Here is a 144,179-nt window from a genome sequence, read left to right on the forward strand (position 1 = left end):
ACTTCTAAACCCATGATCGTGGTCCTGAATGCTTCCAACCAATCACATTGGATAAAAAAACTTCAAAATATGATGGATAGTTTCAGAACACTTTTCAGAGGGCTACAAGGCACTCAGGAGCTACAGGGACCAACCGTGAGGGTTGAGGCCTTGTACTCCTGATGTCCTTGGCCCGACCTACTATGGATTCTGAGCAACTGGGCCAAAGACCCTTTTGGCATTTGACTCTCAGGATAGCATTGTCCAAGCAGTCCAAGACTTCCTCGGTGAAGGGGAGATAGATATATGATAGTGAACACAGGGTCAGAACTCAAAATGTGTGCAACCACAAAAATAAATCATTGTCCAGCCAAATAATCGCTTTATGAATAAAGGGAAGTATTTTATTTCTATGGCTATCCACACAAAGGAAAAATACATCATCCTTAATCAATTACACAGTCCTCCCCTGAGGTCAGGTGGTGATTGAGCAAGGTTTCGTATGTAAAGAAACTTGCTTGGACTCAATCCGCTCGAAATAACATGTAATAAGTTAACCAATATGTTTTGTGAGTACTAATAATGCAACACACAACATTTTCTTACCTATGTGCTTTTACTAACAAGTAACTCGAGTGTCTTAAAATGGCTGCTGAAAATGTGGGAACTTTTCTGCGCATGCGTCAACTGCATCTACGTAGTACGTCTTTTGCTTTTGGTGGGAATTCTTTGCAGCTGCGCAGTAGTGCCTAAAATGGTCGCTTTAAATTTCACATGCTAATGCATATGCTTCTGCTTAAACGAAAACTTGTGTGTTTTGCCTAACTGATAATACAATAGATAAAATAAATTAATGGAAAGAGTAGGAATAAGTGGTATACAGTGCATTCATTTATTTTCGTATTCTAACATTTTGAATACATTGTTGTTGTTTCAATGAAATACGGGTGGGAATATTAAAGCATGGGAAAGCAAGTAAGGGGAGGGGACATAGAACTATGAACCTGAGAAAAGTGACATTACATTAGTATAGTGTGATGACCTCTTCCTGTCACACTGACCAATCAAATGAATGGAATATTGAAACATTAGGGGTGGGACACACCCTGGAAATTGGTATAACTAAGGTAGGTTCAGTCAGTTAGTTTGTCCGACTGGTCATAGACCTGTCACTGACCCAACGTATGCTGAAAAAGATCGTGGATGTTATCGAGAGCAGATGGCTGGTCGAGCACTCTGACAGAAGAATCAGGAAATTAATGAAGGAGAAGAATCGATTCACCTAGAGGAGTCTGAGAGTAACATCAGAGAGGGGTGTAACGCTGGCGTTGCACTTGTAAGAGGTTACCTGTCCTGTCCTGCACCTGTCCTGACCTGTTGGCTCCTGTCTAGTCGGTAACCCTTTCTTTCCAGCCCTTGACCGGGGTTGGTCCTCGCACCATTCTAAGTAAATATAAATCTGAGTGATGTGTCCTTGTACTGTCTTCCCTTTTTCACCCTTCCCAGGTACCAATGTCCAGAAATGTAACTAAGTCTCTAAAGTTTTTTGCTTTGATCATTATTTTTATTCTTGAGAAACTGTTGATTAGTATGTATTGGCATTTAACTCACAAAATATTGCATAGATAAAAGTTTTTTAAACTTTCCTGAGTCTATGGTCATTCCATGAAAAATATAAGTAAATTGTTTTGTTCATGCCTATTATTCTAACTACTTGATCCATTTATCTAAATAACTTAAATTCGCAGTGACAAGGGATTGGTAAGTTATGGTGTACAGGTATAAGATGATATATGGTAAGTAATTCCTGATCAGCAGCAAAATGGATTACCGGCTTATTGTGTGTATGTTTATGGGCTCAGGTGAGTATGTTGTGATATGAGTAAACCAAGCTGGTAATCTTGCGCCACCACAGGACAATATAAATTAATTAGCAGTTCCTGCCCCACTCACACCTCGCGTGAGCGATTGTGGTCATTCTCCATTCACTATTGGTAACATTCACTAGTCCGAGTCTCAAGAGTCTTCTATGACTCAAAGATAATAGTGTTCCAGTGCTATCAAGCTAATTTATCAGCAAGTTCCCCAAGGGCCTATAGGCCCAAAACCAGTCTTACACACGCTGACAGGTGTGAAGCATTTAGAGTTCCTGAGTGCACCCCATCCGTGGGTGCTAACAGCAGCTGCACCTGAGTTCAGGTGAGTTGGCTGCTTGCAGCCAAGGTGACTACACTCAGCGGATGCAGAGTATTTCATTCGCTGTCACGCTTCTAAAGAAACCGTAGCCTCCCAGTGGCTCTCATGCAGGGTAAGTGATTGGTTCATCTCTCTGTGGCTGCAACAATCCTGTCTGGTGTCCCTCGCCTGTGTGATGATGTGCAGGTGCTCTTATGGTGTCCTCACTTGTCCAGCAAGAAGGCAGAATAGGTTGCAGTCCTTGGTTCTCCCAATGACCTCCTCTGGCATACAGTATCACCACGATTCACAGTCTATGACCATTCAGCACAGTGAAATTCTTAATGGCTCACTTCAGGCAATGACCCGCTTGGTGCAGCAGGGCTCGTCAGGGCTCCCTGCTAAACCATTCTTCCTTCAGCGATATCCTCTTCCTCACAGGACATACTGGCATTGGCAAGCAGGCAGGCGCAGGTGCTCCAGGCTCCAGGGAAGGTGTTGTTGGTTTCCCACAGATATGTCCCCTCGCCCAGCAGGGAGACTTACAGACTTTGGCCCCCAGTCCTGTTCAAAGACAGAAGTCTTGGAGGCCTTCCCCTACTCATGCAGCCTGTCTGGCTGCTTGGCAGATGACAACTTTTGGAATCTCAAATTCACCTTCCTATATTCAACTTCCAAACACTGTTAATGTTCGGATTCTATTTTTTTTTAAGTGTCCACTGATATGCTCCCTCTTCCTCTTTAAAGGAAATCTGTCACAGCAGGAGTGTCTTCAAAGCTGATAGTCTCACAACACAGGACATGGAAGTGACTAGACTTCACACCTGGATGTCAGCCAGAGTTTTATGTGCATCAAAAGGTTAGCTCAGGGCCCCCAGCCCTACTCTTTGTGATTCTCTTATCAGTCCAATATCATCCTGAGATGTGCCCAGGTCATTTCCTTGAGTATATGCACTTAACATGCATGCACTGCCCAGCACAGCAACTTTTTTGTACTTTTCTACTGAAAGACACCCATACATTCAGCATATTCACTTAACATGCACGCACTGCCGAGCACTGTATCTTTTTCGTACTGCACCATTCATAGGCACACATACACCCAGCACGGGTATTTATCCTGTATGCACTGCACAACACTACATTCTTCTGGTACCGTGCCATTCATAGGCACTTATACATTCTCCATCCATGCACTGCTTAGTACTGTAGTATCAGTGCATTGTACCCTTCCAAGGCACACATACACCCAGTGCAGAAACAGCACCTCTGCGCTGGGCAGCACTTCAGACCAAAGGTGAGTTAAGAACACAGCAGTGGAACGTTAAAAAACCGAGTGAGCCTGTAGGTCTAATTCCAGTGACACTACTACTGATAACTACAGTATGCGGCACCCAGCATGGTTATGCTGCTTAACCACCACTATGAAGGGAGCGTGTTGAGCAACCCCTGTAGTCCAACAACAACGCAATCCGTGAGACAGGCCTATGTCATGGAACACAATGTTCTGTGTTTGAATATCACTACAGAAGTCAGCATTAGGGATCCAGAAATCAGTACAGCTGGGCACTCAGGGCAGGTCTGCATGTTCATTACCATGTAGAAGACTTTTCCATCCCAAACGATAGTACGATTTAACAAATATATACAAAAAAGTAAGCCTTGCAAATCCCGCCCAGCACATTGTTTGAGCACAGATATCTCCAAAACTACTGGAAAGATTTACACCAACTCATAAAATCACTCTTTCTAAGTAAAGTTCTACATTTGTGCTAGATTTCATGCAAATCCCCTCAGCATTTTTGCTCTATCTTTCAGAAAAATTTCCTACAAAATCTAAAATAAGAAACGATTCACTTTTTTTATCTAAGAAAGCACAAACAGAGAACATTATCCCTGAAATTCATATGCTACAGAGTTAGTGCACAATCAAAAACATAATCATGGGACAGGGGTCATCGAGGACTGGTAATGTGCTCCCGTGTGGACCTGGTACAAAATGTTGACTCTTTCACGGGAGTCTAATGATGGCCTAAGGGGTCTGACATAGTTATCGCTCTGGGTAGAGCCATTAGGAGGAGAATGTGTTTGTCTGTGAGTAGGAATGATAGATCAGTGGAGCATGTTTGTGCATTCAACAGGGTGTAGTGGTTGAGTAGTCGAGCTGGTAATGAGGCGAGTTGTGTGGGAGAGTGGGAAAGAGCAAATTGGGTGGGTGGGTCGGCGTATTGATGTTCTCAGTGGACCAGTTGCAGAGATCATTGCGATCTCTGAGGGAGGTGGAGACAAGCCCCTCATTGAGCCGTAAATGCAGCGAGGTAGGGAGCAACAACCCCTCTAGTTTTCCTTCCCTCATGGGACAGGTTAGGGCAAGACTGGACCCCTGATCTCAGAATCTGAGCCATCCACGGGAGTCAGCAGACAAGACAGCAACATTTTCCAAGCATAGGCAATAGGGCAGCGTCTCAGGTAATTGGCCTCCTCACAGTGCAAGGCAGTGGCCTCGCCGGTTGCCCATTTGATCAGGGACAAGGGCCAGGCCTCTATGGATTGGGTGGGGGGGCTTCCACTTCATGGGGGCAAAAACGCTTTGCTAGGAGGAGGGCAAGATTAAAGAAGCGCATCAATACTTTGTGGGGGCGTCTGAAAATGCTCAGGGATCCCACTTCTCAGGAGTTAACCTTTGAAATGCTTGTGATTCCCTCTAGGCATGTCCATATATGTTCTCAGAAAGGACGGATCTGGGGACATCTCGGAGTATATACTGTAATCCTGCTGCTGGGACGCTACATCTGGCAATTGTGTCTCGGGCACCAGGCAAAATGCGAGCAATATATTGTAGGGAGGGGTACACCCTGACCCTATGAAATATGTAGAATTGAGTCAATTTAAAGCAAAGCGTTTCTAGAGATTCTCCTAGGGTATGCGAGCGCTCTGGCCCATTTCTTATCATGAAGGGGCTGTCTAAACCCTTCCTCCTTCATCTTCTATGAGGCAGCTGAGGGATTGGGGTATGGCCTAGCAGAGCTTCTGTAATCCAATTGATCCGTCACCAGCCGTCCCCTATCATGTGTAGGTCCTGAATTAGGCAATGAGTGGCTGGTTCCATTTCCATATTGCCAAACATTGCAGAGAGCGCTGACCTTGAGGAAATGGCCCTAATGCAACCTCGTTATGGCTTGGAATGGAAGAAGTTGCATGTCTTGGAACAAGTCCCCCAGCATACGTAGGCCCACCTGCTCCCAAAGGCACAGGTCTAGGATGGTGAGTGTGCCCCGTCTGGTCCAGAGGCCAATCAGAGGAATTGCGGGGGCATAGGGTGTGAGTTGCTAGTGATCTGCTGGGCCCTGGTGAGGCATGTGAATGCCACCCCTAAGAGAGGCAATTTTGGGGTGAGCCCCCTGTAGAGTAATAGGGCCAATAGGTTCATCCAAGGGAGTAGGAATTCCATTGTCTCAATGTCATCTAAATGTGGATCTGCCAGTCAGTGAGAAAGCCATTGTAACTGAGCAGTCAGGTAGTGGAATTTAAAGTTTGTGGCACGAGTTTGCCTTGTTCAAGCGGAAGTTGCAATTTCAGAAGGCCTCACTCACCACCCTGGGTGGTGACATGCTTCATCATCGGGCCCACCAGGAGAAGCCGAATGCCTCCCTGGTGTGCTGCAACGCCAGGTTACTGCGGAGCGGGATTTTTTGTGACAGTGGTGTAAAAAAAGGTGAGTTAAAAAAATTACCAAACAGCTTTACCAAACAAAAAACTTTATTCCGTGGTTAGCTGGGTATTGGTTAAAAGGTATGTGCAGGGAAATTTACCAACTAATGTGTTGGGTGTTTTCCCCTTTACAATGGGGTCAACATGTTTCTGCCCTTTAGGTGTATTGATATTACTGGGCATTCGTCAGGACCATGTAATTGTGTACCTCGGTGGTGTGGGCGCGCTAAGGCCCACCCTAGCCAGAGGACGTGACAGTAAAAAAGGAATTATGTGTAAAAAAGGGTGCAAAAAAAAAATAAAAAAACCAGAGAATGGTTCGAACAATTTTGGTGAACCTGTGGTTTGTATGTTAAAAGATCCACACTTCATGGGTCTCGGGAGGGGGGTGGTGGCGACAATGGCACACCGCCCGCAACGCCAAACACCCGCTGGGCACCTAACGATCTCCTCAAACCGGACCCCGGGTAAAGGGGAAAACACCCAACACATTAGTTGGTAAATGTCCCTGCACATACCTTTTAACCAATACCCAGCTAACCACGGAATAAAGTTTTTTGTTTGGTAAAGCTGTTTGGTATTTTTTTAAACTCACCTTTTTTTACACCACTGTCACAAAAAATCCCGCTCCGCAGTAACCTGGCGTTGCAGCACACCAGGGAGGCATTCGGCTTCTCCTGGTGGGCCAGATGATGAAGCATGTCACCACCCAGGGTGGTGAGTGAGGGCTTCCAAGAAATCCCTGAGAAATCCCTGCTCAGGTTGATCTAACTTCCTTTTCTTTTCTGTGCTGGACACAACTATCCCTTTTTGGACACTCTTCTGTTGTTTATAACTATTACCTGTGGGACAGAGAGTGTCTCTTCCCTCTCTCTCTAGTTGTTGTTATTGCAATTTCAGAAGGGCCACCCTCCGATGGGAGTTGTGCGACATGAGATATATCAGAAGTGTGTACAGTTCACGAAACAATAGGGCCTAGAGGGAGACTTATAAAGTAAAAGGAGGCAGGGAAGTATTACCATTTTGGAGATCACTCTGCGGACCATCACTGATAGGGGAAGATAGCATTAGAATGTTACCTGGGATTAGAGACACAATACTGCTTTGGTTAAGGTGCCATCTAAGAGGTCCTGGGGGAGTGGTAGATATGAATACCCAAATAACTGAAAGAGGTAGACTCCTATCTGACCAGTGCCCGCACCAAGATAAGGGTGTACCAGACCCATATTTGGAGTCAGTGGGAACAAGCAGGACTTATGCCAGCTTACTCTAAGAACCACTAGGGTGCCAAAGAGCTGGAGGAGGTCTGCAACTCTAAAAAGGTCTGAGCTCAAGTCGCTCATGTAAAAAAGTACATCATCAGCATAAAGCAAGTTTGCATAAGTACAGTCCCTAAGGGGAATGCCCCAGTCTTGGCATCTGGGCAGAGTCCAGACTGTCAAGGGCACGAATAATAGGGGGTGAGTGGGGGCGCACCTGCTTGGTACACGTACCCACCAGGATAGCCTCAGAAACCAGTCTGCAATGGGGCTTGAGTAAAGGAGGTGGATAAGTGAGTGCAACGAGGTGGGCCCAAAAGTTTAACTTTAACAGTACCTATACCTGGAATAAGAAGTTCAGTTGGAAACTATCAAAGGCATTGTGCAAATCAAGCATTAGGTCCGCAGCTCGTGGCCAGTTTGCCCCGGTGGACCCCATTAGTCTATAAAGATGACAGATGTCACAGGAGGTATTCCTGCCTGGAACAAACCATTTTGGTCCATATTGACCAGACGGATGCAAAAAGCCACAATTTTCCTGCAGATTTTCTAGTCCATATTCAGTATGGCAGCAGGGCGATAGGAGGCAAAGTCTTTGGGGTCTTTTCCATGCTTTATTAAGTAGACCTGCAAAGCCTCTCAGAGTGTGGCCTGGGGAGTGTCAGCATCTAAGACCGCTGCATATAGCTTGCTCAGGTAAGAGGCCAGGAGGTGCGCATATGTTATGTTGAATTCAGCCGTGAGGTTCACCATACCAAGAAATTTCATAGTTGCTGGGCTTGCGATGGCCTGGCAGCACATCTTGGACCATGATGTGGGCATCAAGGTCTTCCCACTGCGGCGGATAGACAAGGGAGTGAGGTGGCATCCATGAATTATTGTGGTGGCATCTTGTGGCACTATATCAAGTCTTGTAATAGGCTACAAGAGCGCCAAGGATTCCATGTTGCATATGCAATAGTGTGCCAACAACAAGGATAATAGGAAACCTCTATTCTGACCTATATATCTTTACACCTGAGCATTAAAGTCTCTTCGAAATTTCATACAGGATGCAACAAGAAACATGAAATCATTCACTTAGACTTAGTATTTATATTTTATTCCTTTCATTTATTTTCTTTCATTTTTATAACAGTTTTATTTTTCTCATTTTTTAGTAATTATTTTATCAAAATTACGATACAGTGACATGGTGACATATGTACAATGAGTTTAAAATACAGGGTTAAATCATGTCTTGACAGGAACCCCTAAGCAATACATGTATAAAAACTCTAACTCATACCATCATTCATACATACTCAATCTTGCATACTGACTGTCCTAACAATACTAACACAACATACACAGTGAGATAAGTGAAAAACATATAATGTGTCCTATCGTAGACTCCTCAGGGTATAACTGAACCCGTAGTTTAAGTCTTCCTTTTTATTGTAAGGATTAGTAGTCTTTTGTAATCCTTTCCTTTCTTTCTTCAGGGTTTGATTTTATTTTATGTGAGGGTCTCTGGTGCGTACGGCCTACGTACGTTTCGGTGGTGTCATTACTTTACTTCACCTTCTTCAGGGCCAACATGAAACTGGACAACAAACAGGTACATACATACTATTAAAGCCAGGGGGTTCTCATTATCTGTGTCTTTGAAGTTTCTTTCCAGACACTTTTAGCGGTATTGCTCTGCTGGGCGCCTATGTTCTCACTCTATGAGCAGATTTTTGATCCCAAGAACTGTTCGTCCATGGTGTGCATCTATACTTTAATGATTGATTATAATGCTTTCTGAGGCAATAGTGTGCCGTCTATGCTGCTGATATAGACCACTGGGGGTTGTCATGATTCCCAATTGATTAGCCACACCAGAAGGTGGACTGATCTGTCTCCCTCTGAGTGCTTCAGTGCAAGAGGTGTAATCTAGGCAGGCTAAGCGCTCCATCAGTTTGGCAACGGCCTCCTGTTGATGGGCCGCTGAAGGTCAAAGAGAGGGATGCTCAATGGCTTGTCTCTTCAGGTTGACAAAGGTGCATCCTGCCACATTGAGTTCCCGAAGCTTCGATCTGTCCTCCCCTAAGGCAATGTGAATGCATAGGCCCCTGATTACTACCTTGAAGGTTGCCCCTTCAAACAGGGGAGAGGAGGACAAGCCCTCGTTGTGCTCAAAATATTCAAGAGCGCTATCCAAGTAGATGTCACTTAATCTCTTAAGATCGTGTCTTCAAGGGTGGAGGCCTGCGGCTGCCAAGTGGGGATGGGGGTGGGGGAACTACCCCAATCAATGCCCATCAATAGGGAGGCTGTGGTTTGATATGTCCCTTCTAAGGTAGTCTGATGTGGAGATGGTGATACACATTTTGGAGGAGCCCACTCTTCTATTGAGGAAGGCATAGATTTCATGAATCAGGGAATAGTAGTAGAGCCTGATCCCTGGACAGGACACTTGGCTCCAGATGCTGGGCCGCTACAGAGAGCTGGAAGGAGGATGGGAGTAGTCTAGGGGTAGGTCAATGATGTAGTTAAAGTCCCCACCCGGCAGCCATGATATGTATGCCCATTAAGCATTACTTTAGTTAGTCAGAATTGGGAGCTTAAAGGCTACATATAAGCAGAGGGGAGCCATCAATGTTAACCTCCATGAGGACTGGAGATAGAACTTTAGGGCAAATTCCAGTCCTCCCCCCATATTAGCTTTCCCCTAGCATAGTTGGATTAACTTGTGCCAAAACTCTGACCCCTCCACCTCTTCCATCTATATAACGTGGGATTCCTGGGGGAAGGCTATTTAAAGAGAAAATTCAATAGTACTTGGCAAGTGTCTGCATGTCTTGAAAGTCTGGGTTCTTGTCATCCTACTCAAACTGTCATCCTCTCCTGGTTTCATAGGTGGTGAGTGCATGCAGGTTCAGGATGAACAGAGTATAGTAAGAGAGGAAGTGGTGGTGCACATGGGGAACCAGCTCATTGAGGAAGGGATATAAGAATGGGAACAACATAACATGAAGCAACAATAATACTTTGGGCAGAAGGTGCAGTGCCACATGCCCACACTGAGTAAACAATCATCCTTGAGGGGTCTGAAGCACATAGGGTAGCATAAGGCCAAGGCACTGGTGAGGTTCCAAAGTCGGAGGAAGAACATCTGGAACAATCAAAGAGTATCTGGTCATGAGCTGACCAAGATGAGCTGGTGGTTAGTAATATAAGACCCAGTCAGCAGAGAGGCAGCGATACCAGGCAACAGTTATTTAAGGCCACTGGCCGTCTGAGCAGTCACTCGGCGGAGTGAGTCTTGATCATGGCGAAGGTTCGAGATGGAGTCGCCAATGTCAGAAGTGTTTGACTGGGAGCTAGAGGATCCCCGGGATAGGTCCTGGAATATGGCAGCTAGGGCGAGTGCCGAGCGACATTCGCTATGGACCTGTTCCTTCCATGGAATCGCTGGTGAAAAGGAGGCGTTTTCTGATCTTCTACGTCTCTACATTGGAATATGCCCGTTGCCCAAGGGGATCCAGTCTGAGGTTACCCCTCAGTTCCGCCTGTCCCAGGCCTCAGAAGGGTCTGATAAGAAATTAGTTTTTTGTCCTGTGTGGTTTTTAGCTTTGATGGGAAGAGTAGAGCATATTTGACTCCTAACTCTAGGAGTTTGCTCTTGAGGGTGGAGGTAATTTGGCTGCGATGATATGTTTGGCTGTACACAGTGCCGTTGTTATTGCATTGCCTTTGGTAAGTCAAAACATTTGGGAGTCTCAGTAGGATGTAACTGGGGAGACAGGGAATTTCAGTTTTGAAGATTTTTTGATATCCTTCATCACTTTCTCCCATATCTTTTGACTTTGGTACAATGCCAGAGGAGATGATTCAATGTGGCCAAATGTCTGCAGTTGTGCTAGCAGCCATATGAATTGTTGGGTTTCCATTTCACCATCCTAGCAAGGGTGTAATTCCAATAGTGCACTTTCATAAGCATTGCTTTTTCCCATATGGTGCAAAAGGAGGTGGTGCATTCTATGGAGTATATCAGACCATTCCTTCGAGGTGAAGGTTCGATCTGGCTCAGTTTCCCATCTCCTATGGCCTGTGGATTTGCTGGAATCTGGAGATTTTTTAGAAAGTTGTGGATGTCCGAGAATAGACCCTTGTGAGTTGTCGATTGAGTGACCCATTGCTTGATACAAATAGAACAGCAGTGTTCACATGCTGGAACTCTGTAATTGGAGAAGTCCATGTGGCTGGTGTGATCGAAGGGATCGCAAGTCCTTTTGCAATTGGCCTGTTGCCAGCTGTAGAATGCAGTGCCTGCCAGTGCTGGAGGGAAGGTGGGATTGCCGATTATGTAAATGAGGTGGGAAGGGTATGTGACAGGCCACTGGTGGCCATGACACTTTCCCATACCTCGACCATTGTGCATACAACTGTTGTTATGTTAATTGCTTGAGGTCATTGCTTTTGGGGAGCCAGACAATGTTCCATATGTCGATCCCCATTAAAGCTTGATCTATGAAGCACCAGTTTAATAGTGATTTAGATGGGAATGCCCAAGCCAACCTCTGATACTGATAAATAACTGCTCTTCTTTGTCATGCTTGGTTTCTTGCTTTCCCAAAACAAAAGCCTCAATCATATGTTGTATTTAGACTTGTAGCTGGGGAGGGGAAGGTGGGCTGTGGTAGGAGGGTCTGCTTGGTGTTTAGTATTTTTGGAAGGAGGGGAAGTACACTCTTTCAGTTAAATGCCAGAGTTGCTTCCGGAGGTCTGTGATATGAGGCTGGAGATCGGCCAATGTCTTCTCAGAGTGGCTGACTCATTCTGCAAATTTTATGTGGTGTCAAACTTCGCCTCTAGGCGCACACTTGAGGCCGCGATCACCTGAAGGATAACATTTAGCTTGTCAGGGGTTTGCAATGGGCTGCCAGAGTGGGCGGCAGTCAAGGGCATGAAATGCAGGTGGGCACTTGGCTTAGGAAGTCTTTTGCACCCCATCACTTGGATCAGTAGCCGGCAGAAGCGTCTGCAGTCCACGAGTTGCACCGGCTTGCTGAAGCTCCAATTCAAAGTGACCCTAATGCGTAGGAGCAGAGGCAGCATGAGCAGCCCTGTCCTATTGTGTGGTCCGTCCAGGGCGACTGGATGCTCCTGTGAGATCAGGGGAGACTCCTGGTATCTCCCCAGGCATGCTGGCATAGCATGGTTTAGGAAAAACTACACAGCGCCCTGGAGTCCTCTCCTAAATCTTCCTCTTTTTCTGAGGATGTGCCCTAGGGAGCAGCAGATCAGTCTCTAGAGGGGCCCTCTGCAGCAAGGCAATGGTTAAGAGGGCCCCCTAAGCCAAAGGCAGGTGACATAAGCGTCCTTGGGAAGCAGCAGTCTCCATTTGATGCAAGCGCTGCAATGTATGGCAGGGTGAAGGGGTCTCCTCAACTTTCAGGAGAGGTCCAGCAATGTAGATAAACTTTGGCATCTCCCTTGCGATTTGATGCACTGCCTGGGAGGCCGCCTGGTCGCTAACCTGAGGATGGCTGATGAAAATCAAGACCAGCTAAATTCACCATTTTATTTAACTTTATTTTTCTTTGATTAATCTGTCATAACCTTATGATTAAAATGTACTCTTTATTCAGGAAATCGGTTGTAAGATTTCTTTAATCACTCAAGTAAAGGGAAAGAATAAATTCGATTAGTTTACATTTATTAGCAAAATAGTTCAGAAATGAGATAATTCAAAGACATATTACCCGTCTTCTTATCGAGAAGAAAAAAAAAACAGGATTAAACGACACAAGTTCCTAAAACCAGCCTCTCTAGCTTCCTCGATGTCTACCTCCCATCAGGACTCAGATCTCATCAAAAGTTAAAGTCAAGAAAATTTCAAAGTCTTTGCACCCAAAAATTGATCAGTCCGAAAGCATGTCGTGGTGCGAAAAATAATTCAAAGCAAGAAGTATTTTCTCTCATCTAAACAGCCTCTTTAATACCCTTTTACACTAACTATCTAACTGAAATTTGAAATTTTAGGGTCTCATTGGTCCATTCAAGGAGTGGTGAAGATCACCTCATCTCTTCATTGACCAAATTTTGCAAAGTCACATCCATAATTCTCATATGGTCATAATTGTTCATGTTTGTAACACATTCATCCTGTCCTTAATGTTGATACTTTGCTAAATTTTCTCAGGCTCTCAACCCAAGCATCTCATTTGCCACCATTCTACTTTTCCGGGCCAAGCTGACCTTGACATCAGTAGCCCAGGCACAGGCTGCTCGTACATCTCTCGAGCACACTCACGCAGGTGTAGAGTTACACTCTCTTGGATTCTCACAAACGTCCATTTTTGACTAGGCCGCATGGGCCATAACGGGAACTATTATCGAAACAAACACAATTAAACGTTAGATTTTGAAGTAAAGCCCTTCCGTTGACCTCCCACCATTCTAAGTTTACCCTGTTAGTAGTTACCTAGCATTAAGTAATGAAAATGCATTGTTTTCTTACCAATCTCCTTCGTATTGCCACAGTGAATACTAATAATAAGCATACATGCATAGCTTTGTTTACTTGAAAATCATTATTGCACTATATTAGTATTACAAATTCACATGATTAATGTATTACAATTTGTAACACAAGCAAATTAGTATCCCACATGTACTTTTCTGTGTGTGTTTTTCTTTTCATTGGTTAGTACTGCACTCCACTCGATTAATACATGTTAAAGTTATGAGAAACCTGACTTCACGAGGGGTACACAAACTTTTTTGTCATTTCCTCGCTCCATCACTATCTACGTAGATATTTAGCAAAGAACAGCAAATATATGATGTAGTGGTAGGCAATGTTGCAGTATTTTTGTAGGCCAATATTGTCTAACTCAATAAATTGATTTATATTACCGTTAAGCAGCTGATAGATACAACATACTATTGCTGGACAAAGTACTTGAAAAATTAAGGCTTGAATATTACATCCACATCTGACATGGGGTTTGAAATAGAGAGGGCTGGAATATCCAGCGTAAGGACTTGTCTGATGCAAAAAAGCTAATAGATTTAACAATCTTAATCAATTACTCAGTATCTCGTCAGGCCAGTTCCTTATATATGCATATCTTGTCAAAGCCATTCACAAACCAAGGGGATGCGAGTATGATGGATCATTCAATAATGAGACTCAGTTATTTCTTTTCACATTTAAATTAAGGTCGAAATTCAGACATTCACATTTACACATTTGACCAACACGTGAGTAGTAGGTCACTTGATGACAGTAGGACACTTGGGAATCAGACACAGGCAGAACCATTAAAGATGATTACTGGGACAGGACTAAAGGCATCCTGCACAGGTATCCAGAAATGCACGATTCAAGATTTTTCGAAAAATCCATTTAAGTACCTGTTTTGGCAAAACTGAATACCCCCCCAGAACCAATCAATACCAACCTTTTCAGGAATCTACATTTTGTCCTCCATCTCAAAAGGACCATGTGAGAAGATAGCTCCTAAACAATTTGACAAAATCAAGACGAGACAAGGATACATCAACACGGCCCATTCAGAGGTGAATCCTGGATGCCCTGTTAACAGACAGGAGCTGATGATAATTGTGAAACCAGCGGGAAAAGGCATGGTAATTGTGATTTACAATACATGGTATTATAAATACGGGACACTGAGCAACAGAACATTAGAGAAAGATAACATCCAGCCCTACCAAAGAATGAAAAGAAGAAATTCGTAATATTCAACCTACGGGAAAAGAGGAGTGAAACATATTCAAAAAAGAATTAGCATATTTGAATAACAAAAATGCAAGAATACCTGTGACGTACACACTCTCTAAAATCACTAAAAGATATTCACCCCACCCTGAACCCCACCTGGGCTACTGATCAGATCTTTACATTCTGGAATCCTTGTCCAAATGTTTAGATGAAATCTTGAACCATTCATTGAGACAATCCCCTGATATGTTGGAGATGCTATGGATATCATCAATCATCTTGAAAAACAGGCATAACATAATGAGGAGGAGATCCTGGTCATTATGGACATTGAAAGTTGATAGACAAGTATGCCACAGGACAAATGTCTGGAGGTTCTCGATTGGTGTTTGGAATCCAGACCACAACCCCATGCAGTCCCAAACATCTTCATCTTGAAAATAACAAAGATATGCCTTACAGATAATTTTTTCGAATGTAATCAGGACCACAGTGCGATGGTCCTTTACACTGGAACTGGCAATATTGTACATGGTAATAATGAAGTGAAAATGGATCACTGCCAAGAACCATTTTAAAGGCAAGGTCTCTCTGTGGAGAAGATGTATAAATTATATAGTAATGAGGAAGGACCGCGTCAACCAAACCGGAGGAGGAATCGCTATCGTCTACAGGAACATCATCAACATCACAACCAACATCGAAGGCACACTCTCCGCCGCCGAACACCTACACTTCTAGATTCACACCGACCCCAAGACCACCCTTAGAGGAACACTCATCTACAGACCCCCGGGCCTGCGCGCACAATTCAGCTAAACCATTGCTGACTTGATCAGCCCGCATGCCCTAGCCTCACCAGAATACATCCTCCTAGGGGACCTGAACTTCCACCTGGAGAAAAACAACGACAACAGCACCTCCACCGCGCTCGACAACCTCGCCACCCTCGGACTCAAACAGCTGGTGAACACCTTCACCTGCCTCGCCGGCCACACGCTCGACCCCATCTTCTCTGCCAGCCACCATGTCTCCTTCAGCCACTCCACCGTACTACACTGGACCGACCAGAGATGCATCCACTTCACCTTCGAAAAGAATACATCGCACCACTGCACATGACAAATCCCCCCAGATGCTGGAGCAAAATCACCACAGACCAGCTCCACTCATCACTAAATCAGAACCTGCCAGCCAACACCGCGGACACCAACAAAGCAGCCGACAACCTCGCACAGTGGATAACCTACTGCACCGATGACCTCGCCCCACTGAAGAACCCCCCAAGCAAGACCGGCAACAGGAAAACATCATGGTTCACAGACACCCTCAAAGAATCAAAGAAATCCTGCTGAACCCTCGAAAAAACCTGGCGCCACGAACAGACAACAGAAAACCTGACAGCCCTCAAGAACACCACTCGCGAACACCACCAGCTGATCCGCACCACCAAAAGGGCATCGTTCAAAGAGCGGCTAGACAACAACACCCACAACAGCAAGAAACTCATCAAAGAGCTCTCCAACCCCAGCGCCAGCAACAGCGACATCACACCATCACAAGACCTCTGCAACTCCCTCGCCACATTCTACCACTGCAAGATCACAGATATACACAACAGCTTCAGACCCCAGACTCTGCCTCCAGTCACTGAACCAATGACCCCCACCACCCTCAGTACCTGGACCCCCATCAGCACTGAAGACACCACCCACGTCATGAAAACCATCCACTCCGGCTCCCCTTCGGACCCATGCCCCCATCATATCTTCAACAAAGCCGACATCATCATCGCACCCCACCTCCGGAACGTCATTAACAACTCCTTCACGTCAGGCACCTTCCCTGGGAGCTGGAAGAACGCAGAAATCAACCCCCTTCTGAAGAAACCCATGGCAGACCCCAAAGACCTCAAAAACTTCCGCCCCATTTCTCTTCTTCCCTTCCTGCCGAAAGTCATCGAGAAGACCGTCAATAAACAGCTGACTGCATTCCTCAAGGCAAACAACTTGCTCAACCCGTCCCAGTCCGGATTTTGAGCCAACCACAGCGTCGAGACCGCACTCATCGCAGCCACCGACGACATCAGGACCATGATGGACAATGGAGAAACAACCGCTCTCATCCTCCTGGACCTCTCTGCAGCCTTTGATACTGTATGCCAGGGCACTCTAATAACCCGCCTCTTCAACACAGGGATCCAAGGAAAGGCCCTGGACTGTATCACCATGTTCCTCTTCGGCAGAACCAGAGAGTCCGCCTCCCTCCCTTCCGCTCAGCGGCCACCGAGACCAACTGCGGCGTACCCCAAGGCTCCTCGCTCAGCCCAACCCTCTTCAATATCTACATGACCCCCTTGCCGCCATCGCACCCAAACACAACATCAACATCATCTCCTACGCCGACGACACCCTGCTGATACTCTCTCTCACCAAAGACCCAGCCACCGCCAAAAACAACCTCCAGGAAGGAATGAAAGATGTCGCCGAATGGATGAAGCTCAGCCGCCTGAAGCTGAACTCAGACAAGACGGAAGTCCTCATCATTGGACAATCCCCACCCGCATGGGACAACTCCTGGTGGCCCACGGCGCTGGGCTCCGCGCCGACACCCTCGGACCACGCTCTCAACCTGGGATTCATCCTGGACTCGTCCCTCTCGATGACCAAGCAAGTCAAAGCTGTCTCGTCCTCCTGCTTTAACACCCTGCGCATGCTCCGAAAAATCTTCAGGTGGATCCCCACCGAAACCAGAAAGACCGTCACCCAGGCCCTCGTCACCAGCCGACTGGACTACGGAAACGCCCTATAAGAAGGAACCACCGCCAAACTCCAGAAACGACTACAACGCATACAGAACGCCTCCGCACGACTCATCTTCAGCATCCCTCGCCACAGCCACATATCCGCCCACCTGAGAAACCTGCACTGGCTCCCCGTCAGCAAGAGGATCACGTTCAGGCTCCTCACCCACGCACATCAAAGCGCTCCACGACATGGGCCCCGAATACCTCAACAACCGCCTCGTTCTACACTCCCACCCACCAGCTCTGCTCTGCCAGCCTCGCCACCATCCCACGGATTCGCAGAACCACCACCGGAGGAAGAGCGTTCTCCTACCTGGCAGCCAAAACATGGAACTCCCTCCCTGCCCACCTACGACTGACCCAGGACCACCTCACATTCAGGAAACACCTCAAGACCTGGCTATTCGAGCAGTAGCAGCAATAACCCCCCCTCCCCCCGAGCCTTGAGACCCTCACGGGTGAGTAGCGCGCTCTATAAATGCAATGATTGATTGATTTGGAGAGGGAGTTCTGCAGAACTCACCATTTTTGGTGACTGTTTAAACACTAGACCAGCAGACATCAAATTAATATTCTAGATTTGATAATCAGACCTGATCAGATCTGGATTTGATAATCAGAACAGATAAAGGGAGGATACACCACACTTTTCATCAAAAACACAGACAAAAATGATCTTCTCCATTATTCAAGATTCCATCAGAGAAATCTCAAAGACAACATACAATCAACATATAGTCAAATCCTGCATATAAAAAGGAACTGTACGAAAAAAGAATATTTTTTCAATATTGGGTTTAGTTTTTGCAAGACTTGTCATTGAGAACATATTGATAGACACTCTTTAAATTATCCAATGCAAGGGCACTGTACTTTAATAGATAAAGCTTATTAGGCCCAAGACAAAAAACATCCACTAACCAACTAGTCGGTGTCAAAAAATTGAACAGCAACACCAACAAAGTAAAATCAATGTTATATTATGCAGATTTGTAGAGTGCACTATCACCCAGGAGGGTATCCTTGCACTGAGCAGGTGTGGGTCTATCCAAACCTAGGGACTAGTGGGACTACTCAACAAGACAGGTCTTCACACTTCTTGAGGAATTTTCAGAAGTGAGGAGGAGGCTCTTATGTGTAGCAGCAGGTCATTCCATGATTCAGGAGCGATTTAGGAGAACGTTTGAATGCCTGATCTGGTTTTCCGTATGCATGGGATGTGTGCGAATTGGACTCAGGATGAAAGAAGGTGTCAGGAAGGTGTGGGAAAGCAGATGCGATTGTTAAGTATTGTGTTGAAAGTTTGAGTGAGGAGTTTAAATTGTGCTCTGTTGCCTACCAGGGGGAGTCCCACGGTGAAGTGCTCTTTTTGAAGATCATGATTTCATTCTTGTCAGTGTTCAGCTTCAGACAGTCTTCATCCAGTGGGCAAATTCAGTCCTGCAGACATTAAATTTGATCAGACTAATGGGCTTCTTGAGAGTGAGGGAGACAAGGAGTTGTGTGCTGTCAGTTTAGAAGGGGAGGTTTTTTCGTGAGAGCGGATGATGCTAATCAGAGAGTTTATGTATGTGTTCAAGAGGGTGAGGCTCAAGGAGGATGCTTTTGGATCTCCGCAGGTGAGGTCACCGGCAACCGAGGTGTACCATGCCAGGCTGACTGATGGGGTCCTTTCTGTCAGAAATGAGGAGATCCATTAGAGTGCGTGTCCTTGGATACTGAGGTTGTGTGGGGGATGAAGGAGGATGGGGAGGGAGACACTGCCAAATACTGCAGAGACACCCAGGAGGATGAGTGTTGAGGTGTTCTCCATCAAGAGTCATCTGGTTGTCATTCATAGGGGAGAGGAGATGAGGGCAGGCTCTGTTTTGTGGTTGGGTCTGAAACTAGATTCAGTGGTGTTTAGGAATTATTGGGGTATTCAGTGAGGCGTCTGTTGATGATTTTCTCTAAGACCGTGACAGGGAATGGTAGCAGGGAGATCAGGCGAGCATTGAAGGGTCAGCAAAAGGGTTTTGTCAGTGATGAGAGTACAGTTGTGTGTTTTCAGGCGTCTGGAAAGGCCATTGAAGATGTCAATTGTATGCAGGAACTGGCAGATCTTGGCCTGCTGGGAAACTGCCTTAAAGTGTCTGTGTGTCCTGGGAACCTACCTTGAAATAACCTGTGTTTGCCCTTAAAAAGAATAGAAAACTCTGTGATGCCTAGGTAGGATCAAACACAATCCAGGCCAGTAAGGACAATCATTGAGATCCTTGCTAGATCCACAGCCCAAAACAAGAATCCACAAATGTGCAAATTATACACTTTGTAGATATCCTATTGAAAGCATTGAAATAATCTACAATAATTTGAAGATCATGCATCAGGAATTCACTACTAGTAACACAAAATGTATAAAAAGGCTTACACAAGATGCAATACCCAGAATGCCCCGTTAGAATTCCACTTTTAGAAGAAGGGGCATTTAAATGGAGCATCCTGAAACACATCACAAGGAATGGGAATAATTTGGAATCCAGTTCACTATATCACAAGGCCAATATTATTATGAAGCACCACACTGTGTAGAATGGGCTCAATGAACTTTATTAGAATATTCACATCTTGTGAACAAATGTAATACATATAACCTTTTTACCATGATGACACCAAATTCCCACATTGGTGGACTTTATGACTGGGAGATCAGGCCTGCGCTTCCTATGTAAAAATGTTTCAACCCCAGAATGCATTCACTTCAAATACTTGATGACCATGATACCAGTATCCATGAAACAGCACCTGCATGTGTGGGCATTCTGCCCTGCATAAATGATAGAAATAACTTTGTGACAGCTGCACCTGAAATGGTCCCTAAATTGCTTCAGAAACAAACACAAAATAGGGAATCCTTTTGCATATTTCACATTTTTGGCATTTAACCATTCATAACTACAATCCCCATGAACAAAATAAGTAAATCCATAACCATATGATGACACCATCACACACATAACCAGAATGGATTCAAAATCTCCATCAGCAACAGAAGCGGATTAGGATCACCAACTTAAGCAGCAGTCTCATTACAAATAGCAGGCCAGACACACATTTCAGGTGTGAAAAGCCTGAATTAGACTATGAGTAAGTTACTCCAAAGCAACGACCTGTTGAGTCTGGGGTACTTTGTAAACCTTGATATGCATCAAATCTTTTTTACTAAAAACGGCTTTCCTTCCTCTTATAGATATTTCCTAATATTGTGATAGAATCATTATAAGGGTGAATGGCACACAGAGATGGGGTTTGGTATGTGGAATTGCAAGAAACTTTAAAATATGCTTTATATTTTTAATCTTTCTGCCCCATCCCCCATTTTTTCTATTGAATTGTCACTGTGGACAATACTAGTTAGCATGTATCCATCACACGTTTATTGAGAAGTACTCAAATATTGAACTTGGACTTTGGAACTCACCATCGCTATATACAGAGCTTGCACAGAGCACCTTTCTAACGGCCCTGATGAAGACCTCTGCAACATTATCTCGTGTTAAGGAGTCTAAATGTTTAGGCATCTCTATGAGGAGCAAAATTAACATTGTGGTGTAATTAATAAGACTGTACTAAATTTAACTCAAACATGTCCAATTCTGGAGCACCAAAAATTGTTTGTCCTCATGTGGAACTACATCTGATCGTACTGCCACCTCATGATGTTGGGCAGGAATCCCAGATTACAAACAATTTGATTATTGCAATTATTCATATGTTTATCTTTTAGTAGGAATTCGTGATCAAAATATTTGTGTTCATCTCTATTAGAAGGTGTTATTTAATGTCATTGAGCATAATTATGGGTATCAGATAACAACTATGGGCTTGATTATGATGTCGGTTGGATCGCAAGCAATGGCCTGTCGGTTGCGATCCGACCTACATTTGCCCCTGTGTTCCGCCTGCTGCATTATGATGCAGCAGTAGGAGGCAGCATTTGGAGGGACTGACTGCTGCTGTGTATGATTGATTATTTGTAGGGCTCCCGGTTTTATGGTATTTTCTTTTTTTTTTACATTACCGTCTGTATTTATCTGTAGTTATTTTTTGCTAATTTTACCTCCATTTATCCATATATATTTTGGGTTTTGAGAAAAAATGATGCTGAAATTAGAATATTTCCAACATTTTATAACCAATAAATATACACTCATGTTTGAATAACCTGCCAGGTTTCAATGCTGTGAACACCTGCAGAAGGATACATCAATGCACTTATATGCAAACTTGCTCATTTCAGTATCAACCTTGTGCATATCTACAGCTGTTACATGTATTTCTTTTTTAACCATTTTACCTATCAATCCACACAGCTATTTTCCTGGCAGTCATGGCAGACAGCATTTAGAATTAATCAAAAAACAACCTAATATCTGTTCTTATTCACATTTAAAAATAAATAAAGACAAGACAATAAATGTTTTCTGTGTGTATTTATCTGTAAAAATCAGTACAAATGGAAAACAGGGAGCCTTAATTAGTTAGAGTGTGAGGCATGAGGAGACTTCATGCTTAAATGAGTCCCATAGCTCCAGTGTCAAATTCTAAGAAGCCGAGTGTATCACATATGCAACAGAATCTAACACTGAACTCCAGAAGCATGCATATCTATAAAGGGCTAAACATGATTTATAACTTCCCATTCTCGTTGAATTGAGATCCAGGTAGGACAGCCAGCATGCCAACAAAAACAAACAAAAAAAACACAAGCCAAGGCCACCGAATAAAGAATGATGATGTATTGGGTAATTTAAGAGAATCAAAGAGAACAGATCTGGGCTATGAGTCCGGTGATCCCTATAAGTGACCTGGCACATCTGGTTGCAACTACAGTATGTTCTGTTTATCATGGGAGCAGGCCAGAATGATTGTGCCTCTCCAGAGAAATGATGAAGTTGAGCTCCTCACCCGAAGGGAAGGTTGACTGGCGTTTACATGAGGTGAAAGGGGAAGTATCTCACCTGCAAAGCAACTGCTATGAAAATCAGATTGATTGCCGTGTTTGAGAAATTAGGGATCATGAGATCCCTCGAGCAATGAAAAATGCATAATGCTGTTTGTTTCATCTAAATTCTTTATCTGACTTGGCCCAGAATAAAGGGGAGCCTTTTACAGTTGCACATTTTCAATCTTTCTATTTGCTTGAGAATTTATCATTGTGAAATGAGTTTTGTTCGTAGGATTAACAAAAATAAAATATGTAATATTACTTGAAAATGTTAGTTGAACTGATGTCGGTGTACCAAGATTTAAAGAAAAAATCTGCAAATACAGCCATTAAGAACCAAAGCAATCCTAACCCTTAAATCTGAACTCTCCATTTTGTAAGTGACAATACAAAGTGTATCACTCACGAAATCATTAATATCCTCATACATGGCATCATCAGAGGTATCAGCAATAATTACAGTGAACAGATCCCCTATCATGTGTTTTGAATTTAATTCTTACATTTTAGCCCTAGCATATATAGTACCAAGCTGGCACACACCCTGGGTGTAAATATAAGTACTTTGGACCTGCAACCAGAAGGCTTGCACATCCAATGCCAATGCTAATGTTACCAGGGATCTTGTGTACTGATTGGGCACTGCCTGGCACACAATGCGGGTCTCATAACAAATGCTCCTGACTCGAACCCATAAGCCCGCGCCTCCAGAGTTAATGTTACCAATGGTCACGTTAACTCGTAGGGTGTTGAATTAGCAGCTGTTTAGGGCAGAACCATGAGGTTCCACGGAGACCTGGGAATTACCGGGCGTGTCTGTAATTCCAGATCTGAGATAAGTGGTAAATTCTCATTTGTTCCTGCTATTCTCCTGGAGTTTATGAATGTTTTGAACTGTCAAACAGTCCAGAGGAATCAAAAAAAGTTAATCCATGGGGATGTTCCAGACCTCATAACACCCCCTGGCCCGGTAACTCCCTTTACCGGTACTATCAGAAATATCAGGACACTCCTAACGAGGTCAAAATACTTCCTCTCCTGCGCGCTCTATAAGAAAAGGCAATTGACCCGATCAAGAACAAACGCATTAGTTAAAAAAAATGGGATTAGAAACGTTGTAATTAAAATTTTACTTGGCGTGAAAATGAGGGCAATCATCATGTTATAGACAAAGCCTATAATAAGCAAACAGGCAATGAGGAGATGATTGCACAGATGTCCTCAAAGAGAATGAAGGTCACCATGCGGTTGACTCGCCTGCTTGTTCCAGATGATTACACCAATGCTGCAAACGAGAAATCTCTCACAGAATGTAAGAGCAAAATATCAGAGTAATGTCAAAGGCATGCGTAATGCAACAAACAAATGCTCCATGTGTGCCTAAGTATCCTTGCTGCAAGCACGGGGCTCATACACGAGATAAACAGGGCATTCATTCAAAATCAGGGAAGAAAAAAGAAAAAAGACGCCCAAATAATAACAACTGTATAATATGAGTTGAAAAGTCTCCCGTCTGTAAATATGTGCAAAGTGTAATCCCAAATGGCTTGCTACACCCACCTCAACAAACTATTCAATCAGAAAGCAGCACGCGATGACCCATGACAGAAGACCCCGCACATCCAAAAAGTAGAAGAACACAAAATGGTTCGACCCCAGACCCTCTACATGAGAGACAGTACCACCTGGACACACAACTTTGACCTTGAAAATGTTATAGCTGAGGTGAGAAGAATGAACAGAAATGTCATGTCTAATATCTACAACGCTATCCAAATTCACTAGCAGTTCAAAGCTAACACAACAGTGAATCCTGAAAGTTCTTACAAACACTCTGATATTATGCTACAAGTTCCCTACAAAGAAACAATGGAGACACAATTGCAAATTCACGATCGATCTGCAAGGCAAACATGTTAAGTCCCAGATGACCATAAGAGTCCACCTGGGATTCAGGAGTGCATTGCAACTTTCCATAAACACCACAGGAAATCCAGACAAGTGAAGACAGGCATTACCAATGAGTTTCTTGTCACCATAGACGCAATCCATTGCAGGAAGTGTTCTTTAGCAAGTCTATCACTGAGCCCTTTGTTTACCACAACCTCAGGGTAAACACATGTTCCAATATTCAATTGATACATGATTCCTCCCAATGCTCAAAATGATTCCTTGGGGCCCGGTTCACAGAATGAACTTAAGACTCAATCCTAAACTTACTACTGTTTTGGTATTCACAGATTGCACTTACTACTTTCAGTATTCACAGAAGGCATTCAGGCGTCCTAAAGTTAGTAGCCCTAACTTTACTACTACTAAATTGAGAAAAATCCTAATTTTAAGACTTTCGGTATTCACAGAAGGCATTTAGGAGTCCTAAAGTTAGGAGTCCTAACTTCTGTGAATACCGAAATGAGTAAGTTCATTCTGTGAATACCAAAAGTAGTAAGTGCATTCTGTGAATGCCAAAAGTAGTAAGTTCATTCTGTGAATACCAAAAGTAGTAAGTGAAATCTGTGAATACCAAAACAGTAGTAAGTTTAGGATTGAGTCTTAAATTCATTCTGTGAATCGGGCCCTTAAATCTTAGCCTGATGCTGTCAGTGTTTGCATAGGTTAAGTCAGTCACTAGGACAAAGATACAGAATCTGTGTTCCACTAAGTGAGTTATACACAGCTGTCTGGTCACACACAAGCCGGAATGCTACATGCATATTACCCTGCCCTTAAAAATCAGGTGATTTTCGATGTCCATTGAAGGCATGGATGAGGGAGGATGTCCTACAACAATCCCAACAATGGTGAATAAAGGAGACTCAACAGGTCACGTACTTTAACACAATGCACCTTTGCGATATATACATTTCGGTGCTACATTAATGATTAGTATGTTTGGTATTTGGAATATGCAGGTGTTAGGAGTACCTATTTAAGGCAATGAAACTGATGAAGGCATGTCTTATGTACCCCATTATAGCCATTGACAGGCACCTGCGAGTCCTCAAAGACAACTGTTAGTCTCAGGCAAAACGGTCCTTCCACACCTTTACATCCATTCATGCAAGTGTAATAGAGATACAAATACTGAAATGCAGCGCCCTCGTGAGGGCGCCACTTTCCCATGTGACGGACTCCTGTCAGGCCTATGTCTAATGAGGCAACGTGATCCTTTGAGGGCCTACATGATTACAGCGAATATTCATCGATACCCATGTGAAGCCCCTGATCTACTGGAAATAGAAGCTCATCCATGCCTACAAAGGTAACAACTCACAGAGCTGCCAACTGTTTCTGAAGTGTCACTAGATACACAAGTCCACTGTAAGTCACAAAGGGTGACAGAATCAGTTTCGGGGTTCCTAGACAAAGTCAAACAATCTGCACAATTCACAATGATCATGCCCTGTGGAGATGGAAGGGGCTGAGAGGTTTTGAGTCCATCTGTTTGCAAGAAGTTTTTTGACTTCCAACAGAAGTCTGACAGACACCATTGTGGGTGCAAAGCTATCTGACGGAAAAACAGGTACATGTATGTGCAGAGGGATACTTGAACTCTTCCACAGACAAACCTTATGGTGTGGTGTCCTGAAGGGTGTGAAGCGAATGCGTCTGTCTACTGTAGGATTCTGTCTGAATGGGTTAGGATTATGGTACCCTAAGCTCTAAAGTGACCTTGTACTGTGATAATCTGCTTAGCACATAAGCTTCACTGTCTCTCTTTTCTAGATCTCTGAGCCTCTTGAAGTGATGACAAATCTCATTGCGCTGCTTCATATTTTGTCTCACAATGACTGCCGAATTCTTTTTGCATGCATCTGATTGTACTGAGCATCATCCCCACCAGTTTCATGACGAGGACATATGTCTAGCACCAGTTACTACTCTTATAGGTCTTGCTTGTTTGTCATTGTCACTATGCAAATTCCCATCAGCGTCATGATCTCCCAATATTTCTCTCTAAACTCATGGTCGATTTGCCCAAAGTTCCCCTTGTGATGAGTCCTCAGTCTCCAGGTCTTTAGCATGTTCAGTACGAATATGACCCTCGATCTAACATGCACACCACCATTTTGGTGATCCTGTTCAGTTTTAGAGACATTCTCTTGCAGGCGACCCACTTTCTTGTCATCCACATCCAATCAATCAATCAATCAATCAATCATATCATTTGTAAAGCGCACTACTCACCCGTGAGGGTCTCAAGGCGCTGGGGTAGGGAATGCTGCTACTGCTCGAAAAGCCAGGTCTTGAGGAGTTTTCTGAAGGTCAGCAGGTTTTGGGTCTGCCATAGGTGGATGGGGAGGGTGTTTCAGGTCTTTGCGGCGAGGTGGGAGAACGATCTGTCGCCTGAGGTCGCTCTTCGGAAGAGGGGGACTGTAGCGAGGGCGAGGTCGGCGGAGTGGAGCTGGCGGGTGGGGGTGTAGAAGCTGAGTCGTCTGTTTAGGTACGTTGGTCCGGTGTTGTGGAGTGCCTTGTGTGCGTGGGTGAGGAGCTTGAAGTTTATCCTCTTGTTGACCGGGAGCCAGTGCAGGTCTCTCAGGTGGGGTGTGATGTGGCTGCGGCGAGGGATGCCGAGGATCAGGCGTGCAGAGGCTTTCTGGATGCGTTGGAGCCGTCTCATGAATTTGGCCGAGGCTCCTGCGTAGAGGGCGTTTCCATATTCCAACCTACTGCTAACAAGGGCCTGGGTGACTGTTCTTCTCGTTTCAGTGGGGATCCACTTGTAGATCCTACGGAGCATGCAGAGGGTGTTGAATCAGGAGGAGGAGACGGCGTTGACCTGTTTAGTCATGGAGAGGGTGGAGTTGGGGATGACCCCTAGGTTGCGTGCGTGGTCAGTGGGTGTTGGAGCGGTTCCCAATGCGGTCGGCCACCAGGAGTCATCCCAGGCCGAAGGGTTGGATCCGAAGATGAGGACCTACGTCTTGTCCGAGTTCAGCTTCAGTCGGCTGTTCCTCATCCATTCAGTAACGGCCTTCATTCCTTCATGAAGGTTGGTTTTGGCGGTGTGAGGGTCCTTGGGGAGGGAGAGTATCAGTTTGGTGTCATCGGCGTAGGAGAGGATGTTGAGGTCATGCCGATGGGCGACGTGGGGGAGCGGTGTCATGTAGATGTTAAACAGAGTTGGGCTGAGGGATGAGCCCTGGGGTACGTCGCAGATGATCTCGGTGGCTTTGGAGCGGAAGGGGGACGGCGGACGCTCTGTGTTCTGCCGGAGAGGAAGGAGGTGGTCCAGTCCAGGGCCTTCTCTTGGATCCCAGCGTTGTGGAGGCATGGTCGTAGTGTGTGGTGACAGACCGTGTCGAAGGCGGCTGACAGGTCCAGGAGGATGAGGGCCACCGTTTCTCCGTTGTCCAGCAGGGACTTGATTTCATCGGTGGCGGCGATGAGGGCAGTCTCGGTGCTGTGGTTGCTGCTGAACCCGGACTGGGAAGGGTCCAGGATGTTGTTCTCCTCGAGGTAGCGGGTCAGTTGTTCGTTGACGGTCTTCTCGATGACCTTTGCCGGGAACGGGAGCAGGGAGATGGGCCGGAAGTTCTTGAGGTCCTTGGGGTCCGCGTGGGTTTCTTGAGTAAGGCGTTGATCTCGGCGTGCTTCCAGCTCTCCGGAAAGGTTGCTGTCTCGAAGGAGGTGTTGATGACTTTCCGGAGATGGGGTGCGATAGATGTGCTGGCTTTGTTGAAGATGTGGTGTGGGCATGGATCTGACGGAGATCCGGAGTGGATGGTGTTCATGATTTTGATGGTGTAATCATCGTTGATGTTGGTCCAGTAGAGCAGGCGGTTGGTGCGGATAGTGGTCATTGGGGCGGAGGTCTCAGTGGTTGTCGTGGCAGTCGTGGCGTTGAAACTGTCGTGGATGTCTGTGATCTTGCGGTGGAAGAAGGTGGCCAGTGGGTCGCACAGGTCTTGCGAGGGTGGGACGTCGTTGGTGTTGGAGCTGGGATTGGAGAGTTCCTTCACAATTTGAAGAGCTCTTTGCTGTTGTGCGCATTGTTGTCTAGGTGGTCTTTGAAGGAGGCCCTTTTGGCGGATCTGATGAGGTGATGGTGTCCGCGGGTGGCATTCTTGTGGGCGGCGTGGCTGTCCGGTGTTCGTTCGCGGAGCCAGATCTTCTCCAGCTTTCGGCAGGTTTGCTTGAAGGTCCGGAGGTCTTCAGTGAACCAGCTGTCTTTCTTGTTGGTATGATTGTTGGAGGGTTTCTTGATCGGGGCGAGGGTGTTGGCGCAGTCGTTGATCCACTGTCTGAGGTTGTGGGCGGCGCTGTCGGGGTCGGTATGGTCAGCGGGTGGGCTCTGGGCGAGGGTGTTGGTTAGCTGGTCTTTGGCGACTTTGCTCCAGCAGCGGTGAGGCATCTGTTGGGTGCGGTGGTGCGTGGTGGGTTTTGTGAAGGTGAAGTGGATGCAGCGGTGGTCGGTCCAGTGGAGTTCGGTGGTATGGTTGAAGGAGACGTGGGGGCTTGCAGAGAAGATGGGGTCAAGGGTGTGACCGGCGGAGTGGGTGGGTGTTGTGACGAGTTGTCTGAGTCCGAGGTTGGCTAGGTTGTCGATCAGGGTGGTGGAGTTGGTGTCGTCATTGTTCTCGAGGTGGAAGTTCAGGTCCCCGAGGAGGATGTAGTCCTTGGAGGCGAGGGTGTGTGTGCTGACGAAGTCAGCGATGGAATCGCTGAACTGTGGTCGGGGTCCGGGCGATCTGTAGATGAGGGTTCCTCTGAGGGTGGTGTTGGGGCAAGTGTGGATCTGGAAGTGCAGGTGTTCAGCAGTGCTGAGGGTGTCATTGGTGTTGGTCGAGACTCTGAGAGTGTTCCTGTTGGTGCGGTCCTTGCGAGTGATCTAGTAGCATTCCGGGACAGCTATGGCTATGTCGGGTGCCGAGGCGGCGTTCAGCCTGGTCTCCGTCAGGAAGGCGACGTCTGGGGAGGTTGAGTCGAGTAGGTCCCAGAGTTCAACGGCATGTTTTCGGGCAGAGCGGGTGTTGGTAGGATGCACCTGAGGTGGTTGGGTTCTTTCCTGATCGGCAGCGTGGTGGGGCGGATGCTTGTGAAGCTGCAGTTCCGGCAGCTGCAAAGCTCCGTGGGTGCGCTTCGCGGCGGCCAGGAAGTAGGTGTGTGATCGTCCAGTGTTGAGTGCCTGGAGGGATATGGCATCGTAGCTATGTCGGGCGTCATGGCATTCATGGTGTCCAGGGTTCCTGGCGCTGGGAGCGGTCCAGGCACGGACAGGCACAGACGGGCTTGCCTTAGGTGCGCCAGCGGCTCGCCCTCTGAGCGCGGCCGCTGCGCGGCAGAGTAGCGGCTTCCATATGAGGGGATGTGGGAGGGAGGAGCAGCTGGGAGGCGGGAGCGGGGCGGCGAATGGGATTGCAGGTGGGGGGGGCCACAGGGACGCAGTGGCGGGAAAAATTGGCAGGGCCGGGGGAGAACTGGGCACAGGAAGGAAAAACAAGTTTAGGCAAGAAAACAAGTACAGGCACAGGGGAATAAAAACAAGTCTGGGCAAGAAAGCAAGTACGGGCACAGGGGAATAAAAACAAGTCTGGGCAAGAAAGCAAGTACAGGCACAGGGGAATAAAAACAAGTCTGGGCAGGAAAGAAAGTTAGGCACAGGGGGAAAATACAAGATACACATTGTCAAGAGAGAGGATGTGTCCTAACGGCTAGAGCAGTCGAATTTGAAATTGGGGAACCCGGTTTGCGCTATGTACCATGCAAAGAAAAACATCCCCTCAAAGTCTTAGTACCTGTAATATTTGCAAGTTGCTGTTAACATTCATAGGAAATAAAATGGGCCGGTACTCACCCGTACTGAGTACCGGCACTTCTTATTTCTATCCCTTCGAGTACCGGCACTTCAACTCCCATCAAGGAGAATACCGGTACTCATGTCTGATGTACTGTTTATCGCTAAATCTGCCCTATACTCTTGACAGGTTAAGTACCCCTGGAGCCCTCTGCTTAGCCCCTGCTGAACCGTTCAACAGCAGCTCAGTTGTATAATGTCTGCTTGGACGTGTGGGTGTTGAAAATGTCACCTTCACGCTGAGCTTGACAGAGCAGTGTCCGTACCATTCAGACACTGTTCTGTCAATCACATTTACACTATGGTGTGCATTTGTGCACACCCTGGGAATCCAGGGGACCTACTGAGAGCGGCAATTAAGGAAGCCACTGGAGGTAAGGAGTTGAAAGCGGCCTTTATCCTACATGAGCCTTTTATGTGAGTGTTTGATAGTGAGTGTTTAACGACTTGTGTGCATGTGTACGTGTAAAGGAAAGAGGAAGAGAGAGAATGTACATACCAAAACTCCTCTATGCGGGTGAAAGTCTTGCGCTTGCGAGCCGATGTACTAATGCATACATAAAAGAACAAAGCAAGGAGAAGAAAATGATAGGCTAGTCGACGAAACTGCTGTCCTCCAATAAGATGCTGTGACGGGCTGTGTTAAAAGCCAAGTGGTCAAGAGCAGAAACATGTACTGTATGTTTTTATAGTATCAATCTGAAAGAGCAAGTGTCATCTCTCTAGCATTTGTGATAAAGACTAAAAATAGGCATTTTGCCATTAATAAAGTAAACAAGGGGTGTTGTGCCTTAAATTTGCCTTCTATAATCGGGTTCAAGAAAAATTCCCCTATAAACGTGATATCAGTAAAGGCCTGTGGTTACAGTGCATGAAAGGGTCCATCAGCGTAGAAATGCCCATTAAACGCCCAACCAATACATAAATGCAAACGATGTCACCAATTGAGCTATATAGCCCCCACCCCCCAGTACTATATGAAAGTGCCGTCACTTGATTTAACATTCACAGTGAAATGGGGATACCTTTCCTGGGGGTGGGGGGGGGGGAGTATTAAAGGTAGAGGCTGTCATTTAATGTGCCATTGATACTGAAATGCAATCACTACATCGTTATGCGTGATCAGTCCTGGGACCATATATATTTCCCTTGATATCAGAATTAAATACAGGGGTGGTCCCTTAATCTGCCATCCATTCTAAAATGACAGTACTGTCTCCTACTTGTCTGTGCCGTCCCTACTGATGGCCACATATAGTCCCTAGTTGGGAATTTTATTACGCAGGAGTTGACATCTGTGCCGCCATTAGTACTAAAATGCCCCTTACAGTGCCATCAGCCCTGAAAGTAGGTCTGCCCTCTTAATAGTCTGCCAGACCGGAAATGCAGGAGGCTCCTGTGGACATCCATGTGCAGATGCAGTTACCCAATGTTGCATCCACAGAAGTTTTTTAAAAGAAAGTGTGCGGACTGCTTTGTATGTACATGTGTGCTCTGGGTTGTGTGAGTGTGTGCGCACATGAGAATATGAGTATTGACTTGAGCCCAATGCAAATAAATGATGATAATCAGGGCCATTGTAATTATGCGGCAGGTTTGATAAAATTATGCAGCAACAAAAGGCAAAATATGCAGGTAATGCAGAACATTTGATGATTGTATTCATTATTTTGCCAGTTTATACTTGTTAATACTGTCAGTGCATAGGTTACATTTCAGTTTAACACCCAAGCATAGCAATAATACAACAGATGGTAGTAGTGTCATTGTATCATGTCCCACCTCCAGCCCCGCCCATAGCCTCCCCCACTAGCCACACCTCGAAATCAATTTGATGAGTACCTGCACTATACTTTAAGTAGAGTTGTTATAGGCTTGTTAGTGGTGATGAGAAGAACTGCGCTAATGGGTAAATAGTTTTTCATCAATTTTTATGGTTATACTAAATGGTGTGGAGTTTGTTGTATGCAAAAGTATGAAGGACGGATACTGAGATTCTACCAAGCAGGTGTGCATCCCTTGTTATTTTTTCTGTGAAGTCTTATGGTGCAAAAATGGCTACAAAGATTGCTAGATGGATGAATTATGTCATGAAAGATTTAGTTGTAGATATTTCTGTGTTGAAGGTCCATTCTGATAGCCTAGGGCAAGGTGGGTGTTTTTGCCTTGAGCAAGATTGGAGAAAAGATATTAGTGGGATTAAAACTCAATCACATCCACACCTAATTCCTTCATCACATCATTACCCGTGCAGTCAACTTTCAACTTAGCTTCATTCAAAATAAATATTTGATGACTGTGGCCTAAACCACAAGAATACATTTAATATATATGCCATACATAATTCTAGGAGGTCTATCAATACTGAATCCATCCATGGTTCTGCTGACTAAAAGATCCCTGCCTCTACATGTTTTCACAAACAATGGTGTCCAAATATAGCAGACCTGCCACAATTTATAGTTCTGTTACTGAAACCTTTTCAAAACAATTCTGTGGCAAAAATCACCAACATCCCTGCGGAAGCTTCTAAGGAGTCCAAATACCTTTTCAAGCATCAATAGATCCACATGTTCCATGTTTCTCTCTACCTCTTTCTTGTACTTGCAGCCCAAAACTCCTCAAGTTTGAAGCCTCCTGAAAACGCCCTTGAAAATCTCAGATTCTCTAATATCCTCCAAATAAGAAGGGACAGGAACACACTGTGTACCAAAGCATGTTCTACTCCTTTTGGCCCTAACAAATGTCTATAAAGTGCTGCCATTAAATATGCTTCCTCCACTGCCAACTCCATTATCCCTGGAAACAATGGCAGAGACACTCAGAAAGGTGTTATGAGTACACCCTCATTTCTCTGTTTTCGCAGTAACAATATCACTTTGTACATTTACTAATGGAGGTAAAGCTTATCTCCTTACTCTCCTCCAATCTTGTTCGAAGACATCTGCAACTACAGCACCAGATGTGGCATTGAACTCAAATACTTTTGAATCTGATTCCTTAACCTGGATACAAAAATATCCACCTCTAATGAACCCCATCTGTTGGGAATAACTTTGAAACATTCTTGACTCCCCATTCAGTGCTTAATGCACTGTTTAGGAAATCTTTGTAAACCCTTCCTAGTGTCTCTGCTAAGTCTAAAATAAAAACATGGTCATTTCGATTCTTAGTCTGGTGTTGCACGCCTTCTTATCGCATCTTTAACCCATTGTTTCCTGATCCTCTCTCTGCTCTATTTATTTACATGATCAATAGGCTGCCAATCTGCACTAGGTGGATGGTATTCAGGCTAAACCTATCCAACACCCTGTTGATGTTTTTATCGCACCCTTATAGTTTGTTTACCTCTGCCTTGTTCAGATCCTTTCAATGAGTATTACCGGGTACTTTGTCTAATGGCTGCAGTTTAACAGGAGGGCAGTTGAGAACACTGTAATGCTGCTGTTGGTTGTTGCATTAGGAAATACCTTCCTGTGCATCTCAGTTATAGTCAGCTGCCCCATCCAGAAAGATCTTCTTGTCAGATATCGGAAAGAAAACAAGTGAGTCTCAGAGAGTCAGAATCTGGTTCCCAGACCTCTGAATCTTTATCCAGTCTCTTATTTCCAGAGTAGCAGAATCAAGTGGTGGATTTTCATTGTTGTACAGGTCCAACATTAGTTTAATTTGGAGATGATGTAGTCTTTCATTGCAGAAAAATGGGGTTTACAGGTAAAATAAGCCCAAGAAAGTGACACATCATTATGTGAGTATTTTCTTGAGGAATGGGGTTTTAATGAAGACATTGAAAAAGAGAGCGCTTCAAGAAACCATGGGTCTCCAACATTACACCAATATCTGGTTCCATTACACACACCCCTCCTGTATTAATGGAACAAACTCATGATTAACTTGAGGGCAATGTCTTACACTGGAAATATCAATAAGCTGGTATTTATGACATCATGTTGCATATCTCTGCTTGGTATAAATATCTGAAAATCACGAGCTAATCACATAAAAAAACTGTGCTGTTGTCGTTTCAACATTTATGTTGTGAGTAGATGACAAGATGGCCATCTCCTTCCCGTTTCAGGTCTGGCTTGAGGGTGTTTATACTGCATCGCCAACAGTGAAGGTTGATATGTGTTTTATCTCTTTTTTTTCCTCATATGACTTCTGTAGCTACTGCTGCCTCTCGACCTGTCCCACCACTGGTGTAGATAACTTCTGGTGGTTCTTAGTCTCAGGTGGTATACTCTTAACGGGGAATGTCCGTTTATACTCAACTTCGAGCTGACCAAGAGGTTTTAATCATTGGAACATTCATATACCCAGATCTAACATAAGGTAACCCAAGATAATCTCAAGGAGGGTCATCCAGCCAATTTCAAAACAACCCAATGTCAGACCTCTCTCTAAAGACATTTGCCCTCTGGTCTAGAGCTCGGTAATAATTGACAGAATTCCATCAGGCATTCCAGCTAGGAGGAGTTTCCTGGCGCCACAGCAAACAGATCTCTCTACTTGCCAGCGCAATCATGTAAAAAAACAATTTATGTTGGGGCCCAGATTGATCTAGTTTCCCACCCGGCATAGGCACAATCCCAAATAAAATGAGAGTTGGGCTTACCTTCACCTCCGCACCCATGACCCTGGAGATAGTCTTACCAACATCAGACCAAAATTCATATATCTTGGGACAAGACGCAAATATGTGAACATCATCACCATTCTGGATTCCACACCTCAAACATTTGGCTTCTCTCCAGCCCTTCAATTTAGAGATTTTAAGAGGGGTCCAGTATATCCTATGGAGTCTGAAAAAATTGTTTCTTCTCAGTGCAGCATATTTCATAAGAGGGTAAAGCAGGTCAATAGATACTTGTCATAACTCTTTCTGTTCTTCGCTAGACAAGTAGTTCTCCCAGACGGAGTGGGGCATATCCATCCTTCTTTCTGCTGCAGCCAGAAGATAATTATACCATACAGCAACTTCTTTCTTTCTTGGTGCCTGGTTTTGCAAATCACTTTCCATATGATTATCCTCACAAAGTACCATCTTTGAGATTTACACCATGATGTTAGCTGATAGTATTTAAATCTAGACAAGGTTCCAGTTGTAGTATGGTTCTAGAATTCCCAAGGAAGACATTTGTTATCCACTACCAAATCCCCCCATTGCATGACTCATGCCACTTTTAGTGGCTGAGCTAAAGCATCACGAAGGCACTCCGGCGTTCCAGGTAAATCCCACACCGTCGCCCATTCGCTATAATAAGAAAGCCCCAAGCAGTCTCGACAGTCCGACCAAATCTTGGCCACCATGCCCAGCGTCTTCAAACGAATCTTTTTATAAAATTTAGGAGAGCAAAATTTGTACAATAAACCATACTCCCCTACCCCCTCCAACATGGCTTTAAACATATTACCAATTAGTGAGTTATCTGGGGTATGCAGTAGCATCCTAGCTTTTTTTAGTTGGTAAGCCCAGCAATAGAGCTGAAAGTCTGGTAAACCCATGCCGCCCTGTGTTAGTTTGCGCCTACGTTTTTTCCAGGACAGCCTGATCCCTTTTCCTGCCCAAATAAAAGAGGAACTCCTACCCTGAATTTTAAGAATCTCAGCTTTTGCATACTCAAATGGTATGTTGTTAAAAAGATAGGTGTATTTCGGGAGGACACACATTTTGATCAATTTTACCCGACCATAATGAGATAATGGTATGTTCTGCCATCTTTTTAAAAGAAACTCAACTTCCTTTGAAACTCTATCTAAATTAACCTTTGGAATGTTCCCGGGATCTTGAGTTATTGTAATTCCGAGGTATCTATGTTCTGTCGCATATGACCCCACCTGATTGGCAATGTTCCATGCCATGACCTCAGTCTTATCTTTGTTTATCTCATAACCCGAAAATTTCCCGAAAGTTTGAGTTTCAAGTATAAGTTCCTGTAGTGTGATTTCCACATTAGATGAGAGCACAAGTAAATTGTCCGCCTATAAAGCTATTTTTCTAACAAACCCACCCAATTTAAAAGGAGCAGTCTTTTTATTTGATCTTAAACTCTGAGCTAAGGGTTCCATGTAAATATCAAATAAAATAGGGGACAAAGGAAAACCTTGCCCAGTACCACGTTCTATGTTAACAACAGGAGAAAGACTTCCATTAACTAGTATCCAAGCAGTGGACTATAAATTTTTTTAGTAACGTCTCTGAATCCAGAGGTAAAGCCCAAAACATTTAACGTCCTACCTAAGAAATGCCAGTTCAGACGATTGAAGGCTTTAGCTGCATCGACCGGGATAATTGACAGAGGGAGGCCCCTTGATGACACCAAGCCCACTGTGCCAACTAAGGTATATACCAAATCTGACATTTGTCTGCCCGGAAGAAAACCCCTTTGATCTTCATGGATTATTTGGCCTATCATTTTACAAAGACGGTTGTTTAAAATCCTTGCATAAACCTTATAATCAACATTTAATAAGGAGATTGGACGATATGATTGACACTGAAAGGGATCCTTACCAGGCTTCAAGATCAAGGTGATAACTGCGTCAGACCATGAGTCCGGCAGGGGAGATATACACTTTAGTATTTCGTTAAATAGTTTCAACCAGACCGGAATTATTTCATCCTTCAAAAGTGAATAGACCTCAATCGGAATTGCATCCAGGCCTGCGGCTTTCCCCTTTTTAGCCGAATCTAACACCTCTAATATCTTGCTCCCAGAAATTTCTAAAGAGAGAAATTTATGACTAGCCTGAGTTAACCTCGGAAGTTGTTTCTCTTTCACCCACCTATCTATAAGCTCCTCCACCCCCTAGAGGTCTTCATGATATAATTCTTGAAAGAACCCTGAAAAGACCTGTTCTATTTTATCTTTCTCCTCTGTAAATTGTGTAGCCACTTTAATCTTGCTAATGTATTTATAAGCTCTGTCGATCCTTGACTTCATAGCAAGGAGCTTACCACTATTCCCCCCTGATCAAACTCCCTCATTTTACTTATCTCCCACTTTTGTGGTAACATTTCTTCTGTCTTAAGTTTAAATTTTAACTGACGCTCCTCCACTCTTTTTACCCATTGTTTATTCTCTGGCTTGTCAGGAGGTCTCACCTTTAAATCAGCTTCAGCCTCCACTATCTGTTGTTCTAAGTGGGCCAATTCTTTCCTCTCTGACCTAGCCCACCCTGCTACCGCCCCCTTTAATATACCCCTCAGCTAAGCCTTGAAGGCATCCCAGATGATATGTAGGGGGGCAGACCCTAAGTTATTACGAAGTAATGAGTCAGTTTTGAAGTTCAAAAAACCCGGAGTAGAAGATAGCAGGAGGAACCTCCTGTTTAATGTCCACCTCCTTGAAGATAGATCTGGGGGAAAATCCAGTTTAAAAGCCATAGCTCCATGATCCGATAAATGGGGAGGCAGATATTAAATTAAGCTAACCTTATGGATTTCCGCATGCTCCATAAATACATAGTCTTTTCTAGAATAGTGAGAATTCTTTTTACTATAATAAGAGTACTCCCTGACCTCTATGTGTTTTTTTCTCCGCACATCACATAGGTTAAAAAACATTAGGATATTCAAAAGATGTACTTTAACACAAGGAGCTGCTATCTGGGTACGAGGGGAAGACCTATCTAACTTGTTGTCTAAAAGAATATTAAAGTCCCCAGCCAAGATCAAAAGAGCTTCAAAGTCAATGAGGGCATGACAAAGATTATTCAAAGGGAAAATATCATCTTCGTTAGGCCTGTAATAAGTAACTAGGGTATATTTGATCCCTTTAAATTTGATTACAATGATAACCCAGCATCCATTATTATCTATCTGAGACTTAGTGATCTCAACTCCCGAATTCAGTTTTAATATTATCGCAAACCCCTTTTGAGCAGCATTGCTGATCAGAGGCAATTATTTTATCCACCCATTTTTGTTTACCAAATAATGCCTTGCACTCTGCTTGTAAAAGGTGGATCTCCTGGATGAAAAGAATACTGGCTGAACTATTCTTTAAGTATTGAAAAATCAGGTGTTGTCTTCTTTTAACTCTCAAACCATTAACATTCCAACTTAAAAATTCAAGGCATTGATTCCCATCCCAGGTAGGACTATCCCCCATCATAATGCAGGCTCCACCCTCTGCAGCAGTTACTGGGAGTTGTAAGTTCACATGACTTTAATATATGTTTGTTTTTTCCCAATGCTCCCCATCAAACAACTTGAAACCCCCCACTAACCCCATCACCACCAACCTACTCCCCCACCCCACGGGAACCCTCCCAACCTACTTGTCGGCAATGCATATTGCCTTTTGAGCCTCGGGCCCCTAGCCTCTTATTTGTATAGTGTTAGGAATAACATTAGATGCTGATTCGCTTACCCCGTACCTTACAGAGCAGCATTACATTGTGCAAGAAAGCTGACTACCTCCTCCAGGAACCTAAAATTATGCATTTTATTCGCTAGCACAACTTTTAAGAAGGCAGGAAACCTCAGGTGCCTCTGGGCTCCTTAATCCTTTAAAGCATCCATCCGCTTTCCAGCTCCCATCTCCTGTCCTCTGTGACCCGGGAAATATCAGAACGGATTCTGAAGGAGGCGTCCTCGACCTGAATAGATTTAAGTTTAAGAGCCACCCACAGAAATTGCTCCTTAAGGGTATAGGAATGTATATAAACCAGGATCTTTCTAGGTTTCTTTCCAGCAGAATTTAACCTAAAGGGGTGTCTGTGAGTTCGTTGAATTTCAGCCCCCCAAACCAAAGCAGATGCAATCTGGGGGAAAGCTTTGGTCAGAATGTTATTAACATAGGATTTTAGGTTGTCCCCTTCCAACCCTTCTTTTAAATCCAAAATTCTAATATTATTCCTTCTTGACATGTTTTCCAGTCTCTCCAGTCTCTCTGCCATATCCTGCTCTCTTTCTTTTAGTCTTCATATGTCTTGAGCATTGTCCTTGATCACCTGCCCTAGATCCCCTACTGTTTGTTCTAGGGCTTCCGTCCTGGGCGTGAGTGCCAAAAATGTTTCTTCTAAACTGGTACAGGTATCTTGTATTTTTCTTTGGTTTGCTTCCAAGGTAGAGAAGCGAGCCCCAATTTCCAAATTCAACTGTTTTAACAGCCCCTGAACAGTTTCAGTTTACTCTGAGCAGCCTCCTTCAAAGGCGTAAACCCTACCTCCTCAGGTACTTCTTGCCTTTCCTCCCCAGTCAGTGAGGGCATAGTACTCAAAGGCGCAAAACAGTTAGGTTGCGTGATAGAGGGGTCCACCTCCCGGCTTTCCTCTGCTGTAACTACAGTTCCACACTGTCTTACGGAGTCCATATTGTCCTGTACGTTGGCCAGAAAGTAGGACCTAAGTGAGGGAGCTACCTTTACAGGTACAAAATTCTTATTTTCCATCCAGCTCTTTGCTGGGGTGAGCTTCACCGGTTTGTTAGGTAACTGCCTCTGTTTGGGTTTTTGTCTACCTTCTCCTTTAGCAATCTCGGCGGCTTTATAGGGCTATGGGGCCGAAAGGTCTCCCCTCCAAAAAAGTTATGTGACCGTAATTTATACCTCCTCCCCGTGTTAGCTCAGTAGTTGAAATGGTAGGGATGGTAGGGGTAACAGTGGGGGTAGTAATGGGACCTGGGCAACCTGGGATATCAGTTTATCAGTCCATCCCTAGCAACCTCCGCGGCCTCAGGAAAACTAGGTTGTTGACCAGGCTGTTGGATAACTACCTCCATGGGGTAGGGGTAGAGTGCATATCTCAATTTTGTGTCCTGATTTAGCTGCTTCGAGGGAGAGACACAGGTGTCAAAAGGGAAGACCGGACTCTGTCTTATCACCCTTTTTAAATCTGTGCATAGTTCTGGATAATAACCATACTTATTCCCAGTATCACCCGTCCGATAAATATCGAAGGCACTAACCCTATCCTGATTTAGCGTAAAGATGATCTCCCTATGGCGTATAGAGCACCAGACACGACGATTCTCTGCAAGTGCACCTGCAGCCCTAAGAAAAGTAACAACAGTAATATTATGCGTTTAGCTCAAAAACAAAAGCAACACAACAGTATCGCCTCTAAGTCTAAATTACTTTGTTATTAGAAACTTTGTTTTTAGAAGCTGGTTCTTTACTCTCTTGATTCTGAGATGCTTCTGAAATACTTGTTAAACTCACGTCCCAGTTTTTCTCCAGCACCCACCTATTGGCGTCTTTCATCAAATAAGGCATTAGGTATTCACTGCACCACCCCACCACAACTTGCCTCGGCTCACCTCCGTTTTTTTTCCTCCACGTTCCCCCTTTATTCTCACTCACTTCCTGAACTTCCTGTCCTCTGGGGGCCCAGAAGGGTCAAAACACTGCAAAGAAACAAAGGTACTCTCCTATACAAAGCTGGGACGCCGTGAAGACTCCCTAGGGCGGTTCAGGATGGCTCAGGGCAATCAAAGTGCTCAGCTCCCTCTCCATCTCGACCCTCCTACCGCCGCGCTTCCAAAACCGCAGAGCGATAGAGCGGCCACAGCAACGGCTACCAGAGGGACCAAAATGCCAAAACAAGACAAAACGCAAAAACAAGACGTGACCTGCAATCCACAGTCCATTCAACTCAAAAGGTACGTGGTAGTTCAAATAAGAAATACCATGTGTTCCGCAGTAAAAACCACATCCGCATCACAGTATTGTAGTAAAGGCTATCGGAGCACTCGACTCGAGACCGGCTTCCTAGCTGGCTGCCATGTTCCCGCCTCACTGACCGTTCCCGCCTCCGAGATGTGTATTATCTCACCTCTAATGCACCTGATTTGAAATTCAGACTGACTGCATGTTTGAGAAACTAGAAATTATTCTATCCCTTGAGCAATGAAAAGTGCACAATTCTGTTTCATCTAAATTCTTTATCAGATGTGGTCCCAGAATAAGGGACAATGTCTTACAGTGACACGTTTTGAATCTTAGTATTTGTTTTTGAGTTTCTCCATGTAAAATGAAAGTTGTCATTATACACATGAGTGTGTGTTTATCTTTAGGCTGAACAAAAATAAAATGTGTTACTTTAATTAAAGAACCTTAGTTGAATTGATGTTGGTGTACCAAAATTTACAGACAACATTTGAAATGCAGCCATTAAGAACCAAAACAACCCAAAGGTAAATGTCAATACAAAATGCATCACTCACGAAATCATTAATATCCTCATATGTGGTATCAGAGATATCGGCAATAATTTCAGCTATCTCTCCAAGATGGTTTATTTTTGCAATGACGCTGGCGAAATACAATGTATATTAAATACTATTCCTATACTTTAAGTCTATCTATATATTACAGATTTAGCGCAGAGCTTACCAAATTGGTCTTCACCCTATAAACAACTTTATTTATCTAAGCCAATTTCATTATCAAACCCTCGGTCAAACAATAGTCTCAATAATTTCTTTGATTTCTGAAAACCATGGTGCGCCGATGGATCTTTTTGTTGAGCTGAGAGGGATTGGAATACTAAGAAGTGTGAACAATTATTCTGTGAGGACCTGGAATAAAATAATTGTTACCTCAAACCTAATTTAAAACCTTTCTCAGCCACAAATACAAATTCCTTGAAACAAGAAATATGAGCAAAAAAAGGAGGCAGAATCGATAAAGATAATTCATGGAAAACATTTATCTAAAGCCTCGTACTGCATAGACAAGTCAAGAAAATACATTTCAAATCAGATTTAATGACAAGATAATATTCCAAGTAGCCTCACAGCATGAAACAGAGCAATATTAAACAGCCAGAAAATCCTCGGTGGAGAGAAACAGGGGAGAGGATGTAGCCTTACTGCTAGAGTGGTCGTCCTGGAAGCTCAGGAACCAGGTTTGAGTCTCGGCAATGACGCTCAACATCCTGTGATTCTGGGCAAATCACTTAATCTCCCTGTGCCTAACAAAAAAAACTAAGCAAAAAGACTGTGTCCTTCTGTAACGATACTGGTGCTCATGTAAAGTGCTCTGATATCCGATTTGGGTCTAGTTTGCTCTATATAACCCCCGCCCCCCCAAAAAAACAGGATAAATTTGAGTTTCAGTTATTAATCATACAAACCAAAGCAAAGCTGATTGCTTCAAGTTCGTCCTCAGTTAGATCTGGTCAGGTTTGATCTGCAGCACCATATGCCACAATTGGAGTCAGATATCCTCTCTACTGAAAGGTTATTTCCCTGCACACTTTACCAGCCAGCAAAGTACAGGAGCCAAGGTTGCAGTTATATATAGTTCAGTTCATAAAGTCTTTTCCACCCAGAGTGAATGGGAAATGGGCATAGAAAAGATAATAGGGATCAAAAATCTGTCTGACAGCATGCCAAGCAGACAAGGAAAATGATACCCAGCCCCCAACTCCCCCTCCAATGGAGGCAATTATTCCTCCAATGTTCCAGGTTTACATCCCTTAACATATCAATTCAATCAGTCCATGGGGTTCTCGTTGTGCACACGCAGTGGGCTGTTGTGGAGTGATCAGTGAATCATACAAATCCAAATGAATTAAGAAATCCTTTTTTGCAAATTTCATTAAGTTCCTTTGAGTACATTTGTGTTCCCATTTCGTCATTTACACGGAAGTAGGTGGAACTTTACTCTGCTTACAGTCCGTCCGTTCCCAGGCGCCTTTCCCATGGTTTGCAACAATACTGTTACATGTCAATCGAATATGCTTCTTAGAGAGAAGTGAGTCCTTTGTTAGCAAATACAGAACTGAAACTCCACTGACAGGTCTCATAGGGTTTAGGTGACTTTTTCTCATGGTGTTACATTAATGCAGATTAAGAGAAGCATTTGAGGCCTACATGAAATGTGCTGAATCACTACAGCTTATTTCCATTATAAATAGGACATTTCATAAATGCAGTTTGATTCTCTCCATTATAGCATTTATAGTTTATTTCAGGTACTACATCTCAATATTACGTACTACTAAAAAAAATTATAAAGCATTATTTGTCCGTTATCTCTTCTTATTCATATTATTAATGTGTTACACTCAATACATGAGTTATTATATAGACGTTGCAGAAGCTCGGATTTGCACTGCATCAAATCTTCCTAGTTTTGACAATTTTGCATTTCAAGAACTTCTTCACGTGTGTACGTATTTCAGGTACGATGCACATTTGAATGTTATTATCACACATCTCTCTATGTTAATGATGTTTCATTTTCTCACAACTTGTAAATATGTTCCTTTGTTGTTTTCATGTTATATTTTTATTTTGTTGACATTTTAGTATCATTGTTTTAGAACACTCTGCAGGCTTTTATGATGTAGTATGTATTCTCACATTTTTCGACTTAGCTGGTTAACATGTCTTCATCAAGAAACATTTGTTGTAATGATCTTTTATAGGTGAGAAGTGATAAAGCTAGGCATCAGATAATATCTATGCTCCATCAGTACCAAGCTTGCCCACACCCTGCGTCTAAATTCACGTACGCTGGACTTGCACCCAGAATGTCTGCAGATCCAATATTAATGTTATCAGGGATCTGGTTAACTCATTGGGCGCTCTCAGCAAGTTCCCCTGGAGTTGCAGACTGTTTTGAACAGTCGAAGGGTCTATGAAACAAGAAAGGTGTAGTAATTCGTGACACAGATGGTTAAACTGAGTTCTTTATTTGCTAGTAAATAAACACAGACTGCCGTCAGCTTGTCACACTCATGGCTCGGGTCCCTGTGTCAACATTCCACAGCGAGCGCCCGGCTGTCACTTGGGGAGATACCAACATTCTACATGGAGGAGGGGGGGAAAACAGGGAGAGGGTTTGGGTGAACCCATGTTACAGGTTACAACACATCATCCCCCTTAAGGGAAATTTGAAAAACACTGAGGAAACAATACAAACAGCGGATGCAGGTCGGGGCCTGCATGTGTGTCTATCTCATTATGTACTGCCTGTGCCACTGGGGAGATGTTCTGAGTCTATCACTCCTTCTGTCTTGCCTTATGTTTTCTCCTGCTTCGTTACTTCCTCCCCTTCCTATTCCTGTCCCCTGTTCTCTCCTTTCTGCCGGAACCACTCGATCGTGGCTCCATAACCTCCCATCTTCCAGGACCACTGAATTTCTGTTAGGCCTGTGGATGGTCTTGGAGGCAAAGAACTTGTCGCCCCCTCTCCATAGTCTCTCCGGTTTCTTTACATAGACTCCTTGACCTTCCTGAAATTTTCTCTCCTTTACTCCCCACTTTTTGTCATACCACTCCTTGTATTTACGTTGGCTGGCTTCTATCTTTCTCTTGACTTCTCCATGCTCGATTTCCGTTGCCTGTTTTCTCCCCATCCATCCTGGAGAGAGTTTGGTGCCTGCTTTTCTTCCTCTCAATAACTCAAAAGGCGTGCTTCCAGTGGTGGACTTGGGCGTGGTGTGGTACGCCCACAGCATGTCCCTTATGGCTTCCTCCATGTTCTCTCCTGCACGGTTGGCCAACTGTACGCATTCCTTCAGCATCCGGTTGACCCTCTCCACCTTTCCGTTGGCCTTGGGACAATACAGTGGCGTACGAATGTGATTCACTGAGCAATCTTTGAGGAAATCCTTCATTTCTTCTGACACCAGTTGGACGCCGTTGTCGGTGACCAGAGTTGAGGGTATGCCTTCTTGGGTGAACGCCTCTTTTAGGAACTCAACTATCACTTTTGTGCTCACGCTGTGTACTGACTTGCAGATTATCCAGCTCGAGAAGTAGTCCACTAGGACCAATAGATAACAGTCTTGCGGACCTCTTCCATGGATGGGACCTGCAATGTCAAATCCTAACTTGCTCCACGGCACTTCAGGAACTTCCACTGGTGCCAGTGGTGCTCTTCTTGTGATTTTAGTTTTATCGCTCAATGCGCATGCGTAACAATCACGCACCTTGTCCTCCATCTCTCTGTCCATTGTCGGAAACCAGTAGTCTGCACGAAGTCGGGCCTTGCACAGGCTTCTTCCAAGATGTCCTTCGTGGGCCAGTTCCACTACTTGGTTCCTCAGGGCTTCGGGTGGGACTAATTTTCCTGATTTCAGCACGAGATCCCCTTCCATTGATAGCTCCTCTCTCACATTCCAATATGGCTGGATCTCTGTCTCCACATCCTTGCATTTCTTTGGCCATCCTGCCAGGATATACCTCCTCACCTTCTTCAAATCTTCATCTCGTTCCATTTGTGTTTCCCAGGACTCTTTTTCTACCGCCGCCATTCGCACCTCCAGGATAGAACTATTCTTCTCCTCTTCTTCTTCAACTCCTTCGGTGGGTGCTCTCGACAAGAAGTCCGCAACTCTGTTTTGTTGCCCTGGAATGTAGGAAACGGAGAAGTTATAGGCCTGTAAGCCTACGGCCCATTTAGCTATCCTAGGTGTCATGCTTTCCATGTCCTTTTTAGTGAACAGGGCAACCAACGGTTTGTGGTCCGTCTGTACTTCAAACGTGGTACCCCAAATGAAAAATTTATAGTGGCGTATAGCCCAATACACTGCTAGAGCCTCCTTCTCAATGGTTGAGTAATTCTTCTCTGACAAGGTGAGTGTTCTGGATGCGAAGGCTATCACGTTTATCTTGCTACCTTCTTTCTGCGCCAGAGTCGCCCCTATGCCTCTGTTGCTCGCGTCTGTGGAGATGATAGTTACCCCATTGGGATCAAACTTCCCTATATACGGAGCTTCGATGATGGCTTTCTTGATACTCTTCATGGACATCTCTTGTTCCTTGCCCCATTCAAACACGCTGTCTTTCTTTATGAGGTCTCTCAAAGGCTGTGAAACCATCGCAAAGTCCCTGATGAATTTGGCCATATACTCTGCAAGGCCTAGAAACGACAATATGTCCTCCTTGCTCTTGGGAGTTGGGGCTTCCTCCACTGCCCTCACTAAGTCAAGTTTTGGTTTGATGCCGTCCTCGGACAAAGTATGTCCCAGGTAGTCTACTGAGCTTACTCCCAGTTTGCATTTGGAAGGTTTTGTGGTGAAGCCTACTTCTTTCAATTTTTCCAAAACTCTTCTAGCCATTTCGTTGTGTTCTTCTTGCCCACATCCATAAATAAGTATGTCGTCTTGAAAACAGACGGTGTTCCTGCAGTCTTTCAATGCATGTTGCATAACCCTTTGGAAGGCAGCTGCAGCTGATGCCAATCCGAATGGCATTCTCAGGAACTTGAAGTTTCCAAACGGGGTGGTGAATGCAGTAAGGATTTGGGAGTCAGGATGGAGTTTGATTTGATAATAGGCCGATGAAAGATCCAGCACACTGAAATACTTGGCCCCTTTTATGGTGCTCAGCATCTCCCCTATCCTGGGAAGAGGAAATGTGTCCACAAGGATGTTGGCATTCAAGTCTCTTAGGTCTACACAGAGTCTTATGCTGTTCCCTTTATCTTTGGCCATGATAACAATCGGTGCTAGCCATGCGGAACCCTCAATTTCTGTGATGACCCCTTCATTGACTAATCTCTTGAGTTCTTGCTGGAGGGGCTCCCTCATGCGTAAAGGTATGGACCTGGTCTTGTGCACTACTGGCACCGCCCCCTCCTTCAACACTATCTTGTGCATGTAGTTCTTGAATACACCCAATCTATCGCTGAACACTTCTCTGAACTCATTGGTGAGGTCCTCTGATATTCCCTCTGGTTCAATTAACATCACCTGCTCTCTATTGTTTGGGTCAAGTGTAATCCCCAACTGTTTCTGATGTCTCCAGCTCAATAAGGTCGAGCCTCTAGTGGAAACATATACCTTCCCCACCGTGTGCCTATCCTTAAAGGAAATTCTCATGATTGCCATGCCCTCTAGTGGAATCTTCCCTTCGTTGTAACCTTTGGGACTGATATCAGGAGGTAGCAATACTACAGGGCGATTGGCAAACTTGTCCTCAAACACTTTCTTGTCTACCAAGGTATATGGGGAGCATGAATCTGCAAACATACAAAACTTGACCCCATCAAGTAAAACATCACATTTAGGATACACATCATCATTATTGTCCTCATCCCCCACTTGAAAAACATAAGCCTTTTCCCTTTCCTCTTCCTGGTGCGTTTCCTCAATAACATGTACCGCCTTCCCCGGGGCCTTACACACTTTAGAAAAATGGCCCCACCGGTTGCACTTACGGCACTGTACATTCCTAGCCGGACATTTCCAATTATTGGCTAAGTGGTTGGGACTTCCACATTTGTAGCACACTGACGAACTAGGTTTGCTGCGAATAATCTCTTTACCCTTTTCACCTACTTTGCACACTGTTTCGCTCTCTGTACTAGATTTTCCTTCAGCCCTCTCTCTGGTTGAGCCCTCTGAAACCTTCATTTCTCTCATGCAGCGCGCTGTGTGTTCTAGGCCCTTGGCTATGTTAATTGCCTCTTCCAGATTGGGGTTTTTAGTAAGTAATTCCTCTTGTATCTTTGTGTCATTAGTGCACCTCACGAGTTGGTCTCTTATTAAAGAGTCCGTGAGCTGACCAAACTCGCATGTGGCTGACAACCCTCTCAACACTGCTATATAATTGCTCACCTTCTCCTCCCTCTTCTGAACTCTCTTAAAGAACTTATGCCTTTCCATCACTACGTTTATTTTTTCCTTAAAATGAGCTGCTAATTCTCTCAGGGTGCTTTCATATACATTGACCCCTTCTTCCACCACCTCTTCCTCATCTTCAATCAATCTTCCAGTAATGTCCTCATATATTTTCCTTCCATGTGTACCTAGATTATGTAGCAATATGTGTTGTTTGCGTATGTTAGTGTAGTTACTTCCACCAATTGCTATTAGGTATGATTTAAATATTCCTTCCCACCTTCTCCAGGGAATAACTGGTTCACCTAGCTCATTGAGGAAGGGGGGTGGTTGGCTCATTCCAGCTCCTGCCATGGCCATAAAACTTCACCCTTTATTGGTAAATGAATATTCCAGCAGAGCTGCTGCCCACAATATTATGGTAAGCTCAACTCTTCTATATTTACTACTGAGGAGAATCCCCATGCAATATTAAACACTTTCCCTTTTTCTGCTTAGTGTGAGACACAATTTTATAACAAAAGCGACACATCCACATTACACCCAAGAGTGTACAGTCCGCTTTCTGCCTCTACCAGTCTACTTTCACACTCCAATTGAATTGCTGCTTTCTCTTGGCTGGCGGGAGCTTCCTGTGCTGAGGGCTTCCCAACTCGGTTCCTGTGAGGAAATGTATTCTGCCGGCTGGGCTGTGGCTTCCTGTGCTTGCCCCTCTAAGAAACAGCGATCCGAGCAGTCAGTTCGACTAGCCCACCGAGTTTCCGTGTGTGCCTCCAGAAACGAGTCTGCTCCGTTCTCAGGAGGACCCGCGGTGAGTGCGCTGCTCGACTTGAGCCAGCTGGCTGGCGCGCAGTCAGTCAGGACTCTCAGCTTGTTTTCCACTTCAGCGCCGCGCTGAAGCGTTTTCTCTTTCCTTTTCGCAGAACACGCTGAGGGCTGATACCATGAGGGGAAACATCCACTCGTCTCCGATCTGTGCGCGAGTGTAGTTCCCCTCTGAAACTGACCAGATCGCCTCAGCTTTGTCGATCGTGTCACCGCCCTCACCCTCAATGCGCGCCGCAGGTTCAACGCTGCTACCCTAAACCAGCACCAAGTCCTTCAGTTTCACTTGGACGTCGATGCCCGGTTTGGCACCCGAATACAGATACAAATCCTGAACCCAGCAGTTTCTCTACTCTTTAGCGCTCGTGACTACGTCACACTCAGTCACGCGATGCCCGATAAGACACCCGAGATAAGCCAGATAACTAGGGCATTAATCAAAGGAACCTGTGCTATGCTGACACAGCGCTGCAGAGACGCCTTACTTGATTATATTCTCTGCTCCCACGTCCTCCTGTTACGCGGTCACTTTTCTTTGTAGTTACGATCACAGGCTTCATGAAATCTGATGAGGTTGACAAGCACTTCACAGGTCCAGGGAAACGGCAGTCACTGTCCCTGGCTCAGTTTCCTCCTCCTCGTCGCCAGGAAAATGTAGTAATTCGTGACACAGATGGTTAAACTGAGTTCTTTATTTGCTAGTAAATAAACACAGACTGCCGTCAGCTTGTCACACTCATGGCTCGGGTCCCTGTGTCAACATTCCACAGCGAGCGCCCGGCTGTCACTTGGGGAGATACCAACATTCTACATGGAGGAGGGGGGGAAAACAGGGAGAGGGTTTGGGTGAACCCATGTTACAGGTTACAACAAAAGGTGATCTGCAGTGCTTCTGTGGACCCCACAACACTGCTTAGATCAGTAACTCCCTTTAACCGCCCTATCAGAATTAGCAGGGCACTCGTAACGAGGAGCAATAGGCCTCCTCTCCTGTGAACTTTATAAGAAAAGGTAATTGGGACGATCAAGATCAAAGGTATTATTTTTAAATAATGGGATTACAAAAGTTGTACTTGAATATGAACATGGCGTGAAAATGAGGGTAATCATCATGTTATAGACAAAGCTTATAATGAGCAAACATGCAATAAGGAGAGGATTACACAGACGTCATCAAAGAGAATGTAGGTTGCCACAGGGTTGACTCGCCTGTTTTTTCCAGATGATTACACCAATCTTGCAAATGAGAAATCTCTCACAGAATGTGAGTGCAAAACACCAACTTTTGCCAACAGCATGTATAACAAAACAAACACCTCATCTTGCACTTAAACATCCATGGTGCAAGCATGGGGCTTAGACATATGATAACAAAGCATTCATTTAAAGTCAGGAAAGTGAGAACCAAAAAAAGTAATTCAAAGAATAACAACTCTCCTTAATATCAGTAAAAGAAGTCTGCAGCCTGTAAATACCTGCAACCATGTGATCACAATTTGACATGCCACACCCACCTCATCAAAGCATTATGGCACATGATGACCCATCACAAGAGATCCTGCACACTCAAAAGGGAGAGCACCAAATGCGCCCACTACAAGAGGAACAGTACCACTTGGAAAATCAACTTTGATCGTGGAAACCTTGATGGTAATTGAGAAGGAGGAAGTCACAACAGAAAAGTGGTATAAAATACCTGAAAACAATACACAATATCACTACTAGCCCCCCCCCCCCCAAACAAAGCATTTAATCATGAACATGCTACAATATTACGGTTAAGTAGAGGGCATGAGATGTTGTACCTGCTAGGAGAAAGGTGGTCCAAACCTTAGGATATTGTGCTACAAGTCCCCTGCAAGTAGACAAGGGAGAGACAATTGTCAACAACGATCCAGGTACAAGGCAATCTGGCAATTACCAGAGGAATGTAGACTCCATGTGGGCTCCAGGAGTGCACTGAAACTTTCCATCCACCCCACAGAAATGAGACAAGTCAAAATAGACATTACCAATGAGTTCTTTCTCACCACAAACGCTCTCCATTGCACAAAGCGTTCTATTAAGTCTATCACAGAGCTGTTTGTTTTATACAACATGATACTCACATATTGCAATACTCAATTGATATACGTTTTGTACCAATGCTCATTACATATTCAAAATGATTTCCTCAATCTTTGCCTGATGCTGTAAGTGTCTGCATATGTTAGGTCTGTCAATCAGACACAGATACAGAATCTGTGTTCTACTAAGTGAGTCATACACAGTTGTCTGCTCACACACAAGCCAGAATGCTACAAACATATCACCTTGTTCTTCCCAACCAGGTGATCATCACTGTCCATTGAGGACATGGACGAAGATGTCCTAGAACAACTGTGACACTGATAAACAAAGGAGACTCAACAGGGAACTTACTTGAACACAATGCACCTTTGAGATTTACATCACCTTGTTATATTTATGTCATATTATTTAATTCATATGTTTGCTATATAGAATATGCAGGTGTTAAGAGTACCTATGTAAGGCAATGAGCCTGATGCAGATTTATTTTATGTGACCCAATATAGCCGTTGATAGGCTTTGAGTGCCTACATGATTGCAGAGAGTATTGATACCCATGAGAAGCCCTTGAACTACTGAAATCAGATGCTCAGCCATGCCAACTAAGGTGCTAACTCACAGGACCGCTGAGGGTTTCCAAAGTGTCATTACAGACACTGGAGTCCACTGTAACAGATCTAGTCACAAGGGATGACAGAATTAGATCAGGGTTCCTAGAGAAATTCAAACAATCTGCACAATTCACAATGACCATGACCTGTAGAGATGAAAGGGGCCAACAGGTTTTGAGACTATCAATTTTCATGATGTTTGTGACTTCCGGCACAAGTCTGACAGACACCATGGTGCTGATAGATAGCTTTGCAGAAGAACAGGTAAGTGTATGCATAGAGGGGTACTTGAACTCTTCCACAGACAACCCTTATGGTGTGGTGTCTTTACAGCTGCAAAGGGAATGTGCCTGTCTACTGTAGGAATCTGCCTACTTGGGTTGGGATGATGGTATTCCAAACTCTAAAGTAACCTTGTACTGTGATAAACAGCTTGGCCTATCATCATCATCGCCACTTCTCTTTTCTATATCTCTGGGCCTCTTGAAGTGATGTCTACTCTCATTGCACTGGTTCACATTTTGTCTCATAATGACTTTCCAATTCTTGTTGTATGCATCTGATTGTACTAAGCTCCATGTCATGATGGAGGACATGTGTATATTTATTTATTTTTGTTTATCAAGTTTTGTGTAGCGCGAACGTGACCCTAGTTGGTATCAGAGTGCTTTACATGAAGGGAAGGTAGGGTATAATTGAGTTAACAAAACTGGTCACATATATGAACGAAGTGCACAACATTGAGAATAAAAAGATTAATAAGCTTGATCTCTAAAGGTAGTTAGCGATGGAGAGGTCAAGCATCATAAAAGAATAGCAGGTATGGATACTGTCAATAAACATAGAGGTGTAATTTTAGGGCAAAGACTTGGGGCTAGATGTATCAAGCCATTTGCGATTTGCAAAGGCCGGAATTCGCAGAATTCCGGCCTTTGCGAATCGCAAACGGTCTTTTTGCATGTTTTGGCATGTAACAAAAATAGGCAAAATAAGGAATCGCAAAAATTTGCGATTCCTTATTTTGCTTAAGCATTTAAGGAATCGCAATTTAGCGATTCCTTAAATTCTATGTATGTAGCATTTTGGAATTGCGAATTTAGGTTAAGAAATCGCAAATTACCTCCAACTTGTAGTTGGTGGTAATTTGCAAATTCTTTTTACCCTTTCCATGCGGCCGCGATTCCCCTGGTGTGCTGTAAACAGCACGAACAGGGGCGGGCCGTGACGAACCCCAGCCGTCATCAGCACACGAGCACCGTAGTGCATGACGGCTGGGGTTCGTCATCAACATGGAAGGGGTTAAAAAATGCACAATTCGGCATTTGTGAAGATGGCATGTTACGCACATACATGCCCATAGGGCATGTATGTGCGCCATATGCAAAAACATGTTAATTTTAGGGGTGCAGTAGGGTGTCCTTGAGACACCCCTGCACCCTTGAAATTAATCTCAATTTGTGATTAGCAAATTGCGAATTGCAAATTGCGAATTATTTCACAATCATTCCTATGGGCCTCCTAGCCCATATGAATGAATGGGAAATTATTCCTTAATTGTGAATTCGCAAATTGCGAATTTGCAAATAAGGAAGATTAAGAAATCGCTAAAAAATAGCGATTTTCTACATACATCCCATTTTGCGATTTCTAAATAGCGATTCCTTAAAAATCGCTATTTAGAAATAGCAAAAGGGTATGTTGATACATTTGCCCCTTGTTCTTCAGAAATGAGTTTGTTATTTTTTTAAAGGAGTCAGTAGACAAGGTTAGGTGAATATCCGGAGACAGAGAATTCCATATCTTCGTAGCCCATTTTCTTTTTTGGGAAACAATGGGGTTTCAGAAGCAGGGAGGTCATACTTCGTGAAGGTCTGCTACCCCCCCTCTCCCCCATTTTTCTAGCTTTGAAACCAAATATCTGGGCTTTTTTTAATTCAAGGCTTTATGAGTCGTGCACACAATCTTTAGTTGAATTCTTGCCTCATAAGGGAGTCAATTCAGGGATTTTAGAGCAGGGGAAATGTGTTTATTTCTTTATATTCCAGAGACAAGTCTGGTAGCCATCTTAAGGGTGGCCTTTAGAGGGGCCAACTTGTATATAGGAAGGCCGCATAGTGTGGCGCTACCGTATTCCAGTCTGGGCAATACAATAGCTTGAAGTGCATGCTTTAGGTCATCCTGTGAGAGGTAAGGTTTAAGTTTCCATAGAATGCTTATCTGGAAATTCGCTCCTTTGGTGACTGTACTGATGTGATCCTGCATATTTGTGTGTTTGCCTAAGGTAATTTCCAAGGATCTAGCAGAATCGATGATGTGAGGAGAACAGTTGAGGGCCATAAGATGTTTCATCCAAAGATCGATCTTGGGAATGTTATGCGGAGGAGAGATGAGTAGGAATTCCGGTTTGGCAGTGTTTGTCAGTGTTTTGCAAAGTAGAGTTGAGGTACAAGACGTCTTCTGGGGAGCAGATTTTGAGATACAGATGAGTGTCAACTGCATACATGTGATAACAAAGGTTAGTAGGTTTTAAGGAGTCTGTTAAAGGTTCCAAGAATAGATTGAAGAGAATGAGTGAGAGGGCGGATCCCTGTGGAACACCATGAGTGACCGTAGAGGACTTAGAAAGGGATTGTTTCATCTTTACTCTTTGGGATCTGTTGTGGAGGAATGAAGTAAACCATTGAAGAACGACCCCTGATAAGCCCATCATTCATTTAAGTAGGTTCAGTAGACTGTCGCGTTTAACAGTGTCAAAGGCAGAATATAAGTCAAGTAGTATCAGTAGGGATGATTCATTTAAGTCCAGTATTTTTAATAAGTCATCCACAATGTGAGTGAGTACTGATTCAATGCCGTGACCTTGATGGCAGCCTGATTGGTGTTGGTCAAGTAGTTGAAAATTGTCTATGTGGTTGCAGAGTTGGGCCTGGACACATTTTTCCAGGAGCTTCTCAAGAGTGGGTATGTTGGAGATAGGTCGAAAGTTGTTGGGATCTGAGCAATCTGCATCACGTTTTTTTAAAGTGGGTGCTACCTGTCCAACTTTTAGATAGTCAGGGATAGTGCCTTGACATAGTGAGGCATTTACGATCTTAAACCATAAGGGGAGACTAACTGCTTTGATCTCTTTGATGATCGTCAGAGGTTGAGGCTACATGAAAGGATTAGATGAGTTTATGGATGAAAGAAAGTTGTAGATGTAACTTTCATTGATTGATGTGAAAGTGTGCCATGAGGTATTACTTTTGTGGACCTGCCTGGGTAGATCACTCCATTCAATGGACTGGGGGGATTGTTGAAAGATGAGTGAGGCAGCCGAAAGATGTTCCTTTGCTGATTGTAGTTCGCTCTCGATATTTGTAGTTTTTTCCAAGTAACTCTTCACAGTTTGGAAGAGGGATAGACCCAATGCCATTCAGGTTTGGCACGTTGCACGATTGTTGCTTGATGATTTCAAATAGTTTTTTGGGTCGATTTCTGGCTTGGTCAATCTATGCTCCAAAGAAGTTGGCTTTTGCTTTTCTGATTCTTCTGTTGTATGTGTTCCTCGCTGATACTAATCATTTTAGGAGTTCCAAGGAGGGAGAGGATCTCCAAGCTCTTTCTGCTGATCTTAGATTGCGTCTTTCATGTTTCAAGTTGTCATTTACCCAGGGTTTAGAGACTTTGGTGAATACGATTTTTTGTTGAAGTGGATATGATATTTTGTTGAAGGGAGGGTGATATTATCAAGGACTTCCAATATGGAAGTATTGTAGAAGTGTATGAGGTCATGGACATCAACCATGTCAGTCTGAGGAGTCTAGCATCAGTTACTGCTCTTACACATCGTGGCTGTTTGCCACTTTTATTGTTCACATCCTCAGGAGTGTCATGATCTCCCACTATGTCTCTCTCAACCCTATGCTCCTTTTGCCCAACTTTCCCCTTGTGATGAGTTCTCATTCTACATGTGTTTACCATGATCAGGATGACTGACTAACATTTTAATCAACCTGTACAGTTTTAGAGACATTCTGTTGCAAGCTACCCACTCTGCTGTCTTTTACATCCACAATATAATTTCATGCCCTCATAAAGTCTTAGTAAATAAATGATTTACGACTGCTTTGTACATTTGTAGGAAATAAACCTAAATTTAATTACTTACAACTATACTTTAAGTAGTAATGTTTTTGGCTTGTTGTTTGAGATTATGAGAAGTACTATAAATCATATTTCTAAATTTTATGTTAGTATACTAAATGGTTCGTAGTTCAATCTGCAGAGTAATATGAAAGTAGGATGCTGAGGTTAAGCCAGTAGTTTATGTTCTAAGCAGATAATAAGATGAACATCTTCCATTTTTAGGTCACAGTGTGGTCACCTGAAAAGAGATTTAAGAGAGCTTGTATTCCACTTTTCACCATGAGGGAAAGCTTATGCTCAATACATTATGCCTGAGTTGGAAATTATAAGCTAAAGATTCAAGCTGATCTGTTTACTATGAAATGTTGCAACAAAGGCAGCAGGCCTGCATTTTTATTTTGAAAGATGGATAAACAATAATCTATACTAAAACCTTTAGACACATATTTCGTTACATTTAATCTCAGATTACAGTATTAGGCGAGGGTTCTGGTTTTTGTCACCCACTCTTAGAAACCCTGCATATGAGCGTGTGCTTGGGATACAAGACTTACACACTAAAATATAACGTGTGCCTACACACTGGTATCTTGGCACATAGCTGTCAGGCTTATCTAAAGAGGTAATGTGTAAAGTATTTGTGCAACACACACAGTAACAGAATGAAAATACCACAAAAATCCTCCACATATGTTTAGATTATTAGGTTATGTTTTTATGAGTAAAACAAGACCAACAAGACAAACATCCTATAAGTAGAACCAGAGTTATGAATTTGAAAGAATATATCAAAAATAGTGCGTATAAGCAAATAGCTCTTATGGGTAACATGAAGTCACACTGCACCGGGGTAAATCCAAAGTTCAGGCCAACCTTGGTGGAATGCAGTCGGCTACAGAACTCATGCAGGTCCTACTGAAAAAGTACCTTGGATGGAGCAAGAGTCGATGTTGAAGACTCGATGCGTCAGTTGCGATCTGCACAGACGATAAGGACTTCGTCGATGAACCCCTTTACTGTGAGGTACTGCAGTGTTGTTGAGCCACACTGTCCAATATCATTGAGGCGAGCCATCCATCTAAGCGATATCGTCGATTGACCCCTGCGTTGAACGGCACTGAGCCGGTTCCAATGGGTGCAAAGTTGTCAATGCATCACTTTTGATGGTTCTGGGCATTAGAAATGATTTATAAATGGCCCCCAACTGGATTGGCACCCCTTAGCAGGGCAGGACGCACAGATGGAAGAGTCCAGGTGCTGTTGCAGAGTTGAAGGAAGTATTTTGATGGCCTTGAGAGTTCAGAACAGGGGGCAAGCCTGTGGAGTCACTCTGGGTTCAAGTGAGATGGGTCCAGTCTCTTACCCTCAGCAGCGAAGATCGGTCTCTGCCATCTGTCAGATCTCCAGGTTCAGGTTCCGCGGCCCATGCCAGCTTTCTGTAAGAAGTCACCATTGAGAGCAAGAAGTCTTTGGCTCTGGTGTTGTATCATGTACAAGTTCACTATGTCCAATGAAAATGCTGTCATAGATCTACCAGTCATAGGGATGGGCCCCATACTTCATCACATTGGGGGATTGTATCCTAAACTTTGCAGATACACCTTTCATACGTAGCCAGATGAAAGAGTTCAGTTGATCACTCTTGGTGTGTGGGTATCGTTGAAAATCACCAGTGTCTCAAAATAAAAAATGTTTCAAGTACATTTACCAGTAGACTCATATGGTTTCTCGATGAACATTCAGGGACAAAGCCAACTTGAGCGACCTTTGATCCTTCCAGGTAGGTCGCTCCCTCTCCGCACAGCACCGCCTGTGTGTCCCTGCCCCAGCTGCCGCTGCTGAGGAAGTTCGAGGCCCTCCTCCACCCGCTGGCTACCACCTGCGTCTCATCCCTGGTGGCCAGTGGTAGGCCGTATGTTTGCTCACCCTCCATTGTATTGCCTGTATTTTCTTTCTTTGCTCCTGTTGTAGTGACTGCATTTTCATTATTGTGTCTGTGACTGCTGTTGTCTTCTCCCCCGCTGCTTGTACGTGGTCTGTGCCCGTTCTTTCCCTCTGTTCCCTTCACTGCCTCCGTGTCTCTCTGCTCAGTTTCCCTTCTGCTCCCCTCGCTGCCCTCTTGTCTCTCTGCCTGGTTTTTCCTTCTGCTCACCTCGCGGCCCCCGTGTCTCTGCCCGTTTTTGCCTTCTGTTGCTTAGCTGCCCCTGCATTTCTGTGACCTTTCTGCCTTCTGTGCCACTCGTTTCCCCCCATTTTTTGTGACCTTTCTGCCCTTTTCTTGTGATCTTTTGCCTTCTGTTCCACTCGTTTCCCCCGTTTTCTGTGACCTTTTTCCCTTTTGTGACCTTTCTGCCCTCTGTGCCACTCGTTTACCCCTCAATTGTTGTGCCCTTTGCCTTCTGTTTCCTTTGTCGCCCCTCACCGCCCCCACCGATGCGTCCCCTGCGGCTCCGCCCCATGACTGCCCATTTGCTGCCCCCGCCTCCCATCTCCCAGCTGCTCCTCACTCCCACCTCCTCATACATGCCGGCCGCTGCGCGGTCGTGCCGCACCTGGACCGCGCCCAGAGCTAGCACCCTTGGCCCCCGCACCCGCCATGACGACCGCTGCCACTATGACGCCAGCACTCTGCACGTTCTCAACCCCGGACGGACCCAGAACTGCTTCAAGGCCACCCCTAAACACACACACAATCTCTTCACCTGCCGGAACTGCAGCTACACCATCCACAGAGCTGACGAACCACCCGCTAAGAAAGACCTCAACCACCTCCGATGCATACTACTGAACACCTGTTCCGCCCACAAGCACGCCGTCGAACTCTGGGACCTGCTCAACACAACCTCCCCGGGCGTCGCCTTCCTGACAGAGACCTGGTTGAACAACTCCTCCGCACCCGACATCGCCATAGCCATCCCAGACGGCTACAAGATCACCCGCAGAGACCGCACCAATGGAGTCGGAGGAGGAATCGCCATCGTCCACAAGAACAGCATCAGGGTCTCGACTATCACAGATGACGGGCTCAGCACCGCCGAACACATGCATTTCCAGATCCACACAGACCCCAACTCCACCCTCAGAGGCACCCTCTTCTACCGACTCCATCACCATTTTCATCAGCACGCCGCCCTGACCTCCACCGACTACATCCTCCTTGGAGACCTGAACTTTCACCTTGAAAACAACAACAACAACAACTCCACAACCCTGATCGATAACCTCGCCAACCTCGGACTGAGACAACTCGTCACAACGCCCACCCACTCCGCCGGCCACACTCTCGAACCCGTCTTCTCCTCAAGCCTGCACGTCTCCGTCAGCCACACCACCGAACTCCTCTGGACCGACCACCGCTGCATCCACTTCACCTTCCAGAAACCCACCACACACCACCGCACCCAACAGATCCCCCGCCGCTGGAGTAAAATCACAGAAGACCAACTTCATACAAACCTCGCTCTCAACTCACCCATCGAACCCTCCAACACCGATGTCGCTGCCCACAACTTCAGACTCTGGATCGAGGACTGCGCCAACACCCTCACCCCGCTGAAGAAACCCCCCCACAGAGACACCAGCAAGAGGGCCAGCTGGTTCACAGCAGAATTCCTAGATTCCAAGCAAGCCTGCCGGAAATGGCACAGTGAACACACTCCGGACAGCCACGCAGCACACAAGGACGCCGTCAGCAACCATCACCACCTCACCAGGCTGCCAAGAAGACCTCCTTCAAAGACCGCCTCGACAACAAAGCACATGACAGCAAAGAGCTCTTCAAAATCATGAAGGAACTCTCTAACCCCAGCTCCAACACCAATGACATCCTGCCGTCGCAAGCCCTGCGCGACTCCCTCGCCACCTTCTTCCACCGCAAGGTAGCAGACATCCAGGACAGTTTGAACACGCAGACAGCCCCAACAGATAGCAATACAACAGACCCTCGGCACACCATCGACCACGTCCCCTTACTAGCCTGGACCAGCGGGAGCGTCGATGACACCATCAAGACCATGAGCACAATCCCCTTCGGCTCTCCGTCAGACCCATTCCCGCACCACGTCTTCAACAAAGCAAGCAGCTCCATCGCACCCCACCTACGCAATGTCAGCAATCAATCCGTTGGGACCGCGACCTTCCAAGAGAGCTGGAAATACGCCAAGATCAACGTCCCACTCAAAAAACCCAAGGCAGACCCAAGAGACCTCAAGAACTTCCGACCCATCTCTCTGCTCCCCTTCCCGGCCATGGTCATCGAGAAAATCGTTAACAGACCGCTAACCCGATACCTCGTAGAGAACAGAATCCTGGACCCTTCCCAGTCAGGGTTCCGCAGCAACCACAGCACCGAGGCCGCCCTCCTCGCCGCCACCGACGACATCAGGACCCGGCTAGACAACAGGGAGACTGCAGTACTCATCCTCCTAGACCTCTCCGCCACCTTCAACACCGTCTGCCACCGCACACTACGCGAACGCCTTCACACCGCAGGGATCCGAGACAAGGCTCTGGAATGGACCACCTCCTTCCTCTCCGGCAGAACCCAGAGCGTCCGCCTCCCCCCGTTCCATTCCGAAACCTCCCAGATCATCTGGGGCGTACCCCAAGGATCCTTCCTCAGCCCGACACTGTTCAACATTTACATGGCCCGCTTGCACACGTCGCCCGACAGCACGACCTCAACATAATCTCCTATGCTGACGACACTCAACTGATCCTTTCCGTCACCAAGGACCCCATCACCGCCAAAGCCAACCTCCATGAAGGAATGAAGGCCGTCGCCGACTGGATGAAGATCAGCCGTATGAAGCTGAACTCGGACAAGACTGAGGTCCTCATCCTCTGCTCCAACCCATCAGCCAGCGACGACTCCTGGTGGCCAACAGCACTGGGGGCAGCCCCGACCCATACCGACCACGCACGCAACCTGGGAATCAACCTCGACTCAACGTTCTCAATGACCAAGCAAGTCAACGCCGTCTCCTCCTCCTGCTTCAACACACCTCCACATGCTCCGCAAGATCTACAGATGGATCCCGACAGATACAAGAAAGACAGTCATCCAGGCCCTCGTCAGCAGCAGACTTGACTACGGAAACGCCCTCTACATGGGAGCCCCAACCAAGCTCATCAATCGACTACAACGCATCCAAAACTCCTCAGCACGACTGATCCTCGATGTACCACGACACGGCCACATCACCCCCCACCTGAGAAACCGGCACTGGCTCTTAGTCAAAAAGAGGATATCCTTCAAGCTCCTCATCCACACACACAAGGCACTCCACAAGACTGGCCCAGCCTACCTCAACAGACGGCTCTCCTTCTACACCCCCAACCGCCAGCTACGCTCTGCCGACCTCTCACTTGCCACCATCCCACGCATCCAAAGAACAACCACCGGCGGGAGATCCTTCTCCCAACTTGCTGCCAAGACATGGAACACGCTCCCACTGAGCCTACAACAGACCCAAGCCCTGCTGACCTTCAGGAGGACACTAAAGATCTGGCTGTTCGATAAGTAGCGCCCCCCCCAGCGCCTTGAGACCCTCACGGGTATGTAGTGCGCTTAACAAATGACTGATTGATTGCGACAAGAATAAGGCTCAGTATAACTTTTGTGAGTCTCACGGCTTTGATTTACAGTGTTGTAATTAGCCACCCTTTCGAAAACCTGTTGACTGTTACTTTGTATGTTTTTCATCATTTGGCAGCACTTGGTGGAATATTTTGGTGTTTGTTTTATATATAATGTCTGCAATAAAAGATTTGTGACAGAGTGAAACGACCCCCATGTCTGATAAGCCTATATATTCAAAGACAGGGAGAACACGTTATTCCAAATGCAAAAATAGTATTACCACAGGTAGAAGAACACAGTTTCCAATGGAACAGGTTACATTTGTCTAACATTACTTACTGTGACAAAAGAGCAATATAAAGTACATCTATCAAAGATATGTAGGCTTAATTTATCGGTAGTAGGGTGATGCCACATTAACCAGTGTGAGCATGGTCCATAATGACATACTTGACTGTAGATCATCTTCTCCCTGTTTGTGCGTCTGTAAAGATGATTCTGTATGGTCTAAGGTTGTTATGCCTCTTCACCCTATTTCACAACCAAGATATTTCTATGTGGCTACATCTGAATGGTGACTCTTGCAAGTAGCCTCATTTATTCATCTAGATGAGGAACCTGTCTAAAGTTTGACAATTGGGGTTTCAACATTGAAGTTAAGCATGGGCGAATTTTGCGAATCTCGCGTTCGCGAATTTTGCGGATTTGCGAACTCGCAATCCGCAAAATCCGCGAATTCTCGCGAATTTGCGGATTTTTTTTTGTGTTTGCCACTCTCTGTCACCACTGCCACTCTCTGACTACTCATGCCACCCTCTGGCCCACCCATGCCACCCTCTGTTTCATCACAGCACCCTCTGGTTGTCCAGTTTTACATTATTGTGGCAAAGCAAAGCACACCTTCCCTGCCTCAAGTGACCTGAATTAATTTGGGGCTGATTAATGTGTCACAGAATATTTTTTTAGCTGGCACCTGCTTCCTTAGTGCTTCCTGATTAGTGATCTTTTGCACTTGCTAAGTGCTTTCATTGTTGCAAAATTAGTTACAACACCTGCCCTGCCCCAACTGACAATAATGAATTAGGGGCTGATTAATGGATTTGAACTTCCAGCCTGGCTCCTGCTTGTCTCCCTTAGCTGTAATTCAGGACCTTTGTGGCATATGTGTAATTATTCTGAGGTTCAGAGCAGGGTCACATAATAGTTGCAACTGGCAACTGAACTCTGGAGGGGCCCCTCAGGAAGCACTACAGGAAATGGCTACTAATGATGAGCCTGAACTTTTGAACCTGGTAAGTAGTTTCAGTTTTGCTAAGATCGTATTTCTGCAATTTAGCAGTTATTCGCGGGGCGCGAAGTTGTACTGGGAAGCCGCGAACTCACGCGAACAGTGCGAGCAAGCCATAAAATCTGCTGCTCGCTGATTTGCGGATTTTGCGGGAGATTCGCGAATCTCGCGGATTGCGAATTTACTGAAAATCCGCAAAATCCGCGAGCGAAACGGATTTTCCGCCCATGCTTAATTGAAGTGCTTATCTAAAAAGATTATATAAATGTGAATGATATCTTATTTGAAACTCTCTGCTGTGCTATTACTGTACAGGTATGTCATTTATATTAACCATGCTGTTTACCTACTCACTTGATTCACTCCTTACCGTGCAATGGTTCACCTCTGTTTGATTACTGATTGTTACTTTCCAGATCATTACTATAGCCTGAACCCAGTTGCAGCCTGGGCCTGTAACAAGGGAGAGGGCCTAAAACCACTGGTTTTGCCCAAGGCATAAGGGCTGTAAGGCTATTAGAGCATTCCACTCACTGAAGATAGAGTGTTTTAAATTAAAAAAGGAGAAACATGAAGACAAATATTGGAATGTTGGAGCTTCGGTGTATACTAGCCATTATACACCAGGCGCTACTCCATTGTCCTCGGTGGAGCTCTTGACATTCCAATGTTCTAATAAGTAAGTTTTTGAAAATAATTTAGGGCCAGATGTAGGAGACCAAATACCGTTCGATAAGGGCCGAAATTGGCCATTACCGACCGGTATTTGGGTATTGAAATGTAGGGGGCCTTTATTTTACAGAATCGGTAAATTTACCGAATCGGTAAATTTACCGATTCGGTAAAATACAGAATCGGTAAATTTACCGATTCTGTAAATCCAGATGTAGGTGGCATTGCAAACAATGCCACAGGCCCTTAAGAATTCGTTATTTACCATGTAATACTATTGCATGGCAAATAACAAATTCCTGTGTACATGCACATCTGTGCATGTACACCTGTGCCATGTGGCACACATACATGCCCTAAGGGCATGTATATGGTTCACTTGGCACACAAGCCAGAAACAGGGGTGCAACAGGGTGTCACAGTGACACCCTGTCCCCCTTGGTAAGTCGGTATATTTACCGATTCGGTAATTACCGAATCAGTATTTGCCATTGATTCCTATGGGCTTCAAGGCCCATAGGAATCAATGGCAAATACTGATTCGGTTATTACTGAATCGGTAAATACCGAATCCTACCGATTCGGTATTTGTTACCGAATAATTACCTACATCAGATTTACCGATTCATGAATACCGAATCGGTAAAATTCGGTATTTATGAATCGGTAAATCTGATTTACCTACATCTAGCCCTTAGTTTCCTCCTTACACTGCATTGTTTGATTCCTACTTTTGGTCTGTTGTTACAAGAAGAAGAAGATAGTTCCATTGGGGAGCATGTCTTATTCTGTCATAGATATGTCAGAAGAGCATAGTGTGACCATGAACTTGTAAATGGACTCACCTTGCGGTCAATGTCAGGGTTAACCGATCTTCATCTTTGTTCTCACATGATACTGAATACCCATTCCATCCTTCTGACTGATAACTGTGGCTTGTCATTATTCATCATTCCATACAGTTCTCCATTTGACTGGGTGAGAGTTGCCTTATTTCTGGCTTTAAATTCTGAATATGCCTAAAGCTTGTACCATGCTGTCAACCAAAACAAGGGCCAAGGATAATCAAGGCAAGCAGTGTTAAAGCATGTGTTAAGGTCATAGGTCCGATGCAGCGCTACTCTGGAAATAATTTTTCTAACACCATAACACCTTTTCCTGAAGTAAAAAATCATACATATACTCAACAGTGGGGCCCATGACACCGCGAGGCACTCACAAAATACTTTCATACTACTTCATGGATCGGTGAAATTCAAAGGAGAGCTGCTGTATCATAGTGGAGTGTCTACACTAAAACTGAATATTTATACTAGTTACACTTGCAGTTTAAATGAGCTTACCATGGTTTTCATTTAATAAAAAACATTTATTTAGACACGCCACGACTAAGGTTGATGGATGTGCTATTAAAAAATTAGGAGTAGGAAAACTCAAGACCAGCTTAATTCTCCATTTATCTAAGTTTAGGAGCAAATTCAGCATGTCTAAAAAGTTATTCACTTTATTTATTTTCTTTATTTCGTAAAAATGACATTTAAAGAATAAGGACCCGATTCACAGAACTAACTTAAGACAAAATCCTAAATGTACTACCATTTTGGTATTCACAGAAGGCACTTACTCATTTTGGTATTCACAGAAGGCACTTACTCATTTCCGTATTCACAGAAGTTAGGACTCCTAAATGCCTTCTGTGAATACCGAAAGTCTTAAAATTAGGATTTTTCTGAATTTAGTAGTAGTAAAGTTGGGACTCCTAACTTTAGGACTTCTAAATGCCTTCTGTGAATACCGAAAGTCTTAAAATTAGGATTTTTCTGAATTTAGTAGTAGTAAAGTTAGGACTCCTAACTTTAGAACTCTTAAATGCCTTCTGTGAATACCGAAAGTCTTAAGATTAGGATTTTTCTGAATTTAGTAGTAGTAAAGTTAGGACTCCTAACTTTAGGACTCCTACACTGAGATAAATCCTAATTTTAAGACTATAGGTATTCACAGAAGGCATTTAGGAGTCCTAAAGTTATTAGTCCTATCTTTACTACTCCTAAACTGAGAAAAATCCTAACTTTAAGACTTTCGGTATTCACAGAATGCATTTAGGAGTCCTAAAGTTAGGACTCCTAACTTCTGTGAATACCGAAAGGAGTAAGTGTCTTCTGTGAATATCGAAATGAGTAAGTGCCTTCTGTGAATACGAAAACGGTAGTAAGTTTAGGATTTTGTATTAAGTTAGTTCTGTGAATCAGGCCCTAAGTATTTATTTCGGACAATTAATTTCATTTAATTTATTTCAGAATTCCGAAATAGACATTTAATTTTAATTTAGAAATGCAAGTATTAGCAAAACACAGATAGTTCCCAAATTCATTTTTCTCCTACTTCCCCAACTTCCCTGACTAATAACCTCACCTAAAGTTCAGATCTCATTCAAAAGAAATAGAAAATTATTCAAAGTCTTACATCCCAGGAAAATCAGCATTCCGACAGCATCTCTCGAAGAAATCGAAAAGACGTTTTTTTCTTAAGTAAAATCAGCACTTTTTTATACCTTTTTCACTAACTTTATCTATCTACAAAAGTAACTATCGACATAAACTCGAGTTCTGATTGGAAAATTTAGGGGTGGATGAGCATAACCTCATCTTTTTCGTCTTCCGTTGTGTTAGCAAAATCTAATAGGTCCTTTGTTTAAGAAAATGTCCGGCCTAGTCACATTCTCAAATTGATATTTCCAAACATTTTCCCACATTATACAAAAGTGACATCCACAGTTGTTGGCAGTCATCTATTTTCTCCTGACATGGTGGCCTTGAACCTCGCTGTTCAGACAGACTCAGCTTGCATTCATTCTCAGCTTTATTCGTGCATGCATATTTCTCTTAGGGCACAGTAATCGAGCGACTCCATTTTCTGATAGGCCTCACGAGTCAAAAATGGGAACTATCATAGAAACAAACTCAAATGAAAGTTAATTTAAGAATTTTAGCCCTTCTGTTTATCTCCCCCCTTTCTAAGGTTTTCCTTATTAGTAGTTACCTAGCAAAATAGCCACATTTAAGCATAATATACTCACTTTTCCTCGTGTTTTGCCACAAAATACGTAAACAAAAGCACATTTATGCCGCATTCCATTATCTCAAATCTGCTTGTTAATTTAGGACATGACAGAATCACAAAATTAGTTAATTATGATTGCAACATAATCATAATTAGTTTTCCACGTATGTCTGTGTAGGTGCAAATTTTATTCTAAGTTGGTTAGTTTCACACGTCATTCAATTAGTTCAAATTATGATTATGGAAGTGGGATTTTACAAGGGGTACACAAAGTTTTGTTTCTCCACCTTGCTCCATCAACTTCCCCCTTTGGTGATTTATCACCAAATATCTCCTAAATGTTTCCCATAATTTAACCGCATATGTTTCAAATTCTTCAGATTAGTATAGATTTATATTCTAGTATCATTTTCTCTAGTCTCTTTAAAGACTTTTTCTGGGAATTCCTCCATTTCTATATCACTTTTTTCTCTTTCTCTTCCTCGTTGCTCTTTCTTTAATGACTTTCTAACATTTCTTCTCTTTTTGTATATGCAACATAATCTCATCATTAAAACCACTAATACCATTACTGTTACTGGAATTAGTATTTTACCTATAATCAAACTACCTATTTCTTGAAACCAATGTTTAACTGCTGTAAAACTTCTTCCAAGTCGTTCAAGAATACCATCAACCTCCAGTGGTTCAATTTCTCTGTGCAACTCTGTTATATTCGTAATGTACTTTTCAATGTTTTGACTTTTATCTGGAATGTAGGTGAAGCAATGCTGTACCTTCAAAATTCCACAAACTCCTCCTTCTTTTGCTAATAATATATCAAGAGCAAGAAGATTTTGCATTACCATAGTTCTCATAGCAATCATTTTGGTGTTTACCATTAGGAGTCCACCTGCTGTGTCCGTTGACAAACGATCTACTATCGTTGACAATCTTCGAATTTGATTTGCATTGAAAGATATTCCCACTGCTGGTATCAGTGCTCCAAAATGTACCTATTATTTCTATAACACTTTCTCTTTTTCTACAACTTAAAGATTTACCTATTTCATGGATAACATTAGTACCTCTATCTACATGAAAGATTTTAGGAAAGACCAAACCCACGTAGCAAGTCCCATACCAGTGGTCAGGTAATCTATAATAAGCCTTGTTTCCACAAATGAAGTAAATAACAGGAAAAATCGGATCATTTCCCCCTTTAAATCCCCAACCCCTTAAAATTCTATATGTATCTTTACATTGACTTGCTCCCACAAAATAATTGTCATACACAGTGTTGTCTCTCCTAATACAAAATTTCCCTAACAATGAAATGTCTATATTTATAGCTACATTCACATTTCTTTAATCAAGATTCTCGTCATTGAATGTCCAATATTTTGATTTCTCATGCTTTACCTTTTCTTTTCGCTTATAAGCAATACGCCTTTCCTCAACCATATCTAAAAATGTCTTTTCTTCCACTCTCATTTTACATGCCAGATTATTTTTAAACGCATACTCATGACTCAATTCATCTATTTCTAAAACATATTCTCCCATAACTGTGGCAGGCTTCTTCTTATTCAGTACATTATCAATTTTCAATTTTGCAAAAACTTCATCTGAATTAGAATAATGATATTCCAGTTTTCTTGTTTGATAAAGCAGGCTTGCAATCACACTACACATAAGTCCATATGTAAGTAGAAGGTGATGATATGTCACCCCCTTAGAAACAGATGCTGGTACCTTTACACACACATAACAATCGCTAGCATCCATTGTCCTAACATACTCAGATAACAATTTTGAAAATTTATTTTTGGATAAATCACTGATAGAACTATCTTGATGTAATTCTGGCCTATATACATGCTGCTTGTTAGACTTTGATTCCACATTTTGTTCATCTGAACTCACACTATGTTTTAACTTCACTAGGTTATCTCTGAAAGGAATAACAATAGCTAAAATTATTCATATCAATATTAGTAATCTGGTACAAATTAAACAGGATCGACACCATTTTCTAAAAATAGAACATTTTGTTTTATGCACCTTATTAACCATTTTTTTTCCACAGCAATTTTTTCTAACAGGTTTTCTTTGACCTTGTGTCTGCTGCAAGCTTTTTCTTTTCTAAAAAAATTTCTTCGACCTTGTGTCCCCTTTTACTTTTCACTTACAATGTCCTCCCTTATTTCTTTGGTCAATTACCACTTTCTTTGTGATTCAATACTTTACTCAATTTTCCCATTTATCTTTGGGCAATTCAAATTTTCCTGACTGCTGTTTACCTCTTCAATTGTAGGTAGGACAATGTATGTCCATTCAGGTGATTTGTACTTCTGATTTGGTCTTCTCACTCTTTTTGGCCTTTGGACAACTTCTATTTTCTTTCCCAATGTCTCTCTTTGACTGGTTATTTCATTAACCTGCTCCTCTTGTTTTCTTTCTTTGCTAACCAGTTTGAATCTCAGTCCATCATTTCCTTTAGGCCAATTATCTCCTCTACAAAATCTTTTTCTCTTAGGCTCCGTGGTGTTATGTTCCACTCTCCAAGCTGTTTTTCTCGGACTCTTTCTCAATGGAATTTCATCTGTACTGTCGTCAGTCTCACTTTCAGTGTCTTCGACAGTTTCATTTATGTTGAACGTTACAATGTCTTTCTCTTTTTCAGAGTCAGCTTTCTCTTTTATCAGTTCGTTCACTCTGTTAGGAACATCTCCATAGCTGGTACTTGGAATCTCATCCTTATCGTGAGTTTTTCCTTCTTTTCCTGTTTCAGGATCTTCGTTCCTGCTTCCAGAGTTTTCAGACTGTTCTTCAGAATTTTCTTGCTCACCAGTTTTATTTTCACTTTGCTCAGTGTCCTTACTGGTGTAAGTCTTTACCAATTCTCGATCTTTAGATTGATCTTCAGAATTCGGTACTTCAAGAATTTCTCCTTCTCCTTCAGACGCAGAACTAGTATCTGATACTTCCAGATATCGACATTCCTGTCGATCTTCAGTATCTGGACTTCTCTCTGGTTCACCTTCAGAGTCTGAATCAGTTGTGCTTTCACCTTCTTCGTTTAGATTTTCAGGTTGAGGCACACAAATTGTATGGCTTGCATGCACCCACTTTTTACTCCGGCACATTTAACTGCAGTGGTGCTAACCAAAATGACTTGTCTTGGTCTCTGCCAACGAGGTACCAAGCAGTTTCTTCTGCGGTGTACTTTTATGCGTACCCAGTATCCAGGAACTAGATCATGAGCTGGACTTTTCTCTTTCGTACTTGATTCAGTTCCCACCTGATGGAACACAGAAGTCACCACGTCAGACAGGTTTTTGCAGTAATCCAGTATGATGTCATCATTAATTGTTAACAATTTATCAACTGGCACAAATGCTTGTCTCATCACCCTGCCCATTAAGATCTCATGTGGACTCAGTCCGGTTTTTCTGTCAGGTATGCTTCTTACGATCATCAAAACAAGTGGCAATGGATCAGGCCACTTTAGTCCTGTTGCTAAGCACATTTTTGCAATCCAGTTTTTATTGTTCCATTTACTTGCTCAACCACTCCTGAAGCCTCAGGTCTGTAAGCACAATGCAGTTTCTGAAGAATGTCCAGTGCTTCACATACCATTTGCATGAGTTCATTTTGAAGATGTGGGCCACAATCAGTTTCGATTGTCACTGGGAAACCGAATCTAGGAATGATCTCACGTAGAAGTAACTTTGCAACAGTTAGCCCATCATTCCTACTTGTGGGGAAAGCCTCTACCCATTAGGGAGAACAAACAGATGATCTCCAAAACATTTCTGAGTCTGTTACATGGCGGAAGCTCAATAAAATACAATTGCATTCATGTAAATGGACCTCCCTCCCGTCCTATGGTCCCAAACTCACAATTGTTCTCCTGTTTGGATTAAGCTGTTGGCATACTATGCATCTTTGACATAAGCTTTCAGCTATCATCCTGAACTTGGGATTGTACCACGTTTGTCTGAATAAACGAAGCATGACATCTCTCTAAATATGAGCTTGACCATGGTACATTCGGCCCATATTTGAGATCATGCTATCGGGCATTACTGGTCTTTCATCTTTGTAAACCCAGATTTCATCTTCCTCTCTTTGTCTGCATCCTGCTTCTAACCAAACATTTTTCTCTTCCTCATCAGCTTCTTCCTGCATTTGCCTCACTTCCTGCCAAGTTTCAACTACAGTTGTTAGCATTAAAGGACTTTAAACATGCTCTTTCTCCCTGTCCCGATTAATAGATGCAAGATTTTTAGCACAGTATTTGGCAATTGAGTCTACATACCTGTTACCTCGGATGATGTAGTCATCCCCCTTTTTGTGAGCTGCACATTTCACAACAGCGATCTTATCAGGCAACTGAATCGCATCTATCAACATTCTCACAAACTCTGCATTTTGTTGGTGATCCTGCCGAGGACAGGTAACCTCTTTGGGACCACAGTTGTCCGTAATCATGGACAACTCCGAAACCATACTGACTGTCAGTCACTATGGTAACCTTGATCTCTTTTCCCAATTCACATGCTCGAATCAAAGCAATCAATTCCGCTATTTGAGCAGAACGAATTCCTTTTAGACAAGATGCTTCCAATACATCTGCCACTGTACAGACTGCGTATGCTGCACTCAGAACACCCTCATCTGTTCTCAGACACGAAAACAAACATCACATATGGGCCGATTATGATTGCGGTGAATCCGAATCCTCCGGGCCGGCAGAAGCCACCGCTGGCCCGGATGATGCGAAGTAATACTTTTACACATGAACATCAGTTTGTCATCTGTCAAATTGTTCCAATAATGAATTCTTCTATATCGACCTTTAATCTTGCGACATCTAATACTTTGGGTTCATTCTCTTTTAAATTCAAAGTTTTAAGCCAATCACTTCATTCTTGTTCCGACTGACCTATCGGGTTTGCGTTAAGTCTATTTTCTCAGTACTCTTTTGAGGTGTAGCAGAATCTGATTCTGCTCCGGTTGCATATTTATAGGGTGAACTCTGATTAAAGGTCAAGTCAGGCGGATTTACATTACTTGCTCGTCTGATTTCTGACAAGTCTGGATAAATATTTTCTTTTACTTTTTGCAAACTTTGCTGTAAAGGGATTGTTAAACTCGGCTCTTTAATTCTCAAACACTGGAATTACAGGTCCTATCGTTACTGGAACTGTTACCGCTACTATATTTTTCGTAAGCTCTTGTACCTTTTCTGTCAATTCATTTGTAGATCGTATTTACTCAGCAGTACTAGTTTGTTCCTCAACTCATCTTTCTACTCTACTTACACTTCCCCTGTCATCATTCTATTTGGAAGTACCAGTATGTCTCATTTCTGTCATTGAGGTATTCAGGTAATCTCTCACTTCTACTCTTTCTGGTACATCTCTAAAATCTGAAAATTGCTTTTGGGTTTCATTACTTCGACCTTCTACTGCCAGAGCAATTAGGTGTATTCCATAAAGAACCTGTTGATATGGGGCGGTCTCCAATTTAATATCTCTTCCAGTACAGCATCCTCTGATTCACTATCACCATAACCTGTTTCCACATTTTTCTTCTTCTCTGTACATTTCCGTCCTTCATATTCATCCACTAGTCTAACTGGATACATGTCATCACACATGTCTGCATTTCTCCATCTTCGCATTCTACTCTCATGTGTCTCTCCCCATAGATTACGAAATCTACCTCTCGGTCTGATACGTCCTTTCAATCTTTTGCTTTCTAATTCATGCATCTCATCTTCCCATTCACCTAAAGCCTCAAACTGAGTCGGCCTAGGTCTTGGGTCAAGATTCATCATCTTTTCTCTCAAATTTCTCAAAACTGCCACATCAAAAGATCCTCTTTCCGGAAAAGCTAACACACCATCATTTCTGGTATACCTACCCAATTCTCTAGCCAAAAACACATATGGTAACCATATTTTGACAACATATAGGAAGCAGGCGTTTTTGGCAGAGGAAGTAATTTTCCCTCTCTTGTGACTATCGCCTTGTCCTTCACAAACACATTTTTCAGTTTCTTAAACCATGAAGGTTTCTTTCTTTCCTTTTCGTAATAGTAATCAATTTTTCTGTAAATTCCCTGTCTTTCAAAAGATCGCACACTTCCTTATTGCTGTTCTGTAACACCAACCTATCACAGAGCGGTTTACACTAGCGTACCAATTAGAACAAGATACGTCTCTTTAGTGCTTAACAAATAGTTTCGCTGCTTTTTGTGATGCACCAGTCAGCTCTTAGTCATGAGGACCAATCCCAGCGCGGCACTTTTGACGTCACCAGCGCTCCGGCTTCTGCAACGTCGGCTTCTGCAGCACCTCCATTACAATGGTTTATCGAGAAGCCGTATTTACAAGATATACAACTGAATCAGTTAGTACCTTACACAAACAACTCCATTCGTCTGTTTCGCTAAAACAAAGTGATAAAATTTCAATAGTTCAAGTATTCTGTATAACTACAATAGAATCTTAGACTTGCCGATAAAGTAGCACAACCCTCTACCTTACCCTTCTGTCAAACAATAATGAACCAGTTTCTCTAGGAATAAGACACATACAGAGACCTCCATGCTCCTTAGAGTCTAATCCAGAGTTTCACAAGAACGCATATTGCTATTTCATTTACGCACGTTCACACGGAAAATCCCTATTCATTCAGACAATAATTCTGTATTTCCAGTAGGTAGCACTTACCTCTACCCTACCACAGAATTTCTCTATCGTTAGTAAAGCAGCACACCTACTTTACCCTTCTTCCAAGTTCGGGTTAAGTCCTACTACTCTCCCAGCGATAAGTTTTAAAACAGAATACGCAATGATCCCTATACTTGAAAGCTATAATTTCATAGACTGCCCTTTGCTATACATTTATCCTTTCACACCTAAGGTCCCTAAACTTGTGATGTGCGATGACACCACTTGTGATATGCACAAATACAACTGTAGTATACGACGGTACTACCCTTTTAAACAGACTATGCGATGTGCGACTCCACTTGCCACACTTCCTCTGCCTGCAGACAGAGTAACCAGCTTCCCACAACCTTCGGAAGCCTTTTCAGGACTACAAATAACGTAATACAAACTCAACAGATGTTAGTCATAATTCTGTACATAAACCCTATATATCGCTTTGTACATAATCCTAGCTAATTCTATAGCAACCAATGCTCTGCTACCAAGCTAATAACTGATGCAGCGCTACTCCGGAAATAATTTTTCTAACACCATAACACCTTTCCCTGAAGTACAAAATCATACATATACTCAACAGTGGGGCCCATGACACCGCGAGTCACTCACAAAATACTTTCATCCTACTTCATGGATCGGTGACATTCAAAGGAGAGCTGCTGTATCATAGTGGAGGGTCTAAACTAAAACTGGATATTTATACTATTTACACCTGCAGTTTAAATGAGCTTACCATGGTTTTCATTTAATAAAACCAAACACTGGAAAGTTAGTCGCCCAGATGCAGCACCAACCTTTCCATTAAAATGTTTCAAAATGTGCACAGTTTTTCAGTATAAAATACTAAAATCCTTAGTAATTTGAGTATTTGTTTGTTGTGCACATCTGTGTGGTTTTTTTCTCCAATTACTGTTTTAATGTTTGAAGTTTAACTTATAAAAGTTGCTTGGGGGTCCCCGGTTTCTGGTAGTGACTCAATAGGGGTCCTCAGGGGAACCACAGCTGTAGATTGTTGCCACATTAGTGCACGCTAGGCATGATTGCCCTAGACAGACTTAAGCATTCTTTATATTAACAAGTAATGTGTTTAAAGTTTGTCAAACTGCTGGGGGCCATCTTGGGATAACTTTATAGTGCTGAGGTACATACAAGGGAAAAGGTGCGACGCAAACCAGTACGGAGGCTGAATAGAAGGTAAGTGAGTACAGCAGCGTATTTGAATTTACAACAAAAAAAATGAACAGTTGCCTTACATCGGCTGAATATGTCACACGGATCACGACTGAATTGTGTTTCTCTTAGTTTACAACTGGAGATGGAAAAACTTCGGTGTTTGAAATCATTAACAATATCGCAGGGTAAATCAATACCAAGGTGCTGCGACTTTAAGTTGATGTCGGTATAAATCATGTCTTTAAGTATGTTTTTAATTTCTCCCAAATTCGGCAGAAAAGGAAAGAGAGTGTCGCCCTGGAGCACATAACAAGCCAAAGCGGGGAGGCTGGGTCTTGTGTTACCTCCGGTCATGTGTTACACATTCACTTATGTAACGCTAGAACGCACGTCCCCTTCCAGAAGAGATACGAATAAACTCAGCGACGGGTTTTAAGGAGCAACCCACACCACCTGTGTATCCTGAGTTATGCGTTCAAGAGGCCTTTCAATCAGGATTAGACACCGTGGAAAAGAAAGAAAGACATTTAGAGAGAGTCCATCCGATTTAGATGTTTCAATGCATTAAAAAAACTGAAAAGCCAAAGGGGAAATACAGAAATATGTGATAACACATTTCAACTGTCAACTATCAAGGGCACAGTGCGCATGCGCCGCTCCTTCTCTAAGACGGGCTGCTGGCTCTTAATGCCTGTACTGTGCTTGCGTGATTTCTTGAAGGCGGGAATTAGCCTTCAGCATTTCGTCCGTGGGAAGGACATCATGTTTTATGTGCTTCCGTGCAATCCTTTTGAAGTTAAACAAGCATGAGCTGAACTAAAGAAAACTATTCAATTGAAATTATCTCACCAGCTGGAAATTCATCAAATTCTCCTCAAGGGTGTGTAATTGTCAATGGTACAGCAGGTGCAGTGGCATCGGGCCCAGAGTTCCGGCGGGATAACTGAACCCCGAATTCTTCAAGGGGGCCCATTTTCCTTTCTTGCAATGGGGCAAAAGGCCCCTTTGTAGTGCTTTGTAAGAGCTGTTGCTTTTCTCCCCAACCATAATCTCATATCAATATCCTATATAACTATTCTTCATGAAAGACAGGGTTGTTTGGAAAGCCACAGGTAAATGAAATAAAGAAAGGCCTTGCTTTTTTTTAAAAGGGGGATGCTCAGTCCCACCAAGACACCACCATTCTTTATGTTTTTGGGGCGCACAGGAAGCCCTTTCCCGCAAGGATTGGCCGACTCCCCACATCACCTACTCTGTCCTCGCCAGCATGGTAGCCTGCCTCCTCAATCTCCCTTCCTGCTTTGTGCCAGCAGAGTGTATGGATTGCGGTGTCCACCCTGCCCCCCCATGGGCACAGGGGGTAGGAATGAGCCCACCTCTGGGGGGCAAGTGGGGTGCCGCAGCATTGCCCCTTGGTTGTTCTGCATCAGGGGGTGGGAGATCTGTCCCGGGAGCCTGGTCTCTGTTGAGGGGGGCGCAACAGCCCTTCCCCGTGATATTCCTCTGTTGGGGGCCCAAAGAAGGTGTCCCACCCCTTGTCTCTAACTTGGAGGGGAGGGGGAGTGCGACGGCACTCCACCTCTTTTTTTCTGGGTGGGGCCTAGAGATGGGGTCCTGGCCATCATCTTGATATAACCTAGCCTGTTGGTTGGAGCCCTCGGGCCTGGAAAGCTCTTGGGAGTGGGTCCCAATCACACCTTCTCCCAGGCAAAGTATTAATTAAAGCACCTTTGTGTAGACCCCCTACCACTGGGCCATCCCCGGGGGTTTATCGAACTCTTGGCCCTAAAATGTAAACCCTTAGATAAGTCGTCAAAGATTTTTCCCCATTGGTTGTATGGAACTTTGATAGCTGATGTGAAGTATTGAGAGGGGGAAAACCACGACAATACATATTTAACTTGTGAAGCCAATGTGACCCGACAATAAGGCCCATGAATCAGTGAATATAGTTAAAGAGTTTTATTTTGAATTTACAATCAAACCAGTATATATATATATCCGAACCTAGAATAAGTTCAGGAAATGCATCAATACAATAGGCAAACTGAAATAGCTCAATCTCAGTAGGTTAAGGCACAATAGAATGTAATAGCCAGAATCGTATAAACACAATTTAAGCAAACATGTGTTCTAAAAAATAACCAGTAACATCCACTAGCACTCTGCCATTTTGTATTAAACTCCCTTGCATGGAATTTATGATGCAGACTCGATTTTACAGGTCAGAATTTCACACTGTTTCCCTGCTCCTAGGGAACTGAGGCTCACATTTACTATCTGCTCAGAGCAGGTGATAAGTGTGAGATGGGGGGGGGGGGCAGGTGATGTGTGGGGATGGAGAGAGGGGGATTGGGAGGGTGGGGGAAAGAAGTGCAAAATGGTCCCCTGGCACATAATGCTCCCCTTTCTGAAAAAAGTCCTTGGGTGGGAAGATGACAGAGGCTTGGCAGCATTTGCAGCCAAAGCCTCAAGCAATTTTATTGAGCTATGTTTACAGCACGGGTACTCATAGTACGGCACACGGACCGCCAGCGGCCCGGCAAGCCTTCCTTGGCGGCCCGCGGACATTGCAGACAATTTACCCGCATTAAAAAAAATAAAAAAATGTAAGAATGTCTGCAACACTGCACGCTGCGACTCTGAGAGACTCTGCCGCTCTGTGGGGGCCTGGGCATTCCAGTGATAGTCAGAGTGGAGCTGCAGGGGCGCTAAGAGGTGAAATACAAAAGCCTCATTAACATACAAATGGTCTTTAAAAGACCTGTGAAGTGCTCGGGTGCGGCTGTGTGTGTGTGTGCCTGGAAGCTGTCTCAGCCCGGGCACACACAGGCAGGGTGAGATGAAGAGGGTGACAGAGGGAGGTAGAGGGAGGGAGATGTAGGGAGGGAGGGAAAGGGAGGGAGACATAGGGAGAGCGAGGGAGGGACTGAAAGGAAGGGAGAGGGAGGGAGAGCGACGGAGGGAGGGAAAGGGGGCAGACAGAGGTAGAGCGAGGGAGGGAAAGGGAGGGAGAGCGAGGGAGGGAGGGAGAGGGAGGCAGACAAAGTTAGAGCAAGGGAGGGAGGGAAAGGGAGGCAGGCAGAGGGAGAGAGAGGGAGGGAGGGAAAGGAGGGAGGGAAAGGGAGGCAGACAGATGGAGAGCGAGGTAGAGAGGTGGAGGAGGGAGACATGGAGTGAGGGAAAGGGAGGGAAAGGGAGAGCGAGGGAGATAAAGGGAGGGAGAGGGAGGGAGGGAGGGAAAAGGAGGCAGACAGAGGGAGAGCGAGGGAGGGAGGGAAAGGGAGGGGGAGGGAGAGCGAGGGCGGGAAAGGGAGGGAGAGCGAGGGAGGGAGGGAAAGGGAGGCAGACAGAGGGAGAGCAAGGGAGGGAGGGAAAGGGAGGGGGAGCAAGGGAGGAAAAGGGAGGGAGAGCGAGGGAAAGGGAGGGAGGCAGAGGGAGAGCAAGGGAGGGAGGGTAAGGAGTGAGGGAAAGGGAGGTAGTCAGAGGGGGAGCGAGGGAGGGAAGGAAAGGAGGGAGGGAAAGGGAGGCAGACAGAGGGAGACAGAGAATGGGAGAGGGAGGGAGACAGAGGGAGGGAGACAGATGGAGACAGACAGAGGGAGGGAGACAGATGGAGGAAGGGAGACAGACGGAGACAGACAGAGGGAGGGATACAGACAGAGGGAGGGAGACAGACAGATGGAGACAGAGAGAGGGCGACAAACAGAGGGAGGAAGGAGGCAGAGGAAGGAGGGAAACAGAGGGAGGAGGGAGACAGAGGAAGGAGGGAGATAGAGGAAGGGAGACAAAGAGAGGGAGACGGAGGGAGACAAAGAGAGGGAGACAGACAGAGGGAGACAAAGAGAGGTAGAGGGAGGGAGACAGACAGAGGGAGACAAGGAGAGGGAGAGGGAGGGAAACAGAGGGAGACAGACAGAGGGACACAAAGAGACGGAGAGGGAGGAAGACAGAGAAAGGGAGAGGGAGGGAGACAAAGAGAGGGCGAGGGAGGGAGACAAAGAAAGGGAGAGGGAGGGAGACAGAGAAAGGGAGAGGGAGGGAGACAGAGGATGACAGACATAGGGAGGGAGTAGGGTGACAGAGGGAGGAGGGAGGGAGGAGGTTGACAGACGGTGTGAGGGAGGAGGGTGACAGACGGAGGGAGGGTGACAGACAGAGGGAGGAGTGTGACAGACAGAGGGAGGGAGGAGAGTGACAGACAGAGGGAGGGAGGAGGGCGACAGAAAGAGGAGGGCAACATAGTGAGGAGGGCGACAGAGTGAGGAGGGCGACAGAGTGAGGGAGACAGAATGAGGGAGACAGAGAGGGAGAGGGAAGGAGAGAAAGGGAGACAGATAGGGAGCGGGAAGGAGAGAGAGGGAGACAGAGAGAGAGAGAGAGAGAGAGGGAGACAGAGAGAGAGGGAGAGAGAGTGAGTGAGACAGTCAGAGTGAGTGGGACAGAGGGAGTCAGGAAGAGAGAGAGTGAGAGAGAGGGAGAGGGAATGAGACAGTCTGAGTGAGACTGAGGGAGAAATAGGGAGAGATGGAGGGAGAGAGGGAGGGAGAGAGAGAGAGCGAGAGAGAGAGAGCAAGAGAGAGAGAGAGAGATGTGTGTGTATGCCAGGTCTGGTGGCTCAGTGGACGAAGGCGTCCACTGCAGGGACCGGTGTCCAACCTCATGGTCACAGTTTTTTTTGTTGCTCTAGCCCTGCCCCCCCCACTGACCCCGCCCCCACCGTTGAGGCCCTCGGACACAAGCCATACTGTAAATTTGTCCCCTGAGAGAAAGTTTGTGAGTACCCTACCCATAGTTTGCAGCCTGTAACATTGGGATAGTTGTCCCCGCACCCAAGGAATCTGGGGCGAAGGAACTCTGCCCTCTTGTGATCAGTCAGCGATGAATTCAAGAATAGAGAATCCATTCTGCCCTATGTGGTGTATGCTTTTCTTTTTGAGGACACACCCGTTTTTAAATGTTTCCACCACTAGATATTCCTTCATAAATATGTATTCATCTTCAGGCATACATTTTAGTGCAGAATCTGGTCCAAAGAAAAAGTGTACCAATGTTATGTTATCTTCTCTATCACAACATGAATTATAGAAACATTGCAAGATTGAAAAAATTTTAAGGCCCACATTTAAGAAAGTGTTGCGAGGGCACTCTTATGAAGCAATGCGAAGCAAAAGATAGTATCAATTTACTTACCATTTTAAAAGTTGATGTACATTTCTAAAGCCTCAAACTCTTCTATTCACTTCCATCCACCCTTGATGAACAACCATCCATTTTCATTCCAGTGGTGTGCGAAATTTACTTTTGTGTAAGGATGTGAAATTCTAGCAACATTACGTGAAATCATGCTTAGCTACACAAACTGCAAACCAGTTATTTTGCACTTTATTTTAGAACAAAATGCATCATTGCACCAATTTCGATGTGAGAACACATTTTACGCTAAAATAAAATATTGAAAAAAAGAAAGCACCGTGAACAACAGCTGCTTACATGTGCATTCACTGTACATTTTTAGAGTGAATAGTGCTGAATATTTTTACAATCACATTTAAAAACATGAACTGTCGTAATGGTGTGATTTGGGAAAATGTGCATAGCAAACCAAGGCTCTCATTACGATGGCATCGCCACAGGCAGGTATCCATCCGATAACGAGTTGGCGGTTCCACCTGCTGTATTATGATGACACTGTTGTGCAGGGGGTCGGAAAGTGCCTTTTCCTACTGCGACTTGTGCTGCGGCCCAGGAAAAGGGGTGCCCCACAAGCCACAGTAGAAATAGGAACTTTGTGTGCATCCATGCACCGTGTGCCAGGCACCTGGAACATTAGCCCCTTCGCTGTGGGGGCAATTCACCCGCGGTGCGGTGGGGGGGTCCACAACGCCACTGTGCTCGTTTCAAGCTCAGCTCGTCATGAGTCACAGTGGAGCTGTGCCCATGACGAGCTGAGCTTGTCACAGACCCATCCACTGATTAATTCTCCCACACAGGCGGGGAATTAACCGCGCTTGGGCTGGCCACGGCCATTATGACGAGCTCAGCTCGTCATGAGCACAGCTCCACTGTGACTCATGATGAGCTGAACTCGTCATGAGCACTGAAGGTGTTATATACTAAAATATTCAAGATTTACTACTTATAACTACATGCATCTTAAGTAAATGAAAATTGTGTATGTTTTTGGATGATATTAGTGGTAAATGATATTTTATCTCAGATATTTTTGTACTTAGTATAAAAAAAGTAAGTATAGGGACACAATATTTTGGTAAAAAATATTTTTGACACAATATTTGTGTCAAAAGAATATTCTTTACCTTGATATTGTGTCCGTGATCCCTGTGTTGACATCTTCCTGGCCCATAGTTTACCCTTGTCTGTATTTGAGTGGTAGAGTGCCTTATGAGCATGGAAATGGAGAGTTTGTTTTGACTGGGTTATTTCCAGAAGTGGGTGGTGTATCGAGAGGTTAGAGCAGGAGGGTGCTAATGAGGCAATGGCGAAAGGAGTAGGCAGGCTGGCATCGAACCACTTGCCTGCCTTCTGGCCCAATCTTTTCCTATACAATATAGCATACGAGTAGCAGTTCCGGTCATGCTTAGCGACAAATGGCGCTGTATTTCTCTAACTCCTCCCCTCACTAGAGTAGAAGTGCTGGGGTTTGTGGCACAGAAGAGGGCAGAAGAAAGACGGAAAGAGTGAGGGAACAAGAAAGAGAGATATTAGAAAGATGGAAGGTGAGACAAAGAGAGATAGATGAATGTTGGACAACCATGTAAAGCAGATCTTTAAAGGGGATACTGGCATGTTGTGGTGACAGGCATAACTTCTTGCTCAGCATGCGTACTCAAACATTATAATACCTATCAAATGGATTCTCGGATATACTGGAGGCTGGAAAAACTCTTGCAGTGCAAGTGTTGGATGTCATTATATGTACTTGATTAAAAGGAAGCTTGCATCCCCTGTTACTGGCTTTAGAAGGCTGCCATTTGTGGTTATTATGAAGGTTAAAAATGTGGTTTCTGGTTGGCTAGGGCATGCGCCTAAGACAGGCAGAAACCACCACTCTAGTCATGGCAAGGGACTTACATGCTGAGGATAACCCCTGCTCACCCCCTTGGTAGCTTGGCAGAACAGTCAGGCTTATCCCAGAGGCAATGTGTAAAGCGTTTGCGCAACCTGCTCACACATCAGTGACACACTTGGCAGACCACAAAAGAAACTCCACACAAGGATATATCAAAAATAGCCTTTGCATTACTCATAAAACACATTAGAACGTAATCACATATATATATATATATATATATATATATATATATATATATATATACACTGTGCCACCTGGCACTTGGTATCACTTTACAGGGGATTGTACACATTACAGGGCCAATCGGGCCACTGTTGTAACCATTAAAGTTCACATGTAGTGAAGTAAATTCAACCAGTAACTACTGTCAATAGTGTAGTAGCATATACACATTAGGCAGAAAAGATCATCAGTAATGCATAATTTCCAACATATTTCATGCTCCTCCTAGGCATACATCCTAAATCAGCGTCAGCGCACAATAATCACTGAGAAGGTGCAAACATCACCCAAAGGCCGTAAGCCTCACCACAACACAAGGCAAACACCAGCCCGACTGGACTGCTCCTCGGGGGTCCGTCTTGGGCTTCCCTGCAATGCCCTCTGTCCAAAAAGTCAGGGCTCTCCCTACTCCATGTCTCCTCTAACACTGGCCTCCAAATGGGCCACCCTGGCTGCTGATGTAGCAGAAACACATGCACCATTCAAAGGGGGCAGGCTGCAACTCACCCTAGTCCCTAAGCAGGAGTGCCCCCACATTGCAGCTGCTCGCAATCCGGTGGCACAGCTGTGAGAATAAACAGGCACCAACAGTGTGCCTTGCTAGCCCCACTCACCGGGACCTCTACTCTACTCGGGCTCTTGCCGGTGAGCAGGTCCTTCTCTGGATGCTCCGGCGAACCTGCAAGGCTCCATCCCCGTCTTGGCCACCCATGGGGCTCTCCTCTTCACAACAGGTGCCCCACCTTGAACCAGGCACAGGGTTGCCTGACTTCTACTCCAACAGTACATCCTCTGGCTCACCCACATCCGGGCCACAACTGTTTGACTTCCTCTCTGGGGCCAAAGAAGCTCACAAACGTGAGATAGGCTCCCCTCCGAATTGTGGTACAAAAGGGGGTGGTGATGGACGGAGCATCTGAATCAATCAAGCACTCACACCCAGTCAAAAGATCTGGGTTTTATCCATCACCGTTCTTTAGCCCACTCTGCCACCCCAGTTCAGACATGGCTATATGCAAATCAGTCTGACCCTGTGCCTCATGGGAACAGTCCAGCCCGAACTGCCCAGCCATGTCTTCCCTGGACCAGAAACAAGCTTCCGAGGACCGGTTACTGGCATTCCAGCGGTCTTCAGCCTGGCTTGCTTGAATCCAGTGGCAAAGTGAGCAAGGGACTCACGTCTGAGCATACCCTGCAACACTTATGGCGGCCAAAAGCGGGACAAAAGGGGGGTGGTGATGGACGGAGCATCTGAATCAATCAAACACTCACACCCAATCAAAAGATCTGGGTTTAATCCATCATCGTTCTTTTGCCCACTCTGGCACCCCAGTTCAGACATGGCTATATGCAAATCAGTCTGACCCTGTGCCTCATGGGAACAGTCCAGCCCGAACTGCCAAGCCATGTCTTCCCTGGACCGGAAACAAGCTTTCGAGGACCGGTTTCTGGCATTCCAGCCGTCTTCAGCCCGGCTTGCTTGAATCCAGTGGCAAAGTGAGCAAGGGACTCACGTCTGAGTATACCCTGCCACACTTATGGCGGCCAAAAGCGGTACAAAAGGGGGTGGTGATGGACGGAGCATCTGAATCAACCAAACACTCACACCCAGTCAAAAGATCTGGGTTTTATCCATACCGTTCTTTAGCCCACTCTGCCAACCCAGTTCAGACATGGCTATATGCAAATCAGTCTGACCCTGTGCCTCATGGGAACAGTCTAGCCCGAACTGCCAAGCCATGTCTCCCCTGGACCGGAAACAAGCTTCCGAGGACCAGTTTCTGGCATCCCAGCCGTCTCCGTCCATTACCACCCCCTTTCGTACCGCTTTTGGCCACCATAAGTGTGGCAGGGTATGTTCAGACGTGAGTCCCTTACTCACTTTGCCACTGTATTCAAGCAAGCCAGGCTGAAGACTGCCGGAATGCCAGAAACCGGTCCTCAGAAGCTTGTTTCCGGTTCAGGGAAGGCATGGCTTGGCAGTTCGGGCTGGACTGTTCCCATGAGGCACAGGGTCAGACTGATTTGCATATAGCCATGTCTGAACTGGGGTGGCAGAGTGGGCTACGGAACGGTGATGGATTAAACCCAGATCTTTTGACTGGGTGTGAGTGTTTGATTGGTTCTGATGCTCTGTCCATTGCCACCCCCTTTTGTACCACTTTAGGCCACCATAAGTGTGGCAGGGTATGCTCAGACGTGAGTCCCTTGCTCACTTTGCCACTGGATTCAAGCAAGTCGGGCTGAAGACGGCTGGAATGCCAGAAACCGGTCCTCGGAAGCTTGTTTCTGGTCCAGGGAAGGCATGGCTTGGCAGTTCGGGCTGGACTGTTCCCATGAGGCACAGGGTCAGACTGATTTGCATATAGCCATGTCTGAACTGGGGTGGCAGAGTGGGCTAAAGAACGGTGATGGATTAAACCCAGATCTTTTGACTCGGTGTGAGTGTTTGATTGGTTCAGATGCTCCGTCCATTACCACCCTCTTTTGTACCGCTTTTGGCCACCATATGTGTGGCAGGGTATGCTCAGATGTGAGTCCCTTGCTCACTGTGCCACTGGATTCAAGCATGCCGGGCTGAAGACGGCTGGAATGCCAGAAACCGGTCATCTGAAGCTTGTTTCTGGTCCAGGGAAGGCATGGCTTGGCAGTTCGGGCTGGACTGTTCCCATGAGGCACAGTGTAAGACTGATTTGCATATAGCCATGTCTGAACTGGAGTGGCAGAGTGGGCTAAAGAACGGTGATGGATTAAACCCAGATCTTTTGACTGGGTGTGAGTGTTTGATTGGTTCAGATGCTCTGTCCATTACCACCCCCTTTTGTACCCTTCCGAATTGTGGCATCTCTCTCGCATCAGTGTGCCCCGCCCACTATCAGATGCAGACTCTGCCTGACTACCGGCGGGCTGTCCCACAACCAGGCAGCATGGAGGGATCCCCTCACCTGGAATCTTTCTTAGTGGGATTCCACAATGAAGCAGGCTTTGCTACACAGCACTTACATGTGCAAAATTTCTGAAAAACTTCTCACACCTCGGGCAGTGTGAGCCCACACCTGGGGCTTAAGTCACATAGGAGAGGGTGGGACTGCTCACGCTGCAGGGCACAAAGCACTCCTCTCTTCACCTGGCACTATGGCTTCTGGGTGCTGAAGGGCAGGATCCCCCCAAGCCCTGAAGGGATCAGTTCAAGCGCTCACCATGCGCTGAGACCCCAAGTCCAGAGGGGCAGACCTGGGCACAGTCAGGTAAGCACGTAGGGACCCCCAAGAGACAGCAGCTGGGTTCCACAGTGGCTCCCCCTGTCCCAGCTGTCCTTCGGCTCCAAGCAGGTAACCAAAAAACATGGGGTCACAGCCCCACTATATATATTGCCAATATCTTTGTCCTCCCCCTTACACAGGGTTCTGTGCCCGGTCTAAACCAGTTCAGGGGGCAACTAAACATTCTCTTTACAGTGCACAACAACCTCCTTTGTCAGTGTAGGCTCTGGCCCCAGGCACACCACAGGGGGCAGAGCCAGCATTGTGTAATGTTACAAAGTACAAGGGATACCCAATTGAGCAATTGGTTAGGGACCTTGGGTGCATATACTACTTCAAAGAACAGAGGTCCCCAAGTAGTCAGGGATAGATGAGAGAAATAAATATAGATCAAAATTGGAATCTATATTATCTGTCCAGCCGGACAGTGTTTAATAACATATATCATAGTGTAGTCAGTTGTCTGTACAATATCAAGTGGGACACGGCCTGTGTCCTACTACCACATAAAGACAGGTGTGACATACACGAAAGGTGTCAGGCAAGAGAAAGCAATCTGCATACAAAGTTTTGCAGATTAATGATTAAAAAAGTACACTATTGTGACTTTCAATATAATACAGTCAAAGCATATAGTGTAAGGTGTCGACGGCGTTTCGATCCCTATTCTAACATAACGGGATCATCTTCAGAACATTGTGATTCATGCCTTATTCATATTACTACCAAGATTCAAGCCCAAACAAATAGAGGGAAAACACATTACAATTTATATAAAACAAGAAGAGAAAACAGGGTGGGTAATGGGAGGAAAAGGGGATATATACATGGGTTATAGTACATTCTACAATAAACATATAGTTCAAACATGTCCAACCAGCGAGTTCTATCACAAATATTTGAGTGACTGTGGGTTGCTATAAAAATTCTGGAGGCAAGGTGTAGTACGCAAACACACAAGAATTAAAATGGCAGAAGTTGCAGCATGATGGCCATGCTGTGCTGAGTCGGCGCAGCGAATATGGAGTGAGTTCTACCACTTAATTGGAAGTGACTATGGACTGATATAAAAATCACAAGGCACGGTGTAGTACGTTCATAAACAGGAATTGGAAGGGAGAACGGCAGAAATAGCAACAAGACGATCATGAGGTGCAGGATCGGCGCAGCAAATAAGGATTGGTGGTATAAACAAGACTAAGAATAGTTAAGTTGAGAGGCGGATAGTTCAATGAGTGATGTTGCGAAAATTATTGTGGGTGCTGGTGCGTCGAAGGGCAGGACATGCTTGTGGTGAATTAAGTTTAAAAAAAGGGGAGGGAGTGTGTGAGTGCAAGGTGCCACGGTGACAGAGGCTTACCTCGAGGAATAATATGAGGTTTAGGTCAAGCTAAAAAGACAGAAATATTATCGCGCTTGGATAAAACCTCTGGGCAAAAGAGTTGAGTGAAAACAGGCTCTGTATTAACGGGCGTATGAAGTGAAACGTATTAAAAAAGGCATATGAAGTGAGAAATATTTAAAAAGGCGGGGACCTTACCGCAGTACGGATCTTGCTGCGATATAGGAGACAGGGAGATGAAGTGCCTATGAGAAGGGCAAAGTCAAGTGGGTTAGGCTCTTGAATGCTTGCAAGGAGCTAGAGGTGTGGGGGAATGCGCCTGCCATTGTGCTTACCGATAAACATTATGGTGGAGATCCTCAATGGGAGTCCACGCCACCAGTCGGGCCGGTGCTCATGGTGACTGTTTGGCGTGAGGGAAGGTACCTCCATTATGAGTAACAACTGGTCATGTGACTTGCATCATGTGACCATGTGGGACTGATGATAATATGTACAGGGTAGTGTCTGATTGCAGTGGCCATCTTGGAAAGTGCAAGTGAGTGAGGGGAAGGTGCGAGAAGAGGTAAAGCAAGAAAAGTGTTGATCGTGTTTGAACTGTGCAGTTATTCACATATTGCAATCATAATTACATAGACAATTGCTTTAAATTATAAAGATAGGGGTTTTAAAATTCCATTTGAAAGTAACTAGCTCAGTGTGGCGGCCATCTTTGAGTGGGGAGAGAACACCGAAGATGCGGTCAAGCGGGCGAAGTGCATGCCAATTTTTAGGGGAACTCATGCACATACCCTTACATAGCATTCGTGATTATACAGATAGTGGCTATGAACATGATCATAATTGTACATTGCGAATAAGGGCTTCAGCTAGAGACAAGCAATTGGAAGGCAATTTAAAATCAAGGGTTTGAGAGAATTGAGTTCAGTCAATGTGAGAGTTCATAGCAGGGAGGTCCAGTCCTCTAGGCGGTTGAGGCCAGTATGAATACTTTTTTTTCTCAATATCCATTTGAGTTCCTCTTTGTTCAAAAGAGTGCTTAGATCACCTCCTCTTGGTGGAGTTTTAATTGCGTCGATGATTGTCCATTTCAGATAAAGTTCATTGTGATCTTTCTCAGTGAAGTGGTCCACCGGAGGCGCGTTGGGTGTTCTGCAACGGATCCTGCTCTTGTGTTGGCCAGGTCTCATGCGAGCCTTTTGGGTAGCTTGTCCTATATAAGGTGGCAGGGACAAAAGATTGCATATATAACATTCATGCTATTGCAGTTGGTGAAGTGCTGCCTGTGGAAGATGGTTTGTTCAAAGATAAAGTCTTTACCCTCAATCGTACAGTCACACACGCTGCACGAGCCACATTTCACATGCCCTGTTTATCGTGGGAGCCCCCACAATTAATTTATGGTTCCTTTTGTGTTCTCAATGGGCAAGGCGGCCCTCACTAGGTGATCTTTTATGTTTTTGGACTTTTTGAAAGCGAATAGAGGTCGCTCAAGGTTTAATGTGCCAGCATTAAGTGTGGGCCAGTGGCTTGTGATGCTTTTTTTGATAGCATTGGAAGCAGGTGAAAAAGTTGTCACACATACAAGTCGATTCTGAGCTTTTTTCTCCTTAGGTCCAATAAAACTTCCCTGGGGCACTACCAGGCTCTTTTTAGGGAGCTGCAGATTAACTTCCTAGGGTAGCCCCTCGCTTGAAGTTTGGTGCTCAGAGTACTGGCTTCTTTGAAGTAGTCATTTTTATGAAAACAGTTTCTCCAGATGCGGAGAAACTGTGAGTAGGGAAGGGAATCCCGTAACGCCCTTGGGAGATGGCTTTGGTAGCTAAGTAGCGTGTTGCGTACTTTCACCGTGGCACCTTGCACTCACACTCCCCCTTCCCTTTTTAAACTTAATTGACCATAAGCATGTCGTGCCCTTCGACGCACCAGCACCCACAATACTTTTCGCAACATCACTCACTGAACCCTCCGCCTCTCAACTTCACTATTCTGAGTCTTGTTTATACCACCAATCCTTATTCGCTGCACCGATCCTGCACTGCATGATCGTCTCATTGCTATTTCTGCCGTTCTTCCTTCCAATTCCTGTTTATGTACGTACTACACCATGCCTTGTGATTGTTATATCCGTCCATAGTCACTTCTAATTAAGTGGTAGAACTCACTCCATATTTGCTGTGCCGACTCAGCATAGCATGGCCATCACGCTGCAACTTCTGCCATTTTAATTCTTGTGTGTTTGCATACTAGACCTTGCCTCCAGAATTTTTATAGCAACACACAGTCACTCCAATATTTGTGATAGAACTCGCTGGTTAGATATGTTTGAACTATATGTTTATTGTAGAAAGTACTATAACCCATGTATATATCCCCTTTTCCTCCCATTACCCATCCCGTTTTCTCCTCGTGTTTTATATAAATTGTAATTTGTTTTTCCCTCTATTTGTTTGGGCTTGAATCTTGGTAGTAATATGAATCAGGCATGAATCACAATGTCCTGAAGATGATCCCATTATGCAAGAATAGGGATCGAAACGCCGTCGACACCTTACACTATATGCTTTGACTGTATTATATGAAAAGTTACAATAGTGTATTTTTTGAATCATTAATCTGCGAAACTTTGACTGTATGCAGATTGCCTTCTCTTGCCTGACACCTTTCTTGTATGTCACACCTGTCTTTATGTGGTAGTAGGACACAGGCCGTGTCCCAGTTGATATTGTACAGGCAACTGACTACACTATGATATATGTTATTAAACACTGTCCGGCTGGACAGATAATATACATTCCAATTTTGATCTATATTTATTTCTCTCAACTATCCCTGACTACTTGGGGACCAGCATTGTGTAAGGCAGGCACAGTCCTATTCAAGTCTAGGTGCTTCTCCTCCCACTACTCTAAATGCAGATCGGCCTAGTCAGCCTGACGCTGACTCACCCAACCCCTCTGGATCCACTTCACCTCCTCAGCTCCTGTCATCCATAGCCAGACATGAAATACACAACAGGCAGGCACAAAGACATATAGCACACAGAAATGCCCAGTTCTAAAAGTGGCATTTCGAAAATAGTGATAATAAATCTGCAAATACCATTATTCAGCATATATTACCACTATTCCAAACATACCAACTTGATCATGCTACTCCTCTCATGTTAGGAATTACCACTGAAACGCATATCAGGGAATCCCCAATGCATTCCTATGAGAAAGCAGCCTCACAGTAGTGAGAAACCAAAATGTTTGTTTGTCATTACCAAGACATGCCACACAGTTAAGTCACATATCCTACCTTTTACCTAGAGGGCACCCTGCCCATAGGGCTAGCTAAGGCCTACATTAAGGGTGACTGATATGTAGTAAAAGGGGAGTCACAGACGTGGCACCCACTTTATGTGCCACGTCACAGCGGCAGTAAACTGTGCGCGTAGGCCCTGCAAGGGCAGAGGCCTGAGACAGGTTTGAAAGGCTACTTTTGTGGGTGGTGCAAGCAGTGCTGCTAGCCCACCAGTAGCATTTAATTTACTGGCCTGGGTATATGAGATACCACTTTACAAGGGACTGATAGGTAAATTAAATATGCCAAATAGTTATAGACAATCTTACCACATTTTCCATAGAGAGCACATGCGCTTTACACTGGACTGCAGTGATAACTGCAGTGGTAAACTGAGTCCTAAAACCACCAACATCAGGTCAGAAAAGATACCAGGAGGAAGGCAAAAAGTTTGGGGATGACCCTGCGAAAAGGGGCAATTCTAACAGGGAACAAGTAGACTTGAATGCAGTATTGCTAGGCAGGTGGAATCTGGAAACTGCTTTCTGTGGGAAATACAGAGTCTCTTCAATCAACCCTGTGAATCTCATTAAAGTTTGACCAATTAAATTAGCATCCTATCAACCATTGATGAACAAGAGCTCCACATCATGTGCATATAAGTTTTAAAGCATATCCATATTTGGTCACCATTACTGCTCTAATTATTTTGAAGGAGAGTTCCAAGGGTTTCAATAAAGTGGTATTTAAAATGTTGCTATTTATTATTGTTGCTACAGCAGTGTATTACAAGTGGTAACATGTGCTTCTAACTTTCCTATATGTCCTACTGGGAACCCGTCTCATGTAACTTTGAATCCTTTCATACATAATTTATGTTACTGGACTAACATGTTTTAAAATGCCACATTTGGCAGGGTATTTAATACGAATTATTTGTGCGAGAGCCTTCGATCACATTATAATATTGCTTTTAAATATTTTCACGTCATTTTAATGTTGATATCCCAATATGCTTTTCGTGGAAGAATACCCAAAATAATGTTTTTATTGCTAAAGGACTTATTACAGGTTTGGCGGTCCAACCACCATAGGATAGCGCCCACCAGCAGCAAACAGCACTAAACTGTCCAAAGACCGCTGAATTACAAGTTGACTATGGGGCCAGCAGTGTGGAGGCAGGGATCTTGCAGAGGTGGTGAGTATATTTCCCAAATATATAGATTTCTGTGTGTGTATTTCAACTGCATATGTGTCAGATGCACACATATGCATGATATATGTTGAAAAATACCATAAATACCCCTTGCGCCACTTGGGACTTACATGGATCGCCAGTGATACAACTGCCTGGGGGTGCAGCTGCAAAGTCCTTGTACCCTACCAGGTATTTGTGCCACATGGAGATTGTTAGATTAGATCTAGGTTGGAGAAGAGACTGTTTCCCCCTGTGCCCCTACCTGTGGAGATCCCAGCGCGCTGGGAATTATTTGTTGCCCTCTGCATGAGTACTCTTCATGATTGTCAGGGTATTGCTGTTTCTGTGCCAAACTGTGCCTGGGATTTGAGGCCTGCATAGCGGACAGAGAGTTCGGGGGGGGGGGGGACTCGTCACTGGCCCTTGGTAGCTGCCACTTCCTGTGTTCAGATTAACACTACGTGGCCCTGACTGGCGACCTTGGCCTGTGTGCATTGCCAACTAATAATATTTTCCTGACCATGTATTATGTGAAGCAGTTATACATGTGCCTTCTGCACCACAATGAGCTGGTGCATTTTGAAAGTGAGATTCCTGATTTAGAGCTCCATTACTTCGAGAGTTGCTTGACATCCCTTCTGGTGGATATCAGAGGCCAACTGTACGAATATGAAGAGGCAGCCAAGAGAGAAGCTCTCTAATTAGGCAAGGAAACATCCGCTCAGCTCTATGGTGAGGGAGTAGAGCTGGGAGGACCTTAGCCAACCTTTTAAGTAAGCCTTGGGTCAATGATTATATTGTTGAGCTAGATGGCAACCAACAGCACAAGTTTGTGGGGACAGAGGAAATCCAGAGGGAAATGACAGTCTTCTTCTCTAAACTTTATATGACTACGCAGGATGTGGCACCTCTGGATTTCCTCTGGATATCCTCCCTTATTTTGACTTGGTGTAGTTGTTGTGGTTAGACGAGGGCCCCAAAGGCACTTGGATGAGCTGTTCACTGCTGTAGTTATTGTCCAGGTCATCAACTCACAGCATGTGAACAAGGCCCCTGGGCTAGATGGTTTTACAGCTGCTTTTTATAAGGAATACATTGGACTACTTGCTCCCTGATTTCTCACTCTCTATGAGGAATCCCTTGCAGTTGGCATCCTATCCTCCTCGTTGCATGAAGAGCTGATTGCTACAATCTTCAAGTCCTACAAAAATCCCCAACATTGTGAAACATATCTCCCAGAAGATTGATAGCACATAATATATGTACCTTTTTTGCTCTGGTCCAATCTGTTGATCCCGCACTTTGCGCGGCAGGGGTATTTTTAAACGGCACTGAGGCGTTTGGTTCTTCAGAATGGCCTAATTTGTTTACATTCCTGTTGCACATTGGAATAAGCCCCATATTTATTAAACTAATTGGCCTGCTGTAAGCCCAACCTGCCACCCGGTTACTTGTTAATAGGGCATTTGCCAAGAGTGCCCATTATCACCTACATTTTTTGTCATTGCAATGGAGCCGCTAGCGGCATGGCTCTGGCAGGGGCCTGGCCTTTACACTATCATTTTGGTGTCTATGTATGCAGGCGACATTACTCTGTATATCAGAAATCTGCAGGATGACTTGACCAATTGATATATGAATTTACCCATTTCGGGGGTCTATTGGGTAATGCTATTAATTGAGCCAAGCCGATCCTGTTCCCCCTAACTGATGTTACTGTAGAGTTTGTCTCAGAATGTCCAATTTGCTGGGCCAGGGAGTCGGTACGCTACTTGGGCAACTGTCTGAGTAGGAACCTCGATGACCTGTGGGGAGCCAACTACAGGGGCTTAATGATGTGGCTGGAGGCTAGAGTGGAGGGCTGGATGAGACTTTCTCTGTTCTTGACTGGTTGACTAGCCATTGCAATGATGGTGGTCCTCCCTAAACTTCTTTATCTATTCCTTAATCTGCCTTTCCCACTGCCACTGTACTTCTGCAAACATCTTTGATCACATCTAGTGACGCTCGCATGGGTGGGGAAACAACCTCACATTGCGTGGAAGATAATGACGCTACCCTACGAGCAAGGGGAACTGGGAGCCCCAGACATGGACTTATATTATTTCTGCATCCAGGCGCAGTTTGCAGTTTGCACATTAATTGTTTGTCCACACACAATTTACAGCACATACAGTGTCCAAATGCAACCATGTCCTTCTTACACATGTTCATGTATTATCAGCTATGAACTGCGATCCGGTCATTGCATGTTTCTTTCCCAGTGTCCCCTCCTGTAGTACCTGTGTTAGAAATGATCCTCACATCACCATCCCCGTGCATGCTCGTAACAAGAATCTATGCTGGGGTGCAGGTGGCTGTGCCAATTCACGTCCCCAATGCTTGCAGTGCATGTGAGATGGATTTGGGGACATCCTTTACTGATGACCAGTGGAGTCTTGTGCACTATCGCCCAATATAGGGAAGAGGTGTGGGCTGTGGCGCTGCAGCCAGGGCGACTGGCGCTGGAATCTGGGGCTCACGGTTCGATCCCCGGCACCAGCGGCAGGTCAGCCCAGCACCATGTGACTCTGGGCAATAGCTTCCTTAATCTTCCTGACGGCCCCCAGTGCCGGGATGCCCTTGGGTAACTGTTTGCGCTTTACTAATACTGGGTTTACATTTACAATATTGCACTCCGAACAAGTTATGTTGTACGGGGCTAATTGAGGATGCATGCTGCATACAATGCGTGTACACAGGTTCTGACTTTAGGCATGTGGCTTGGCACTGCCTGGCAGTATAGAGATTTTTGCTTGAGGAATTTGAACCCATGGATGACATTACTGGGCATGTGTCTGAGCACTGTGCTGCTGGGGTATGTAAAGGATTTCCCCTAGGGCATGCGCAAACTGACGGACATGCTCCTCCTTTCGAAGGGGCAGGTGGCAATGCACTGGGGAAGGCGTCTGTTGCCAAACAGGACCGGATGGCTTCAAGACGCGACCTATTGCCAATAGCAGCTCCCAGCATATTGGGAATTAATGTCTGTATGATCCTGTCCCTATGACATTTGGTCCCCCTCTTAGCACTACGTATGCGCTCGGGCTGTCGAGGTAGAGATTGACACTCCTGTGAACCCAGTGGCTGCGCCCCGGTCGGAGGCCCATTCCCCGTGACTTAGGCCGCTTAAGGTATTAGATGCTACCGTACTGCTTGCACCTGCTAGCTAGAGCCCTGGTGCGCCAAGACGAGATATTCTACTGGCTGAATCTTTGCATGTTTCCCCTCTGAGTGGCCCCAAATTTCCTTTTTTTTCCTTCTTTCCCTGCTCTCCTGTTTTCAAAGACTCACCTACTACAACTGGTGATGATATTATGTTGACCCACAGTATTGTGCTAATGCCAATTTATGTAACGGTACTTGCTCTCTTTGGGGCATATTAGCAAGAACCTCGTTAAAATTATCACCGTTTCAGCGGCAGGTAACTGCCGCTAACAGGGCAATAATGAGCTTGCTAACATGCGTTATAGAACTCCAATAGAAGCCCGGGTTAGATGTTCTGCACATCTAACCTGGGTTTCTATTGGAATTCTATAACGCATATTAGCAAACCCATTATCGCCGTTTTAGCGGCAGTATCCTGCCGCTAAAACTGCGATAATTTTAAACAGGTTCTTGCTAATATGCCCCACAGTGCACACAGGAAGTCTGGGTGGGAGCTTTAAATTGAGTTGATTCTAGAATTCTTAAAAGCCCTGAAAAAGTTGAGGCTGACAGAACGTCGGCTGTAATATCTGTAGATCAAAAGGAACAAAATAAAAAGAATGTAAATAAACGAAATAAAAAGAATGTAAATAAGCAGAGATAAAATATTATCTGTAAATAATTTCACACTACCAATATTTGTACCTTCACACCAGGGTCTACAGTTTTTGTGCATCGGCCAATTTATTGGTCCCAGTGAACATTAGGTGGTGCTGGGCTGTTGTCAGTCTTGTACACACAATGTTGTACCCACACAATGTTATACCCACGCAATGCTTACGTATAAGTTGGACTTACAATTTACAATGCTCAGAGGGTGTGGAAATCATGGTTTCCTTGCAATGTCTTTGTTGATAACCACACGGTTCTCCTGATATTTTTTTCCCCAAAAAGTCTATAAGGACTTTTCTGGAAATAAGAAGGAATTTGTGCATTTTGAATGCAGACACTCAAGTCATGGCAGAAAATTTTCTTGGATGCTGCTTGGAGCTCCTTGAAACTATCTACTTCATTTTAGGAGCTCTACCAAACATAAAGAGCCCAGGAAACTCACAACTGCACAGGGTTGGACTTGGACAGAAAATAGACCCCGTGAACCAAAACAAAAGTGCTCTCACTAGCGAATCGGGTAGCTAAAAATGTGGCCCACTTTCCGCAAGTGGGGCAGCTCTGAACTTTAAGCGTCACGCTGAATCGCTGTTTTCCAAATCAAGGTAAATGCATGCATTTGTACCTCCTGCAGGCAATATTTCTGGTAATATCAGGGAAATCACGAATAAAAAGCAGCCCACCAGACCATAAAACTGGCCCACAAACAGCCAGAAAATGGTCCACATCGTGAGCTGTCCGAACAGCCCATCTGTCACTGCATTATAGGGCAGACCACTGATTTAAATGGGCCAGTACTCACCAGTACAGAGTACCAGTACTTTTTCATTTTCTCCTCTTGAGTACAGGAACTTTTCTCCTGACAACCCACACCAATGGGCCAGTTCCAGTTGCCAGAACTGTCCCTCGTTCCATGTTACGCGTAGCCTGGCCGGGTACAGCATGGAATAACTGATGTTAAGATCCCTGAGTTTGGCCTTGACGGACGTGAATTCCTTTCTAGCTTGTTGCACTGCGACGGTATGGTCCGGATAGAATTCCAGGGAATTACTTTGGTGGGTGATTTTCCCCTTTTCGCGTGCAAGTCGTAGGATGGTATCTCTGTCGCGATAATTCAATATCCTCGCCACTATTGCCCTCGGCGTCATTCCAGGTGGTGGACGAGGTGCCAGGGATCTGTGTGCACGTTCTACAATGAAAACTGGTGAGAGCGCTTCTGCTCCGAAAAGATCCTTGCACAGGTTTTCCACGTATAGTTCCATACGCCCGGTGTTGGTCGTCTCCGGTAGGCCTGTAATGCGCACATTATTGCGCCTCTAGCGCACTTCCAACTCCTCTTCTTTGCTTTAATCACCTCTAGGATGCTTTCATGCCAGTACATTTGGTGGTCGTTGTGTGTGCTTCGTCTTCTACAGCAGATAGGCGTGTTTCGGCTTCGTCCCGTCGTTCTCCGTGTTTCTCTTGCCTTGCAGCCATGCCATCCATTCTGCATATTAAGTTATCCAGCTTACCGTTAATGTCTTGTAAATTCGCCTGAATAGCCAATAATATTTTTTCCATGTTGCTGCTTGGCGCCGGATCCGCTGCCCCATCGTTGTCCGCCATGTTCTCCGAGAGTTTGGTTGCTTTCTTGTTGTCAAAGGATAGTTTTTGTTGTTGTTTATCCGGCTTCCCCATCTCCACTGCTTGTGGGGTAGATGCCTTCGTCGTGAGGCCCGATGCCCTGGTGGTTCTTGCCGCCGTTTTGTCCCTGAAGGTGAAGGAAGCTGCCGGGGTCCCTGTGTGCGTGAGTAATCCAGGTACTCCAATCTCTTTGGATCAGGTGTGTCTGCAACACCCCGTGCCTCCTGCTCCGTGTCCAGGGGGGGCACGTTACTTCTGTGGTTGTCCGGTCTTTGAAGGAGGCGTAGAAGTCTCCCCTATACAGCCCAATGGGAGACGGGGGGGCTGTGTCGCCTCTAGTAGAAGAGCCTGCCAAGGAGCGAAGGCAAACTATGACCCCAATCCTCCTCTCAGTCGCTGCAGGGTCTGGGGAACACAGCCTCAAGTGCGATCATAGCCTGCAGTTTCGCGCCGTTTTTTTTTTGTTTGTTAGCATTCTGCAGTGTTCGATTCGTTTGTTATGAGGCAGCCGACATCTGTCCACCGATAGTGCAATTGCCGCTGGTTGTTGAAAAAAGCAGGTAAGGCACTGCAACAATTGATACCTCATGCCTCCTGCATCACTCGGCACCGAGAAATACATTTGCCGAGCTTTAGCCCTGTGTGTGCCGCCATTTTACTTTTTGCACGCCGGGCTCAGCGGACTTAAAGCAGATTGCTACCTGCGTTCCAGCGTGCGGGAAATGACAGTCCGCTGCAGCTGCACTCGTGTCTTGCCTCTTCCAACCTTCACTTTGGTCGCGATCCACGCATCACTCACACAGCCGTCATGGACGTGATCGGGTCGGCAATCCCGCACTCCGCCATCTTGTCCGCTGCGCCGTACCGCACCATGTTTACCGTTATTTTCCACCTCTTCGCCTGCGAGTAGTTATTTCATCTTCAGTCTGCCGTTGCTCAGCACCTTCCCACATCCGAAGACCAGATTAGTAGGCGGAATGGTGGGGTCTAAAGCAGGGACAAACCATATCGTTTTTGGTCGTCCGGCGGAGCTGTGGATTACACAGCCATTCCGCTGTGCGCCCCCTAGCGCCTCTCTACTTAGACAAGGATTTACACAAATATCGATAATTTTTTTATTGAATACATTAATATCATTAACAACTATATTGAGTACATAAATATCGACTACTACATTATCGACAATCCTTGAAATAACATTACCATCTACACAAATATCGATAACACAAATATCGAGTAACTTACTAATTAAATATACAAAAAATATTGACTTTTTCTCTATAACCTTAAATACACAATACCCTCAACAAATTTAATTTTTTATAATTATTAAATTGATAATAATGCATTAAAAACATATATAAATATACTATATATTTTATAAATGTATATATAATATTTTTAAATACACTCATTAATATAAACGTAATTAATAATTCTAATACACTCATTTTTGAATACTTTTATTAAGACTTCACATATTTAAACATTTTTAACATTATAAACTATTATAACGAAACACATACAAAACATTTTTAAATATATCCTAGAACGAAATTATTAATACTACAGCCTCATTTAAAAATAACGGTTTTCAAATTCAAACTAAGGTTCTCATCCAATGAATTTAAAATACATGTATTTTAACCAATCAAAATGAACAATTAATTAACTCAATACTATGAAAACAATTACATACTTAACTAAAATTACCATTTTTGGCCCAAACTTGGAGAAAAACGGTTACTTTGCTGAAGAGAAGAGAATACACACCTACAACAACTACTACAACACAGTCTACTACAACTCAAGTAAGTGAACTCCCATTTTATGTAGTATAAAGACCTCCCGAAAATTAGCTAGACTCCCGGTACTAAATAAATGCTCTCTCTTTTTTGTAAAATAGAACTAAAACATCCTATCAACAACAGCCACAATAAATAAATAAACGATAATATGAACTGCCTTATCAATGCCTACATAGAAAAGTTATAAATAAATAAAAATATAGCAAACAGAAGTTAGAAATGACTTCATATGGTATGAGCTATAAATATATCCAATTATAATAAATAACTAATAGTAACAATTATTTTTACAGATTTGACAAACTTCATCTACCAATCTACATCTACACAAACAACAGCCTCTACTAAATTAAGTAAGTATACCCACTGTGTCAATTAATAATCAGAAAAAAGAAACAAACAAGTATCAAACTATATTATTAATTACTACTGTTCTCTACCACAACTACAGGACATTCAACAGTGAAACTCTGAATATAAGAACAGAAAACATCAGAATAGCAGAAAAACAACATTGTAAGAACATTTTTAATTTTCATATTTTAACCTACACATTTAAATAAATGTTTAACACATTTACTAAAAACACATATATATGTCTTCACAGATCTACCTTAGAAATGGCAGAAGGAGCTACTTTTATAACATCTCAAAAGGGAAAAAGAATGCTCAGCTACATGGGTTATACCTACACCCAAGAAAGAGTCAAAGAGAATAAAACCCATTGGAAATATAGTAAATATTATTCAACTGCATGCTATGGTAGAGCAACTACTGTTGATAACAATGTTGTAAATGTACGTGAGCATAGCCACCTACCCAATGTAACAGAAGTTGAAGTAAGTAAGTAAGAGAAGCATTAGAGACACTAAGAGAAGCTAGTACAGGCTCCCAAGAAACAAGCACCACTATTTTGAAAAATGTTTTGACCAAAGTCCCAGGACACGTAACAGGACAGTTACCTTCAATCCCGAACTTGAAAAGATTAATAGCAAAAACAAAACGAGCTTCTGATCCAACTCCACCACCACCTGAAACGTTTAAAGAGATTAAAATATATACAGAATATACTATTACCCACAATGAAGATAAATTCTTAATGTATGATAACCAAAGTCATGATAAAAGAATTTTACTTTTTGCAACAAATAGCAATTTGCAAAAACTAAAATCGTGTGAAACATGGATGATGGACGGAACTTTTGAAGTGGGACACCTTTCTATCAACTTCACACCATCCACAGTGAATACCAGGAAACTAATATCCCCTTAATTTATACACTGCTGCCAAATAAAACAAATGCAACCTACATAGAAATCTTAACAACTATCAAAGATTTTACAGATAATTACTATCCACAAAGAATCATAATAGACTTTGAAATAGCTATGATTCAAGCTATACTTAAAATATATCCACACACTGCAATAGAAGGGTGTTATTATCACTACAACCAAAGTATATGGAGACACTTACAAAAATCTACTTTAAGCATAGAATATTCTACAAACAGAAACTTTGCTTACCAGATAAAAAAAGATTAATAGCACTGGCATATGTCCCAACAACAGAAGTGGCTAATTATTACAATTTATTACTTGACAGCCCTTTCTACCGCAGTAATGAGAAAAAATTACCTCCCTTCTTAGACTATTTTGAAGACACCTGGGTAGGAAGATTACATCGTTCTGGTCACCGCAGACAGCCTAAGTTCCAAATTCCATGGTGGAATGTGTATGCTAGTACTATAGCACAGAAAACCAAAACCAACAACCCGGTAGAAGGATGGCATAATGCCTTCCAAGCCACAATAGGAAGAACACAACCAACAATTCATAAACTAATTCAATGCATCAAAAAAGACTAAAGCTACCAAGAACTAAGAATCGAGCAATCTCTATCAAAAATATGGCCAAAACTAAGTAAACAAACATTAAATATGTACGAATACCTACAACAAAAAACAAGAATGTACCCAAGTATCCAAGGTCTAGAATACTTAGACCTAATTGCAAAATCTATCCTTTAACAAAATACAAATAGCAAACCGTCAAACAATAAATGACATAGACCATTTATTTTTTCATTAGTTAAATTATGTCATGTAAAAATAAATGTAAATTATTATCACAAGACATAATAGAACTAATTAAAATACAAATTCACCAATAACCATAATCCACCCCAAAAAATAGAATGTGTTCAAAGTAGATGGTTTCAAAACAAATCCAACCAAAAGCAATCCACATCGTAAAATAAATCCCCACAAAATGCAAAAAATACAACTGTATATAAAGAGTTCAACGTAGCAATCCTCTGGATAATGGAACCATAAAAAACCCGAAAATAAATAACGATAAAAAACGCTCCAAAATCCGGAAAAATAAGTAAATATGTATAAACATTTCCCTGTATGTTAAAAAAAAAACAAGATCAAATCCATCTGTTCACCAAAACGAACACCTGTAAATAAAGTACAAACAAAACCCACCCGCAATAAATACTAAACTCACAAAGCCAAGAAATAACATATAAAAGACAGTAAAATACATAAACTAATACTTTAATACAATACATTAACATTACATCCATATTAAATAGCAAATTAAGTATGCTATCACTAACGTCCTTAACCCCTTCGCTGCGGATGACAAAGCCAGCTCGTCATGGGCGTTACCTGCGCTACGCGGATGACGAGCTGGCTTTGTCACAAACCGCGCGATTTTCAAATCTCAGCGCACAGCGGGAAAACCCGTAGCGCGCATGCGGTTAAATAACACGTACTTTTCACATAAGCAGTAAAATAAAACACATAGCAACACCTACACACTAAAACTAGCTCAATAAATTCTTAAAATTAACTTAAAAGTAATGGAAATTAAACTTACATTAACAAACACAAAGCAGCTCCCAACCGCGAGGTTCCGTCTTCTGAAATGACCCAAACAACGATGTAGATAGACTAAAAAGTGAACTACACAAAATAAAATGGCAGCATAATAAAAACAAAAATAGGACTTAATCCCCATAATAATGAATAAACAATGTGTGAAAAATTGCTAAGTATTTGTCATAAATTGTTAAAATTTTCTAAATGTTTACAATAAACATATGAATAATGTAAAATATACATTAATTTTTTATTATAAAATTATATATAAAAAATTATTGTATATTAAAAATATGTTTATATACTTTTGAAAATGCCAATTATATGTAAATTAATTAACATATTAAATTTAAATTTTAATTTTTAAAATGTAATATGCTAAATAATAAAAAATTACAATGTGTATGTTACAAATACTGCAATGTTAAATTTAAATAAATATAAAAAAATTGTTTTAAAAAAATGTTTAAATGTTTCCATCTACAAACAAATGTAATAAAAACAGTTTTTTTTCACAAGACTATATTACTATTGTACTTTATAAATTTTTAAACTTGTGATGTAAATGTTAAAATGTTAGAAACATCTATAGGTTTTTGTTTATAAAAATGTTATTAAATACATATCTCTAATAATATTTACAAATATTTTTTTTAAAAAAAATTATTTCTTATTTTTTTAAAAAATATATTAACAATTTATTATTCTAACTCCAAATCCAACATAACTCATGGAAAGCGCTTGACAGTAAACCATAATAATGTAATATTCTAACTCCAAATCCAACATACCTCAGGAAAAGTGCTGGACATTAAACCATAATAATTTACTATTCTAACTCCAATCCAACATAAGTCAGGGAAAGTGCTGGACAGTAAACCATAATAAATTACTATTCTAACTCCAAATCCAACATAACTCTGGGAAAAAACCATAATAATTTACTATTCTAACTCAAAATCCACTATAACTCAGGGAATATGCTGGACAGTTAACCATAATAATTTACTATTCTAACTCCAATCCAATATTACTCAGGGAAAGTGCTGGACAGTAAACCATAATAATTTACTATTCTAACTCCAAATCCAACATAACTCAGGGAAAGTGCTGGACAGTAAACCATAATAATGTACTATTCTAACTCCAATCCATCATAACTCAGGGAAAGTGCTGGACAGTAAACCATAATAATTTACTATTCTAACTCCAATCCAACATTACTCAGGGAAAGTGCTGGACAGTAAACCATAATAATTTACTATTCTAACTCCAAATCCAACATAACTCAGAGAAAGTGCTGGACAGTAAACCATAATAATTGACTATTCTAACTCCAATTCAATATAAGTCAGGGAAAGTGCTGGACAGTAAACCATAATAATTTACTATTCTAACTCCAAATCCAACATAACTCAGGGAAAGTGCTGGCCAGTAAACCATAATAATTTACTATTCTAACTCCAAATCCAACATAACTCAGGGAAAGTGCTGGACAGTAAACCATAATAATTTACTATTCTAACTCCAATCCAACATAACTCAGGGAAAGTGCTGGACAGTAAACCATAATAATTTACTATTCTAAATCCTATCCAACATTACTCAGGGAAAGTGCTGGACAGTAAACCATAATAATTTACTATTCTAACTCCAATCCAACATAAGTCAGGGAAAGTGCTGGACAGTAAACCAGAATAATTTACTATTCTAACTCCAAATCCAACATAACTCAGGAACACTGCTGGACAGTAAACCTTAATAATTTACTATTCTAACTCCAAATCCAACATAACTCAGGGAAAGTGCTGGACAGTACACCATAATAGTTTACTATTCAAAATCCAATCCAACATTACTCTGGGAAAGTGCAGGACAGTAAACCATAATAATTTACTATTCTAACTCCAAATCCACCATAAGTCAGGGAATATGCTGGACAGTTAACCATAATAATTTACTATTCTAACTCGAATCCAATATTACTCAGGGAAAGTGCTGGACATTAAACCAGAATAATTACTATTCTAACTCTAAATCCAACATAACTCAGGGAAAGTGCTGGACAGTAAACCATAATAATTTACTTTTCTAACTCCAATCCAACATAAGTCAGGGAAAGTGCTGGACAGTAAACCATAATAAATTACTATTCTAACTCCAAATCCAACATAACTCAGGGAAAGTGCTGGACAGTAAACCATAAGAATTTACTATTCTTACTCCAATTACAACATAACTCAGGGAAAGTGCTGGACAGTAAAGCACTATAATTTATAAATCCTACTCACCCTTCACCCTATACACTCAACTAACAACTACTACAACTTTATCTTTTTACTTAACAATCATTTTTAAAATAATAATACCATTTTAAAATTTTACATTTTTAATTTTTGATTTTATTTAGATTTTTTTGCCCAAACTTTAGTTTTAATGATACATTAACACACATTTTTAATATTACTATCCACTCTTATCCATCATATTGCAAATTACCCACTAATAAAACATTCACACACCCAATTTTACATTGAAATTGATTTTCTGAATATATTTCGATTTTAAATTTCGCATTTAAAATGTTTAATTTGTTTTAATTACAATATAACATTTTTGTGAATATTAACACACATTATTATTATTTAATACCCACCCTTAGCATCTATATAACCTACAACCCACTAATAAAACAATCACACACTTAATTTAATGTAAATTATAAAGAATATTAATTTCAAATTTCAAATTTCAAATTTGGATTTTCTTTTCAACCTACAACCCTCTAAATGAACAATCACACACTTAATTTACTGTAAATTATAAAAATATTAATTTCTAATGTAAAATTTTAAATTTCAAATTTTGATTTTCTTTAAAATTTATAATAAATAAACAAACACATTTTAAATTACTACCCACCCTTATCCCCTATATAACCAACAACCCTCTACTAAATCTTTAACATACTTCATTTAACGAAATTCTTTTAAATATCTAAATTATTTTCACTTTCCATTGTCAAATTTCGAAATTCTTTTTTTTTATTTTAAAATTTTACAAAAAATGTTTACACAACATTTTTAAATTACTACCCACCCTTATCCCCTATAAAACCAATAACCCGCTCCTAAACAATTTACTACAATTTTATAAATGTTAATAATTTTTGTTCAATAATAATAACATTAAACATTAAATTACTAAAAAATTTACATATTTATTTATTTATTTTTTATTTCAAAAGTTTTATATAGCGCTGGCAAGACCCGGAGGTATCAGAGCGCTTTACATTAGCATCAGATCACAGTTGCAGGTTACATCGTTACAAAGGTTACTTAGTTCTTAGAGCATGGCAACATAGTTACTTGTAAGGTTCAGAAAAACAATAAGCACAAATACTTAAGGGGGAAAAAAGGTACGGTGAGAGATTCAGGGGGGTTGGAGTAGGGGAAATAGACAGATAATGAAGGTGGGAAAGAGGAAGGCAGGGGAGGGTGAGAGTCACAACAAGGGGAGAAGAGGGGAAGGGTGACGGGGACACAAACCGGTAGACGAGTCAAGGCAACGTCCAAAGTCCAGTAAGCTGTGATCCCAGGGGAAGTGAAATCTCTTTCCTATCTCTATTGCGAGAGGCTCCCTTTACGCAGTGGACTCTCTCAGAGAGGTCTCTGAGACTCCAAGGTCTATATACTGGATCCTTCCCCAAAAAGGGGGGAGGGAGTGCTTTGGCAAGGGGTGCCATATCATACCTCAAGTGGGAGTGGCTCCTTGGCGCAGTGGACTCACTCAGCGGGTTCGCTGAGATTCCAGAGTAAAAATATTGAATCTTTTCCCAACAAGGGGAGAAGGAGTGCTTTGTCAAAGGGCACAAAGGACAGGGGGTAGGCAGAGTAGAAGGCAAGGGGAGAGATTTTGGGGAGAGAGGATAGGACCTAGGGAAGAGACAATAAGGAGAGACGAAAAGAAGTCTGCCTAAAGACCGACTGGGTAGGTGACGACCAAGGAGGGAGTCCAAGGCCTATCTCCGCTATAGCTAAACCAAGTAGCTCCATCGGGCATCAGACAAAATAGTTCAGTCTCAAAACATTTAGAGAGGAGGGAGGAAAGACATAAATAGAGGGAGGATGCGGTAGGAGACAATAGGAGAGACGACAGGAAGTGCAACAATGTGGTTCAACAATATACTAAAGAGAATCAACAAGTAAACATTAAGTAAGACAATCAGCAATACAATTAGGGGAGGAGTGAAAGGCGAGAGAAAGTAGTGGGGGGTAGGGGACGAGAGGGAGTGAGGATAAGGGAAGAGACAACCATAGAGAGGAAAGGAAGTCTGTCTAAGGTTCACAGAAAAACAGGGTGGGGAACAAAGGGCAAGGGCATATGAGGGCTGAGGACAAAGGACAGAAGCTGGAAAGAGTAGGAGCAGAGAGGGGGGAAGGTTGCACGAGGTGCATAAGGTTTGAACAGAGGCACGTATCTCCTGCCTGGGGGCTGTATTGTTGGGACCATGTTTAGATAGAGAAAGGTCCTGGGTGGGGGAAGGGAAATTGGGAGGAGGCGTTTTGGGCAAAGAAAGAGAGGTAACTCAGATAGTCACGTGAGCAGTCAAGGGGGGGCAGTGAGTTGAAGCTGCGGAGGGAGAGACGTGGAAAGGGAGGAGTAGAAGGACGCAGTGATTGGGAAAGGGTGAGGGGAGGATTCGTCAGAGGAGAAGAAAAAAGAGGGGAATGTGGTCACAAGATGATATGAGAGAAAGAGGCCAGAGACATGAGAATATGAGTCATGTAGGTAGGTACGAAGGAAGCGGTAGTCATACGGAGTTAGGAGGTAGTGGGAGAGACAGTAGTTGGGAGGTAGAAGGCAAAAGTTATCGGACGTGCGTTAGATTTTGTCAAACAATTTTGTAGGGCCTGCTGTAGACAATCAGCAATACTGCTTTACATAATTGCTTGTGAACCGAGTAAAAAACATAGACCTAAGCAAAAAGAGAGAATACAATTCCAAGTCAATATATGACACATGGACCAGGGATCTCAAGGTGAGATAAACAGAGGTACTAGAAGGTAAACAACAAAAGGACAAGGTAAATAATATAAGCAAGTAGGTAGTAAGCTCCTTCCTGCTATATACAGTCTCTGTTGTGAAAGGCCCCGCAGGAGCAGCTCTCACCCACAGTACATCAGGGCCCACTTCAAAGGCTGGCAGCAGCAGTATGGGGAACTCTCAGGACACTCCCCACTCGCCGGATGCTAATAGCTGACCCAGTGCGATCACGCCAGGCACAGACTTCTAGGCACCCCTCGCCAGCCGCAGCAAGGAGGACGTGAAAGTCTATGAGGGGTTCCAGAATGCCCGTAACAATATGCTCTTCAAATTCCCCCTCAGCTGCCACCTCACCACGTGCCACAGTACATCAGAAAGGTAATGCCTCAGGCGGTATCAGGTGCCTCAACGCTCCTTTCCCTGAAGTGTTCTGCAGGGTCCTGCCAATCCCGCCGACGGCAGGCCGTACCCAGCCCCTCTCCTTCTGTTGACACAGCCTCAGTCACGAAGATCTCAGCAGGAGCAGCTCTCGCCCACAGCACCGCAATTCCCACTTCAGGGCTGGCACCAATAGTTTGGGGACCATTCCGCACACTCCCCGGTCATCGGATTATCACAGCAGGCCAGTGCGATCCTGCCAGCCGCACACGTCACCCAGGCCCCCACTATTGTTTTAGTTTGTCGCTTAAGTGTGCTTCTCATGCACTCATGATTGCGCCGGCGTAGCATTGAAAGCGTTCGTCAATCCGAATGTTCATCCAGCCACAGCACATCTCAGCATACGGAATGCTGCGTCAGCATCGAACCTGTTTGCTTTTTTTTTTTTCTCTTTTCTTCAGCCCTCTAAATACCTGTGTCTGCGCTTCCTATGTAACTAGGACCTTGCAGCCAATTTCTGACGTAGGCGTTGCGGTTTCCATATCAGGCCCAGAGACTTGTTATCTTGATGGGCGCCGCCATTTTACCTCAACGTCCATAGCGCTGCAACAAAGCCCCAGGGCGCTGCTCAAAAATCTCTGCTACCTATCGTCTGATGCGTCTCCCGGCACCACTCATGCTCGCAGCGCTCCTCAGTCCAGGCTTTCTAGTACGCGGCTGTTGTACCTGAGATTTTGTGGCACCGCGGTCAGTGCTCCGCTAGAGTAGTGGGCGCCATCTTGTCAAGCTCCGTCCGCAGCTCAACTCAGACTCAAGAGTTTTCTACGCAGGTCTTTAATTTTGTCTCGATCAGAAGCGCTCCGCTGCTTCTCAGCACATTCCGATTGTCAATTCTGTGAATTTGGGCAATTGTGCTGCCGTATTTGCGGGGAAATCACGCAGGACATGGGTCCGTCCGGCAAAGCTGTGTCCGGTGTCTGGCGGCGGCCATCTTGACAAAGAGTTTACATAATAAATACATTTTCATACATTAATATAACACAACTAATTATTATATTGATATTATATACATCGATATTTCTCTCATCTATATTCTATACAACAATATTTTTACATGTCGATATTTCTGCTATACTATTAAAACGATATTTACAACATCGATATTTATTTTGTCGATATTTAACAAAGTCGATATTCTTACCTCGATATTTCTGCTAGTCGATATTTTTACGTCGATATTCCTGCTGTATACCCTCCTAGGGGCCTAGCTTAGAGGCAGGTGGTGCTGCACTCATCAGCTCTACCCACAGCCCCTTCAGTGCATCCTTTAAATGATGCGCTTCAAACAGGGAGGAAGCCTGGGCTGAGCAGGCGCCAGAGTGCAGGGCAGTACAGCTTTTTAGAATGCCCATTATTTTACATTCCTGAAAATCCTCACCCATCCTCAACCAAATTGAATTGTGTTTCTGTGAAAGCAAACACTTTCCCCAAAGAAATAAGTGTTTTTTTTTTTACATTTTGCAAGAAATAATTTGATAAGACAAATATGATAAAAACTCTATTCTGACTTACTTAACTGATCACAACAGGCTGCATTTCAAATATCGTCTAGTCCAGCGTATAATGACAGTTTAGTAACTCGGGTAGTTAATGCACTCGATTAAAAGTTGTATGTGCATTTTAATCAAACATTTGACTCAGCATACAATTGCATGGAGGGTCAAAGTGCCTGCTTGAAAGCACAGCATGAAAAATGCAGATCACAGATTTGTTTTTTATGTAGATAGCTTAGTTGGTTATTGTTTTTGTAGCAGAGATCCTTCTGTTGCCTGTAGGTCACAAGTTAATATGGTCCTGCGTCAAAGAAAATGCATGCAACCTACAAGGCATACGTTCAGAACGTTGATGTCTTTCCTCAATATTGTGTTGCTCTAACCTTGCTGAAAAGGAATTATTTTGGTTAATAATAGATACTTATCACTAAGTGCTATATATATATATCAGTAAGTGCTATCAATACACTCATATAGATACGTGGTTATTAGTGTAATAACTAATGAAAAGATACATCAGGAATTCTTAAAATGCGTGCAGGTTTGTTGCATACAAATAGAAAGGTCAAATACCTAGGGCCTCATTTATGCGGCAGTGCGTCACTTTATGCCGCTGGTGCGTCACTTTTTGTGACATACCCGTGGTGTAAAAATGCGCCTTGTTGCGCCATATTTACAAAGTGACGCATCTAGGTAGATGCGTCACTTTGTAAACCCCTGCGCCACATTATACCTGCGCCATGTATAATGTATGCAAGGGGGGCGTATTGACGCAAAGAAGGGTCGTAGAAGTGACGCAGTGAAATCTATGAGATTTCACTGCGTCACTTTTAGGACGCTGTTGCGTCAAAATCTTGCGCCTGCCTGACAGCAGGCGTAAGACTGACGCAGGCCCTTTCACATGGGGCTTGCCCAATGTGAAAGGACGCATTGCTGGAGTTGCGTCACTTTTGTGACACACTCCGGCAATGCGTCACTTTTGCGCTTACAGATACGTGAGAAATACTGACGTATCTGTAACTCCTTGCGACATGATGCGTCATACATTAAATATGACGCATGAGGAATCTCGCAAGGAGTGCGCACTGAGAAGTGACGCATCGCTGCTTTCACGCAGCGATGCGTCATTTCTCATAAATGAGGCCCCTAGTCCTGACCAACCCTTACCTCCGCCCTTAAGCCCGCCCCAAACTACACCCCAATACCTCTACTCCTTTTGGTGAGTCCCTATGCTTATTTCTTTCCATTAAAAGCACGGGGGCTGCCTAAACCAATAGCCTTCCCCTATTCTACGTCTTAGCACCCACGTAACTCATAGTCAAGTACCATTGTTTGTTTTCCAGCTAAACACGAAAGCAGTCTGAAACGGCACCTCGCCCCCTGCCGCACCCTTTCCTGGACACAGGAGGCTCGACCATTTATTTGCATGCTTTTACTAACTTGTTTTACTAGAAGAACAAGGCAAGGGACTGGTTTATTGCCCTGAATTTTGCAAGTCAGAATAACGCAGCAAAGAGCAGTTAAACTCATTGAACGATGGCTTGTTTTATGCTGGTCATGAAACTATGGAAGCAATGGGGCAGAAGAAGATCCTAAAAAGGTCAGAGCAGTGATTAGTGGAGCCTGGGTCAGGCGAAAACTGCTTGGAATGTACCCTCAGATCTTTCATCGCGAAAGAGGGCTTTATTTAAATTCACTGTGCAGACTCAGTCAACATTATGCATTGGGTACCGCAATGCTATGCTGTTTAGAAAAATGCCCAACCGTAAGCACACTTTCTCCGAGTGTGCACCTTCATTTTGGAATCGACTTGATGTGAGCCTGCATCGTCCCCGCAAATATTCAAACACAAGAGAGCAGAATTACAAGTCCCTTACGCCACTTTTTGCGTCACTTTTCCCATGTTAAAAGTGGCGCAAAAGTGGCGCAAAAGTGGCGCAAGGGGCTTGTAAATCTGCACCCAGGTGCTGAGTCAGCTAGCTCGGTTGGATAATGCATCTATGGGTGACCTCGAGGCCAGAGGTTCAAAACCCAGCTGCTTCTGTTCAACCTGTCATCCTTCTCAGGTAGGCACAATGGGGCATATTACCAAGGGCCATTATCGCCGCTTTAGCTGGACTTTTTCCCGCTACAGTGGCGATAATTTCATCGCCCTATTACCTAGCTGTCGCTAACACCAGTTAGCGACAGCTAGTAGGAGATAGCGATCATCTTGGGGCCCGATTTGCATGTCAGCGATAATTATCGCTAATGACATGGAAAGTGGGCGTGCCAAGATGTTAGCGACTGGAAACAGTTGCTAATATCGCTATCTCCTATTACCAACAATGGCTTAGTTTTGGAAATATTCGCGCTAAGCGCGAATATCTCCAAAAGCTTATGCCTGCCCTGACCAGTTCTTAGCCATGTTATCCAATGAAGGTGGATAACATGGCTAAGAGCATTGTCACGGTAATGCCTGAATATCGCTGTAATGACAGCGATATTCACGCATTTCGCCTGTTTTTTATCACTTCTAAGATAAACCTTGATAATAGCAAGGTATCTCAGCGATAAAAACAGGTGAAGGGCGGCGATAGGAATATTCCCGCTAAGCCAACATAGCGATAATTATCGCTAGTTGTTGGTAATATGCTCCAATGAGTGTTATTGAGTTAAGTAACAACAAACCTCTACTATTTGGCCCCAATGTTGGACACTATTCTCTGATCAACTCTGTTCCATATCCCAGGTTGCCTATTTCAAAGCGGAATACTCTGCTAAAACATTTTCCATTGATTTAAGGCTGAGAATTAATGATTATGTGTAAAATGAAGTGCCGCAAAAATGCCGCTAAATTTCCATATTTGTGCCGCTAAATTTCCATATTTGTGCCCCTAAATTTGCTAATCCATGCCGCTATATCCTGGGGGGTCTGAATGGGTACTCACGTGTTCTACAAATACATGTGTTATGTTGGAAAAAATGCCCTTACTGTACCTGGCTTAACATCCTGCAATAACGAACTCTACTTCTGCTACCACGGTGTCCCTCTTTATACCCTTTGGTATTATTATGCTAATGCATACATTCATCGCCTGAGTTATTGCTGTACTTTTTATGTCTGTATCTGTTCCACTTTCCAGATACCCTGCAGTGGAATATTTGTTTGCTGTAAAGCGCTCTGTCGCAACTCCGGGTATAGCAGCGCTTCATCAAACACGCTTAAACAATACAACTAAAAATTAACCAGCACTGGATGATTCTATGCATTAGGATCTGTTGTCCATAAAGAAGTAAGCGTGGCCTCGTCTATTTTTTAACAGGGCTCTAGCGCCACCTACAGTACAGTAGTAATTATTGCTCCCTGTTTTACTTGCATGGTTGTTCGAATGAAAAATGGTGCCAGGAGAAACCGGTGAGGCATCTTGCTGGAAGAGATTTCCACATAGCGTGCAGAGAAGCAATCCCTTGTGAAACTAATAATTGAGCCTGCATTGCAGGTCTGGGCTTATCTATGTTCTCAGCACTGTACATCAAATTACAGGTGCTAGATGGAAATCTTTACAAATCGTCAAAATAGAGGGGTAAGTGCTTCACAAGTAATGTCTTCTTTTTTTTAAAAATGTATATTGTGTCTTTTGTGCCACTGTAGAAAAATCAAGCTATGGCAATATCCACAAGGTTCCCCTTTAGCATTATAACAGGTAGCTGCTGGTCCCATATTTTGAGGTTAATATTTATTTGTTAACTTTTTTGGCGAGCCCAGCAGTTGAAACTTGCTACCTGATTGTTCTTTTTTGTAGTAGCACTTTGGCACACTTTGCATTCATTTTATTTAATTAACCACTCCAAGTTCAGAGTCTGCCATCCTGAAATGTTAAATTAAATACAAACATGACCACCACGTCATGACCTAAGCACGTACATGTGTGGTGAAGCGTGAACCTATATGTCATCCTGGTGGGGCGCTTTAGCATTATGCCGCATGTTTGCGCATGTATGCTAACACATGTGTGAGTTATAACATTGTGCTTGGCTTTTTTCCTGATTCTGTTTAACATCATATACAACCGTAGGCTTTGCTAATGCCTACTTATTTCGTTTTCAGCACGGTATATTTTTGCTGTTGATCTCATTTTGAATTGTTTAAAAAGATTCATTTTGTATTATTGTTCGTGTATTGCAGGACTGATGACAACGTCATATATTACGTGTTTGAAGGATTGAGTCCAGTTTAAGACCAGGGAGGCACAAGTTGGGGGTGGACGTGGGTGTACAAAGTCCCCTCACTATTGTTAGAAGGAGACTCGTTCCCCTTGGCCAGAGACTGAAAGGTGTCACTGGGTACCCCAGCACTGAAGCTGCTTGCATTTGCAAATACTGTATATATTATGGTTGTAAACCTCCATCCAAATGATAGCATTTGTAAGAATTGTATAGGAGGGGGTTGCGTTTTAATCTCTTACCTGAGGAACAGACACTGCTTTTTTTGTACAAACAACTTCATTGGTTTTGAGTTAGTCTTGCAAACTATGATGCATATACACAAAACAATGCCAAAGAAGCACCATTCGCATCCAATAGCTATAAAAGCATACATGAAAGCACTCCTTGCCAGATAGACATTTCCTCTAGTCAAGTCCATAGTGTTGTAACCATTTGCCCCAGTTCCTGTTGTTTTTCCGAGGCCCCCCTGCCCTGTCTATGGGTTCTTCAACTTGACACACCAGTCCATCCTTGCACACCTTTCGGCAAGGGTGGGCAGGGTGGTTGGTCTCCATTCACACATAATGTCCCTTCTGGCTACGAGGGTGGCTATACCTATCAAGCAGCGGTCTCCACAACTGTTTCGTAGATCAACAAGGACTCCAAGAAGTGCCTGTTTCGGGGAGAGGGTGATAGGGGTTTCCAGTACCTGGGTGAGGGTGTTCATATTCATCGCCAGAGGCACAGGCAATGTTAACCCTTCTATCAGCAAGAGAGAAAGCTGCCGGTTTCTGGATAACTGCACTACCTAGGTAAGTCACGTGGTGTATATTTATTGCCCACCTCAAATGGTCAGCTGCCACTTGACCACAAATAGAACAGTCAAAAACAGATAAATGAGCGGCAATAGCCATAGCAGCAAGTAACACAATGCAAGGTATACAGTTCTATGAACAATCAATAGTCATTTGTTGTAGTCTTTATGTGTCTTTATTTAAAAAACGCTTGATGTCCAATGAGACGTTTCGTCGAGCTTTGCACCGCAACCGGACATGGATTGAGACAACACCACACTATATTATTACACAAATTTCAAGACATTCTTGTAGACACTTTGGCCTTTTTGACCCTGATAACTGGACCGGGACCCATCTAGCAAGGACACACAGGTGGTCCCTTAGGCTTGAAATCATACAACATACGTTACCAAACAGACGTGGTACTCCAACTACACTAGATCAGATCTCTGCATTGGAGATACACAGTCTACACCAACGTTATGCCCTGAAGAAGCCCATGTCTGGGCGAAACACGTTGGCTCTCTTGCTTTTTCATAAGATCAAGCGCTCTTGAAATAAAGATTACAACAACAGACTATTGATTGTTTATCAAACTGTGTACCTTGCATTGTGTTGCTTGCTACTATAGTCTATTGTCTCTCTTTTATCTCTTTTTGAATGTTAACCCTTCTATTGCTTAACAAACTTCAAATGTGAAGTACCTTCGTGCTCTGGAGCTGCACAAATAAGACCATCAGGAAACAAAACACTCATTAGGAGCAGGTTTAATGTTTAGAAAATACACCCAGAACATTTAGCTTACTTACTAAAAGTATAAAAAGGTAACTACCAGGTGTCTCTTTAAAAACATTATCCCTTTTAGTCATTTAATACTCTTTTTCATTGTTAATAAGGTAATTTTGTAACATACCCTTTGATGTTTAAAGTGACGGTGACTATAAGAGCAGGGTATTACTCCATGTGACCTCACTTCCTGTAATGTCGTGAATTGAATATGATAATTAGCCCCCCATTCCCCCCTTTTTCTTCGGACTTGTGCTCTGTTTAAGATTTTTTTTAACGTGGAATTTGATCATAGGAGCATTAAACAGACAGGGGGAAGGAAGCCCTATCTCATTCCACCGACTGGGAAAGAGCACATGGTGAGGCATGGTCTGCAGGAAGTCCTGGCAGGCCAGCCGGCCACTGTAGGTGCTACAGATAAAACTGAAGATATCCTTGAGGAAGAGGGTCTGTCCGCTTGCTGTACTTTTGAGTTTCACTAATTAATAAATATGTATTTAGAACAGTAAACTGAAGATTTAATGTGAATTACTTCAAGATGTCTAAAGTGAAAGAACGAGAAACGGAAGAATAATACGATAAGACAAAGGTTCATTATATACTGCCATCTTATGGACATGGAGTGCACAAACGTCTCAAGAAGCTTTACATCATTGCATAAAGAGGAGATGCTGTATTTGTCGATCACCCTGTATTTCCAAGTACGTGCTTGATTCTGGCTGACATTGCAGCACACATAGCCGCGGTCGGCAGTAGGAGTTCCAGCAGGGCGGTGACGTGGGGAGGTGGAGGGGCAGGGTTGGTGGTAGTAATGTATGGATTATGGAGTTTAACAGGTAAGTAAACATTTAAATAAATAAAACAAATTTTGTTGCGTGCACTGCATCACCAAATGCGATGCAGTGCGCGCAACGAAATTCGTTTATATATTTATATGTTTACTTACCTGTTAAACTCCGTAATCCATACATTACTACCCCCCCTGCCCCTCCCCCTCCCTACGTCACCGCCCTGCTGGAACTCCTACTGCCGACCGCGGCTGGGCACACATGTAGCCAGCCACGGCCCGTGGAGGAAGTTTCGGTGGGGCGGAAAGGCGGGGCGGGGGAGGGGCAGGGTGGGGGGTGCTAAAAACCGGAGTATGGATAATTGAAGGTAAGTAAACAATTTAATTAATAAAACGAATTTCGTAGCACACCCTGCATCACATTTTGTGATGCAGGGCGCGCTACGCAATTCATTTTATTAATGAAATTATTTACTTACCTTCAATTATCCATACTCCGGTTTTTAGCACCCCCCACCCTGCCCCTCCCCCGCCCCGCCTCTCCGCCCCACCGAAACTCCCTCCACGGGCCGTGGCTGCATGTAGCCTTAAAACACCAGGCTGTATCATAGACAAGTTGCACTGGCTAGCACAGAGCCAAACACCTGAATTTTGCATTTGTGGTGTCTAAAATTCATACATATAATTCAGAATTTCTCATATTTAATGCATGGACTTCAGACAGAACAAGTCTGAAACCAGGGCCGGACTAGGAAACCAGAAAATGCTTAAACAGCCATACTCCTCTCCTCTCCTACCTGCGGTGATTAACCTCAGACTGCTTGGGACGCTGACAGAGGCACCCATGTGTCACTTTGTAAAGCCCTGTGCTACATTATACCTGAATCAGGTATAATGTATGCAGAGTGGGCGTTCCCTGTAAAAAGCCTTCTAGAAGTGGCACAGCTAAATCTATCAGATTTCACGGTGCCCCTTCTTGAATGCTACTGCGTCAGAATCTTACGCCTGCCTCACAGCAGGTGTAAGACTAACGTAGGCACATTTACCATAGGACTTGCCCATGTGTAAAGACCCATTGCTGGAGTTGCATCACTTTTGAGACACATTCCAGCAATGCGTCAGTACTGCACCTACAGATATATCAGAAACACAGAAGTATCTGTAACTCGTTGGGACATGGAGTGCCGTACATTAAATACGACACATCCATTGTGTCGCAAGGAGGGCATTGTGAAAGCTGTTGCATCGCAGTTTTCACGCAACAGCGCAACAGTTTACAAAAATGAGGCCCTGAGAGAGGTACTTTTTACTGTTTCCATCTTGTGCTGTCTGCATTTCATGCATTATGTCCGGGAAAATCAGAGTTATTTGTATGAAGTTTATACAACTAAAGCGAAAAAAAAGCAGACGTGTGGATCTGCCCGGATCCAGCCGAGCTCTTTATGATACGGCCCCTGTACTTTTCTCACGCGCTTGTTCACCTTCAACACACATGCAGGTGCTGAGAGAGTGCCCAACAGCACTTGGAAAACCTCCCACGCTGCGCTTACGTGCCAGCCTGCAGGTCTTCCTCTGTACTTATGCAAGTGCTGGGCTAGGGTCAGGCTGCTAATCCGAGGCCTCTCTTGATATCGTTTTAGTCGATTCTTTCAGCAAACCTAGCAGGAATGTCCACACCCATTTGAAAATACGGATGCCAACAGTTATGTATTAACTAGCTCCCACTACGTCAACCTTGACAATTAGTGTCTGGAAGCGCTAAAGCAAAGTCCAAAGGGTTCAGGCTCTGAAGTAGTTTCCGGATATTTGACCATGTAACGTATTTCAGTAGGTTCAGGTTTCGTTTCGGTTGTACTGCATGTCCCATGTGTGAGATTTTAGGCCCATGCATGCCATGAATCGCCTGGATTGTCGGGAACGTGTGCGCGGGTTATCACGCATGTAACCGATCCCTTTTTTTTCTACGTGCAGGAACATATGTGTGAAAATGCATATTATACATGCGACATAAACCGCATTAAGGCTTTAAACGTATGTCATCTGATAAAGTCCAAGACTCCAAATAGGGACAATTAAAAACAGTAGATTGCAAACTATTATTTTTTTTTACAGATAAGAGTGCATGGAAAATCCATTTACGTGGAACAGATTGTGTGACAACCGATGCAGCCTGATTGAAGCTATCATCCGACACTGACTGATGATATATGATGATGATAGACATTCAGGGACTTACAGCTTTATAAGGGAAACCAAAGCTATATCACAGGTATGCATACCTGTCTATATTTATATATAGGCTTATAGCATACGTAGCCTGTATGTCATGTGCAAGATGGAAATGCAACTCCCCCACAATTGCCCAGCGCCACCACATTCGAAGGGGCTCCCTGAGAAACTGAACTTTATTAAAATGTAACATATAATTAAGTATTGTTTGGCGTGTGGACTTGAATTTGCAGGAAATGGTTAATAAAATGCAAATTTGTTCTGTATAGGGGGCACCAAAATCGTGTTTTCCCGGGGCCTCTAAAATTATGAAAATGTCATTGACATTATAAAATTCAGCAATAATCCAGGTTCAGCAGGCCCGTCAGGCCTCTGCTCCCCGGTGCCACTGCACATACTGCACCAACAGAAGCTGCTGCGCCCCTGCAATCTAACAGAAGCGTGCAAGTTTGAATAACATTCTGTAGTCAAGGAGAGCCCGATGGTTTCTCCTCGCTGAAACGTGAAGACGTCTATTTGCCAACTATCGAAACTTGATTCGCAGCCAAGAAGGGATTCCGGGGCACAGCGTGAAATATTTTTAGCAGGCGAGTCCTGTCGTCCGTCTGCAGCTGGCTCGCGCAACTCCACGCGCTGCGAGGCACGCACCTGCCTCCCCTCAGTGTGTGAACAGAGGGCCGCCGCCCTCCGCGCCCCTCCCGCGGGCGGACACGGCTGGCTCTCCTCGTGCGTGCTGGGGCCGCTGTAGTAAAGAAATAGCTGACAGCGGCGACGTCACGCGTCAGGGTTCCCCTCGTTTCCTGGGCAACAAGCGACCACAAACAGTTAGCTAAATGGCTGCGCACATACCAGCAGGGCACCCACGGAGGGAATCCTTGTTTATGTTGTGATTTGTTGTTGCCATGGGATCCGTTTCCGGTGTGTTCTGTGCAGCCTCTTGAAGTGTGCCTCCGGTGAAAGCAGCGGCACGTTTGCCCTGATGAATGGGCTTTCACTCCCTTGTGTACAAAGGCCCAGTCCATTTGTTTTATCCAGAGAAAGTGTTTGTGGTTTCTGTGCTCAAGTTCTACTAAGCATGAATGAGTGACTACTTTTTTTCCCTTCTTGAGTCACAGCCATGGCTTGTGCACATCAGCACAGCAGTCATTCAGCTACTAATAGGGATTAATGTTACCCGTGTGAATCCATAGGATCACGGGGTGGACGACCGCCTGCCACAGCCAGCATAGGAACTGGGCTTGCAATCGTAAAGAACAATTAGCAAAGCAATGAAGGGGCCCGCAAAGCTAATCTGTGCTGCCAGCATACTATAAACAATAAACATGTACATACGTTTCTCACACTGCTACGCTCTACCTCCTACTGCATGATACTTGCACCAGATGTCATCATGCGCGACATGGAACTTCTTACACGTAGAGTCAAAGCAAAGACCCAACAAATAACACGGGGTAGTGTGCTTGCTATCAGCGGAAGAGCACCTCAGCATTGTACACAGGGGAAATAAGCGCTATACAAGCACCATATTACAATTCAATATGTTTTTTTGTTGTTATTTTTTTTTACAAATTATATCTTTTTGTATGCTAAATGTACTCACAAGTTCTGCCCCATCTTAGCAGAGATGGAAAGTACAATGGTGGCTGGTAGTGAACGGTGACATTGGTGGTGGTGGTGGGGGGGGGGGGGGGGGGGGGGGTTAGGGGTAAAAAAAATAAAGAAAATGCAAAAGAAACATACCTGGTGGTCACCCCAGTCTCCAACCGCAGCCTCTTCTTCATACAGGAACCAGGAAGCAAGCACCCAGGCTCCTAGCCAATCACAATGCTGCAACGCAGCGTTGTGATAGGTCTGTTCTCCGTGGTTCATCGCTCAGATGGGGAATGGGAGCCTGGGCATGTTCTCCACTCAGGCTGTATTGCAGCCTGAGTGGAGCACATGCAAAGTGCGCATGACGGATTGGCTGATTTGGCTAGCCCGCGAGGGCAGGCCAAACCTTCATGCCCACTTAAGGTGCAGCCACCACTCCTCCCCCTCTGACGGGGGGGGAGCCCAGCTCGCCCCATCGCTTCAACTGCAAGCCATGATACAAAAATAAAATGATAATAAGAGAAAGTTATTAATAACGCAGAGTTATTATCATGTTATTTTTTGTATTGAGCTTGCAGTTGAAACAGTGGGGCAAAGCTCCTCTGCCTTAGTGGAGGAACGGACGCTGGGAAAGTAGGAAAAACATACGTCAGAACATCTGTTCAGCTGGGAGACTTTTTTATAACAAAAGAAAAAAACATTATAGCGTTCTTCTTTGTAAAAGTTCCTCCACTTCTATGCAAGTCACAGAGGAAATTGAATATATCTAACTTTTTCTGAATCATTTATTTTACCTTGTCTAAAATATTGTCCTGTTTGTAGAAAGGGCCTAAAACACAGCACTTCCACTAAGCTAAAAGACTAGGGGCCAGATGTAGCTCACCAAATACCGGTCGGTAACGGCCGATTTTGGCCGTTACCAACCGGTATTTGGTGATTTCGATGTAGGGGGCCAAAATTCTACAGAATCGATAAATTTAACGATTCGGTAAATTTACAGATTCTGTAAAATACCGATTCGGTAAATATACCAAATCGGTAAATCAATATGTAGGTGGCACTGCAAACAGTGCCACAGGCCCCTAAGAATTCGCTATTTACCATGTAATACTATTGCATGGTAAATAACGAATTCCTGTGTACATGCACATCTGTACATGTACACCTGTGCCATGTGGCACACAGACATGCCCTGAGGGCATGTATGTGTGTCACATGGCACACAAGCCTGAATCAGGGGTGCAACAGAGTGTCAAAGTGACACCCTGTCCCCCTTGTCAATTGGGAAAATTTACTGAATCGGTATTTACCGATTCGGTAATTGCCATTGGTTCCTATGGGCCTCAAGGCCTATAGGAATCAATGGCAATTACCGAATCGGTAAATACCGATTCGGTAATTACCGAATTCTACAGATTCGGTAAATTAATCGGTAAAAATACCTACATAGCATTTACCGATTTGTAAATACCGAATCAGTAAAATTCGGTATTTCACGAATCGGTAAATGCCATTTACCTACATCTGGCCCTAGATGCTTTTATGGAGTAATTTAGACTTAATTTATGACAAAGGCACCCAGGGGCTTATTTACAAGCCCATTGTTCTGCCGGTGCGTCCATTTTTTTGATGCACTGGCAGGACAGAGTGCAGACCCATATCTACAAGGCCACAGAAAGCAACTTTGTGTGGCTTTTCATGGCCTTGTAGATATGGAGTAAGGCAAAGCAGCGCAAGTCGCTGCATTGCCTTACACTGTGTCAAAAAGACGTTCCATGGGTGTTCTCGTGGGTGTTCCTATGCAAAATCCATGGATTTTGATGCATTTCCAGTATTACTGGGAATGCGCCAAAAGTCTGTGCCTACCCAGGGGAGTCGTAATGAGGAGAAATAACTTTATTTTCCCTTAGTTTTTTCTTCTTTCCATGTGTGTGGCATTCTGTAGCACACATAGAAGGAGGATAACGCTTCCATTGATTGTGTTTGTGCAGGAAGGTGCCCCTTCTTGCAGAAAAACAAACATTCCTACAACACAGACACCCTTATACCATGGTGTGAGGGTGTCTGCCTTGACGCAAGGCAGCCAATTGCGCACCAGCGCACTAAAAGAGAACAGAAATGCGCCATATCTCATAGATACAGCACATTCCTGCCCTTTTCTTTTGATGCAGAGCAGTGCAGCAAAGTGACTTATTGCGCTGTCCTGCATCAACAACTTGTGAATGAGGCCCCAAGTTTTCCATGTTTTCTACAGATAAAGACAATTAGAAAATCCTCTATTTTCCTGTCTGTATTTATTTTTAAATATGTTTAATAACTGAAAAAAGCTTATTTTTGAGGGATTTTAAATGCTTTCAAGTGATGACTGCCAGGATAACAGATGTGCAGATTGACAAGTAAATGAGTTAAAACGTTTCCTAATTAGGATTAAGCAACTATAGATGTGGACAAAGTTGATACTAGAATGTGCATGTTTTTATATGAATGTATTGAGTTATCTAAGGGCATTCACATAATTGAAACCTGCCAATAATTTAATTATAAGTGTACATTTATCGGTTAAAACAATAGGGAAATATACAAGTTGCAGCTTAAGTTTTTAAAAAATTCCAAAAGAAATATAAATAAACACTTCTAACTACACGTTTGGAAAATACATGTAGATAAATACAGACAGAAACGTAAAAATAATACTATAAAATGAGGAGCCCTCTTTAAAATCAAAAAACGCTTCAACCCAAATAACGTGTCCCTGGTGTTGGTTGCATGCACGCACTGCTTTAAACCTTGGTTGTTAAAATGGGGAGCAAGGTTCAAAGTTTCTGCCCCTGTTTTGCTAGCATTCACTGTCCAATTTCAAAGATTTGCATCTGCTGTTGCCATTAGATACATTTTGGAGATGGGTAGCTGGAGAAACTCAGAACAAGTGCAATTTGCATTCAACTCCTAATGTAAGCTTGCAAAAAAGTGGGAAAAAGTGTAAACTGTTAATGTCATTTTTAGCTCTAACACACTGTAACTGCAACAGTTAATGTCCTGTCTTTGCATGAATTCCTTTCTCGTCTGTTGTTCTCCATTGTGCTACTCTTACTGTGCAAATCCCTAGGCAGCCTATGTGCAGCCTATGTTAAAATAGTAAAACAAAAAAAATGTATATGATAAATAGTCAATGCCTCCTGGTTTTATTGAATACACTAAAATAATAAGACAATTCTAGTACCTTTTCGTACAGAGCTGGACCAGTCATTCTGTCACTCTTATATTTTCCCAGTGGGCGGTAGACAAAAGGTGTGATTTCAGTACTGAATGGCTCCAGCACCAAACCACGAAAGCCTTCCTGACCCCATTCCAGTTGTGGAGTCCAGAAGGTTATTTTATTATTATTTTTTTGTTTTTATTTGATGCGATTGTATATAGCGCAAACGTTACCCGAAGGTGTCAGAGCGCTTTACATAAGAACCAGTTGAAAAACATAAGGATTTAGGATTACATGCGTTACATAAAAGATACACACAGAAAAAATTGCAAATGAACAAGATGTGGCTTTAAAGTGTGTAGGGTGGAGGCGTTATCAATGCAAGTCAGGTATGCGCAAATACTGGGAAATGGCAGAGGATGGATGTTTTGCCGACTCAGCCCACGGACATGTAACTATCTGTGAAGGATTAGAAGTACCATAGAAGGTTTAATGAGCGAGGCAGCGAATGGAATGGCATGGTGAGCAAAGAATCGATGGATTTAGGCCCAGATCTCTGTACTGGGGTGAATGTATGACACTGTTCTGCATTCTGTCCATCAATTGTTCTTTTTGCAATTGTCACAACAAATGCAGCTCATAACCTCAGATTTGTTGGCGGTGAAATGCTATTAATTAAACAATGCTCCATTCATAACAGACTTAATGTTTGCTTTATTTACCATATAGAACAGAAAATACTTGTATTTAAAAATGCCTTTCCATATTTTGGTTCTAATGACTTCCTGCATAAATAAAGTTTTTTTTGCAGCTTACAGACCACATGTTCAGTTAAAACAACAGTTTAGTCGCTAGAAGGTCATTTTAAATAGGATTTCAACTGTGAAGAAAATGTGCTGTTCGAAAGATTTATTCATTGTCACAAAGGAGATAGGCTGTTCGCATGATGAATGCATTTGGAGAATTGCAGGATTTCCATTGGATGGAGAAAAGAACTAACCATACTTTCTGCAACTTTGAGTTACAGCTTTAAAATCATGTTCCTGGTCTAGGAGCATTAAATTTGGATTTTAGATTACTCTAGCACAGCAGAGATTCATCTGGAGAGATTTGTGTGCAGAAGAGCAGAAAATAGGAGATTTAATTTGAGAAGGAGATTGGAGGCAGATCAAATGAGACACAAACTAATGATACAGAAATTCTCTACCTGTACGGATCAATGAGGTGCTAAATGTCGCCAATGGATAAACTCCCAAGAAGTTGGCCTATTAACAGAAGCATGCAGGAATCATACATTCAAAAACATATCAACATTTATTAATAATCAGTTCATGTATTCTTATACATGAATAATCAATAGACTAAATAAATAACATCCCAACAACCCATTAATTCAGGCATTCATTCCAACAGACTCATAAACACACATTCTCATCTGTCCTGAAACTCAGGGATCCAGTCATACTAGCAGCGATAAAGGAAATGTTTGAAAAAGTGTACCACAATTGTCAAGAAACAGTTGTTACAAAAATCAAACTGTTATTATGTACACAGTTCCTTTTTTGATAAAAAGTATCTTCAGAATGATGTTTAAAATTAGACAATAGAGATAAGCAGATGGAATAATAATTTTTGTACGGCCCACAGTAGACTTCTTATGCAGTGCAGCGTGAGATTCAGTGCAGAAACAACAGGCAGTGTTCTTTTGACATATATTAAAATCCTTTGTTTAGGCTTTGACTATTTGCCTTGCCAAGAATAATTTGCTCTATTCTTTATTTTCTCTGTATGGGAAATTCTGCAATTATTAAATATTGATTTTTATCTTCATACTAATCTCACTCTTGCCTTTATTTTTGAGCTCTTCATGGGTTCGGACTGACATAATTTGCACCCCATTTATTGGAATTCTTTCCTTTGTGGAATGTGCTGTGTGCACATTATATTATGATCTGCACTAACTATATTTTTCTATTATCAATTATTTAACCTGATTGATATTTGACTAATGAATAAAGAATCAGAAAAATCTAAACTTTAGTCAGAAAATAAAACCTTTTAAAGCTACTCAAACCTCCCATCATTGACTGAATATAAAGAATTTGACAGTGATGATACACATTACCTGTAAGTTTTGTTTCAGCTCCAATTTAGAACACGGCGGCCAAGGTCTGTACTACCTGTCAAGTGCCCAGGATTTTGAGGGTCCAAGCTGTAAGTTTTGGATGATTGATTTAACACTTGTTTTTTCTAATATTTGGGTGCCCACAAATGTGTGCATACTTCTTTACATTTCCCAGAGTAGGGAATTAGATTAATAATAATAATAATAATAAGACCATTTCTTAAGTGCCTGGTTACACCTATGACGGTGTGTCCCCGCGCTGAAAAACCACTGCTCCGAGATGAAGCTAAAACCAAGTTACACTAAAATCCTAGAATGTATCAGGAAGCTATTTACTTGGGAAAGAGATGAGTTTTTAGATTTTGTCTGAATCTTGTTTCGGAGGGCTCCATCCGAAGATTCAAGGGGAGGCTATTCCAGTGTTTGCTAGCCAAGAAACGGAAGGAGCTACCTCCCATTCTGGACCTGTGAACACGGGGGAGTTTGAATAACATCACTCCAGCAGATCTAAGATTTCGGATAGGGCGATGGGTGATAAGGAGTCTTTGCAGGTAATTTGGGCCTTTTCCCTGGGCAATACGATGAGCCATGCATAGTGCCTTAAATTTGATACGCTCCACAATGGGGAGCCAATGAAGTTTGCGCAATGCAAATATATTAAGGCACAATATAGTGTGTTAATGGTATACAGCGTCATATTTGAGGAATAAACATACTGGATGCATCACAATATATAGATGCATCAAGAGAATGCTTCATGTTGAGTGAAATAATTATGTGACTGATAATGTTGAATCTAGAGTGATGTTACCTCCATGTGATTGGCTGGTTTTGTCTCTGAATTAAATAACTATATAGCAACAGTGAAATGGTGCCTTTTCAGAATAAGTAATGCACCAGCAGCCATTTCCATGTAAGGAACACCATTGCAAAGAATTCACAGACAATCTTTATTTTTGCTATTTGCATAAATAGCCGTACTTTGTACAAAGTATGCATAAATTACAGTGATTAAAGCTCTGAGGTGAGTCCACTTCTGCAGACAGGCAGTCTGCTGGCCTATTTCCATTTCCCAGGCATGGGTACCTCCATATGCCAATATTTATCACCAATATGCCAGGTCCAAAACACGCCCCCACACACACACACAACATAACATACCTATACTTATGCGGAACAAACATTGACCATAATGAAGTGTGTAATTAATGTTCTAACTCCACACTTGCATTGATAATAGGGTGGGTTATAAAGCACAACAAAGCAAGTCTAGCTGTACTTTTAGTTTTTTGATACACTCGCTCGAAAGTACCTAAACACCTCACTGGGTCTGGTCCTCACAAAGATAGTGTTTGTCTGGTTCTGTCAAGGTTAACCAACACTATGAGGACCGAGCGCGGTTCCCACAGTGTGGGCTATTCATGTGTGTGCATGCTGTTTACAGAGGTTTTGTACTGGAAGGGTACAGTTCTGCCCACATTTACTAATGCTATGCCCTAGGTTTGCATTATTTTAATGACGCAAACCCAGTGCAGTATTTTGAGAAGGGGTTCACTACCCAGCACAAACCAGGATTTGCATTGGAAAGTTTTCCAAAGTATTCCAAAGTTGCGCTACATACTACTTTACTCTACTTTACTTTAATGGCATTTCATGGGTGCTACATGGGTGTTCTCATGCAAACACCCATGATTTTTGATGCAAATACCTATCTACTAACAGTCGTAGACAGGGATTTTCACCAGAAGTTTAAGCTTCCTCGATGCAAGTACAACAAGGAGAAACATTTTTATTTCTACCTATTTTTCTAACTTTGCACATGTGCTGCACTGTAGCGCTCAAATACAAAGTGGGAAAAGTATTAAAGAATAATTTTAGTACTGGAAGGCTAACCTTCCAGTACAAACCTATGCCTTAGAGAACACACATATCCCTTGCTCTATGGTACAAGAGAGTACACATTGGCGCCTACAGCCAAAAGTACACCAGCGCTGGGGAATAGGTACATTTTTTCTTTCTCCCTTTGACACATGGCAGTGCAGCAACTTTGGTTGCTGTACCCCCTTGGGTCAAATATTAGTAAATCTGGATCTTTCAATACAAAATATCATGCCTAGACAAAGTTTAAACTCTTCATACATTTGATGTGTCCTGTAGAAAACAGCATACATGCAATGTTTGAAAACTTAGGATAAAACACATGATTTCGCTAACCTAATGACTGCCTAGAGGAGTTGCAATGTTTTGGCCCAAAGTCCTGTTTACCATTGTTAACCCCTCCCATGCTCGTGATTAAACCGTTCCGTCACGAGCCTCGGTGGGCTGTGCTGGTGACGGAATGGTTCCGTCACGGCCCACTCTCTGCGCCTGCGTGGCGCGGCGCGAATTCCGCGCCTGCGCTGACATTCTAAAGAGCGGGCGGGGCCGTGAAGGAACCGTTCCGTCACAAGCACAGCTCACCCACGGACCGTGACGGAGCGTTTCCGTCACTAGCGCGGGACAGCCGCGCGGCCCCTCCTCCCCTCCTCCCCCTTAGCTCTGCGGCGGGATAGCCGTCGCAGCGAAGGGGTTAATAGATAGGGCTGTACATCAAAACCCATGTGTGTTAACATTGGAATACCCATGGACCACCCATGGTACAGCTCCTTGATGCAAAGCACTGAAAAGTAGCGAACATTGCTATTGGCTTTACTTTACAGGCTACATTCCAACAGTTTGCATCACTTTTAGTTACTTTGCATCTACACAAAGTGTCGATAAATCTGCAACTTTGTCTTCTGGGGATTGTACCTATGAGGGGCTCAATCTATAAACCAGCAGTTGCGGCTCGCCGAGGGAGTGCTGCAGGGTGGAGGGGTGGGGTGGGGAAGGGGCAGGGTGGGGGGGATAGTGAAGTCTGACATACCATGGACAGTTGTAAGGTAATTCATTGAATAAACAAAACAATTTACCTTGAGAGCACTGCATCGCAGAGTAAATTGTTTTATTTATTTAATTACTTACCTTACTCCACTACCCCCCCCACCTTGCCTCTCCCCGGTCCACTGCCCAGCAGCACCTCCTTGGCAAGCCACCAAAGTAAACTAGGGATTCTTAAACTGGGGTTCACAGACCCCTGGGTGTCCTCAACACCTACTTAATGGGTTTGCTACTCTTCAGAAAATTAAAACATATTAGCAATATAATAAAGTATATATAACTAAAAATGCAAAAAATTGAAAATGAAAACATTTTAAACGCTCAATAAATGAGGAAACATTTGAATTTGGAGGCTAAACATTAAGTTGATATCAGCAGCAAACATACATAATTTATAGCCTCAACTGAAGCACATTTAAGAATGACAAAAAGAGAGCATGTATTTGAGGCAAAAACCTACATGATATGCTAAAATATAGCACATCAAGTTGCCTTTTTAAACAAAACCAAATGTTGAAAACCTCCATCATTTCACCACAAAATTTCGATTTTTGTGAATGTGTTTTCTTTCTGAAATAAATAAAATGTTTCATAATTTGTTTATTTTTTAAATTTATACTCGGTAGTGGTTTTTCTGTTTATTCTTTTGCGCTTCAAATGTTAGAAATTGCTTATGAAGGGGTCCTCAGCCTCCATTAGTTGTTCAGTGGGGGTCCACAGAAGTCAAACGGTTAAGAACTGCTGCTTTAAAAGATGCACATTGTAGAGATACATCTGTTGCTCTATATTTAGCACTATGCAGACCCCACACCCTCTTCCTGTCATCATCAGCTGTACCCTAGAGGGATATTATACACACTGGCATTGTTTAAGGAAACACATACCTGTCAGATCATGTTTTTATGTAGCACACACCTGCCAGTACCAAATAACTTTGAGTGTGTACAGTATGCTATAGCTCTCTATTAGCTCTCTTTAGCACGTGGTTGCTCTCTGGTGGTGTGGACCCTCCCAAATTCCCCTGTTGATAAACTGTTAGTGGGAAAATTCAATATATCTAGCTTATTTATAAGTCAACATGCTTCTTTGTTGACTGTTGAATTTCTATGTGTGTGGATAGAAGTGCAAACAAGAGAATAGATCAAAGCATGGATGAATTGATGAATGCTTGAGTCCTTTGGTGGATGAATGGATTAAAAAGTGGGTGCTTGGATGGCTGATTGTGTGCATGGGCGTACGAGTGAGAACTAAAAAAATATTGTTTCTGTCTGGTTGCTAATCCCAGAGGGGAATGGGAGAAGGTGGAGGACAAAAGGTAAGCATTCTGCTTAGTGTTTCTGCTTAGTGTCTTTTTAGTGAAAGAGGATAGAAGGTGTCCCTTATATATATATATATCTCACACACAAACACATATTCATTATGTGTGAAATATTTATAGCTTAACCAATTAAAAATCCGAAATAAAGAAGAAATAAATAAATTATTATTTTGATGAGTGAAGGAACGAAGAAACTCTAATTACTCTGTTCCATTAATATCCATTTTGCAATAAGGTAGTGTCACAAACATCCAGGAAATCATATCCCTTTATATGGCATATAATGGGATATTCTGTGAATTTTATTTGGATAAGGGGTATAGTCTATTGTATTTTCCTTGTATACGATCCTTCATATTTGTTTTCACTTTTATAGCTGTGGGCTAAAACAGTCTGACACCCAATAAGGTTATTGCATTTTTGTGAGGTTTTGTTGTTCTTAAAAACTACTTGCTCTCCTTACATATTGCTCTCACTTGTTACTGTTAAATTCAATCATAGAGTGATACAAGCAGAGAAATGAGACTGACAAGCTAATTCTTAAATGAGAACTCTGATGATCCTTGAATGAGAACTCCCATTGCTGCGATCCATTAGAGAAATAGAGTTTTAGATAGACCAACAGTAAACTCTTGTTCATGGGTACCAATAATGTCTCAACCGGCCTCTCTTTCTTCAAGCTCATTTTATTAGAAGATCACCTTTGTATTGCACCTGTTCTCAACCAGGTTCTTACCTGCTTCATAGCAATCTTTAAGCAATTAAATACCACCTTGGTGTCTTTTGTAGGCTCTGTTCTTAATTATTTTACCTTTATGGTACTTCACAATACCTTGAACAATTTACAGCACTTATTTACTTATCGTAAGGGTGGAACCTTGTCTTGCCTATGTGGGTTCCTTAAAAGAACTGCAAGGATCTAATCACCAACACCGGACACACTTGAACTAGGATAAGTATTCATTGCCTGCATGAGATAGGTATTGTGTATTTATGCATGTTTGCAAATTTACTGGTACACCACAAATCTGGCTAGAAAGCAACAGAATGCAAAAATGGGAAAAGAGCAAACAATTCATGCCATTATTAGTAGGAGTACGTTACAATGAAGTCTGATGATTCGGAGGTAGTGCTCCTTGAAGAGATGTGTCTTGAGTATATGAGTGAATTACAAGCTCGCTGGACCTGTCAGTGGGAATGCTGTTCCAGGTCCTGAACCACTAGATGAGGAATGATTGTGTTCAGTTTCTTTCCTTCTTGCAATTTGTGATCTTCAGTCTGTCTTTGTCCTAGTTTCCGGTAGGGGGCTGTCCACCAGGGGTGATTTGTTTCTTAATCAGGTAAGTCGTGGCGGTCTTTGGGATGGCTTTGTAAATTATGGAACTGATCTTGAAGATTATGTGGGCCTGAAGGGGGTTGGGATGTTGTCGTTCTTTCAGTGTTTGTGCGATGTAGTGGAAAACCACAAAATCTTGATTAGACATTCTGCAGTGTCTAGGAAGCCATTCAGAGGAACAAAGTGAAGTCTAGGATGCCATTCAGCAGAGCATGGCCTCCATATAGGTGGAAGACAACCAAGATTTAGGCTGTGGCTCTAGCCTCCAGCCTCTTCGATCAAGGGTTTCACTTTTTTTATTTTGTGCAGAAATACAGGAAACCAGAAGTTATTAGTCAGAAGTTCATTCGGTGTGTTTCATAGAGAATGTAGATTTTGGTTCACCCTTTAAATGACAGTCCTCATCTGAATATCATGTTGTTTTGTATGTTGTTGCTGTGGTGTGTGGTTTTATCTCCTCATTCACCCTTTCTTATCCCGTTCCCTACAGTATGAGAGAGTATGGGTTTCCTCTCCCTTTCATGGTTCCAAATGTCTGTTCATACTCCGGATGGATATCACCTGCCTTGCTGTGAGGTGCTTTGGTCTGATTTTTGTCAGATGTGGACTTTTAGTCGACTTCATTGAGATGCTACCCCGTCTTCTTTATCTTTGTTAGATGCCAGTTATCATACTGAGGCAAGGAAGGAAGACACTGGAGTAATGACGATTACCATTAAGCAATCTGGACATTGGCAATAATGTCCTAGTTTCTTGCTTACTTTGTGCTGACCAGTTAATCACAGCAGTTACAGGGTTTTATGATTCTTTCTTCTGTTCACTTACAGTGAGAGCACATCACATTGGTATCTTGTGCCATGTAAAGATACACCAGGCATATCATGTATCTTTCATTTCTGTTGTAGAGGTTAAAAGTGCAATGAATGGGCACTTAGGGCTTGATTTAGAGTTTGATGAATGGGCTGTTCCATCACAAATGTGACGGATATCCCGTCCACCGTAATACAAGGGCATTGTATCTAATTGCACTTGTAATACGATGAACAAGATAGCCATCAAGTTTGTGATGTAGTAACCCATCCACCAAATTCTAATTTAGTTCCCTAGATTTTTCAAGTTGGCACCCTTTGGTTCCTGGTAGTGTGTAAAAAGGGTAATTTCTCATCTAAATATGCACCCGTTGGACTAGTGTTGTTCTCAGATGGCAGGAGTAGCAGATGTTTAGGAGTTTTTTAAGAGCTTGCGTTGGGTACAAATTTCCCAAAAGATCTCTCTGCCTTTTTCTACAAGAACATTATTGTTTAGGTTGACCACTTGAAAGTCCAAACAATATATATTGGGAAGGGAGAATTAACTATTGTCCATGATAATAAAGTGTTGCAATTGGTATACTGCATATTACTTGCTCTGTGATGCTTGTTTAAGGCTTATATGTGGGTAAGCTGGCTGGAGTCTCATGGAGTTTGCAACGTAATCTTTGCCAGTGCTTCATGATGTGATTATTGGAATGCATGCAAATGGAAATACATATGTGTCCTTGACTAAGACGTTATGCTTAGTGCATTTGATATATGTTTAATTGGAACAATTTTATACAAATGTTCTATATTTTCACATCTGAGGTAGGGTCTATGAGGTTGCAAATGTTTTCTCTGACGTCTCTCAATTTTTGCGAATATCTTACTAAGTTTAGTTCGCAATGTTTTCTGCATGCAAGATTTGATTTTAAAAAGGAGACATCTTAAATTCCGTACATTTCCTAACAACATATAAATATAAAATAAATGCCACCAAATATCCTGGTATTTGTACTAAGTGTGCTAATAAGCTCACTTTCACTCATTTATTATTACATTGCAAAGTTCGAATTTCTTGTTATTATCACATACATCTTATATGAATTTAGAAAACAATGCTTATTGTCCCACAACATTCTGGAATCACTTGATAGAATAAAACAAGCGGGTCATATTCACAAAGCTTTGTTACTGTGATTCTGTATCACTGCACTGATTGAGCCCCTTGTGGTCTGGATATGATCAACTGCCATTGTTTATAACTACTGCATGAGAAGAAACATCATGGGTGTAATATGCCATTTACTGGAATTGCTGAGGGAAAAAGGGGGAAGTCTGACTCACTCAATGTGATTTGTTCTATGATTTATATGATTTGTCTAATATTTCCCTGTTGTAATTTTCAATCAATCAACCAATCAAAGTATTTGTAGAGCGCGCTACTAACCCGTGAGGGTCTCAAGGCGCTGAGGGGAGGGGTGTTGCTACTGCTCGAAGAGCCAGGTCTTGAGGAGTCTTCTGAAGGCGAGTAGGTGTAGGGTCTGCCGTATGTGGTTAGGGAGGGTGTTCCAGGGCTTGGTGGCGAGGTAGGAGAAGGATCTACCGCCGGAGGTCGTTTGTTGGATGCGGGGGACAGCGACGAGGGCGAGGCTGTCGGAGGTTACATTTTAGATTTACAGTTGATTCTCCCACATTCGAAAACTGTCAATAAAAATAAATCACCATGGGAAGATAGGCCGGGCCTTGAAGGCGGTGGGGCTTCATGCCAAGAATTGTCTCAATGGCACTTCTGCTCCCTGCACCCAACTATCCCCTCCAAAATAAACAAGCATTTACAAAGCAATAGGTCTCGCATTAGTGAAAGTTTGAGCTATTGGTGTTGCAAATGATAATGTTTGTTAGTTTTTTTTGTCGAAAAATGTCCCAGCAGTAGCATAGGTAATAAAAGAAAATCTGTGATGCAAGGAAAGGGTGCAGTACCACAGTCTGTTAATAGGTGTCCCTGTGTGGTTGTAAAGGGACCTCTATTAGCCACATAAGGTACTGTACCCTTAATGAATGAAATGAATAGAAGCAACTCTTGGGAAGTGCCCCAAAAAATGACACTTCTTCTCAAGTTGCCATTTCTGCTTTATGCCATTCCAGGATGTATGCACTAACCCATGTGCATGAAGGTAATCAACATGGTTCCTACACCCCCAACCATAAGTTGCTGGTTTATTTGTTATGCTTTATTTTCTATTCTACGGATCTCTGTTCTGACATATAATTACAAAAACAAACTTTTCTTTGCAAAAACAATATTCAAATAAGCATTTTTTGATATGTGCTATAAACTGAATACTTGTTTATACCTGCTGTCCTGTGTTTCATGAATGTGCAGTAGTGTTTGCCGCTGTCTTTGTCCGGATTTAAGATTTTCAACACACTTGAATAGTGATGCACTTTTACATTCTTTTTCTCGCATTTACTAACCAGAAGTGGGCCCAGTGTCACAATAATGCCTTAAAGAAGGAGGGAAGGAAATAGAAGGAAAGAAGAAAAAAAGGGGAAGAAACAATAATAATGTAAGGATGTAATAAACTTTAAAAAGCTGTTGAATGAAGAAGAAGAAAGAAATGATAGGGAAAGAAAACAAATGAAGACATAAAAAGAGAACACAAAAAGAATTGAAAGGCTAGAAAAGTATCAAAATAAAAGAGGTAAAGAAAACGATTCATAGGGTAAGGAGGGAAGGAAGGAAGGGAGGGAGGGAGGGAGGGAGGGAGGAAGGAAAGAAGGAAGGAGGGAAGGAAGGAAGGAAGGAAGGAAGGAAGGAAGGAAGGAAGGAAGGAAGGAAGGAAGGAAGGAAGGAAGGAAGGAAGGAAGGAAGGAAGGAAGGAAGGAAGGAAGGAAGGAAGGCTGGCTTTGAAGGCTTTTTTGCCATTTCAGATTTTTATGTCACCCCTAATTTAGTTATTTCAGCTGCCTCGCATGGCTGAAAGAAGCTTTTCACCACTCCTTTTGTTTTATACCGCTTCTCCTGTGTTCTGTGCAAGCACATATAAACAAAAAGTGATTATAAAATTGCCAAAATTGGCAAGCTTTTACTGCTGAACTGTACTTCGCATGGAAGTGTGCTATTTGTCCAAAATCAGAGCATTTGTTTTTGTTAGGTAATCTGTCATCATAAATATGTATTGCTGCAGGGTAAGGTTGAAAAACAACCCCTTCTTGCCTGTCCCCCACACCCCCACCCCTAACTCACACAAAATGGATGCTACAGAGCATAAGGCAGGCCCGGTCAATTGTTTAAATCACATGTTCGTTTTGGGGATTTAGCTCACAATGGTCTATGTCTGGAACGTTAAGGGACGTAGAGAGAACAATGGGAGCAGGTGCTAAAAGGGTTAACGAGAGAGGGTGAGAAGAAGGGGAGAGTGGGAATAAGAAAGGAATGAGCAGGAGAATAAATGAGAAATGAAGAGAGGAAAGGGAGCTTGAGAGAACGAGGTGGGGTGGGAGAAAAGAGAAGAGTCACTGTGCGAGAAATTATTATAAGAAGTGAAGGAGGGAGAGAGGGAATGAGGAGCTGGAGAAGAGAGGGTAAATAAGATGAGATGCATAAAGAGGGGGATAAATGAGGGAGCCCGAGAAAGATGGGTGGGTGAAAGAGGAGGAGTGGAGAAACAAGAGGATGGCAGGTAGATACGATTGTAGAGGGTAAAAAGCATGAAGAGCAACAGATAGTGGTGGAGATAGTATGAGAGCAAGGAATGATTGAGGGAGAAGAGAAAGATGGCACTGAGAGGGGAAAAGCAGATGAACGAGGAAATAGGATACGAGAGAAGAATAGAAGAATGTGCGAGAGGAGAGGGAGATGTGTTAGCAGGAACTGGCAGGAAAATGTGCTAGAGGAGAACCAAGAGATAGGAGTGAGGCTGTGAGCAGAGGGGGTGGAGTGACGCTGCAAGGGCAGCTAAGGAGGATTGCCTAGGGTATGTGGACAGAAGGGGGGCGTGTATTGGATCTTTCAGGACATTCTATATCAGGATTATTCTATACATTCAGTAATAAATAATTGCAATTCTCAACACTTTAGTATAGTTGTCCAAGTTCTTGTCATGTAGTAGTCATGGTATTTAATGGTTATCATACATTATTTTGTTAAACATCCAGGTCAAGCAGGTTTTGTAGTAAGAATATGGTTAATAAAACAGCGGAGAGAGAGAGAGAGAGAGAGAGAGAGACCAAGCATTTGCAATGCAATAGGTCTTGCATTACTGATAGTTTGAGATATTGGCATTGCAAATAATAATGCAACGCCAATAGCTCATACTTTCAGTAATGCAAGACCTAGTGCATTGCAAATGCTTGCGTAGTGAGCCAGGAACCAGCATTGTATGTCTAGGTGCAGTACCGCAAGCTGCCTCTAGAGGTCCCTAGTGAGCAAGGCACCAGCACCGCATGTCTAGGTGCAGTACCGCAAACTGCTCCTAGTGGTACCTACTGAGCAAGGCACCAGCACTGTTTGTCTAGTTGCGGTACCACAGGCTGCTCCTAGAGTCCCTAGTGAGCAAGGCACCAGCAATGCATGTCTAGGTGAGGTACCGTAAGTTGCTCCTAGAGGTCCCTAGTGAGCAAGGCACTGGCAATGCATGTCTAGGTGCAGTACCGCAAGCTGCTCCTAGAGGCCCCTAGTGAGCAAGGCACCAGCACTGCTTGTCTAGGTGCAATACCGCAAGCTGCTCCTAGAGGTCCCTAGTGAGCAAGGCACCAGCAATGCATGTCTAGGTGAGGTACCACAAGTTGCTCCTAGAGGTCCCTAGTGAGCAAGGCACTGGCAATGCATGTCTAGGTGCAGTACCGCAAGCTGCTCCTAGAGGTCCCTAGTGAGCAAGGCATCAGCACTGCTTGTCTAGGTGCAACACCGCAAGCTGCTCCTAGAGGTCCCTAGTGAGCATCATAAACATTTCGTCACATATGGTACTGCACCCTGCAGAAGATATGGTAAATAAACCATACACATAAAGCATTGCATGCAAGACAGTACCACAAGTACATTCAAATAGCTATGTTCATATATACAAGTAGTAGCTTTGAATTGTGACAAAATAAGTATTATATTAATTTTGGATTAGGTTGCACTCTATGTGGAGCAGATGAAAGGAAATTTATAGGAGGTCTAATATAAATGTGAGATGTGCTAGCGAGTAAAGTAACCACTGCCAACCTAGTTTAGAACTAAGTGAGTGTCCTGTCTGAAGGCCTTTAAGAAAATAGTGCCTTGAGCCTGTAATTAAAACCTAAGGCATAACAACACATGTAACAGGAGATGTCCTCATGGGAGGTTACAAGAAGAGACAAGGCGGTACTAAGGAGGGACTACTAAGCCTAATGACCCATGAAAAGCCACCATTTACAAAGGACAGGGACAGCAACCAATTAAAAAGATGGGCGGAAGTAGGCAGAGTGTTATGCCTACATCCTGAATACAGCATGTCTCAAAGAAACAGTGCAAGCGCTGCCTAGGCGAGACCTAAAGAGCAGCAATCCTTGGACTCGGCTTATGAGCGTCTCCTCACAAAGGGGTAGGCATGTTTGACTGGAAATCCCGATGGACCTTGTCAGCCATTGCATCACCCTCTGCTGATGACAGTGAGTCAGACTAATAAGGGCTGCATCAGAACTCATGACCATTATTCAACCACTGAGGGCAAACCATTTCTTAACACCCAACAAGACGTTTCCAACTTCACCAACTCGGCATTGTCAACCTAAGATGCTACTGACCCAACACATCGTCCATGCAGGACAGTCATTGAATAGCGTTTACTACATAGAGTACTCCACTGAGTGGGCGAAGTTAGATACCAAGCGACCACTGATATATGTTGATGGTAGGTTGCACTGAATGCTTGGTTAGGGAAACTAAAGAAAAGTTTTAATATGAAGTTTAAGACCAGTGCTTTATGTAAAACTAGTGACCATCGAGTGCAGTGTGCCAAGGTAGCAGCTGCTTTCAGGTGGTGGCCCAAGAGGGTGCCACCAAGTTGTTAGTAGCTCGGGAATAGGGAGGGGCCCGGTGTGACTGGAGCGACCTGCAGAAGTAGCAAAATGAAAAAAAGCTGGTAGACCCCAGTCAAGCAGTTTTGTGGGAGAGGCGAGGGGGCATGGCTACCAGAAGCCAAGTAACAGAACAATTAAGGAGCAGAGGCACGCCAACAAAAAGAAAAGTGTGGAGTCAACTGACCCTGACGAGTAAAATACACGTAGCAGTGGCTGTCCTCATGGGAGGTAAAAATAGAAGAAAGGGAACTACTAATCATGAAGAAGGAGGGACTAATAACAAATTAAACTAATTAAATACAAAACATTCCGAAAGACACTGCAAGGAGCCAATAAAATGTATGGGAGGAATATAGGAGGAGCTTAATGCCCATATTCTGAATACAGCATATCTCGAAGAAACAACACAAGCGCTGCCTAGACAAGACCTAAAAATAAGCTTCCTAAGGCTGCCCTGGATGTGCTGGGGTGTTTTTACACACCATAATGGACATATGCTGCTAACAGCCTCGAAAGAGGAGCTCGAAAACCCACTCAATGCAGGGGTTTCCAGCTCAATTTCCCTGCCACTGTGTGATATTGGCTCTTCACAAGGTGACTGCGACAGCCATAACCCTTGTCGTGTGACACAAAGTAGCACCATGGGAGTTGGCAGACCTGCACATTATTTTTCTGCGCATATGATTGTAATATCTCTTGATCTCAGATGACATGCCCCGTTTATTTTAATGCGCAACTCGAGCTGCCCTTGCTGGTGATTTCCACGTCACAGTCATCAGCACACGAGCAAAGCGCCATGCCCTTTCACTCAGCACGCTCTGTTCATTAGTCTGCAGGAATGCACTGTAAACTGTCTCACATGGTGCATTTGATGGCAGGCAGCAGTTTCCATCGCTTTAAAAGCTGAATTTTGGAATAGCAACACACGCTGAACTTTGCACATAATGTGTTACCACAGCATAAAATAAAATAAAACAGCCATTGGATAAATATTTGCTCTGCTAAACAGAAACTAAACTGCCAGCGTTCGGTTAAAGAACAAATTTAATTATACAATCCAAACTTTTTCAGGGTCTCGAGCAACTTTCACAGCTGAGCAAACAAGCACGCAATCATTTCATGTTTTATGATTTGCTTGTGTGTTCTCTTCAGGCTAGCACACCCGGGAAAATGTAAATCGTGGAGAAACAGCAGATACAGCTAGTATTTGTTTTAGAGGGGAAAATACAAAATATATTCATAAATGCCACTCAAATGTCATTAAAAGTTATTTTTTTTAGACCTGGTTTATGCATGCAAAAGAAACAGCGCTGCAGTTTTATATGAGGAGGTTAGGGGACAATACCAAGTATATATATATCAGACACATATGCAAAATATTAATCTTGTTGTGCCTCTGGTGTACAAATATCAACATCCTGTGACCACTGAACAGTATTAGATAATTCAAATTTGCTGGATGCAGGCATCCTATTGCCAAATTAAATGTAAATGTGGCAGACCAACAAGGATGAATGCAAATAAAAAGCCAAATAAACTCAACATTTCCATGTTTCATGTTATGTAAAGTTGATTGGTGATTTCTGTATTGACTTTCTGTTTTTGTCAGTGTCGCCAAGTGAACCTGCATAGTTTTCATTTGACTGCTACTGTTATTTTGACTTCTGTTTGACTATGGATGGAAATGGACGTTGTAACTGCTAAACCCTTACGGTGGTCTTTCATAACATTTTGGCGCTGTTCAATATTACTTTGTGAATCGCAATAACTAAAACTTGCTGTGAGCTAGCAGGTAGCGAGAGACTTGTGCTGATATATTTAACCCGTTAACCGCGGCGGTAATTCTGCCGCGGTGCGATCGTTTTCGTGCGCGGGTGGGGCGCCGTCGTCCAATGGCCGACGGCAGCACTGGGCAGGTAGTGCGACGGCAGCAATTAAGGGGTTAAACAAAAAAGAAAAAAATGATGTATCCTCCGAATTATCTGTTTTTGTCCAATAGTGCCAGCTGCCTTGATAGTCACCACTCGGGAAACACTGGACTCAGGCAGTAACCAAGTAACGGAAACAAGGAAAAACTCAGAAGTTCCGCTTGCATTTTTATTTATAAGCTATACCTACTGACTTTGCCACTGCTTGGCGGATTATTTCTCTTTTTTTGTTAAATTAGTAAAGGATGCAAAGCTTTGCCAAAAGGTCCAAAAAGCAGCTACCGATCAACTTTAGTTTGCAATGTATGTTGACCCTTACACTGCTACCAGATCCCCCATGCAACCTTCCCATGTCAATGTAAGCAAAGGAGGGCTTGTCTGTTGTAGGTTAGGGCAAAAACCTTAGGTTTTAGCACAAAGCCAGATCTTTTAATTTAGTGTGATAGAGCTTTGGTCAAAACCCTAAATCAAGTAAAAGCAGACCCAAGCAAGTGGTCAAGCTGTATATCGACTGGTATACTGGTACCTGCCTTTTATATGTGTGTTATCTTAGAGGACACATCTCAAATGTCTGACCCGTGTGCTATTGTCAACACCTTGGATTCTGTACTAGAAGTTTTACCCAAAAATAAATCCTAAACTAGTTACTCATGGCTTGCCTTTGCCAGCCGTGCAAGGCGTAGAGTCATGCACAGTCAGATTTGTAACCCCAGGTGATGTCATCTGCAGGTAACTCTTACAAAATCTAATGTTGCACTATATTCTACCCTTCGAGCAACACAGAGCTGCAGTTTTTTTCACACTGCACTACATTGCAAACTGGAAAAGTCCAGCGGCATAATGTGTTTAGGAATGTGCAAAGCGAATAGCAAAAGGTGAGAAGGAGGAAGCCAGGGCAGAATAGGGGATGCAGTAGAAGCTGAGGTTGGATGTAGGGTTTGGAGCATCAGGGGATTGAAGGACCTAGTGGGAGAGAGGAAGGTGGTGTGAAAGACTAAGCACAGGGAGCAGTAGGACGTGGGAGGAAGGTCAGCGGAAAACTGTAGTAGGAAGGAACTGGAGCAAGGAAGAGGGATCATCATGACGTAGGAAGGAGCGAGACGGGGAGCAGCAGGAAATGTGAAAGAGCACCTGGAGGTATGAGGTAGCTGAACGGGTTCAATACCTTTAGGTGTGAAGTAGCAGAGATAGAGGGCCTCATTTATGGGAAATGACGCATCGCTGCGTAAAAGCAGCAATGCGTCACTTCTCAATGCGCACTCCTTGCGACATTCCTGATGCGTCATATTTAATGTATGACGCATCATGTCGCAAGGAGATACATATACTTCAGTATTTCTGACGTATCTGTAGGCGCAAAAGTGACGCATTGCTGGAGTGTGTCGCAAAAGTGACGCAACTCCAGCAATGCGTCCTTTCACATGGGGCAAGCCCCATGTGAAAGGGCCTGTGTCAGTCTTACGCCTGCTGTGAGGCAGGCGCAAGATTTTGACGCAACAGCGTCCTAAAAGTGACGCAGTGAAATCTCATAGATTTCACGGCGTCACTTCTACAACCCTTCCTTGTGTCAATACGCCCCCTTGCATACATTATACCTGGCGCAGGAATAATGTGGCGCAGGGATTTACAAAGTGACGCATCTACCTAGATGCGTCACTTTGTAAATATGGCGCAACAAGGCGCATTTTTTACACCACTGGTGCGCCACAAAAAGTGACGCACCGGCGGAGTAAAAGTGATGCACAGCCTCATGAATGAGGCCCAGAGAGTCAATGGCTGCCAAGCAAGTTCCCCATGTACTCACATACATTCACACATGCCCCACTGTCATACACTCACTTACACTAGTGAACCGGTGCATTTACTCACCTGTCTCACCATGTGCCCAGTCACACCACATCCTTGACCCTCACTTGCAGCAAAACACCTATTCACTCATCCATTGTCTCACCCCAAACCTCACCACATACTTGACCCTCACTTGCAACACACCTATGCATTCATCCATTGTCTCATCCAAAACCCACTCCCAGCAGCTATACCACTCTTTCCCTCCCTCATATAAAAACATATACATTCATTCTCTGTACAGCCACTCAGACCCAACTCACCCATAACCCTCACACATGCGCTCACTTCAACACACTCATGCATTCACTTGTCATCTTACCATGCACCACTTCTCATCAATCACCCTTGATGCTCGCTCAGATGCTCACTGACACAATGCACTCTCACATTCACTCACTGGCTCAATGTGCAAAAACTCACACTAACTCTGGCATTGGCCCTCACTCATAGGGTCACAGGAAGTCACCCATGCATCCCTTACTATCTCAACAAGCACAAATACACACTCCAGGTTACTCATGGCTCTGAGTCATTTACTCTTTGACGGTAAGGTATTCATTCACTTACTAACCCTCTTACCAAACACTCACTCCCACCAGATCACCCATGTCCATCACTAATGCACTCTTTCATGTTAATAAACTCAGGTACTTGAAAAGAAAAGTGAAAAAATCCTCCTGGCTAGCTGGAATACTATATAAAGGGCAGTGCAAGGGGAGAGGGGGAACCTATCAGGGAGAGTAGCAGGATGTTTGAGGGAGCAGTGTTAGGAGATCCAAGGCTGCTCCACAGTGGCTTCATGTCCCCATACATCTCACCAATTACCCTCATTCATGCACTAATTCATACAGTACACTCATGCATTAACTCACTGTCTCACCAAGCACATACTCACAGCATCTCACTCAAGATCCTCACTCACGAATTCACATTAACACACATGCATCATTAATTCCACACCCATTCATAATGATTCACCCATAATCCTCACTCATGTAATCACATAGAAATAAGTTATGTCACAGACAGCAGCAGACTGGTCTACTAGTAGAGCCAGTGTAAGGGGTGTTGAAAATGGGTTCTGCCCATTTAATCCACCAGGAGTTTTCCCTTTTTGGTTGTTTGGTTTTGGACTTTCACTGTGAATGAGTCTCTCCAACTAAGTCACTTTAAACTCTGTGGAAAGTGCTAACTATCAGTGTCCATCGTTTGGGATAATTTCCACTGCTGCACAGCTGGGTAGGGACTCTAGGCTTGTTACATGAAAACATGTGATCACACATGCGTGGGCTAAGCATATGAGAGTACCTGTAGCTCAGACCAGTAGCTGTCCACATGTAATCTGTCCCAGAAAAGACCCTTCATAGATTGGTACCAATCTTGTGCAGGCCTTATATCGTGAGTGGGCAGTCTTAGTGTACATCCACAGTGCTCTCCTGAAATTCTGGGCACTTAACCAGATTACACATTTTGGGTGAATTCTGCCTACAGCACAGATTGGCCCCTGTGACCAGTCAGTTACAAATCCTAAACATTTACCATGAGTGGATAGCCAAAGCCATTTTTGGTGATGACTGTACTCCTTATGGTACTTGGAGATTTGTCATATTTCTCTGGCATAGCTCATAATTCGATTCCATGTCTGTGCCCCTTCCCCACAAGCCCAATTTATTACTCTGCTGGCAAGCAGGAGGATTGAATGCCACACAATAGAGCTTGACCCAGTTTCTGGCAAAAGAAGAGCTGGGGAGGAAATAAGCATATTTTGGCCAAGACAATTCCCACACCCATAGAATCAACGCATGAAAGCCATTAACAGGAGGGCACCCCTGTGAACTTTGGTGGGAAGGGATCAGGCAGTTGTGTCAATCAGGAGCACGGCTACGGCTCCCAAGGAAGGTCTTTCCATAAACAACTTCAAATTGCCACGTTGAAATGTGCTAATATATTACCCCTAAGGCCTAAAGCAGACTTTTTATGAACACTAACTACGTTATTGGAACCTTTTCTTCTCAGGGCTAATTTCTCTGTATTAGTGAAATTTTACTTTCACTTAGAGATTAATGAGAATCTTCTCTTCCCGCAGGATTCAATGCTCCGTGATCCCGTAAAGTAGAGCAACGATCCCGTAGGATAACGCTGGAAAGAGGATACACTGTGAAGAAATGTGAGACCGAGTGACTCAGAGTGCTAGGAGATATTGGTGCTTGAGGTGTGGCACAGTGTGCCAGTTATCTGATGGAATAGGCGTAATACTTTTATGTAGACTGGTGTGCTTACATGGATCCTGCCCTAGATATACTTCATTGCTCGTGGGAGGCATTGTTGTTCTTTATTCCCTTGTCCTGAAGAGGCCCGGAAGATAAAGGGCTGAAATGCGTCAACTGACATTTAGAGGAATCCATTAAATAAAGAAAGAGCTTTATTATATTGGATATACACAATGCAAAATGTTTTTGGAGGTGTAATCTGACCCTCTTGTGTATATAGGATTGGATTACCTCACGGTGGATTGGCGTTATTTGGAGTAAAAACACAACATTGAAAATTGGGGAATAAGAGACAATATTTGATTAATCTGATTATTTGTATGTGTTTTTGTAAAATGTTTTTTAATTGATGTTTTGTTTTGAATTATTTGCCACTATAAGAATATTAAATTAAGTTAATAATTGTTCCGACCAGGAATAAACTGTGGTATGTGGTTTTTTATTAATGTAAGTAATTGGGATGGGACGATGCACCATTGAATAGGGTAATTTGATGGACCCTATAGTTATTATGTATGTATCTATTACTCTGCATCACTTTTTTGTATAGTATGATATTTCCTTGCCCAGGTAGTGGAGGGTGATTAGGGCAAACCCCAATGATTTTCTAATCATGGGTATCTGGTCGCATGAGACAGGGGCAAAGTCCAAATTTAAGGCTGACATTGAAGAAGCGCAGTTTGGATGCACAAGATGGTTCAAACCCTGTCTTGGCTTACCTTTGGACGTAGGAAATTCTGTGAGAAAGTCCAGGAGAATGTAGAGTTCAGCAGGGCACGGCAGCAGGATGTGGATGAGGATAATTTGTCGTCACCAGGGAGCACTTTGAAGATGTCAAAAGCTCAGAGTGGGAGAAGCCAGATTTCCAGGCCAAGTAGGATGTTGCTTCTAAAGGGAGGCAACCTTTTGGAAGTCAAAAACCTTCAGTGGGAGGAAGCTGGAAGTTGAAGATAAAAAGGGCTCCATGAGGCTGGATACCATCGCTGAAAAATCCTGATGAACAGGATTTGCTGCTGTAGGTCCTGGTCCTACTGATTCTTCCATAACATTTTGATGAGCATTTTTCCAAGCCTCACCTTTTAGATATAGACAGGAGAAGCACCTTTAACACAACTTTCAAGTGTCCAGGGCAGGAGAGGCACCACCTGGGGGTAGGATTCATTCCAGCAGGAGCTAGATGTAGTGTTCAAGGTCTCAGTAGCTTGTTATGTCCCTGTAACTCACACAGGAGACCAGCCAACTGGTCCTTGGAGTCACTCTGGTAGTCCTGGGTTCGAGCAGCAATGCAGGCCTCAAGTAGTAGGAAAGTCCTCTGGGGAGCAAGGCAGGCTTCTAGCAGCAGGGAAGCCTTCTTGTAGCAGCAGGGTAGTCCTATGTAGTACAAGGCAGTCCTTCTGAAGTCTTTCTCAGTTCCAAGACTGCACAAAATATTTGCTCTGAGTGTCAAATATTTCTACCTGCTGCTAGCCTTCAAACTAGAGGAATTTCTATGCTGCTCCATTATCTGATTCTGAAAAGTTCCTTGAGTCCCCTGCCAAGGCTCCAAGAAGTCTAAGGTGGCAGATGACCAGTGTTAGGTTTCTTTGTGTGTGCTGCAGGCAGCCCCTATTGAAGTGCAAGTGGGGAAGGAAATAGCTCTGCCCCCACCCATCCTGTCAGGATGGCCCATCCTGCCTACACCAAGCACCGCCTGAGCAGGTAAGAGCGATCGGGCGGGGCAGGGGGGATTCGACATACGATGACGAGAGAAACAAATACAAAAATGAAAACCATGGTTTTCTTTTTTTAAATTTAAGTTTACCTCATTGTCGTATATCGAATACCCCTCACCCCACCTCTCCACTCTTACCTGCATGGGCTGCACCAGGCCCACACCTAAGACATATTCTTTTACTGTCTGGGAGGGATCCACAAGCCCAACAGCAGGGTCATGTGACCCAGGAAAATAGCAGCAGGCACCATATGGTTGCAACAATTGGCTACTTGGTTCCAAGTAAAAAGAAAGTTGTGAAATTATTTCTTGTGAAGGACTTTCATCCCTGTAACTAATAACCCAATTTCTTATATGGGGCTTTTTCTTAAGATGACTTAAAGGACTGAAACTTTGTGTAGTGATGGCCTTTCTGCATAATGTAAATTTTTGTGAGTCTTACAATGTGTAAATTATTAGAAACTAACCATTATCTACACATTCCTTCCTTTTTTGCCTACTCAGACCGGCCCTACTGAAAAACAGTGTATATATATATATATATGTCGAGCAAAAGCACACCTGTGCTTCCAGCAGGCACACATAGCATGCCGTGCCTTCCAGCTTTCAAATGCCTCGTGTCCTCGAGTCTCAGCTTCTCCTTGTAATTATCA

Source organism: Lissotriton vulgaris, chromosome 3_1 (genome assembly GCF_964263255.1).
Source record: "Lissotriton vulgaris chromosome 3_1, aLisVul1.2, whole genome shotgun sequence".
In the NCBI taxonomy this organism is placed as follows: domain Eukaryota; kingdom Metazoa; phylum Chordata; class Amphibia; order Caudata; family Salamandridae; genus Lissotriton; species Lissotriton vulgaris.